This window comes from Orcinus orca, chromosome 3 (genome assembly GCF_937001465.1).
Source record: "Orcinus orca chromosome 3, mOrcOrc1.1, whole genome shotgun sequence".
Taxonomy (NCBI): Eukaryota; Metazoa; Chordata; class Mammalia; order Artiodactyla; family Delphinidae; genus Orcinus; species Orcinus orca.
In genome coordinates this window covers 25,373,881-25,518,059 of record NC_064561.1, presented here as the reverse complement: position 1 = coordinate 25,518,059, position 144,179 = coordinate 25,373,881, and the positions used below count along the sequence as shown (strand labels likewise).

At 42.7% G+C, this 144,179-nt stretch overlaps 2 protein-coding genes and 2 pseudogenes across 2 annotated transcripts in view; 2 read left to right on the top strand and 2 right to left on the bottom strand.

Annotated features, from left to right (window-relative positions):
- The window catches only part of C3H5orf47 (chromosome 3 C5orf47 homolog), a 16,017-nt gene extending 16,006 nt beyond the window's left edge, over positions 1-11 (top strand). Inside the window, exon 4 of the mRNA XM_049707862.1 lies at positions 1-11. This exon is cut by the window's left edge and continues 30 nt beyond it. Coding sequence (XP_049563819.1) covers positions 1-11 — 11 coding nt within the window.
- A 4,084-nt stretch (positions 12-4,095) lies between these two features.
- On the bottom strand, positions 4,096-5,525 carry LOC101280906 (golgin subfamily A member 7-like; annotated as a pseudogene).
- Positions 5,526-44,280: 38,755 nt separating this feature from the next.
- On the bottom strand, positions 44,281-44,851 carry LOC101281160 (60S ribosomal protein L12-like; annotated as a pseudogene).
- Positions 44,852-47,135: 2,284 nt separating this feature from the next.
- On the top strand, positions 47,136-105,791 carry NSG2 (neuronal vesicle trafficking associated 2). Its single transcript, XM_004272016.3, has 5 exons — positions 47,136-47,325; positions 48,219-48,369; positions 64,151-64,234; positions 101,612-101,722; positions 103,980-105,791. The coding sequence occupies exons 2-5, from the start codon at positions 48,241-48,243 to the stop codon at positions 104,169-104,171; spliced, it is 516 nt and encodes a 171-aa protein (XP_004272064.1). The 5' UTR covers positions 47,136-47,325; positions 48,219-48,240; the 3' UTR covers positions 104,172-105,791.
- The last annotated feature ends 38,388 nt before the right edge of the window (positions 105,792-144,179 follow it).

The window sequence follows — 144,179 nt, the reverse complement described above, 5'->3', positions numbered from 1 at the left end:
TTGTAATATGATCTTGTAAGGATTATTTAGCAATTTAAAATAATATGCTGTGTTTTCCAGAAATAGCCTCTTATAAATGAAAGGTATCCTTGTAATTCATTATTTTTATTACAATTTTTAACCTGATTATAGAAACTAATAATTATATTTTAAAAATGTATTATAATTCTTGTTCCTTATTATATATTTATTAATGGGAAAGCCAATGCCAGAGACCAACTTGAATTTTCCTTATATTTTATGTTGTTCCTAGATTCAAATTACACAAAATGAATCTTCTTGTCATCTTCTGGTAAGAATCCACTTAGATAACAATGAAAAGGTGTAGACTTTTTCCTTCCCCTTTACATCCTACCATCTCCAACCTTTAATGTATACCCATTGCTAATTCTAGCCTGTTTCCTTCCTTAAACCCAGTGTCTGACACATAGAAAGCACTCATTAAATATTTGTTGAAATTTAATAAGCTTCATTTGGGCCTCATATTCACAACGCTATTGAAACTACTCTCTTTATGGTCCAAGTTTTATGTTTTTTCTTTTTCATATCTCTGCTTAGTTCTCTTTTCTTTTTGAACATGCTGTCACATTTAATATTGTTTTACTACTACTTGTTCAAATTTTTCTTCTTATTATCCTGAAGACTATGTCATGGTTCTCTTTCTACCTTTCTGACCATATTTTCTATGTATTTTTTATTTGTCCCTTTTGCTACCATCTAATAACAAATGCTTCCCTAGGAGTAATTGTTGGTCCTGCTGTCTCTTTACATATTTATTCTGAGATAACTCACCCATTTTATAACTTCAGTTACTCTTTCTGGGTGTATGACCCTTAAATCTCTATCCTACTTCTGACCTCTGGTCATGTGCCTCTGAATTTCTTTAGGCTGTTCTACAATTACCTTTAAATGCCACATGGTTTAAACTGAGCATGTCATCCCCCCACTTTTTTTTTTTCAATTGTGCCCTGATTTACTAATCATCTGGGCTCATTCAATTCTTAGGAATAGGTTACACCCAGTTTGGTGGGGTTTGGAAAGTAGTAGAAAAGGTAAGTAAGATGGGCTTTGGAACAGAGAAATTAGACTTTTATAAGTGGAAATGTGGGGGAAGGGAGTATACTTTAAGACATGGACATGAGAAAATTCATGGAGTCACAAAAAATGTTTAGGAATATACAGCTTGATTAAAGCTTTTCAAGGTAGTCATAGTGAAGAAAGGTATACAATGTACTGAGAATGTATTTCAAATGGTCTCACATGGATACTTGGCCAAGGATATGTACTCAGTTCAGTAGGCAATGAAGAAACATGGAACATTTTCGTAACCCTTTATTCCAAGTGATTTCAAATGTACATAAAAATCACAAGAAGAATACAAAGACCTCCAGAATACCCGTTACCTGGGTTCACCGATTTTTACATCTTGCCACTTCACTTTATCATTATCCTACTCCCCCTCTGTCTTTCTCTGTGTGTTATGTGTATCAAGTATTGCCCCTTAATACTTTAGTGTATATATCCTAAGAACCAGGATATCTTTTTTATAACTACACTACAGTTATCAAATTCAGGAAATTTAACATTGGTATAAAACTTTTATGTAATCTATAGTCTGTATTCCAGTTTTTTCTTGTGCCAATAATGTCTTTGATGGGATTTTTTTCCTGTTAGCAGGTCTGGTCCAGTGTCATGTATCGCATTTAATTGTCATGTCTCTTTAGTCTTCTTTAATCTGTAACAGTTCTTCAACCTTTCTTTGTCTTTTATGACATTGACATTTTTGAAGAATGCAGGCCAATTATTTTTCAGATTATCCCTCTGGACTTGCTGATACCTCCCATGATTTGATTCATATTTTGCATTTTTGGCTGGAACATTATATAAGTAATGTTACTTCCTTCTCAGAACATCACATCTGGAGTCATGTGATTTTCATTTATCCCTTATTGAGGATGTTAACTTTGATCTATTGGTTAAGATGTCCATTTCTCCACTATATATAGTTACTATTTTTCATTTTGTAATTAATAAGTATTTTATGGAAAGATAATTAGAAATTACGCAAATATCTTGTATATCATCAGTATAGAACATTTTAAAGCAGTGGGTTGATCAGATCTGCATTTTAGAAAGAATCCAGTGTCATTTTATAAAAAGGTTTGGAATAGAGGCAAGATAAAAGGTGAACAAGAAAATCTAGGGATTGTAACAGCAGTCCAAGGGAAAAGTGAAATGCACTTAATGAGAGTGGAGAGGATACAGATGACTACATGTAGGGCAGTATGAGAGATGATACTAAGGTTTGAGCATGAGCAGATAAGAAATAAGGAAGTCAAGAGAAAGAACTGGTTTTGTGAAGCTACTGAGTTTTATTTTGGCACGTACAATTTTAGACGATAGGTATTCAGGTGAAAATTGTAAGCAATTGGAAGTGTCATATCAGATCCAGTGTGATATCTATACTGCATAAAGGTCATATGTAGTTCTAGCAGTAGATGCAGATGAAACCTCAATGCGGGGATGGAGGGAGAGGAGAGGACTGAGAACAGAATGTCAGGCAACGTCTAGGATGAAGAGGAAGTCTCAGTCCCTCGAAGAGGGATTCTAGGGGCTTAATTAGGAGTAATGAGAGAAATGATTGTCAGTTTGGGGGGATACAAATGAAGCTTGTGGGAGATCAAGGGATCAACAGTTTAAAGGACAGTGACCTTGTTCAGTGAGAGTATAGGGGTACAAAAAAGTAGGGGTATAGAAGTATATGTATATCAGCTGGGAATATTTTAGGAGTTCCAGTGCTTAGAAGTAAAGTAGAAGTTCCAAGTGATGACAGTGACCATCCAAGCAATGACTTTGCTTGTGAGTGGCTGAAGTGACTTTGCTTGTGAGCGCTTGTGACTTTGCTTTTGAGCGACTTTGCTTGTGAGTGCTTGTGAGAGGCCTGGAGATAAAGGCCTGTGATATAGTCTTTTTTGTGTCACAGTTCTTGTAATTGGGACTGTTGAAGTCACCAAGGGTATTGGCAGGAGTTGGAGTGGAGAAGAAAATATGAGTTACATATTGAGTCCATCAGAAGCTTTTTATGGTCAACTAGAGAAAGTAAAAATCAAAACAGTAAATGTAGGGAGTGGCTAACTGTTGCTTTGCAGTTTTAGAAATGTTAAAATTTTTCAGTGACTACTGATTATGACATTTTGTATTAACAAGATTCAATTTTGTCATCTTTTATTTAGGGTTAACCTATTTTTGGATCTGTTTACCAAAGAAGATTATGAAGAGTTTAAAGATGGAACTTTAAATTGAATCATAATTATATGTTAATTTTGATGTGTTTTGTTGGAATTGGGACTTTAGTAGTGTAATAGAAAAAACTATGTTCTTTATCAATTAGTAGTGTTTCTTTGCAAATTAATAAAAATTTTAGTTAAATATTGTTATTATATGCATACAAGTGTTATTTTTAGAATTAATACTTATTTCATACTCATTCAAATTAATATTTTACATAAAATTTAAATTAGCATATCAATATAATTGCATGCATTTAAAATTGCCAACTTTTCCCTTTTATTAGTGAGTCTGCATCCACTGCTGTTTTTTTGTTTGTTTGTTTGTTTAAGAAAAGTTTTACTAATGTGTTAATATTTCAGCAAAGTTATTGCAATGGGTTTAAAAGGCAGACAGACACTATTATAGGCTATAAAGTAACAAGTTTCATACAATTAAAATATTACATAGACCTATGGGATTTACTGAATAACTAACAGACCCATAAAAGAAATTAAATCTGAAATGTTAAATCCAGTATTAGCACCTACAATATCTCTGAAACTAAAACTTTTAACCGTTTCATTCTCTCCTAGTATATGTCCTAACTTTCTCCCAAATACAGTGCTCTCAAACCCCAAAGATGAAGGGCACAGGAAGTCCCAATACTAAGAACACACAGCCAAAAAGAACTAGAAACAGTGACCCAGACTTGAGACTTTTAGTTGGAAATCACTTAACTTACTGAACTTGAACCAATCATAATATTTCTGTGCACTGAATACTGTATATGAGGAAAGTCTAGGAATCATAAGGTTTGCCAGTAGGGATAGTTAAAAATTAGCAATATATAGTATTATTCCTATCAAATTTTTTTCTCTTAAGTTATATTTATAACAAAACTATAATTAAAATATTTATTAACACTTGCTCATTCAGGGACACAGCAGGGACATTTGTGTTTGATGGTTTAGCATCCACTTTATTGTGCTTACTTATTTTTATACGGAACAAGCAACACATACCACATCTTCCCAATGTTCAAGGTAATGCAGTAATAACAGAATTCTCAAAAAAAAACCCCAAAAACAAAAACCTGGAAATTGCATTAAATACTGCTTTAATCAGGAATTGCTATAATAAAACAAGTAACATTATACATTATTTTTCCAATGAGCTTTGGTTTGAGAAACTGAACAGCAGAACTTGATCTTTAAGCTTTGAGTCATGGCAAAACTGGTAATTCTCTGAAATCTGGGAGATGCATTAGCAAAACCGGACAAAGCCCACCCTTCACCAAAATCCTGGAGAAAAGCATTTTATGAATTTGGGGGAGTAAGACTGAGCACTGGCTAGTTTATGACTTGCTGAAGCCCAAGGAATGACGAGAACCACTGGCACTGGTGGCAGGTAAGAAATAAACTGTGTTGGGCTGACCAACTGCATATTTTATTAATGGCTTTGAATAAAAAAAGTGAAATGCTTCATTGCGTTTTCTCAAAAACTAATCAAAAGATTACAGAGTCCTACACAATTTGGAGACACAAAGTGGATGCTGAGTGACTAGAGGTCACTCCAGGTGTGGAATTTTACAAAGTCAGTCCTTGGAGTGAATGGCACCGTGGCTCTGGCAGCAGATACGAAGGAATGATGCTCTGGAGAGGAGGTGGGGGACACTCTGCGGTCGGCCGGTGGACAGGTGAGGGTCCCAGCTGGAGGTGGGCCTTTAATCCTATGGTTTATCTTCCACTACTCATGCCTCTGTCTTTATAAATAGTAATTTCAATAACTCGAAGTCCTCTCTCCATGGGATCTGTCAGGAGGAGGCCTTGGGGAGCATAGATCTTCTCATTCTGCTCTTGAATGTATTTGGAGACTTTCTTCAGAGCCTTCTGGTAGTGAGTTTCCATGCACAAGAAGATGGTGTACGCTGTTAGATAAGCCAGGCAGCCCTCAAGATAGGACTGGCCCCCGAGCTTCTCTGCTTCAGCATAAAGGTTATTTAGAGTTCGAACTGTTCCTTCAAATTGTTGCCTATCAATCCGGTTCTCCAGCTCCGCGGGGAACTTTGGTCTGGAACTGGCAGCGGGTGCCACTGCTGTAGTCTCACTGAATGAAAACCTTCCAGGACACTGGTGCCTGCTGCGGCCTCATGGCGAGGACAGGACGGGCCGCGCTCCCGGGCCCGGCCCCGCGCACCCCAGAACCCCGTTCGGCCCGGGAAACACGAACCCGCCTCCGCTGCCCTCCAGCGGCTGTCGCACCGCCTACACCTCCACTGCTTTATTCATCCCTTCATATAGATTTAATTGTTTTAAGTTAAATTTGGATTCATTTAAATTATTTTTGGCTTCCTCACTTTTTCTAAATTTCTCAATTATGATAAAGACCTACCATTTACATAGCAAACAGTTATTTGGGGTGTTTAATAGTTATTTAAGCCATCTTTTTATCCTAGGGAAAGTTAGTAAATTTATGCAGAGTCTGTATTATAAAGTGGAGTATTTTAGGGAAATTTCTGGATAAAGATCAGAGGAGACATTCTCCTTTCCAGGCCCTTAATTAGATACATTATTTTTATATCAGTAAATGAGAGATTCAGAACTCTGAAAATAATTTAGAAGTGTTTTTCAGTGAAGTCCCTTTATATTCTACTCAATATTAGTAGTAATCATCTAGTACCTACATAAGTTCTGCTTTTTGCTGATGCAGTCTCTCTCCCTAAATTGTATCAAAGGCTGGAACTGAAAATGTGGGAGGGAGGAGACAAAAGGTTTTCCCTTAATCAAGCTCCATGTGCACTCCTTGCTTCTTTCCTTGAGGTGAAGGTCCTCTTTTTTTATCCAGGATGATGACAGTGACATCCATTATTTTTGAGGGTACTGAGAGGGTGAGCCTCCTCATTTCTCTTACAATAGCATTACACAGTGGCAGTAATACAGAATTCTCATGAAATGGTACAAGATGTAAGGATTGTAAAATAATTCATAATTTTGTTTCTTCTAGTTATAAGTTAACTACTTCATGAGCCTAGAACAGACTAGGGTTTGTGGTAACATGTTCTTGTGACTGTTTACCAAATCCATCTGTTTCCCGTTGAAGGATACATTGCCTGAGTGAATGGGCCCTGCTTGCCATGCAGTGTCCAAAGGTCCCCCAGCAGCGAGGGTCATGCAACTTCTTTGGAATGCACTGGGCAAATTTTCAGGCTGCTAAATTCTTGGGTAAAGCTTCAAATTTTAGCTTAATACAATTTAAATCATTGTAAAGTGAGACATTTACTTGTTTACACTGCAATTTATGCTGCATAAAGTGTTGTGATGAACATGAATGAGGATGTTAGGTTTGCTTCAATGTAAGTTTATATTTATGTGAGTTATACTACTTGACATAGTGAAGTAGTCTGTTTTAATTTATCAAGTGTGTCAATATTTATTAGATTTTAGAAATGAGTCTAATGCTGGATACAAGCTTGGTCTCACTGTTCTAGAACTGTGGAGTAATGAAGACTCTTACTAAAATGAATGTTCTAGATATTTCCTCTAAATCTTTAAATTTTCATTTAATAATGTATACCTGACTCTTCCCTTTCTTCTGCTTGGACCAAAGGCATTTTATTTTCGCCCAATAGTCTAGTATTTGCAACTTCTGTTTTGGAGTCTGCAGTGAGTGTTTCATGCTTAGCTGTGCATGCTGGGGAGGAAAGATATTTTAGTGGTTCAAATTAAGCATTTGGGTGAGTACAGAATAGAGGAGAAACATGTCAGTACTTCAAAATATTATTCAGCCATTTATTCCAGTCATCTGGAGGATTATAGGTGAGCTTTGGAACTATTAGGAAAAACGAATGGGATCTTTTAGCAAAGGAGATAACTAAAATTCAAGACATTTTCCCATCTAGTATAAGCTGAAGAAAGGTTAAAATTTGGGGAAAGTTTTGGGTAACCTAGGAGTCTTTGAGAGTAGGCTTATAATACAATGATGAGAGACTAGTCTTGAGTTTGGGAGCCAGGCCTGTGGGAGTGGAGGTGGAAACACACTAGTGCATCATTAGTTAAAGGGAGAATGCTTGGCTGGGAAGTGGTATGCCACTGGAGTAGCATCACAAGTTCCTAAGTCAGGGACCATATATCTATGGCAGCTATGTAAATACGCTTCTCAGATTTCCTACCACATAGGGGGCCATAATTGACTGATGGCCCACCTGTACTGCATTGTGCATTGACTATTACATTTGTATGAGGCCCTGCTTCCCAACTAGTTGCTCCTAGCCACTGATGAAGCATGGCAGGGATATTAAGGCAGATACATTTCTGTGAGATGAGCCTCAAAGACTCCCCATTTGCTTCGCTGAAACTTTCTTAGAACCACAGCAGAGAGAGAGTCTAAGACTTTTCCTACCCAACCATCTTTCCTTCCCTCCCTCCCCTGCAGAGATCAGTCCTTCATCATGCTGGGATGGCTCTCCTAGGCTCCCCTGGCTCTCTCTCTTTTCCCTCCAGGCATTTCTCCAGTAAATACTTGCACATCTAATTCCATCTTGGCATCTGTTTCTGAGAGGACTCAAATGAATGCAAGTGATGTCCAGAGTGGTCTGATAAAGTAGGCAGCAAGATGGGGCACTGGGATGGTATATTCACCATCCGGATGGCAACAAGACACTTTCTGAGTGGTATGTGCAATATGGATAGTCCCTGGCACACGGTGGTGGTCCTATTCTTAAAGATCTCAACTGAGGTCACTTGGAAAAACTTCACAGTGGAGTGGAATATCTTCACAGGTGTGATGATCCAAGCATTTGCAAGATATGGGGCAAGTAATGCCTTCAAACATAGTTTAGTTGTCTGGTTACAGCTATGTTGTATTAACACTCTACAGAGAGGATAGTAAAAAACTGTATGTCCATTAACAAGCAGTTAAAGAATAAATGTGAGGACCAGAGTGTCTCTCTGGTAGTTTATTGAAAGGTCTTTATCTGTTGCAGTGGAAGAGTGGACCTTGTTAAGTGGCAGTTAGAGGGTCTGAGAGCTAAAGTTGAAGAGCTCCAGAGGTGAATAAATGATCTGTTAAGGCAGGTCTGCTATGACAAAGTCAAGGCACAGGCTGGGGAAATCTGAGGCCCTGGAATGTGTAATGGCACTATCTGGATATATTTCCCTGAAGATGTTGGCTCTGCAGATTCCCCTGAACCCTAGGAATTTGCAAGGTAGTCCACCCTTCCCCTGTGCTGGAAGGTGTTGCAGAAGCCCTTCCCCTTCAAGGCAACAGGTGCCCTCCTCAGGAGCTGCCCTTATCTCCTCTCCTAGCTACTAGGCCATTACTAAGGTTAAATCCTAGGATAACCCAACTGGAAAAGTGCTAGGCCAGATAAGGCAGGAAAGAGATTATACACAGAAAGAACTCTAAGAATTAGCTAGCATGCAGTGTCATGAGAAAGGAGCATACCCCAGAGATTGGATTTTGAGGTGCCTGATCAAAGTGGCTGAAACGTAAGACTATAGATAATAAAGAATTCATAGACATGGAGGAACTTTCTTGGGATACATGGGAAAAGGGGAATACTCAGGATTCTTGGACACAGGTTCTGAGTTTACTTGGATATCTGGAGCCCCAAAGCATCTTCAAGGCACTCTGATTAGAGTGGGGACATCTCAGGACCAGGTGATAAATGGAATCCTGGTTAAAGTCTGGCTTACAGTGGGCCCACTGGATCTACAAGCTACTCAGTGGTCATTCCCATAGTCCCCAGGAATATACCTGGTATATACCTGGTAGTTGGAGTAATTTCCACGTTGGATACTTGTCATTTGGGGTAAGGGTTCTCATAGTGGGGAAGGACAAGTGGAAATGTCTGAAATTTCCCCCTTTTCCCAACCAAGGTATTAAATTAAAAAAAAAAACAACAAGATCACATTCTGTGGGATGCAGGGAGAGTGGCAGAGATTAGCACCACCATTAAAGATCTAAAGGATGCAAGGATGGTGATTCCTATCAGACCTCTGTTAAATATACCACTCTTACCCCTGAAGAAACTAGATGGATCCCGGAGAGTGATCATAGACTACTGCAGACTTAACCAGTAGCCCTGTTTGCAGCTGCTGTGCCAGATAAATATCATTGGTAGAGCAGGAACATGATGTGTAGCCACTGATGTGGCAAATGCAGTCTTTTCCATCCCAATCAGAGGTCAGAGACAGTTGCATTCACTCAGGGAAGATAGTGTTCATTTAGTTTTGCCTTAGGGCTATGTTAAGTCTCCTGCCTTTCATCATAGTGTAGTCCAAAGAGAGCTGGCCTGCTTGGTCATCCCACAGAACATCACAGTGATCCATTACATTAATAATGCTGATCAGGTAAGTCAAACAATAGATGGCTAGTACTCTGAAAGCCTTGATAATGCACATGTGCTCCAGAGGGTGTGAGAGATAAACTGCAAAGTTTCAAAGACCTGCTTGAATTTTTAGTGAAATTTTAGGATTCCAATGAAGAAAACTTCAGTGACGTTTTTAGGGTCCAGTGGTCAGGAATATGCCAGAATATCCCCTCCAAAGTAAAAAAAAAAAAAAAATGCATCCTGATTCCCTTACCACAGAAATTGAAGCACATGCATGGTGGACGTCTCTGATTCTAGAAAAAAACACATTTCTCACCTAGGAATATTGAACTGGTCCATTTATTAGGTGACATAGAATGTTGCCAACTTTGAGTGGGACCCAGTGCAGGAAAGAGATCTGCAATAGGTCCAGGCTGTGGTGTAAGCAGTCCTGCTGCTTGGCATAAGATTTGGAAGACCCTATGGTGTTGGAGATATCAGTAGTGGGAAAAGATGTAGTGTGAAGCTTATGAAAAGCTTAACACAGGCCCCATAATAGAATTATAAATCATAGTAGAATGATAAATTTATGTCTACATCAAGAAATAAAATGCCTTTTGAGAAACAGCTCCAACATGTTTTGGGGCTCTGGTAGAGACAGATTGCTTGGTCATGAAGTACCAAGTGACTGTGAATCTGAAACTTCACTTTATGAAAAGAATTCTGTTGAACCCATCTAGTCAAGAAATTGGAGTACCTGCAGCAGAGTATCATAATATGGAAATAGCACATCTGGGAAGGAAGATTAAGCAGGACCAGAGAACACAAACAAGCCACATGAACAGGTAGATCACCTGCATCATTTGTACTAGCTCCCCTCCCCCTGCTTGCACCTATGGCCATATGGGAAGTCTCATACAACCAGTTGAAAGAGCAGGAAAAGTCTGAGCTCTTTTTGGATGGATTGGCTTGATCATGGATGCAAGCCAATATATATGGTGGCAGCATGACAGTCATGTTCCAGAGTGGCCCTGAAAGATACTGGAAAGGGAAAAGAGCAGAGTTGAAAACAACATACCTGATCATCCACTTATTACAGAAGTGACTCACAGTGAGAATCTGTATGAATTCCTGGGCTGTAAGCAAGGGCCTGGCCATCTGATCTGGGGCCTGGTAGGAAAGACTGGAAGATTGGAGACAAGAAGGTCTGGGATAGAGGTTTATGGTTAAACATATGGGAAGGGGCACAAAGTGTGAAGATTTTTGTATTACATGCTAACACTCACCAGAAAGCATCCATTCTGTGTGTTTGTTGCTTCACAGCAAATTATCCCCAAATTTAGTGGCTTAAAAAGACACACATTTATTATCTCACAATTTCTATGAACCAGGAATACAGGCACAGCTATACTGAAGGCTCCGCTTCATGGTCTTTCTCAAGGCTGCAAAGTATCAGCTCAGCATGTGTGGTCTTATCTGAAGGCTCAACTGGAGAAAGACCTACTTCCAAGTTCTCTCATTGGTTGTTGGCAGCATTTGGTTCCTAGCTGTTAGCTTATGGCCACCCTCAGTTCCTTGCAATGTGGGCCTCTTCAAAATAGTGAAAGTATTGCCGTCACTTTTATCAAGTTATATAAGTTTGAAGCAAGTCACTATGTTTCTTCTGTATTCAAGGGCAAGCAATTACATGAGGATGTGAATACCAAAAGTGGAGATCATTAGTGACCACCTTAGAAATGTACCTACCACAGATTTTTATTTATTAAATCTTAAGAAGATTTAGTGGTCTCTTTAGGGTTTTCAATATACACCTTAAATTATTCAGCCTACCTTCAAATAACCTTTTAGAGCAATTAAAAATAATAAAAATGTGAAGTATATATTTACACTCATGCCATTTCTAGTGATTTTCATTTATTTATGTTTATAAGTTTCTGTCTGCTTTCATCCTGACCGAAGAACTTCCTTTAACACTTCCTGTAGTGCATGTCTGATGGTAATGATTACTCTTATTTTTTGTTTTTCTGAAAAAATTCTTTGTTTTCATTTTTGGAGAATATTTTCCCTGTTTAGAACTCTGGGCTAACTTTTCTTTTTAAGCATTTTATGGATGATACTCCATTACCTTCTAGATTGCATAGTTTCTGATGAGAAATCTGCTGTTTTTCTGTCTTTGTTCCTTTGTGTGTAAAGTTTCTTTTGTCTCTGGCTGCCATCAAGAGTTTCCTTCTATTTTTGGTTTTCAGTGGTTTGAATATGATGTGTCTAGGTTGTAGTTTGTTTTTTCTTTTTATCCTTCTTGGTGTCCTCTTTTTGGATATTTCTTTTGGTGTTAATACTTTTGGGCAATTCTGGTCATTATCTCTTCAATATTTCTTCCATTCTTTCTTTCTTCTTTTGGTATCCAAATTATACATATTAGACATTTGATATTGTCTCACAGATTGTGGATGCTCTGTGCTATTTTTTTTCATTCTTTTGTATCTTTGTTTTTCAGTTTGGGCAATTTCTATTGATTTATTTTCATGTTCATTGATTCTTTCCACCACTGTGTTAAGTCTGCTGACGAGCCTTCAGAAGGCATTCTTCATCTCTGTTACTAGCATTGCACTACATTACTAGCATTACAAATTTTTAATTCCAGCATTTTTTTTACTCCTAGCATTTCCACTTGAAAATGGAAATAAAAACTTAACAGTTTTTATTTTTCTGATAAAATTCCTTATCTGGCCAACTCATATTGGCAATCTTTTCCACTAGACACTTTGTTCTATTTATCAGAGTTATTTTAAATTCTCTGTCTGTTAACTCCAACAACAGCATCACGTATGAATCTTTTTCTTTTGATTGCTTTGTGTGTTGAATTTTTGTCCTTGCTTCCTCATGTGTCTCTTAATTTTTGGATACATCATCAGTGCTTAATTCTTTTGCTTTTAGGGGAGATAGGGAAGAAAGATCTGAACAGGATTTTGTGCCTTTCTTTCAGTGCTGCTATTTTCCTATCCAAGTTCTACACTATAAGGGAGGCTGTCTGGGGTCTCTGTTCTGTCTGAGGTCTTTCTTGTGAGCACCTGGGAAGATATGTGTAGAAGACTTGTGAATAGGTGAAAATTCTCATGTCTGTGGTTCTGGGGGATTCATTCTATACTTTCACACTGGCTCACATTAAGCTTTTAGCAATCCATCAAAATTTTAAGCTGAATTGTTCTTACCAATTTGTACAATGTCTGGCATTTACCCTAGGTGAGCAAATGCTAGCACCTTATTTCTTCTTGGAGGTGCCTGTCTTTCCTTAAATTTCAACTAAATTGTTTGTACTGCTCCCTCAGCAATCTGATGGATTAAAGAAAAACTGTGACTTTGCAGTTATCCAGCTTTCTTTTTGTTATGGTGGGAGTGATGCTCTTTCCAGTTTGGCACATACTAAGCTGAATTCAGAAATTTGGTCCATTTACTCTTAATTGATTATGATTAATTTCATGCTATCATGTCATTATAGCTACTTTGTTCTTGCTTTTTCTACTCAAGATAGCTACATTATAGCTACCTTCTTCTTGCTTTTTCTACTCAAGATAACTATCATACTGAATCCATGCATATGATTTCTTTATTTTGCTTTTTATATAGTTTTATTGCAATTATATGTCTTTTAAAAACTTCATTATAAATCTAGGTGTTTAATTTTCTAATAAGGACATTAGGTTACATATAATCTTTTTAGACTTTTAATATTACATTAATATTACTTTTTAATATTACATTGGTAAAATTTATGCATATTGTTGACTGTCATCATGGTTCATTTGTTTTATTCAGAACTTTCTAAAAGTCAAGTAAAGTGTGGGGAAATATCCACATTCCTGGGAATAACACAATTTGAGCCCAGATTATCCCACTTTTCCTCATGATCATGATAAACTCATTTACCACTTGCTTAATTTATTTACTTTTATTGATAATAAATGACAATAACCCTAAAAGAGACCTCTGATTCCTATGCTTTTAGAAATCTGATTGCATGTATAAAAACATTTTATATTCCTAGAAAAGTTACAGTATAAAATCAAATTAATATATAGACTCCCAGTTGAAAGACCTGACATGAAATATTCTCATTTACCCTATTCTCTACTTTCTAAGAATCTGAGTATGAGGGAGCTTTTTTCAGATTTCAGGACATGCTCCAATATGATCTCAAATGACTCCATTTAGTTGTCAGTGCTCATGTTGGTCTTTCCATGACCCTAATGTGTCCTTATGGTACCTTATTATTTCAGGAGTCTGGTGAAGTTTAGAGAAATTTTTCAAATAACTGGAAATAGCCTAGTTGACTATGGATGACTCCATTCGTCGCAGTATTTTAATCTATGAATTATGTAAGTTGGTATATTTCAGAGAGGAAATATCCTCTCTGAGCCTGACCTTTTATTTTCTTTTTAAAATATCACCATGAAATGGAATCTTCCGGACATCAAGAGAAAAAGAGACCAACTGAAAACTGAAATTATCTCAACAAAAGGTAATACTAGGTAGTTACCAAACATGTGCTACCCACTCCTGCCTGAAGGTGGGAGTCTTCAATTATATAATGGTCTAGGATAGAGCTTGTGGAGGAGTGGTGACATCCAGCCCTAACTTTTGTGAGTCAGGTTCCAGTGGGACATTCATTCATTCACTCACTCATTTATTTATGTAATATTTATTGAGTCTATATCATGCTCCTAATTCTGTTCTAGGCCTGGGGCAACAGAAGTGAATGAAATATGATAAAAATATACTACGGAGAAAAATAAAGGAGATGCAGGTATGTCAAGGGATACAGTGTTAAGTAGGGAGGTGAAGAGAAAGCCTCACATAGAAGGTGACATTTAGATAAAAACCTGAAGTTCAGAAGCCAGACGTGCAGAAAGAGCATAGGAACATTCTGGGTAGAGGCCAGTATCCTGAGGCTGGAGAAAAGGAAAGAAAAAAGAAAGAAGAGCTCAGGTGGAGTAAGAAAGATAGAATAGTAGATGAGGTGAGAAGGTAGAGAGTGAGGTGTTCTATTTTGAGGACTTTACTTAGATGGAAAACTACTGGAAGGTTTTGAGCAGGGGATTGACACGAACTGACTAACATTTAACAGAACTACTTTGGCAACTGTTTTGAGAATGAACTGAGAGGAGGCAGGCCTTTCTTACCTTATATGAGTCAGTGGGGGGTAGTTTTTCTCCCATTCTTTAACATGAACGTAAAAAGTAAAGGAACTAAAATTTCTCTACAAAAAGGAAATTTTCACAGGGAATTTGCAAATATTATAAGCTCTCACTCCTTGGTGGAGATATACAGTCCATTTCCTGGGAAGGGACACTCATATTCTGGTGGTACTTTAAGAACAACAGGTATATGAAAAAACACTAAACATCACTAAGCATCAAGGAAATGCAAATCAAAACTACAATGAGATATCACTTCACACTTGTTAGGATGGCTATTATCAAAAAGACAATAGATAAAAAGTATTGGTAAGTGAGTGGAGAATAGGTAACACTTGTGCACGGTTGATGGGAATGTAAATTGGTCCAACCACTATGGAAAACAGTATGGAGGCACCTAAAAAAATAAAAAATAGAACTACCATATGATCCAGCAATACCATTTCTAGGTATATACCCAAAGGAAATGAAATCAGTGTCTTGAAGTGATATCTGCATTTCCATGTTCACTGCAGATATATATATATATATATATATATATATATATATATATATATATATATATATATATATGGAGTCAGCTCCATTTTTCTTTCTCAAGATTGTTTTGGCTACCTGGGGTCTTTTGTGATTCCATAAGAGTTGTGAAATTTTTTGTTCTAGTTCCGTGGATAATGCCAGTGGTAGTTTGACAGGGATTGCACTGAATCTGTGGATTGCTTTGGATAGTACAGTCATTTTCACAATGTTGATTCTTCCAATCCAAGGACATGGTATATCTCTCCATCTGTTTTGTATCATCTTTAATTTCTTTCATCAGTGTCTTATAGTTTTCTGCATACAGGTCTTTTGTCTCTTTAGGTAGGTTTATTCCTAGGTATTTTATTCTTTTTGTTGCAATGGTAAATGGGAGTGTTTCTTTTATTTCTTTTTCAGATTTTTAATCATTAGTGTATAGGATTGCAAAAGATTTCTGTTCATTAATTTTGTATCCTGCTACTTTACCAAATTCATTGATTAGCTGTAGAATTTTTCTGGTAGCATCTCTAGGATACTCTATGTATAGTATCATGTCATCTCCAAACAGTGACAGTTTTACTTCTTCTTTTCCGATATGGATTCCTTTTATTTCTTTTTCTTCTCTGATTGCTGTGGCTAAAACTTCCAAAACTATGTTGAATAAGAGTGGTGAGAGTGGGCAACCTTGTCTTGTTCCTGATCTTAGAGTAAATGGTTTCAGTTTTTCACCATTTGTAACAGTGTTAGCTGTGGGTTTGTCATATATGGCCTTCATTATGCTGAGGTAGCTTCCCTCTATGCCTACTTTCTGGAGGGTTTTTATCATAAATTGGTGTTGAATTTTGTCGACAGATTTTTCTGTACCTATTGAGATTATTGTATGGTTTTTATCCTTCAATTTGTTAATATGGTCTATGACATTGATTGATTTGCGTATATGGAAGAATCCTGCATTCCTGGGATAAACCCCACTTGATCATGGTGTATGATCCTTTTAAGGTGCTACTGGGTTCTGTTTGCTAGTATTTTGTTGAAGATTTTTTCGTCTATGTTCATCAGTGATATTGGCCTGTAGTTTTCTTTCTTTGTGACAACTTTGTCTGGTTTTGGTATCAGGGTGATGGTGGCCTTGTAGAATGAGTTTGGGAGTGTTCCTCCCTATGCTATATTTTGGAAGAATTTGAGAAGGATAGGTGTTAGCTCTTCTCTGAACGTTTGATAGAATTCGCCTGTGAAGCCATCAGGTCCTGGGCTTTTGTTTGTTGGAAGATTTTTAATCACAGTTTCAATTTCAGTGCTTGTAATTGTCAGTTTATTATTTTCTATTTCTTCCTGGTTCAGTCTTAGAATGTTGTGCATTTCTAAGAATTTGTCCATTTCTTCCAGGTTGTCCATTTTATTGGCATATAGCTGCTTGTAGTAATCTCTCATGATCCTTTGTATTTTTGCAGTGTCAGTTGTTACTTCTCCTTTTTCATTTCTAATTTTATTGATTTGAGTCGTGTCCCTCTTTTTCTTGATGAGTCTGGCTAATGGTTTATCAATTTTGTTTATCTTCTCAAAGAACCAGCGTTTAGTTTTATTGATCTTTGCTATTGTTTCCTTCATTTCTTTTTCATTTATTTCTGATGTGATCTTTATGATTTCTTTCCTTCTGCTAACTTTGGGGTTTTTTTGTTCTTCTTTCTCTAATTTTTTAGGTGTAAGCTTCGGCGTTTTATATGACATTTTTCTTGTTTCTTGATGTAGGATTGTATTGCTATAAACTTCCCTGTTAGAACTGCTTTTGCTGCCTCCCATGTGTTTTGGGTCGTCGTGTTTTCGTTGACATTTGTTTCTAGGTATTTTTTGATTTCCTCTTTGATTTCTTCAGTGATCTTCTGGTTATTTAGTAGCATATTGTTTAGCCTCCATATGTTTGTATTTTTTACAGTTCTTTTTCTTGTAATTGATAACTAGTGTCATAGTCTTATGGTCAGAAAAGATACTTGATACAATTTCAGTTTTGTTAAATTTACCAAGGCTTGATTTGTGACCCAAGATACGATCTATCCTGGAGAATATTCCATGAGCACTTGAGAATAAAGTGCATTTTGTTGTTTTTGGATGGAATATCCTATAAATATCAGTTAAATCCATCTTGTCTATTGTGTCATTTAAAGCTTGTGTTTCCTTTATTTATTTCCATTTTGGATGATCTGTCCATTGGTGAAAGAGGGGCATTATAGTCCCCTACTATGATTGTGTCACTGTCGATTTCCCCTTTTATGGCTGTTAGCATTTACCTTATGTATTGAGGTGTTCCTATGTTGGTGCATAAATATTTACAATTGTTGTATCTTCTTCTTGGATTGATTCCTTGATCATTATGTAGTGTCCTTTTTTGTCTCATAATAGTTTTTATTTTAAAGTCTATTTTGTCTGATATGAGAATTGCTACTCCAGCTTTCTTCTGATTTCCATTTGCATGGAATATCTTTTTCCATCCCCTCACTTTCAGTCTGTATGTGTCCCTAGGTCTGAAGTGGGTCTCTTGTAGACAGCATATATATGGGTCTTGTTTTTGTATCCATTCAGCCAGCCTGTGTCTTTTAGTTGGAGCATTTAATCTATTTACATTTAAGGTAATTATCAATATGCATGTTCCTATTACCATTTTCTTAATTGTTTTGGGTTTGTTATCGTAGGCGTTTTCCTTCTCCTGTGTTTCCTGCCTAGAGAAATTCCTTTAGCATTTGTTGTAAAGTTGATTTGGTGGTGCTGAATTCTCTTAACTTTTGCTTGTCTGTAAAGGTTTTAATTTCTCTGTCAAATCTGAATGAGATCCTTGATGGGTAGAGTAATCTTGGTTGTAGGTTTCCCCCTTTCATCACTTTAAATATGTCCTGCCACTCTCTTCTGGCTTGCAGAGTTTCTGCTGAAAGATCAGCTGGTAACCTTATGGGGATTCCCTTGTATGTTATTTGTTGCTTTTCCCTTGCTGCTTTTAATATTCTTTCTTTGTATTTAATTTTTGATAGTTAGATTAATATGTGTCTTGGTGTGTTTCTCCTTGGATTTATCCTGTATGGGACTCTCTGTACTTCCTGGACTTGATTGACTCTTTCCTTTCCCGTGTTAGGGAAATTTTCAACTATAATCTCTTCAAATACTTTCTCAGTCCCTTTCTTTTTCTCTTCTTCTTCTGGGACCCCTATAAATCGAATGTTGGTGGGTTTAACGTTGTCCCAGAGGTCTCTGAGACTGTCCTCAATTCTTTTCATTCTTTTTCTTTATTCTGTTCTGCAGTAGTTATTTCCACTATTTTATCTTCCAGGTCTCTTTTCCATTCTTCTGCCTCAGTTATTCTGCTATTGATTCCTTCTAGAGAATTTTTAAATTTCATTTGTTGTGTGTTCATCATTGTTTGTTTGCTCTTTAGTTCTTCTAGGTCCTTGTTAAATGTCTCTTGTATTTTCTCCATTCTATTTCCAAGATTCTGGATCATCTTTACTATCATTACTCTGAATTCTTTTTCAGGTAGACTGCCTATTTCCTCTTCATTTGTTTGTTCTGGTGGGTTTTTACCTTGCTCCTTCATCAGCTGCATATTTCTCTGTATTCTCATTTTTAAAAAATTACTGTGTTTGGGGTCTCCTTTTTGCAGGCTGCAGGTTCGTAGTTCCTATTGTTTTGGGTGTCTATCCCCAGTATGTGACGTTGGTTCAGTGGCTTGTGTAGGCTTCCTGGTGGAGGGGACTGGTGCATGTGTTCCGGTGGGTTGGGCTGGATCTTGTCTTCCTGGTGGGTAGGGCTACGTCTGGTGGTGTGTTTTGGGGTGTCTGTGAACTTAGTGTGATTTTAGGCAGCCTCTCTGCTAATAGGTGGGGTTGTGTTCCTGTCTTGCTAGTTGTTTGGCATTGGGCATCCAGCACTGGAGTTTGCTGGCCGTTGGGAGGAGTTGGGTCTTAGTGTTGAAATGGAGATCTCTGGGAGAGCTCTCACCGATTGATATTATGTGGGGCCGGGAGGTCTCTGGTGGTCCAATATCCTGAACTCGGCTGTCCCACCTCAGAGGCTCAGGCCTGACCCCAGTCTGGAGGACCAAGACACTGTCAGCCCCATGGCTCAGAAGAAAATGGAGAAAAAAAGAAAGAAAAAAATTTTTAATAATTAAAAAAAAATAATAATAAAAAAAGGAAGAGAGCAACAAATCAATAAACAAATCCACCATTGATAACAGGGTCTAAAAACTAAGATAAACATAAAAATCAGAAACAAATCAGTCACAGACAGCAAACCCCAAGTCTACAGTTGCTCCCAAAGTCCACCGCCTCAATTTTGGGATGATGCATTGTCTATTCAGGTATTCCACAGATGCAGGGTACATCAAGTTCATTGTGAAGATTTAATCCACTGTTCCTGACGCTGCAAGGAGAAATTTTCCTTTCTCTTCTTTGTTCGCACAGCTCCTGGGGTTCAGCTTTGGATATGACCCCACCTCTGCGTGTAGGTCGCCTTCTGGTGTCTGTTCCCCACCCAGAGAGGAGGGGGTTAAAGCAGCGGCTAATTAGGGGGCTGTTGCTCATTCAGGCTGGGGCAGGAAGGGGTATGGTAGTTATAATTGGAATGCGGGGTGAGCCTGTGGTGGCAGAGGCCAGCATGACGTTGCAATAGCCTGAGGCACGCCGTGTGTTCTCCTGGGGAAATGGTCCCTGAATCACTGGACCCTGGCAGTGGTGGGCTGCACAGGCTCCCCTGGGGTGGGGGTGGGGGTTGGGCGGCTGGGGTGTGTGTGTGTGTGTGTGTGTTGTGGATAGTGACCTGTGCTTGCACACAGGATTCTTGGTGGCTGCAGCAACAGTGTTAGCGTTTCATTCCCATCTCTGGGGTCTGAGCTGATAGCCGCATCTCGTGCCCATCTCTGGAGCTGGTTTCCGTGGTGCTCTGAATCCCCTCTCCTCGTGCACCCCAAAACAATGGTCTCTTGCCTCTTAGGCAGTTGCAGACTTTCTCCCGGACTCCCTCCCAGCTTGCTGTGGCGCACTAGCCCGTTCAGGCTGTGTTCACGCCAACCCCAGTCCTCTCTCTGGGATCTGCCCTCCGAAGCCCGAGCCTCAGGCCCCAGCCCCCACCCCCGCTGGCGGGTGAGCAGACAAGCCTTTCAGGCTGGTGAGTGCTTGTCTGCGGCAATCATCTGTGCGGGAATCTCTCCGCTTTGCCCTCCGCACCGCTGTTGCTGCGCTCTCCTCCGTGGCTCTGAAGCTCCCCTAACTATACCCCGTCTCCACCAGTGAAGGGGCTCCCTAGTGTGTGGAAACTTTTCCTCCTTCACAGCTTCCTCCAAGGGCTGCAGGTCCTGTCCCTTTTGTCTCTGTTTATTCTTTTTTCTTTTGCCCTACCCAGGTACGTGGGGATTTTCTTGCCTTTTGGGAAGTCTGAGGTCTTCTGCCAGCGTTCAGTAGGTGTTCTGTAGGAGTTATTCCACATGTAGATGTATTTTTAATGTATTTGTGGGGAGGAAGGTGATCTCCACGTCTTACTCCTCCACCGTCTTGGAGATCCCTCCTGGTCTTTATCTTTTAAAAATAAAGAAGAAAAGCCTCAAGAGTTCTATACAAGGAAATAACACTACCAGAATTTTATTTTATAGAAGTTGCTTGGACTATAGTCTAAAGAATAGATTGGTGCGGAAGAAAGCACAGTTGTCAGGAGACTTGTTAGGTAGGGAAATAGAGAGCAATTAGGGGGAGTCATGGACATAGGGAGGGGTGGACTGGTGTGAGAGATACTTGGGAGGGAGAATTATCAGGACTTGGTGATTGGATGTAGGAGTTAGGAAGACCTCAAGGGTCCCTCTCAATTTTCTGATTGGAGCAATGGATGAATGATGGGGCAATTCACTGAAAGACAACACAGGAGGAGGAGCATTTTTGAGAGAGAGAGACCAGGAGTTCAGTTTTGGACATGTTGAGATTCAGGTGCCTGTGAACCATCCAATGAAGATGTCGAGGAAACAGTTGTATATAGGGGTCTGGAGTCTAGAAGAAATCTATCTGTTGGAATTTAGGAGTTATTTATATATGAATGGTATTTGAAGTCTCAGGATGTGATTGCCAAGTGAAGGAATATGATATGAGGACAGCCTAGGATAGAGCCTGTGGTGGATGCTGTGCTCCCAGATAGATCCCCCTTCAGGATGGAAAGTCTTTTGTCCCTTGGCTGTTGGCTGACAGCCTTAGCTATTAACCCTCTCCAGGAATTGCCCTTGGCTGAAGAGTGACACTTTGGCCGAGGTCTTGCCCTCTTGGGAAGGGCGTTCACTTGCATCTCAACTCAGGACAACTATGAAGGGCCATCCCAGCTTTATAGGTACTTGTGAGATTGGCTGAGGGCTTTGTTGAGACTGTATCACCATTCAAGTGCTCCCTCTAACCAATTCTGCTTCCTTCCCTTCCTTTCTTTATCCTGAGAGCACTCCTGAATAAAATTTCTGCATTCAAACTCTCAAAATTGGCTTTTGGAGAAACCTGTCCCACAACAGAACTTTCCACTCAGTTGAGACTTATTTTACAGCATAGACTGGGAAGCACTTTGTTAGATGAGACAGATGAGAGGATCGATTATTTAACAGGAAGAGAGCCCCTTGGAATGCCTTTTAAACCATACATTTCCAGGCAAAATTTAGAAACTTCTCAAAAAACCTTTATTCTTATCAGCTTATTTCTTTCTAAGTGGATCCCCAGCCCTTAATTGGAATGGTTCTTTGTAAGCCTTCCTGTATCAAGCTGATGTCAATTTTCACCCCCAGGGCTTGCCTCCTTTACAGTGTCTCCTTCTTCATCTATTTCTAGCCAACTAGAGGAGACATTTGCACTGGGTTTTCTGCCACTTGCCTTTCTGTTTCTCTATTGTTCTTTTTCCCTTTAAATCAAAAGTAGGCAGTGTCCCCTTCCCTTTTTAAGAAGAAAGAGAATCTCAAGCTTTTCATAGCTTTCTGACTGCTGTTATTTGAAATTTAAATATAGAGCTCCTAGCAATAATATGAGCCTAGCTTCCCTTTATGCTTGCCTCTGGGAGAGTCTTAGGACAGATTTCTAAAAAGCTTATATTCCTATCATACCATTAAATTTGGAATAAACTCTTAAACTCACAACTAAACAAGATTTATAATGAGACATCTAAAGTGCTTTTTTTAAAAAAATAATTTATTTATGGCTGTGTTGGGTCTCTGTTGCTGCACGTGGACTTTTTCTTGTTGTGGCGAGTGGGGGCTACTCTTCATTGCGGTATGCGGGCTTCTCACTGGGGTGGCTTCTCTTGTTGTGGAGCACACGCTCTAGGCACGTGGTCTTCAGTAGTTGTGGCATGTGGGCTCAGTAGTTGTGGCACACGGGCTTAGTTGCTCTGCGGCTTGTGGGATCTTCCTGGATCAGGGCTCGAACCCGTGTCCCCTGCATTGGCAGGCAGATGCTTAACGACTGCACCACCAGGGAGGCCCCTAAAGTGCTCTTAGGGACTTCCCTGGTGGTCCAGTTTTTAAGCATCTGCCTGCCAATGCAGGGGACACAGATTTGGCCCTTGGTCAGGAAACTAAGATCCCACATGCCATAGGGCAACTAAGCCTGCATGCTCTAGAGCCTGCGTGCCACAACTGAAGAGCCCGCCTGCCACAACTACTGAGCCTATGTGCTCTGGAGCCCGTGCCACAACTAGAGAGAAGCCCACCCACTGTAGCTCTATAACAAGGAGTCTGAACGCCACAACAAAAGATTTCGCATGCTACAGCAAGGGTCCCGTGTGCTGCAATTCAGACCCAATGCAGCCAAATTAAATAAATAAATGAATATTTTTTTTAAAAGGTTACTTAACATGACCTAGTCAAGAAATAAAGTCCAATTATAAAAGACCAGTAAGAGCAAAATACAAACAACAGAAAGAAGGGTTTGCAATTATATTTTACATAGAAAGGAATCCAAATCATGAAATATTAAATAGGACTAATAGGTTATTTTACATCTATAAGCAAAACTCATAAGAAGATGTGGCATCATGAAACTATGTGCCAAATAATGTAGCTTTAATGCAAGGAGAAACATCACAACAATAATGGAAAACAGCAACACCCCTCTCTCATTTCTTGACCGATCAAGCAAGTAAAAAGTCAATGAAGGTATAGAAGATTTAAATAACTTAAGGAACAGACTTGATTTAATAGTTATGTATAAAAATCTGCATTTATATAGAATATGACTTCTTTCTTTATGCTAAGAGAATTTTAACAGAAATAGTTCATATGTTAGGCTACAATGAAAATTTACTACATTCCCCAAATCAGAAAAAAAACAGAAAACACTCTTGGACTACATGCAATGAAACCAGAAACTAGTCTCAAGAGATGTAAATTAGTAACAATGAAAACCAAGCATTTAGGAATTAAAATGAAACAAAATTATTTTACTGAATGACTCTTGAGTCAGAGAAGCAAATCTTCAGTTATACAACATTTAAAGGAGGATAATAAAAAAGCAGCACTAATCAGAGATATATTAAAGTAATAACATTAATTAATTTTATTATAGAACAGGAAGATAGTAAATCAATAAACTAGATATTTGTTCCAGGAAGTTCAAAAGAGAAAAATGAGATACAAACAAGGGAGTGAAGAATAAGAAAATAATTTAAAAAATAAGTTAATAAATTATAAAACTAAAAAACCCCCCTGAGCTAGTTATAAAAAATGCTTATCTAATAATTGAATAATAAGAGTAAATATTTATTTTTCACTTATAGTTGTTCTAAGCAATATATATATATATATATATATACTCATCTAATCCTTATAATGAGCCTATGAAGTATTACTAGTACTCTCAACTAACAATGAGGACATTGAAGCACAGAGATGTTAAGTAACTTTTACCCCAAATCAGAAATCTAGGAAGTGACAGAGCTGAGATTTGACCCCAGATAGTCTGGCTGCTAAGACTATGTCCTTAATTCTCACACTATACTCACAATTATGAAGGAAAATAGTTACAAGCTCATGGAAATAATAAATAGCAATTTAAAAATTTATAAGTGAAAACAAGCCATATGATATTATGCTAAAAACATGGGTAATTTAAACATATTCTTTATAAGTAATATATAGTAACAGTCACCTGGAATTATCAGGTAATGCTCAAAAGAATAACTATTTCTTTGTTTTAACCAAGCCAGTGCCTATACACTACCTTAAGTGTGTATTATTAATTTAAAAGTAAAGTTGATAAACTAAACTGTTCATCAGGGGATTGTAGTATACACACATCAGTTTTGGTTTTTTTTTTTTTTTTGAGTGCTCCACACTCCTTCCAACTTTTTGAATACTCCCTTCCTTTCTTCCAAGAAATGGCTTAGTCCCCATCAACCATCTGGTTTGAGTAGGGGGTCATCTTCAGATCTCATTTCTCTTGTCAGAAATGGGCACTGGATTCAATTGTGCCTACCAGAGTCCTTCCTTGGAAGTTTTGAACTTAGGACCTGAGAGAACAAGTCTCATGTTGTTCTTTGGTATGAAGGAGATTATCTTAGCAATATTTCAGCTGAGAACAACTAAAATTTTGGTTAAAATAAAACCAGCTGTTTGAAACAGCGATGAGATACCACTACATACCTATTAGATTGGTTAAAATTCAAAACACTGACAGCACCAAATGCTGGTGAGAATGTGGAGCAACAGGGACACTCATTCATTGCTGGTGGGAATGAAAAATAGTTCAAACACTTTGGAAGATGGTTTGGCAGTTTCTTTCAAAAGTAAACATACTCTTACTGTTCTATCCAATAGTACTGTTTTTGGTATTTATCCAAGTGAATTGAAAACTATGTTTACATAAAAACCTACACATACATGTTTAAAGTAGCTTTATTCATAATTGCCAAAAGTTGGAAGCAACCAAGATGTCTTTCAATAGGTGACTGGATAAATAAACTGTGGAACATCCAGAAAATGGAATACTATTCAGTAGTAAAAAATGACCAGTCAAATCATGAAAAGACATGAGGAACTTCAAATGTACATTGCTAAGTGAAAGGAGCCAATCTGAAAGAGCAATATACTGTAAGATTCCAACTTTATGTCATTTTGAAAAAGTGGAATTTATAATCTGTGGTTTCCACAAGGGATTTTTAAGGCAGTGGAACTCTTCTGTATGATACTGTAATAATGAGTATATTACATACTTGTGCTAGTGGATACATTATACATTTGCCAAAACTCATAGAATGTACAACACAAAGTAAACCCTAATGTAAACAATGGATTCTAGTTAATAATAATGTATAAATATTGGCTCATCAATTGTAACAAAGGTACCACACTAATGTCAGGTGTTAATAATAGGAGAAATTGTGTATGTGTTTTGCTGTGTGTGCATGTGTGGGGTGGGGGGTGGCAGGAGAGAGGATATATGAAAACTGTACTTTCCACTCAATTTTTCTGTAAACCTAAAACTGCTTTCAAAAACAAAGCCTGTTAATTAAAAACAAAACAAAGCCCAAAGTAGCTGTTTGAAAGAGAGGGACCAATGAAGCAAGGAATTGAAGAGCTATGGTTCTGGAGAGAAGTTAATAATGGATTGGGGCAAGCCTCAGATTCTCTACTGCTTTCCTCCTTCACACTGCCAATTCTTGATGGCAGACCTAGAAGCTGAGAAGAAAGCAGTGGCCAAGAGCTTTCAGCAGTCTCTTGGGACTGGGGAATCAAACATTGGGGTTCATTGCTACCAAGATATCCAGGACTGGAAGGGGACATGTTCCCAGAGAAAAGGGAACTGCTGAGCAGTCAGCCCAAACTTCCCTACCATTTTTTTTCCTCAAGATGTTTTCTGATTCCTAATCTGTACTTGAGACTGATGGCCCAAATGTAAAGTGGATATGAAGAGGTTAAGAAACTTAAACAGAACATTTGAAGCCTCCTGGTGCCACAAGAGACAACAATTGGAGTTCAACGTCTGCCTTGGAGGAGGAGTCTTGGTAAATGACCTAGGCTTCTGTTTGAAACCCCCAAGGGACTGTTGAAACCCCAAATAGACCAGACCTTACAAGAACTGAAACTCAGCCTCTATCTCAATCCCTAAGTGGACCAAGGTGAATTGCTCCTACTTAACTCCCTGTGAGAATTAATTTAACTTTGTTAGAAGAAAATAGTATCTAGTTCCTTTATACTTTTTTTCATATACAATGTAAGACATTCAATAAAAAATTAATAGGCATGTCAGAATCTAATTAGTAAAAGTCAGGAGAGAAAAAGACATAATAGAGATTCACATGAGATACAGATACTAAAGTTATCAAACATGGATTTAAAAATATATGTGAGTAATATCATCAAAAAATGACAAGATGCAGAGTGTCACCAAAGACCTGAATTTGATAAAAAGAACTATAAAAACTATTTAGAAAAAATTTAATAACTAAAATCAAGAACTCAATAGATGATTTAATAGTAAATTGGATAAATTAAACAGAAAATAAAACCCATAAAGATTACACAGATGAAAAGATTAGTCAAGTGGAAGATGGAAAATATTTAAAGTATGTAGAAGAAAAATAAAAATAGATGAAAAATGCAGAAAATACCATAAGAGATATTGGGCAAAATCTAAAACATATGTAATTAGCAAGCCAGAAAAAGAGGATAAAGTGGTGCTAATAAATATCTGAAGAAATAAAGTAACAGGAAATCAACAGAGAAAATCAATGAAACCAAAAGATGATTCTTTGAAAATATCAATAAAATTAATGAGCTTCTTACCAAGGTAACAAAGAAAAAAAAAGGGAAGAAATAAATTACTAATATCAGAAATAAAAGAGGGTACATCACTGCCAATCCCATGGATATTAAAAGGATTATAAAGGAATACTATGAGCAACTCTTTGCTCACATATTTGATAACCTAGATGAAACGGACCAGTTCCTTGAAAGACACAGAAAAAATAGATAATCTGAATAGGCTTATATCTATTAATGAATCTTAATCAATAATTAATAACCTTCCCTAACAGAAAGCACCAGGCCCATATGGGTTCACCAGTGAATTCTACCAAATACTTAAGGAAAAAATGATACCATTCTCTACAATCTCTTTCAGAAGATAGAAGCAGAGGAAAAACTTCCAAACTCATTATCCTAGTCCTAGTCTAGCATCATCCTAATGCTCAAACCAGACAAAGACACTACCAAAAAGAGAAAACCACAAGCCAATATCTCTTATTGAACATAAATGCAAAAATCCTCAATAAAATATTAGCAAATTGAATGCCATAATGTATAAAAAGAATTACACATGCAGCCAAGTGGGATTTATCCCAGGTATGCAAGGCTGGTTCAACATTTGAATATCAATTAATGTAATCCATTACCTCAATAGGCTGAAGAAGAAAAATCACATGTTCATTTCAATAGGTGCAAAAAAGCATTAGATAAGATCAAACATCAATTCATGATAAAAGCTCTCAGCAAGCTAGGAATAGAGGGGAACTTCCTCAACTTGATTAAGATTATCTGCAAAAAACTACAGCTAACATCATAGTTAATGGTAAGAAACTGGAAGCTTGCCTACAAAGATCAGGAGCAAGGCAAGGATGTCCCCTCTCACCATTGCTTGTTGACATCATACTGGGAGTACCAGATAATACATTAAGACAAGAAAAGGAAATGAACGGTATACAAGATGGGGAAGGAAAAATTAAAACTGTTTTTGTTTGTAGATGATATGATTGTCTATGTAAAAAATCCAAAAGAATCAACAAGAAAATTCCTGGAATTAATACTCAATTACATCTAGGTTGCAGAAAACAAACAATATGCAAAAGTCAATTGCTTTCCTATATACCAGCAATGAACAAGTAGAACTTGAAATTAAAAACACAATACCATTTACAGTATCACTAAAATATGAAATGCTTAGGTATAAGTGTAACAAAATATGTACAAGATCTATATGAGGAAAATAACAAAAATCTGATGAAAACAACAAAAATCTGATGAAAGAAATCAAAGAACTAAATAAATGGAGAAACATTCCATGTTCATGGGTAGGACAAATCAATTTTTTCAAGATGCGGGTTCTTCTTAACTTGATCTATAGATTGAATGCACTCTCAGTAGAAATCCCAGAAAAAGTTATTTTATGGGTATCAACAAACTGCTTCTAAAGTTTGTGTGGAGAGGCAAAAGACCCAGAATAGCCAACACAATATAGAAGGAGAAGAACAAAGTTGTAGGACAGAAACTACCTGACTTTAAGACTTACTGTAAAGCTGCACTAATCAAGACAGTGTGATATTGGTGAAAGAATAGACAAGTAGGGCTTCCCTGGTGGCACAGTAGTTGAGAGTCCGCCTGCCAATGCAGGGCACACGGGTTCGTGCCCCGGTCCGGGAAGATCCCACATGCTGTGGAGCGGCAGGGCCCATGAGCCATGGCTGCTGAGCCTGCACGTCTGGAGCCTGTGCTCTGCAACGGGAGAGGCCACGACAGTGAGAGGCCTGCGTACTGCAAAAAAAAAAAAAAAAAAAAAAAAAAAAAAAAAAAAGAATAGACAAGTAGAATAATGTAACAGAATATATGTAACAGAATAATGTAACAGAATAGAGAACCCTGAAATAGGGCCTACATAAATATAGACAACTGATTTTTGATAAAGGAGCAAAGGCAATAAAATGGAGAAAAGAGTCTTTTCAACAAATGGTGCTGGAACAATTGGGCATCCATATGCAAAAAAAGAAAAGAAAAAGAATCTAGACACAGATCTTATACCCTTCACAAAAATTACCTCAAAATGGACCAAAGACCCAAATGTAAAGTGCCAAAATATACAGCTCCTAGAAGATAACATAGGGGAAATTCTAGATGACCTTGAGTTTGCTGTTGACATTTAACATACAGCAGGAAACAAATGGCTCATGGAAGAAAGAAGTAATAAGCTGGACTACATCAAAATTAAAATTTCTGCTCTACAGAAGACACTGTCAAGAGAATGAAAAAACAAGTCACAGACTAAGAGTAAATATTTGCAATAGTTGTATCTAATCAAGGACTGTTAACCAAAATATATAAAGAATTCTTAAAATTAAACAATAATAAAAAACCCAATTAAAAAATGGGCCAAAGACTTAACTGACACCTCCACAAACAAGATATATGGATGGCAAATAAGCATATGACAGCACCAAAAGCTGATGAGAATGCGGAGCAACAGGAGCTCTCATTCATTGCTGGTATGAATGCAAAATGGTACAGACACTTTGGAAGAAGTTTGGCCATTTCTTACAAAGTAAGCATACTTTTATCATTTGATCCAGCAATTGAACTCCTTGGTATTTACCCAAATTAATTGAGAACTTATGTCTACACCAAAACCTGCAAACAGATGTTTATAGCAGCTTTATCCATAACTGCCAAAACTTGAAAGCCACAACCATGTCCTTCAGTAGGTGAATGGATAAACTGTGGTACATGTAGACAATGGAATATTATTCACACTGAAAAGAGATGAGCCATCAAGACATAAAAAAAAAACATGGAGGAAACTTAAATGCATATTACTAAGTGAAAGAAGTCAATCTGAAGAGACTACATACTGTAGGATTCTAATTATGACATTAGGGAAAAGGCAAAACTATGGACGGAGTGGTTGCCAAAGTTTGGGGGAGGGTGGTGAATAGATGGAATAAAGAGAATTTTTAGGGCACTGAAACTACTCTGTATGATAGTCTAGTGGTAGATGCATATCAGTATAAATTTGTGCAAACCCATAGAAGGTACAGCACCAAGAGTGAAACTTAATGTAAACCATGGACTCTGGGTGATAATGATGTGTCAATGTAGATTCATCAATTGTAACAAATGTACCACTCAAGTGGGGGATGTTAAGAATGGAGGAGGTTATGAATGTGTAGGGGCAGAGGACACATGACAAATCTCTGTACCTTCCATTCAGTTTTTCTGCTCTAAAATATATATATATATATATATATATATATATATATAAAATGAGGTAAGAAAATTTCTCTAATCTGACCAAAGACATCAAACCACAGACTCAAGAAGTACAATGAACCCTATTCAAGATAAAGTAAAAACCCATTTTGGTACATCATAATAAAACTTCTGAAAATTAAGCCATGAGAAATATTAAAAGGATACAAAGTAAAAAAGAAATATTATCTTCAAAGGAGAAACAATAAGATAGACAGTTGCTTTATCAAGAAAAATGAAAACAATATGATACCACCTTTTAAAGGGCTGAAAAATAAAATCAACTGCCAACCAAGAACATTATACCGAGCAAAAATATCCTTTTTAATAGAAAGCCAATGTCAAGTGAAAATGAGGGACCTTATTACAATAAAGCTATACTAAAGTAAATACTAAAGACTATTCTCTTTTAGAATAAATTTGAGAATAAAAATGATCCTAGATGGAAGTGCAAAATGCAGACAGCAATAAAAAGTGATATAAAGGATAAACGTCTGGGTAAATCTAAATGAATATTGACAATAAAACTTAATTAAAACAATAATCTATGTTGGAGAGGTTGGTTCAAGGTGGCGGAGTAGAAGGAGACGTGCTCACTCTTGCGAGAGCACTGGAATCACAACTAACTGCTGAACAATCATTGACAAGAAGACACTGGAACTCACCAAAAAAAAAAAAAAAATACCCCACATCCAAAGACAAAGGAGAAGCCAAAATGAGATGGTATGAGGGGTGCAATCACAATAAAATCAAATCCCATAAACTCTGGGTCGGTGACTCACAAACTGGAGAACAATTATACCACAGATGTCCACCAACTGGAGTGAAGGTTCTGAGCCCCACGTCAGGCTTCCAAACCTGGGGGTCCAGCAACAGGAGGAAGAATTACCAGAGAATTAGACTATGAAGGCTAGCGGGATTTGACTGCAGGACTTTGACAGGACTGGGGGAAACATAGATTCCACTCTTGGAGGGCACAGACAAAGTAGTGTGCACATCAGGAACCAGGGGGAAGGAGCAGTGACCCCATAGGAGACTGAACCAGACCTACTCTCCTGCAGAGGCGAGGGGTGGCTATGGTTCACTGCAGAGACGAGGACAATTACAGCAGAAGTTCTGGGAAGTACTCCTTGGCATGAGCCCTCCCAGAGTCCACCATTAGCACCACCAAAGAGCCTATAGCTTTCAGTGCTGGGTAACAACCAACAGGAAGGGGACTCAGCCCAACCCATCAGCAGACAAGTGGATTAAAGTTTTACTGAGCACTGCCCACCAGAGCAACACCCAGCTCTACCCACCACCAGTCCCCCCCATCAGGAAGCTTGCACAAGCCTCTTAGATAGCCTCATCCACCAGAGGGCAAACAGCAGAAGCAAGAAGAACTACAATCCTGCAGCCTGTGGGACAAAAACCACATCAACAGAAAGATAGACAAAATGAAAAGGCAGAGGGCTATGTACCAGATGAAGGAACAAGATAAAACCCCTGAAAAACAACTAAATGAAGTGGAGATAGGCAACCTTCCAGAAAAAGAATTCAGAATAATGATAGTGAAGATGATCCAGGACCTTGTAAAAAGAATGGAGGTAAAGATCGAGAAGATGCAAGAAAATGTCTAACAAAGACCTAGAAGAATTAAAGAACAAACAAACAGAGATAAACAATACCATAACTGAAGTGAAAAATACACTAGAAGGAATCAATAGCAGAATAACAGAGGCAGAAGAACGGATAAGTGACCTGGAAGACAGAACGGTGGAATTCACCGCTGTAGAACAGAATAAAGAAAAAAGAATGAAAAGAAATGAAGACAGCCTAAGAGACCTCTGGGACAACATTAAACACACTAACATTTGCATTATAGGAGTCTGAGAAGAAGAGAGAGAGAGAGAAAGACCTGAGAAAATACTTAAAGAGATCTTAGTTGAAAACTTCCCTAACATGGGAAAGGAAATAGCCACCCAAGTCCAGGAAGCACAGAGAGTCCCAGGCAGGATAAACCCAAGGAGGAACACGCCTAGACACATAGTAATCAAATTGACAAAAATTGAAGGCAAAGAAAAATTGTTAAAAGCAACAACGGAAAAATGACAAAATACAAGGAAACTCCCATAAGGTTAACAGCTGATTTCTCAGCAGAAACTCTACAAGCCCGAAGGGAGTTACACAATATATTTAAAGTGATGAAAGGGAAGAACCTACAACCAAGATTACTCTACCCATCAAACATCTCGTTTAGATTTGATAGAGAAGTCAAAAGTTTTACAGACAAGCAAAAGCTAAGAGAATTCAGCACCACCAAACCAGCTTTACAACAAATGCTAAAGGAACTTCTCTAAGTGGGAAACACAGAGAAGAAAAGGACATACAAAAACAAACTCAAAACAATTAAGAAAATGGCAATAGGAACATACATATTGATGATTACCTTAAATGTGAATGGATTGAGTGCTCCAACCAAAAGACACAGGCTTGCTTAATGGATACAAAAACAAGACCCATATATATGCTGTCTACAAGAGACCCATTTCAGACCTAGGGACACATAGAGACTGAAAGTGAGGGGATGGAAAAAGGTATTCTATGCAAATGGAAGTGAGAAGAAAGCTGAAGTAGCAATACTCATATCAGATAAAATAGACTTTATAAGAGACAAGGAGTGACACTACATAATTATCAAAGGATCAATCCAAGAAGAAGATATAACAATTATAAATATATATGCACCCAACATAGGAGCACCTCAATACATAAGGCAAATGCTAACAGCTGTAAAAGAGGAAATCGACAGTAACACAATAATAGTGGGGGACTTTAACTTCGCACTTATACCAATTGACAGATCATCCAGACAGAAAATTAATAAGGAAACACAAGCTTTAAATGACACAATAGACCAGACAGATTTAATTGATATTTCTAGGACATTCTATCCCAAACCAGCAGATTACACTTTCTTCTCAAGTGCACATGGAACATTCTCCAGGATAGATCACATTTTGGGCCACAAATCAAGCCTCGGTAAATTTAAGAAAATTGAAATCTTATCAAGCATTGTTTCCGCCCACAACGCTATGAGATTAAAAATAAATTATAGGGAAAAAATATAAAAAACACGAACACTTGGAGGCTAAACAATACATTACTAAATAACCAAGAGATTGCTGAAGAAATAAAAAATACCTAGACAAAAATGCCAATGAAAACACGATGATCCAAAACCTATGGGATGCAGCAAAAGCAGGTCTAAAAGGGAAGTTCATAGCAGTACAATCCTACCTCAAGAAACAAGAATAATCTCAAGTAAACAATCTAACCTTACACCTAAAAGAACTAGAGAAAGAAGAACAAACAAAACCCAAAGTTAGTAGAAGGAAAGAAATCATAAAGATCAGAGCAGAAATAAATGAAATAGAAGGAAAGAAAACAACAGCAACGATCAATAAAACTAAAGTCTGGTCCTTTGAGAAGATAAACAAAATTGATAAACTTTTAGCCAGACTCATCAAGAAAAAGAGGGAGAGGACTCAAATCAATAAAATTAGAAATGAAAAATGAGAAGTTACAACAGACACTGCAGAAATACAAATCAACCTAAGAGACTACTACAAGCAACTCTATGCCATAAAATGGACAACCTGGAAGAAATGAACAAATTCTTAGAAAGGTATAACCTTCCAATACTGAACCAGGAAGAAATAGAAAATACGAACAGACCAATCACAAGTAATGAAATTGAAACTGTGATTAAAAATCTCCCCAAAAATAAAAGTCCAGGACCAGATGGCTTCACAGGTGAATTCTATCAAACATTTAGAGAAGAGCTAACACCTATGCTTCTCAAACTCTTCCAGAAAATTGCAGAGGAAGGAACACTCCCAAACTCATTCTATGAGGCCACCATCACCCTGATACCAGAACCAAAGGTACTACATAAAAAGAAAATTACAGACCAATATCACTGATGAATATAGATGCAAAAATCCTCAATAAAATACTAGCAAACAGAATCCAACAACACATTAAAATGACCATACACCATGATCAAGTGGGATTTATCCCAGGGATGCAAGGATTCTTCAATATATGCAAATCAATCAATGTGATATACCATATTAAATATTGAAGAATAAAAACCATATGATCATCTCAGGAGATGCAGAGAAAGCTTCTGACAAAATTCAACACCAATTTATGATAAAAACTCTGCAGAAAGAGGGCATAGAGTGAACCAACCTCAACATAATGAAGGCCGTATATGACAAACCCACAGCAAATATCATTCTTAATGGTGAAAAACTGAAAGCATTTCTTCTAAGATCAGGAACAAGACAAGGATGTCCACTCTCGCCACTAATACTCAACATAGTTTTTAGAAGTCCTAGCCACAGAAATCAGAAAAGAAAAAGAAATAAAAGGAATACAAATTGGAAAAGAAGAAGTAAAACTGTCACTGTTTGCAGATGACACGATACTATACAAAGAGAATCCTAAAGATGCCACCAGAAAACTACTAGAGCTAAGCAATGAGTTTGGTAAAGTTACAGGATAAAAAATTAATGCACAGAAATCTCTTGCATTCCTATACACTAACAATGAAAGATCAGAAAGAGAAATTAAGGAAACAATTCCATTCAGTATTGCAGCAAAAAGAATAAAATACCTAGGAATAAACCTACCTAAGGAGGTAAAAGACCTGTACTCAGAAAACTATAAGACACTGACGAAAAAAATCAAAGATGACATAAACAGATGGAGAGATATACCATGCTCTTGGACTGGAAGAATCAATATTGTGAAAATGAGTATGTTACCCAAAGCAATCTACACATTCAAAGAAATTCCTATCAAATTACCAATGGCATTTTTTACAGAACTAGAACAAAAAATTTTTAAATTTATATGGAGACAAAAAAGACCCCGAATAGCCAAAGCAATCTTGAGGGAAAAAAACAGAGCTGGAGGAATCAGACTCCCTGACTTCAGACTATACTGCAAAGCTACAGTAATCAGACAATAAGGTACTGGCACAAAAACAGACATATAGATCAATGGAACAGGATAGAAAGCCCAGAGATAAACCCATGCACCTATGGTCAACTAATCTATGACAAAGGAGGCAAGTATATACAATGAAGAAAAGACAGTCTCTTCAATAAGTGGTGCTGGGAAAACTGGACAGCTACATGTACATGAAATTAGAACATTCCTTAACACCATACACAAAAATAAACTTAAAATGGGTTAAAGACCTAAATGTAAGACTTGAATCTATAAAACTCTTAGAGGAAAACATAGGAAGAATACTCTTTGACATAAATCACAGCAAGATCTTTTTTGACCCACCTCCTAGAGAAATGGAAATGAAAAGAAAAAGAAACAAATGGGACCTAATGAAACTTACAAGCTTTCGCACAGCAAAGGAAATTATAAACAAGACAAAAAGACAACCCTCAGAATGGGAGAAAATATTTGCAAATGAATCAATGGACAAAGGATTAATCTCCAAAATATATAAACAGCTCATGCAGCTCAATATTAAAAAAACAACCCAATCCAAAAATGGGCAGAAGACCTAAATAGACATTTCTCCAAAGAAGACATACAGTTGGCCAAGAAGCACATGAAAAGCTGCTCAACATCACTAATTATTAGAGAAATGCAAATCAAAACTACAATGAGGTATCACCTCACACCAGTCAGAATGGTCATCATCAGAAAATCTACAAACAACAAATGCTGGAGAGGGTATGGAGAAAAGGGAAACCTCTTGCACTGTTGGTGGGAATGTAAATTGATACAGCCACTATGGAGAACAGTATGGAGGTTCCTTAAAAAACTAAAAATAGATCTACCATATGACCCAGCAATCCCACTACTGGACACATACCCAGAGAAAACCATAATTCAAAAAGACACATGCACCCCCATGTTCATTGTAGCACTATTTACAATAGCCAGGTCATGGAAGCAACCTAAATGCCCATTGACAGATGAATGGATAAAGAAGATGTTGTACATGTATACAATGGAATATTACTCAGCCATAAAAAGGACTGAAATTGGGTCATTTGTAGAGTCATGGATGGACCTTGAGACTGTCACGGAGTCATGGATGGACCTTCACTCTGTCACAGAGTGAAGTAAGTCAGAAAGAGAAAAACAAATATCATATATTAACACATGTATGTGAAATCTAGAAAAATGGTACAGATGAACCGGTTTACAAGGCAGAGATAGAGACACAGATGTAGATAACAAATGTATGGACACCAAGGGGGGAAAGTGGGGGTGTGGTGCTGGTGGTGGGATGAATTGGGAGATTGGGATCAACATATATACACGAATATGTATAAAATAGATAACTAATAAGAACCTGCTGTATAAAAAATAAAATAAAATAAAATTCAAAAAAAGAAAAGAAAAAAATAATCTCTGGTGGGTTTTCAATATATGTATAATGTAAAATTTATGACAGCAGGATCACAAAAGTAGTAGAGTGTGGTTAAATTGTTGTAAAGTCCTTGAAAAGTAAAAATATTAATTTATATTAGACTATAATAAATCAAAGTTGCACACTGCAATCTGCAAGTTAATGAGCAAAGTAATAAAAAAAATAATTAAAACAAATATAGGTAAAACTAACAAAATATTTTAATAACCCAAAAAAGGGTAAAAAAGGAGAAAGGAATAAAGAATATATAGGACACATAGAAAACAAATAGTAAGATGGTAGATTAAACTCAGATATATCAATAATTAGATTCAGTGTTAGCAAGTCTGTAAAAAGACAAAGATTTTCAGATTGGATAAAATTTAAACCCAGGTATATGCTGCTTGCATGGGGCATACCTCAAATATAAGAACACAGAGAGATTGAAGATTTCATCAAAGGATGAAAAAGTATTTCCTGTACAAACATTAACAAAAGAAAGCTGGTACATCTATGCTAACACCAGATAAAGAAGACTTTAAAACAAGATGCAGCTGTAGAGGTAGAGGATATTTCATAATGACAGAAAAGGGTTAATCCAACAGAAACAATTCTAAGTTTATGTCTACTTAATTTTGTACGCTTAAATATGTAAAGCAAAAGTAAGAAATAGGGACTTCCCTGGAGGTCCAGTGGTTAAGAATCCTCCTTCCAATGCAGAAGATGTGGGTTCAATCCCTGGTGGGGGAACTAAGATCCCACGTGTCACGGGGCAACCAAGCCTGTGCACTGCAACTACTGAGCACGCGAGCCACAACTAGAGAGAAGCCCGTGCCACAATGAAGAGTCCATGTGCTGCAACTAAGACCCAACACAGCCAAAAATTAAATAAATAAATAAATACTTTAAAAAGGGATTAAATAACTAACAGAAATAGGGATTAAATACTAACAGAAATAAAAGAAGTAGGTAAGCCCACAATTACAGTAGGAAACTTTAGTACACTTATTGCAGTTATTGATAGAACAGATGAAAAAAATCAATGTGCAGATTTGAACAATATAATAAACAACCCTAACCACGTTGACTTATACAGAATCCTGCACCCAACGATTCAAGGATACGCATTCTTTTCAAGTGCACATGAAACATTTGACAAAATTGGCCATAGGCTGAGCCACAAAGTCTGTTTTAATAAATTTCAAGGGAATAAAATCCTACATAACATTTTCTTTGATCACAGTGCAATAAGGTATTCATTAATAACAAAAGAGATATCTAGAAAAATCCCCAAATGTTTGGGCATTAAACAGTACTCTTCAGAGAAAGGGAATCTCACTGTCCATTAAGAGGTAATCCTGAAGGCTGTTGTTAACCTTAACTTTTGTTTTATGGAGGAAAATGATCTGAGAAAATAAAGTCAACACAGAGAGAAGCAGAAAAAAAGATAGACAAATTAATCAATTGATCCATCTCTGTGGTCCCTACAGTTGGACTATTTGAGCCAATACATTTCTGATTCAATATAAGGTGACTCCACAAACTTGTTATTTGAAATCACAAGAGTCCTGATTAATGACAACACACAGGAAAGTTTTTCCTCACCTGACCTCTGCTCACTTCTTCTATTTCTTCTGCAGCTTAAACTCCATGCTCTGAACTCCGAACTCCAGCCAGACCAAACTACTCTGCATTCCTGGGAATTGTCCAAGCCTCAGTACATGTCTCTACCCTCTTTGCCTTCCTGTCTCTTATTTGTCCTCGGATCTCAGCTAAGACTTCCTCTGGGAAATCTTTCCTGTTCCTAGGTTAGTACTGGGTAGTGGAATCTCAGTAGTCTTACTGTAGTCTGTGCTTCCCTTTATTATAGTGGTCCTGTTAGTGTCTGGATTCAGAGAGACTTCCAATTTTGTGACTTACTAGCTGCTTGACATTGGGCAGTCACTTCTATGAGTTTGATTTTTTTTCTCTTGTAAAATGGGGGTAATAACAGTATCTACACTATAAGGTAATTGTGAGAATTTAATGGTATTATACATGGTAAGTGCTTAGACTATTGCTTGGCACGTAGTAAGTACTCAAAAAATGTTAAATATTGTTATCATTATTTCAGAAGTTTGTTGTGAAGTGTAAGAGAAAATGCATACAAAATCTTTATCACAGTACCTGGCACACAGGAAGGACTATGTATCTGCCTGCTAGTTGAGTCTCTTAGTGGACTGTGACATCTTCAAGATCTGGAACCATGTTGGAGGTGGGTTCAAAGCCCCATGTCTGACCTCATCATCCATGCTTTTTCCACTTCACATTATTGCCTCTGGGAAGTAGGTGAAGCTTACCTTTAAAGCATTTTAAGCTTCTTTCTTCCATTTAATCATGCTCGATTTCTTTCTCTATGAAGTCTTGGAAGGGGTCATAAAGATTCATTCATTCACACAAAGTTTGATTGACTTAATAATTATGTCCTCTTCTAGGACTCTAGTGGCTCATGATATTTGAACATCATTTAATGTGTTTATTTGCCACCTATTCGTTCTCTTTGATGAAGCATTTGTTTCAGTCTTTTGTTCATTTTCATTTTTTTCTTTTTTACTGTCGTTTTGTTTTTTTTTTTAAAGAAGATATTGGGGGTAGGAGTTTATTTATTTATTTATTTATTTATTTTTGTTATGTTTCATCTTCATTTCTGTGCGAGGGCTTTCTCTAGTTGTGGCAAGTGGGGGCCACTCTTCATCGCGGTACGCGGGCCTCTCACTGTCGTGGCCTCTCCTGTTGTGGAGCACAGGCTCCAGACGCGCAGGCTCAGTAGTTGTGGCTCAAGGGCCCAACTGCTGCGTGGCATACGGGATCCTCCCAGACCAGGGCTCGAACATGTGTCCCCTGCATTAGCAGGCAGACTCCCAACCACTGCACCACCAGGGAAACCCCTACTGTTGAGTTTTGAGAGCTCTTTATATGTTCTGGATACAAGTATTTTGTCAGGTATATATAATTTGCAAATATTTTCTTCAGTCTGTAGTTTGTCTTTTTAAAGTGTCTTTGGCAGAACAAAAATTTTAAAACGTGATGAATACTAATTTACTAATCTTTTATACATTGATTTTGGTGATTTTGGTGTCAAGTGTATGAACTGTTTGCCTAACCCCAGGACACAAAGAATTTTCTCTTATGTTTTCTTCACAACATTTCATATTTCCATATTTTTGCACTTAGATTTATGATCTATATTTGTATAAGGCATATGGTTTAAGTCAAGTTTTATTGTTCAAACACCATTTTTTAAAAAGATTATCTTTTATCCATTGAAATGCATTTGCACTTTGTCAAAAAACAATTGACTATTATTTATATGGGTCTATTTCTGTTGTCTCTATTCTCTTCCTTTAATCTATATGTCAGTCCCATTACTAATACAATGCAGTATAAATAACTGTAGCTGTGTATAGTAAGTCTTAAAAATGGGCAGTGTGATTCATCCAATTTTATTTTTCTTTAAAAAATGGTTTTGGTTATTCTAGTTCTTTTGTCTTTTCATATACATTTTATGTTTTATATTTTTCTTATTATTTCTTAAAATTTATTTTTAATTTTATTTTACTTTTTAAAAACAACTTTATTGGAATATAATTGCTTTACGATGATGTAGTAGTTTCTGCTTTATAACAAAGTGAATCAGCATACATATACATATATCCCCATATCTCCTCCCTCTTGCGTCTCCCTCCTACCCTCCCTATCCCACCCCTCTAGGTGGTCACAAAGCACCAAGCTGATCTCCCTGTGCTATGCGGCTGCTTCCCACTAGTTATCTACTTTACATTTGGTAGTGTATATATGTCCATGCCTCTCTCTCACTTCGTCCCAGCTTACCCTTCCCCCTCCCCGTGTCCTCAAGTCCATTCTCTACGTCTGTGTCTTTATTCCTGTCCTGCCCCTAAGTTCTTCAGAATCTTTTTTAGATTCCATATATATGTGCTAGCACACAGTATTTGATTTTCTCTTTCTGACTTACTTCACTCTGTATGACAGACTCTAGGTCCATTCACCTCACTACAAATAACTCAGTTTCATTCCTTTTTACGACTGAGCAATATTCCAATGTATATATGTGACACATCTTCTTTATCCATTCATCTGTTGATGGACACTTAGGTTGCTTCCATGTCCTAGCTATTGTAAATAGAGCAGTAATGAACATGGTGGTACATGACTCTTTTTGAATCATGGTTTTCTCAGGGTATATGCCCAGTAGTGGGATTGCTGGGTCATATGGTAGCTCTATTTTTAGTTTTTTAAGGAACCTCTATACTGTTCTCCAGTATAGAGGCTGTATCAATTTACATTCCCACCAACAGTGCAAGAGTATTCCCTTTTCTCCACACCCTCTCCAGCATTTGTTGTTTGTAGATTTTTTGGTGATGGCCATTCTGACTGGTGTGAGGTGATACCTCATTGTAGTTTTGATTTGCATTTCTCTAATGATTAGTGATGTTGAGCATCTTTTCATGTGCTTGTTGGCAATCTGTATATCTTCTTTGGAGAAATGTCTATTTAGGTCTTCTGCCCATTTTTGGATTGGGTTGTTTGTTTTTTTTATCATATATATTTTAGAATGATCTAGAGTTACTTACAAAAATTGCTACTGAAGATAATAGAAAATTAATCCATAAATAAATTTTTAGAGTTGACATCTTTATTATGTTGACTGCTCCAATTCATGAATGTTGTATGTCTTCAGTTATTTACGTATTTGAGGTCTTTCATAAGTATTTCATAGTTTTCCCCATTCAGATTTGGTACATATTTTGCTAGATTTATACCTAAGTGTTTCATTTGGGGACAATATTTTAAATGATGTCTTAAAAACCTTTTGGTTTCTAATTGTTCACTGCTAAAATATAGAAATATTAAGTTGCATACATCCATGTGTCTGCAACTTTGCTACACTAGAGATTTAAATTTACATTTAGTCCCAGGAATTAAAAAATAGATTTCTTGGAATTTTCTATGTAAATAATCATATTGTCTGCAAGTAAGGATAATTTTATTTCTTCCTGTCCAATCTGTTTACCTCTTATTTATTTTTCTTGCATTATTGCAATGTCTAGTACTTCCAGGTATGCTGTTGACTAGGAGTAGTGAGAATGGACATTCTTGCCTGCCTGTTCTAGATCTTGGGAGAAAGACATTCAGTCTTTCACCGTTAATTATGACATTAGCTTTTCTTTTCTTTCTTTCCTTCCTTTTTTCCTTCCTCTCTCTCTCTTTCTTTCTTTCTTTCATTCCTTTCTCCCTTTCTTTCTTTCTTTCTTTCTTTCTTTCTTTCTTCTTTCTTTCTTTCTCTCTCTTCTTTCCTCCCTCCCTCCCTATCTCCCTCCCTTCTTTCCTTCTTTCTTCCTTTCTTTCTTTCCTTCTTTCTTCTCTCTCCCTTCCTCCCTCCCTCTTCTTCCTTCCTTCCTTCTTTCCTTCCTTTCTTCCTTCTTCCCTTCCTCCCTCCCTCCTTCTCTTTCTTCTTCTTCCTTTCTTCCTCCCTTCTTCCCTCCCTTCTCCCTACCTCATTCCCTCCCTTCTTTCTTCCTGCCTTTATCTCTTTCTTTCTTATGCCCTTTATCAGGTTGGGGCACTCCCCTTCTATTCACAATTTTCTGAGAGTTTTTATTATGAATGACTGTTAAATTTTATTAAAATCATTTTCTCATTGAATTGCATCCCCATGGTAAAGCCCACTTGCTCATGGTGTTTCATTTTTTTTGTCTAATGATGGATTTGATTTTCTAATATTTTGTTGAAGAGTTTTGCACCTATGTTCATGAGGTATATTGAATTGTAGTTTTCTTGTCTTGTACTGTCTTTGTCTGTTTTTGTATTAAGGTAATGCAGGGTTTGCAAAATGAATTAGGAATTGTTTCCCTCCTCTTTTATATTCTGGAAGAGATTGTGTAAAATTGGTGTTATTTCTTTAAAAATATTTGGTTGCATTCACTGTGAAATCATTTGGGGCCGGAGATTTGTTTTTTCTGGAAGATTTTTAACTGCAAATTCAATTTCCTTATTAGTTAGGACTATTCAGGTTATACTTTCATCTTGGGTGAGTTTTGGTAATTTATGGTGTTTGAGGAATTGGTCCATTTAAATTAGTTCATCAAACTTATGTACATAGAGTTGTTTGTATTATTCCTTTATTATCCTAATGTCTGTATGCTTTGTAGTGTTATTCCCTCTTGCATTCATGATATTGGTAATTTGTATTTTCTCTCTTTTTTCTTTGTCAGTTTTTCAAGAAGTTTATCTGATTTATTAATTTGTCAAAGAACCAGCTTTTGGTTTCATTGATTTGCTGTATTGTTTTTTCTGCTTTCAATTTTATTGATTTTTGCTCTTTATTATTTCTTTCCTTCTGCTTGCTTTGGGTTTATTTTGCTCTTCTTTTTTACTGGGTGATGGCTTAGATTATTGATCTGAGACCTTTATTATCTTATGTTATACACACTTAATGCTGTAAAGTCTCCTCTAAGCACCATTTTAGCTGCACTCCCCAAATTTTTATATCTCATATTTTCATTTCTGTTCAGTGCAAAACATTTTAAAATTTCCCTTGAGACTTTCTCTTTGACACATGGATTATTTCAAAGTTTGCTGTTTAATTTCCAAGTGTTTGGAGACTTGCCCATTATCATTCTGTCATTGATTTCAGGTCTAATTCTATTATGGTCAGAGGACATTCTTTGTATAATTTTCAATTTGAAAAACTGTGTTCAGGCTTGTTTTATAACTCAGGATATAGTATATCTTGGTAACTCAGGATATAGTCTATCCTAGTAAGTGTTCCAAGTTCAATTAAAAGTAATACATATTCTTCTGTAGTTGGGTGGAGTTTTCTATACATGTCAATTAGATCCAGTTAGTTGATGATGTTGTTCAGTTCTTCTATAACAGTGGTCTTCAACTGGTAGTGGTTTTGCCCTTCTTTCTCAGGGGACATTTGTCAATGTCTGGAGATATTTTTGATTGTCACAACTTGGGGGAAGATGCTGCTGACACGTAGTAGTAGAGACCAGGAATGCTGCTAAACATCTTACAGTCCACAGAACAGCCCATGTCCCCCACAAGAAATAATTATTCAGTCCAAAATGTTAATAGTTCTGAAGTTGAGAAACTCTGTTCTATAGCCTTGCTGATTTTTAATTTGTTTTTTCAATTAAAGAGATAGGAGTGTTTGAGTCTTCAACTACAATTGTGAACTTGTCCATTTCTCCTTTCAGTTCTGTCAGTTTTTGCTTCATGTATTTTGAAGCTTTGTTATTAAGTTCATGCACATTTAGGATTGTTATGTCTTCTTAGTCAATTGACCCTTTCAGCCCATGTAACATCCCTCTTTATCTCTGGTAATTTTCTTTGCTCTGAAGTCTACTTTGTCTGATAATAGCATAGTTACTCCAGCTTTCTTTTGCTTAGCGTTATCATGATGCGTCTTCTTCCATCTCATTACCTTTTTTTGTTGTTGTTGTCAAATAATCCTTTAGGGAAATATTTTCCTTTGTAGTTTTTAACTGGCTGTGCATTCTACTGTACCATTGTTGATGTCATCTATGATGCCATGAGGATGAAGGCCATCAAATCACAGCTCATTGACTAGTCAGTCCCCAGCACCTCTTTAATGTTTCTAGAGAGTTCTCTAGCTAACAATCAGTGCTGCATCTGTGAAGCAATGTTGACAATCTCATCAAAAGTGATATTTCCACTGTGCTTACTGTTTGTCTGCTTCTTTCTGTCTCTGGGTGGTTCCTTGAGGACTTTGGTGGTCAGAGCAGAGGCAGAATGTACTACTTCTATCTGGGCCTCTTTGTTCTGAATGGTTTCTCTATAATCCTTAGACCCTTCCAGTAACCAGTTGTCTTGGTGATGTCATCACTAACATTTTTTGGAGACAGATCCAGCAGGATGATTTTGGGGGGCAGGGAAGAAGTGGCACTGACTTCCTCACAGGTGTACCTGAGGTTCATGACTTTGATCTCATTGAGGTCACACTTGGGTTGCATGACAGAGGCAGCTAGTGTCAGATGAACCCAGAGGTGGGAGGACAGAAGAGAGTTACACCTTGTCTTCCTTTGAGCTGAAAGTCTGAGCCAGTACTTTTATCCTGCCTATATCATTTTATTTGAAGTGAGTTTCTTGTTGACAATATATATTTGGTTCATGCTTTTCCTTCATTTTGACAAACTCTTCTTTTTATTTGGTTTGTTTAGACCACTTACACTTAATGTAATTATTGATATGTTTGAATTTAAGTCTACTATTTCATTATTTGTTTTCTGCTTGTTCTCTCTTTTTTTTGTTGTTTCTCTGTTTTCCATTTTCTGCCTTCTTTTGGGCTATTTGAACTTTTTTTAGTATTCCATTTAAATTTATATATCACACTTTGGACTTTAACTCAGTATATTTTTGGTTATACTAGCGATTACAATAGCATAATTAAGTTTTCACAGTTTAGTTGGAATCAGTACTTTACCACTTCAAGTGGAATATATATTACCACCAGATTGGTCCCGTTATCCTTCACTTATTATGTTGCAATTGTCTAATATATTACATCTACGTCTACATACTTGGAGAACCTCATCAGAAAATATCATAATTTTTGTTTTCAGTTGTCAAACATCTTCTTCAGAGCTCTACAGGAGAATAATAGTCTATTATATTTAGCACCCCTCAATATAATTCTTCAACAAGGGGCTTCTCCACATCACTCTGGCCCCCTGTTTCTTTCTGCACCCTCTCTCCTGTCCTCACATATAAGGAAGCCTGGATTTTCCATTTCCATGAGACAGGCCCTTATCCTGGACCTTACTAAACTCTCAGGGCCTGTGGCTTAGAGTTATTAAAGGCACAGTTTCTGCTTGTGAATCAATCACAAGCGGTGTTGAAGGGACTTCCCTTTTCCTTTGGAGGCAGCAATAATAGAATCAAATACAAGTGTTCACAATTGTTTCCATGTAGCTGTCTACATTTTGTTGTCCTTAGTCAATGCCTACACCTGAAAATCCTCCAGGTCTTTGGAAAAGCAGGGAGTGGGGGACTAACATTTATTGGAATACCTCCTTCTCATATATATGCATACCTCTATTAACAGAAGTGCCCTACGCAGCTCTGATGTAGTAGAGCCTCTATTGTCTCAGAAACATCTCTCTCTTTTTACACACACACACACACACACACACACACACACATTTCATTCCTAAACAGTACAGGTAATGTATATGTTTTCTCCTGGCCTTTTACCTAGGAGACTATATGCTCAGTATGTGAACACCAGCTAAGGTGACCAAATAATTTATCGTGCAAGCCAGGATACTTTTGAAAGTGAAAGGGGTTGCTATTACTAATGCCAAGACCTCATGAAGTGCCTCATAAACAGCACTGCAGCTGGGAATGAATGGCCGAATGTGATTTGGACACAGCTAGGAGAACCCAGTAGAAACAGCCTTGACCTCGGAGGATTTGAAGAGCATGTAAGAGTAACCCCCAGGGATGAAACAATTCAGCCATTCAGATCCCTGTCCCTGAACTAAAAGGGGTTTCCTTGAGTGCAATCTCTTCTCATATTCACAACCAGTCTACAAGGGAGGTGTTATTATCAGAGATAAAGAAAGGGAGTCTTGGAGAGTGAATGCAAAATGTCTAAGATCCCCACAGCCAGAATTTCGTAGAGCTGACACTAGGACTTTGCCCTCTCTGATTCCACACACCAACCTGGAAGCCCCGTAATGTCATGGACTGCATACAGACTTTGACAGCAATGGATCGGGGCTCAAATCCCAGTTCCTGGTGCTATACCAGCTCTGTGACCTTAGCTGACCTGCATGATGACAGTAGCATTGTGAGAATAGTAGCTTATGTTATGCATTGCTTGCCAAGCACCCTGCTCTGAGCTAAATGCTTTCCCCAAGTTATCACATTCACACCTCACACTAACCCCATCATGTAGGTACTCTTAGAAATCACAATTTGCAAATGAGGGAAATAGTCTGAAAGAGCCTGGAAAAGTCCCCACTGCATGGGAGATAATGAATATTAGTTCTCCTTCTCTCCTTACACAGGTCAGAGCACGATGCAAGTCCTGAACAATTCTGTTTCATGATATTGTTCTGGAGGATCTTAGGAGTGGTCCGTTCTCCTAATGAATGTGCCTCCTTCTCCAGTTTTTCTAAAGGCTCAAGGATTGCTTATAATATGGTGCGTATTAATTTTCTATTTTTTATGGCCAGAATCCCTCCCACTTTTTTGAAACCATTTTGTTCCATCCTGTGGTTGTGGCCATGCATGAGAAACAGCAGGTGGTGCCAGATGACAGATGGTGTGGGAGCCCGTTTCCCGGTGGGAGGGGGCGCGAGCGAGCGAGCGCGCAAGCAGGCAGACAGCTGCGAGGAGCCCGCTCGCTTGCGCCTCGCTCTCAGAAGCTCTCACTCCAGACGCACGCAAGGCGCTGTCTTTTCAGCACCACAAGCTCCGGCTGAGGAGGGAGGACTCCTGGTCGTCCTCCTCCTCTTCAAATTGGCTTGAATCTGCTCTGACCCCTCAAGAGTGCAGCGCAGTAAGTAGGCATTTGTTTTTGCTATAAACCACTCCCCAATGTCCTCCAACCCTTTCCCTTTCACTCCCACAACAATCCTATTTTGTCTAATAACATTCCATCAGCAGGATTGACAAGAAAAATTCAGTTGTGCTGGGCTTCTGGGGCTGGGGTGGGATCACCGTTTCACTTCCAAGGGAGCTGGAAAGAAATAAATGTGATTTGTTTATTTAGTTGGCAATCTTGCAATGTGGGGATTGCTAACTTTCCATGGAACCAAAAAAAAAAAAAAAAATGGCCCTTTGCTATTGAGGAAATGGAGGCATTCCATGGCTGAATAACAGGATCAGGTTCAAGCCAAACCTTTTTTGTTTTAGGAAATTGTATCTCCTGTACAACCTACATATTGAGTCAAAGGGTACACTACACATAGGGGCATTGAATGTATTTATTGTATTTTAGGGAGATTAATGGAAAAACAACAACAACATAATAAAATAGCAACCAAGATGGTAAGGTGAAATTTATCATACTGCAGGGCGACCCAGAATAATAGGATTTATTTTTGCACTAAGAATAAGCTTTCCACTGAGATTATATGATTATGTTAGCTCTAGTGTCTTGGATATTTTTTTAAGATTGTATGTTTTGTACGTGAGCCTAGGATTTTCCTTGAGTTTCTCAAATTTGAAGGCTCTTAAGTGCCGTGGGTAGGTGGCATATCTGGATGATTAAAGAAGTTTTACTGGATGATGGGAATCATGTCAGGAAATCTAGCGGAAGATCGATGACTGATCTGTACACTGAAGCTGCTGGAGTGGAACTGTTGAGGACAGCGCTATTTTCTCTGTCGTCAGCCCTCTGTTTTCCTGCCTCACTTCCCACTGTAACTAGAATCCCACTGCTTGCCTTAGGTCTGGGAAGAAAGGCGTAAGGATGGTGAAGCTGAACAGTAACCCCAGTGAGAAGGGAACCAAGCCGCCTTCGGTTGAGGATGGCTTCCAGACCGTCCCTCTCATCACTCCCTTGGAGGTTAATCACTTACAGCTACCTGCTCCGGAAAAGGTAAAGCAGGTGCTCTTTTCCTCATCAGCCCCCCCATGCTCCCCCCTTCCCAGGAAATAAAGCAGCAAAAAATTCCACCTCCCCCAAACCCTTTCATTCCCTCATCAGCCAAATACATTCCCTATCTTGTAAAATGTAGTTATTCCTTCCAGAGACATGACATCTCTTATGTTATTTCAGATTTATGGTAAGTGTTTATTCATTTTTTTTTGTTCACATATACATACATGGGCAAGAAAATAATCTTTCCTCTTAAAAGTTCCATCATAGTAGATGAATACTAATAAGCTTCTAGATGATGAAAGAGAAAATTGTCTTGATTATTTTGGGAAGGTGTTTCAAAAATTGACTGCTACAGATTTGAGGACAGAGAATTGGATGCAGTCCAGCAGGCATTTAGTTTGCGCCTCCTAAGGCCCCATTCCTATGCTGCAAGTTGGTTATAAAAAGACACATTACGAAATCCCTATTCAGGATAACGCTTAAATTAATATAAAGCATCATGGTAAATGCAGTGCCTGAGCATTACAAAGATTGTGAGAGCACAGGAGTGGAAAAAACTAAACCCTGTTGTGGCAGAGAGGGGACTGGGAGGACAGATTAGGTAAGCTGCAGAGGAGAACATTTGAATTTGGCTTTTAAAGGTGAGTAAAAAACCTCCCGGGTAGACCATTGGAGGAAAAGGCATTTAAGGCAAAGGGCACACATATGCAAAGGATGGAGAGCTTTGGGGAAATAGCATGACTGAAGTAGAGTGTCTTTGGCGGGGGCGTGGCTGGAAATGAGTGGCTGGCTGATGGCACGTCTCCTGACATGGGAGTAGTCCATGAGGAATGGAGGTGAGCAATTATACAAGAGTGGTGGAGTTATCCCACGGACATAGGTGGGAGAAAGGATATTGTTTAAGAGTTTTACAATGTGAGCGTTTACCTCCCATAAGAGAGAGCTTGGGAGGCAAATGATGAGGTTCCCTTGCTGAAGAGTGAACAATGGACCATTCCATCTGTTTGATTTTTCTCATCGGCATCTCCAGGAGGGCATTGTGTGTCTTAACCAATTGGCTGTATCCAATGAACAGAAGAGGAGCCGAAGCTAGATAGACGTCCTGGCTGATTGGCTAAGGGTTGAGTCATCTGTTTTGAAAGTGCAGAGGTTGTCAGTATGAAAATGTGCATAAGGGTGGCAGAAATAAAGAATCCTTGAGCCATTCTGAGAAACTGGTAAGACCTTTTGAAAATAAAATTTGAACAGGCAGTTAGCACTAAAGACATGTGAAGGAACAGTATTAATTGGGTATTGGCTACCTGTACAGCAGAGGTTCTCAGCTTTTGACTTGCATATTAGAGTCACCCGGGGAGCCTTTGAAAATCCTGATATCTGTATCAGAGCAATTGTATCAGAATCTCTGGGGGTGAGACCCAGGTGTCAATATTAATTAAATCTTCCCAGGTGACTCCTGTGTGTAGCCAAAGTTGAGCACCACTGTGTTAGATGCACATTACCCAAGGATTATACATCCACGTTTGTGGGCAAAAGGTGAAGGACCAGAGAAATTTGGTTAGTTATCCAAATTCACAGAAGGAGTAAGTGGCAATGATGGAATTTGATCCCAGATGTAATGGAGATTGAGGAGAAGCAGAGGGAATATTCTCTCAAGCTTTCGTGAAGTTTCAGGAAGAATCTTTACCCTTTACAGTCTCGAAGATCTGTATGTCCCTGACAGGTATGCAAGGAAAAGGGATTGGGGTGAGGTCACTTCTCCTCTTAGCTCTACACACATCTGCAGGTCATCCAGAGATATCATGGCCTCTGTCTCCCCTTTCTCCCCACCCCATTTCCCACCTCCAAGGGCTTCTTTCTTTCCTTGAGAGAGGAGACACACCTGATAACCACTGAGCATCTGGTCCAGATGTCCCAAAGCCCGAAGATAATACATTGTGGACTTGCATGCATGGAAAGCAAACCAAAGTATCCTGTAAGATGCAAATCCCTAAAGGGACACATTGCTACAGGGGCACATCACAGACTCACTCTGATGTTCATGATAAAGTCTTTGTACCAGGCGGACCTCAGTGTTCTCCTCTATGACGTGGGGAGGATCACACCTACTTCACAGTGGTTGGGGCAAAGTTAGATGTGGTCTTATAAATAAAGTGCCTGGCACAAAACTAACCATAAGAGAATAAAAATTATCATTTTCATGTGCTTCTTAAATGCTAGATGCTGTTGTAAATCACAAGTACATACACACACACACACACACACACACACACACACACAATGTTCTTTCATCCTTTCAATAGTTAATAGGACCTAATAAGGGAGTTGCTACTTTGATCCAGTTTTTAAAGACGATAAAACTCAGGCATGGAGTGGTAAAGTCACTTCCCAAAGCGCAGAGTTGGTAAGCCTCCTGGCAAAATCTGGAGAACCCAGAGCCCAGGCAGCACTGTTCTAGAACCTTCCACCTCAGCAGGAATAGGGAGCCAGCTGGTCTGGGAGTCCCCAAACTTGGACTCTAGCAAGAGCTCCGTCACCAACCTCAGCTCAACTCCTGTGAGTTTTCTGTGCTAGGATTTAGATTTTATAGTATTTATAAGAGTAAACCAGGTTTTTCCCCCTGACATTAGAACAGATGTGTTAACAGTAAATTCCACTCAAGAAGCCAAAGGCTGAGAGCAGTGTTGTGTTTACCAGCACAGACTCGGAAGCCCCTCTCTTGGGGGGTTCAGTGCTCTACCTTTTATGAGCCTATCCTGGCTGAGGACTTGAGTGAGGTTCTCTAACTGCCTCAGCCTCAGCCTCCTTGTGGGTAGAGGGGGGACTCAACCTCAAGGGGCTGTAGAGAAGGCAAGGTGAGTTCTGACACAGTTGTCAGCTCTCTCACTATGTCCAGCCAGATGGTGAGGGTTTGAAGCTAAAAAGTTTATCAGAAAGAAGTATATTTAGCCCCAATGTTACATCATGGGTTTTCCTCTTGAAAATGTAAAATACAGAGTGTGCTTGGTGTGTAATACTGACAATTATCTTGTTCACTACATACTCTTTAGTATGGAATGCGAGTTTCTGGGGAAAAGCTTTTGGAGGCTAAGCAGTGAGGACGAGCATGTCTGAAACCCTTGCTCTGGGCCAGGAATGGGCCAGCATTCATAGCTGTCGTTTCAGTTAATCTTCCCAACAGCCCTGTGAGGTCGGTGTTAGTGCACCCATTTCACTGCTGGGGAAACTGAGGCTCAGATCAATGGAGTGACTTGTCCAAGCTTCACAGAGAGAGTGGAAGAGCTGGGGTTGGAACCCCGGTGCACCTGACACCACAGCTTTCCCCTCTGCACCGTGCTACCTTCGATAACAAGAAGCCTCCCATCCCCAGGCAGTGCTTCCTCAAACTCCGCATTCCCTCATCTACGGCCATGGCTTCTTCTTGAGCTCTCCTGGATGTGCAGGTGGGGCCTGGGGCGATCCTGCAGAAAGAATGTCACGGCCTCCAGGGCTCCTTCCCTACCCAGTGCTAGCGGGACTGTGCATGCCTTAGGAGACGAGATTGGCTGGCCTCGTGGTTGTTTCCCCACCTCTTCTATCACGCTAATCAATCCTCCACAGCGCACCTGCAGTAGTGCCTCTGGAGCTGTGACCAGTCCTTCTCCCAGGGAAAGCCTGTCCAGTCACCCGCACAGGGTACAGTCCTCAAATCCTGACCTTGGCACTCCAGGTCCTCCATTATCTGCCCCACTGGCTTCCATTCCTATCACTCCTCACTTGGTACCTTGAACACCAGCATGTCAGAACTAACCTAGAGCCGTGGTTTTCAACCAGGGGTGACTTTTCCCCACAGAGAGACATTTGGCAGACATTTTTAGTTGTGACAATAGGAGGAGGGATGTTTTGGGCCAGGAATACTGCTGAATATCCCACAATGCACAAAATTCCACCCCCCCACCCCCCTAAAAAAAGAATTGCCCTGCTCAAAATGTCAACAGTGCTGAGGTTGAGAAACCCCGCCCTGGAATTTTCTACACTCTCCAGGGTATTTCTTGCTCCCTCCTCTTTGCCCACGCCATTCTTTCTGCCCAGAATGCTCTCCTTGCCTCTTTGCCTGTCTGATAAGCCAGTGCTCATCTTTCTAAACCCAGTTCAGATGGCAGCTTTCCTGGATACCTTCCCTGACCACCCATAATTATAGCTAAGGTTATACTTATTACACTGGAAGGTACTCACTCTCTCATCCAGCATGTCTATTGGGCACTTCTATGTGCCAGGCCCTATGCTAAGCTATGCATATACAGCCATGAAAAGTCAGGCATGGCCGTTGCGGGCAGAGGGACTTCAAACAAGCCGGCACACAAATAGAAATACAGAGATGCAAACTGCAAGAAGGGCTATTAAGGAAAGAATAAGGTGCTGTATTGTTAAGAGACACTAAGACTTAAGGGGATTGGGCTTCCCTGGTGGCGCAGTGGTTGGGAGTCCGCCTGCCGATGCAGGGGACACGGGTTCGTTCCCCAGTCCGGGAAGATCCCACATGCCGCGGAGCGGCTGGGCCCGTGAGCCATGGCCGCTGAGCCTGCGCGTCCGGAGCCTGTGCTCCGCAACGGGAGAGGCCATAACAGTGAGAGGCCCGCATGCCGCAAAAAAAAAAAAAAAAAAAAAAAAGACTTAAGGGGATTAAATTATGATGGCAGGATGGTCAGGGGAGGTCCTTCTGAGGAAGGAGCCCTGGCTGAGAGATGGAGGATGGGTTGGTAAAGGGAGTAGGGGGCAGAGGGACCAGCATGTGGACAGACACTGAGGGAATGGGAGGAACAGTCCGGAGGTTGGGTTGGCTGGGTCAGTTGAGGGAGGGGGAGAGACTTGGGAGATGACGTGGGGTGGGCACCAGCTCATGAGGGGCCCCGTGCATTTTTCTGAAGAGGCTTAAAGAAGAGAGTAACAGGATCAGATTTCTATTTTAGGAAGATTCCTCTGGCTGCAGTGGGCCACCCTAGGGCCAAGGGACTCATGCTTGGTCTCCTGGTCTCTTCTTCCTCTTTTCTCCAATCCATCTTCCAAATGAGGCAGCACTAGAGAAATGTCCCCAAAACAGAGGCTACTGGGTTTCCTGCAGTACCACCAACCTCCCAGCCCTGGCCATGTGTGGTGGAAGAAAAGAGTCGGGGGCAGGAGATCAGCTAGAAGGTTACTGCTGTGCTCATGAAGGGGATGGTGGTGGTGGGTTCTAGGACGGCGGCAGCAGAAATGGGGAGGTGGATGGATTGATGGAGACTTGGTGCTGGGTCAGCACTGAGGAGCTTTTCCTACTAGGCCTGAGGGTCCTGGCTCTGTCTCATCTTTGTACCTTAGTCCTGGCATATGGCGGGCAGCAGGAAATGCTGGCTGAACGAGGCCCCCTGCCCCTTGCCTAGGGTAAGGCTGGGCTTAATTTTTCCACTTGAATCTAAGCAGTCTGATGGCTCTCTCTAGGTCATGGGAGCAAGCTCTCGAGAAGCTGGAACATCAGTCTGTAGATACCAATTTCCAGGACGTGCCTTTGGTTTACCTAAGTGACCACGATAACCCAGATGTCCCCAACAACTCCTCTGTGAGGTTGTAACCATGCAAAACAGGCTCAGAGAAGGGGAATGCTGTCCTAGGACACACCAAAAGAAAACAGTGCAGCCAAAATCTGCACCCAAGAGTGCTGGGAAATGCCAGCTAAGGGACGGCTGGTCTGCGGAAAGCAAGCCACAGACCGGCACAACCCCACCTTGGCAAAGCCCCAGATGAACTGTGTATTCATCAAGCCAGCTGCCAGGCTCTAAGCAAATGTACCTTTCCTTTCTACTAAGTCTTTACACATCCTAGAGGACGTTGGCGCACCTGCTTGTGGGAGGAAAGGAACGCAGACATTAAAATATCAATTATTGATGTTTAGCACCCTTCACTCTGTGTGGTAGAGTGCATGTGCTTGGTTGTCTTAGAGACTTGGATTCAACTCTCAGCTAAACTAATTATGTACTGTGTGGCTTTAGGCAAGTTGCTTGGCATCTCTGGGCTTTTTTTTTTTTTTTTTCCTTCTGTAAAATGAACATAATAGCTACCTAACCGGGTTACTGTGAGGAAAAAAAAAAAAGTGAAAATTGTCTAATGGCACAAAGATGGTGTTCATTGATAGAGTTTCCTTTCTTTCACTGGATATTCGGAATATGTCTCCCGAAGGTGACATTTTTGGAGGATGACTGTAAACGTGAGACATGCTGAGAAGGATGGGGTTTCAATAGCGGGGGAGCAGGGGTCCGACAGGACGGATCTGGAAGGATGTTGGGCAAAGGAGATGCTGCTCCTGTCACTGAGTCCTCCATGCCTTTTTGGTCATTCTCATGGCTTCACTAGAGGGTTTCTTTTTCTCCCTGATACACAGGATGAGAGAACTGTCAGCCTTTCCCTGGGGAGCAGAGAATGCACGTCTCTGCCGATTCCAGGCTCATTGAGCCCCCTCGTTCTGCTCTTCAGAGACTCACAAGATTATAAATCACCCTAACTTGGGCAAAGGCTTTGACTAGGTGATTCCAGAAAATAGACAAAAAATGACCTATAAGCAGATTAAAAATTATTTATAATTTGAAAATATAATTTTAATGAAACATAAAGTTTTACCTATCTGATTGGCAAAAAAAAAAAGTAATAGTGCCAAGTGTTGCTAACACTGGGAGAAAGCAGATCTTCTCATTGCACTCCGGTTGGTTATATAATGGGATGCAATGGTTTTTAGAGGGTATTTGGATATTGTTTATAAATTTAAACTGTATATCCTATTTAGTTGGTATGTTTGCTACTGGCAGGAATTTATTCTATGGGTATGTTTTTCAAGTATGCAAAGGCATATATATATATATATATATATATAGAGAGAGAGAGAGAGAGAGAGAGAGAGAGAGAGACAGAGAGAGAGAGAGAGAGAGAGAGAGAGAAAGAGAGAACAGTTGGAATGTTCCATGAGATTGTAGTGGTTGGACAAATCCTGGTGCATGGATGTGGAATAGTAAGCAATTGTTATGAGGATGAGACAGATTTGCTTGTGCTTGCACTAATGTGGAAAAAGCAACAGACACATTGCTCTGTTAAAACAACTTTAAAGAGTGTGGTATAGAGTGATTCCATTTGTGGAAACACGTGTGTATGTTTCATTCTTATAATTCATAAAATAGTCTTGAAAAGACACACAAGAAACCATTAGATGGTTAGAGTATGGATGGAGTGGTTGGGGTCCCTTTGAAAACTTTTATTCTACAATTTACATATATTTTTTTACCATGAGCAAATATCAAATTTTCTATTTTTAAAAAATCACCTCCATCTCACAGATGGTGAAACAGTCTCAGAGAGCTGAAGTGACTTACTTACTTGCTCACGTTCACACACGGAGAGACCACTGTGGAACGAGCTAGTGCCCCTGCATGTAGAGGGAGGTCTGTATAGATGCACATGCATTATAGCAATGCAGTTTGAATTTGAATCCTAATTCCACCACCTACTCGCTGTGTGACCCTGGGCCAGTTTACTAACCACTCTGTCTCTCTGTTTTCTCGTTGTTAAAACGAGGACAGCAATATCTTCCTCTAAGAATTGTTTAAAGGGTAAAATGAGAAAATGCATATCGAATGTTTATCACAGTGCCCGGCAGAGAGTAACTGCTTAATGCTAGGTTGCTATTATGGTTATTGCTGTTATCATCATCATCAGTTCAGTCCCAGAATCAGGATTGTTTTTCCTGAAGTGCACGGGGCTGGCCCCAGGCTGTAAGAAGGCTTGAGCAGAGAGGTGGGCTGGGCCTTGCCCTATAGGGGACAGGCCTGGGTGGCAGAGCTGTGGGCCAGCCTTGCTGTAATGACTCCGGCCCCGGGCAGCTAACCTCTACTCAGAGCAGGAGCTGGCCGTCCCTGTAGGAGCCAATGAAGTGTCGCTCACCTTGCCCAATTCTATGCCTTGCCTGAGAGTTGGAGAGTCATAGACTTATTGGGCTAGACCATCCATTTGAGGCCATACTGGCCAGCCTTCCATTCTGCCCTGAGAAATCAAAGGCCCAGCAAGTAAAAGAGACTCAATTCCACAGAAAGAGCCCTGGACTGGGAGTCAGCAGGTCCATACTAGAGTCCTACTTCTGACACTGCCTTGTTGTGTGACCTGCAGCAAATCCCTCTCCCTTTCTGGCCTTCTGTGTCCCCGTCGGTGAATGGGTGGGATTGGACAACACTGTCACTCATGTACTCTGAGCACTGACATTTTACCTTGTGTTCTGGGCCCACTACCAAATTTCAAGGGTCCAGGGAAAGACTCGAACGCAAAGAGATGGAGTGTGGGTTGAGGAGTGAGGCAGTAAATGGGAGAAGGTTCCCAACTATGTACTCAGGCCCCATTGGGGTGACTTCACCTTGTCTCTTTAGATGAAGGATTCATTCATTTGTTCATTCAGTTAATAGCGTTTATGGAGCATCAGGTGCTGTAGGATCAGAGTTCGAGTGTTACGAGTTTTGAATGATGACCTTACTAGCGGCACTTGATCTGAGCCAGAAGCGCAGGTTCAAGCCTTGACTCTGCCTCTTAGTGGTTATGTGAGGTTGTGAAGTCATTTCTGCTCCCTGAGACTCAGGTTCCTATAAAATGGGGATAATCAGTCCTACCTCAGAGTGATTGAGAGGATTTACTGAGATATAGCTTTTGGTACAGTGCCAGGCACATAGTGGGTACCTTAAAAAAATGATAGAAAAAAGCAATGTGTTCTTGAGTTTGGATACCAGCTCAACCACTTACCAGTCATTTGATCACAGGTAAGTGACTGAAGTCTCTGAGGCTAAATTTCCTCATCTGAAAAATGAGAATAATAATGATCTTAAAGGAGAGATGTGAGGATCGGAGAGGGGGGTTGTGTGAACTAACTGAGGCCACATCAGTAGGGCCTGTAGGTCAGTGTCTGGCACACAAGAGGTGCTCAGGGGCTAGCCTTTCATTGTACTGCCCCGAACTTCTCTCTTTGCTGCAGGAATGAGCCGAAGGATACAGCTTAGGTCTATTTTTGGCCTGTGCAAGTCCAGCTCATAAAAATACAATCATGCTCCTTGTCAGCACTTCTGCATTTTTATTTATTGTTCCTGCCAATCCTGGGGCCTCTCCATGTACGAACCTCTTCATTATTGATAATCCTGGGAAGTAGTATTTTAAATTTTTATGATCTGTACTTTGCACCATCTGAACCACCATGTATTATCTGGCCTTGCCAGCAAAGGGGGAATATATCCAGATGAGGGGTCCTTTTGGGATGAATAATTTATCCCATTTTCACAATGCCAATTATGTTAAATTATGTTCTTCATATCAGCTGCTGACCGAACAATGGGGACTGATGTATTGATATGAAAAGAAAACAAATTTATTTCTTTGCCCATATCCACAATGATATTTGAAAACCTGGAGTTTCATTCTCCCAAGTGTCTATAAAACCCCACTTTTAATAATAACAAGAGTAGAAAGAATTTTTTCCTCCCCTCTCTCCACTTTTTCCTCCCATTTCTGTTATTAATCAAGGAGCTCAGGGCTCTGTTTTGCTCCACTTTTTTTTTCAACTGCAGAAAATAGACCCTTTCTTTGCAAATTTATTTTCTCTTCTCTCTCTTTCTTTGCGTATGCAAGCTGATTCCTCCAAGGTACAATTAATAACGATTGGCTAACATTTCTTATGCTTTCCCCTTCATAGTACTAAAAAAAATTGACTGTTACTATATCTCCTTTTATAGAAGGGAATTGTTTCTGGCTCCAGTCCATGGGAGCAGCACACCACGCTCCATGACATGCCCAATAGCTGGTTGATTCCAGTAACTGTAGGGCTGGTTTTTCCTGCTCTCTACATCTCTCCAGTGTATCTTCACTGTGCCAGAGGCTTTTCCTCTACGTGTAATGCACACCTGGAAAGCCATTCTCTGGTTTATAATCCTTCCTCAGTTCCTCACTGTTCTCAAGTTCATCTTCAAGATGCTAGGCATGGCATTCAGAGCCTCTGTTTATCGCTCACTTCACCTGCCCTGTTCCCTGGCCACTCAAAACTACCTCTTTGTGGTTTTCCCAGGTCCAGCCTCCTGGATGTCTTCTGAATGTTTGCTGGTTTATGATGCTCTCTTGGTCTAGAAATCTCTTTTTGTTTGGGTTTGGGGAGGCAAGGACGGAAACAAGGAAGCTGTCAGAGCAAAAGTTTGCGGAGAGAGGATGATGCTCTGGATTAGGGTGTTGGCAGTGTAACTGGACAAATGGGTTTATTTGAGAGAAATTTTTGAGGAAGCAGGAACTGGTGATTGGAATGGATTTGGAGACTGAAGGGAAGGGACGGGTCATGAGAGATTCCTGTATATGACTTGACATAAACAATGACATATCATGCTGCTATTTTCTTATCTGGCGATTACACGGGGAAGAGAATGTTGAGGGCAAGATCGTTGGGGAAAGTGGGTCAGGGAACCCAAGTGCTTTGCTGGGGACATGGTAAATTTATGTGTGTCTATCCAAGGGCTAATGTCCAGTAGGGTAATCTGAGTGCTGGGTGGGGTCCGAATTGGAGATGTAAATTTGAGACTTATGAGAATAAAGAGGGACTTGGAAATGATGGGAGTAAGAACACTCAGAAGGGACTTGTAGGAAGGAAGCATGCCCATGACCTAGCCCTGAGAGATTCTAACATTGAGAAGTCAAGCAGGGTGGGAGGAACCTGAGGAGGGCTGGTCAGTGAGCGGGGAGAAGACCATGGACCCAGGAGGAGGACTTTTAAGGAGGAGTGAGTGGTCAAAGACTATTACTGAGAGGTCAAAGAAGATGAGGCCAGCGGACTGCCCATTTATTCCAGGCAAGTAGGCAAAGACCTGCTTTTGACATGGAGAAGGGGTTCTAATGAGCTAACACTTCCTTAGGGGCAAAGGTAAAATATTACCTGGGTTGCTTTTGGAGAAAATATGGTATAGCTAAAGAGAGGAGCAGATGACTGAGGACTGACGCAGGGTCAGTCAACCTGTCTGTTGGCCTAGTTTGAACTCAGTGGTTTGAGAAGTGTTCTGAAGCCAAAAGAAGTGTTTTCATTAGAAACTCACTCAGGGCATAAGCAACATCTCATAGGGGTTCAGGGCAAAGTAGTATGTGGATTTGAAGGAGGGCTATGACCCCAACTCTGCCTAAACTCAGCATCCCTCCTGCAAATGGTAAATGGCATATTAAATATATATATTTATTCAGATAATATATAAATTATTTTATATATATTGAACTTGATATAAATGAAATCACACAAGACATAAAAAAATACTTTTTTGCATCAGATTTCTTTAGTTCAATATAATACTCTCTGTGAGAGTCACCCATGTCTATGTAGCATTGCTGTGTAGCATTCCATCTTATGAATACACCACAATTTATCCATTCTCCTGTTAATAGACATTTGGGTTATTCTCAGTTCTGTGTTATTATGAAAAAAAAGTGGCTATGAACATTGTTGTGTGTATCTTTTGGTGGATTCATCATATTTTGAGGTGATTTTTTGCTGGTGCAGAGAAAATCTATTGGGTTTGTTATAACTATTTAGTACTTGAACATCTTACTAAATTCGAATAGCTTTTCAGTTCATTTTTTCTTGGAACACATTTCTATCAGATAGAAAGCTTTTCACCTCAAGTACTAGAAAACACAACCTAAATTGGATTAAGGTTCAAAGAGTATATATTTGCCCCCCTCCCCACCCCCGTGACTGCAGGGTACAGCATGTGTCTGGTTTCAGGCAAGGTGTGATCTAGAGGGCAGGGTGTCATCACTTCTCTGGGTTCCTCTTGGCTCTGCCCTCTTTTGTATGCTGCCTTTGACCTCATCCTGGCTCCTCCCCATAGTAGCAACAATTGCTTCAGCACTTTCAGAACTAAGTCCTCACCACACCATCCAGAGGAAGAACATGTTCTTTAGGGAACACTCATAAAGAGCAAGGAGGTGTCTTCCCCCAAGTTCCCAGTCAGTATTGCCTCATATCTCTTTGATTCAAGTTAGGTAACATGCCCATCTCTGAGCCAATCAAATTTTGTGATCAATAGAATAATATGCTCTGATTGGTTTAACCTAATTAGGGTCCATCCCCACCATCAAGGAAGTCATCAGTTCCACCAAACCACATGGCTGCCACATGGGACAGGGGTGAATTCTTGAAAGCAATATCGGGCGGTGGGGGGCGGGGGTTTTGGATTGAAGAAGGAAATGGATGTTAGAGAAGCAAGCACAAAATATTTATTATGACAATTATAATGATATTGGCTGTAATGGTTATTCATTGTCTCATTCCAACAGTAATATTTGTTTAGTTTTGGCTCCTATCTCAACATGTTGGCCACTGCATGAGGTCTTTAAAAGTTACATGGAATGATATAAATGGTTTAGGGCTTTTTGAGAAGTTTTGGGAAAGATGTTTATAAAAATAAAGGGGCAGAGGGAAAGACTAAGAAGCTTAAGAAGAAGCTAAGAACTAAGAAGCTAAATGCTTCTTAACACTTGAGGTGTTATGCTTGAGACCAGTCTGATGGCTAAGGATCTAGAAATGAAGGACTCAAGCTAAGAGATGGTTGAGATGGACTTTGCAATGTGGGAAGGCATATTAGTTTTCTGTTGCTATGTAACAAATTATCAAAGCTTTAGTGCCTCAAAACAACACACGTTTATTATCTCATAGTTTGTATAGATCAGAAGTTCAGGCACAGTTTAGATGGGTTCTGTGCTCAGGGGTCTCCTGGGTCTGAAATCAAGCTGTCAGCTAGGCTGCATTCTCATCTGGTTCTTAGGGTCCAGGTTGTTGGCAGAATTCAGTTACTTTTGGTTGTAGGACTGAGGTCCCCATTTTCTTGAGTGACCTGGCTGTTGATCGGGGTCATTTTCAACTCCTAGAGTCCACCCTCAGGTACTAGCTGCATGGCCCTCTCACAACATGTTGACTTACTTCTTCAAGGCCAGCAAGAGGATCTCTCTCCAGTCTGCTGTGACCGAGTTTGCATAGCATACTCATGGGAGTGACTATGCCATCATATTCACAGGTCCTGTCCTCAGTCTTGAGGGAGGAGATTATACAGTGCATGTACACAGGGGTGGGAAGCTTGGGGACCGTCTTAGAATGTTGTCTTTCATAAAAGGCAAAGGCAGTTTTTGCCCTAAGGCTTATAGGTCACATGGCACACTGACCAGGAAATTCACTATCTTAGAAATAGACATTGAGATGGATTATAATATATTTATATATATACATACAGACATTAGATATATATACACACACAACATGGGGAATTGGGAGAAGAAACTGTAATTTCCAGTTTGTGAATATTTCTAAAAATGTGGATTCAGAGAACTGATCAGACATCTAAATTTTCAATATACTTCATAGCCTGTCAGTTGATCTAGTGCTATTCCAAATATTTTTAATCATTACAATTTGTAGAATATCTTTTAAGTTCACAAAGCACCTGCGTGTACATTGTTTCATTTGGCCCTTCCCAGAATGTTGTGAGTTTCTAACAGAAACACTTAGCCTGTGAACCGTGCCTTGGCATTTACTCTTACATTTATATTAGCTCTTAACTCTCACTAACACACTGAAGTTCACCTAACACCAAAACGGCCAAATGTGTAGATTACATGCTATTTTACACTTTTGTTTATTTGACCATGTGGTTCACTTTGCATAAAGTATCTTGTCTTGTTCACCCAGGAAACTTCTATTCATCCTTGAAACCTTCTTTTTCAGACCATGCTTGAACAGTATTGTTCTTGAGAAATCCTTGCCTTGCTCTCGAAGGGCTGGATAGGGAGGACCTGCAGGCTGACAGGTGCAAGAGAGGCCCGATTCCATATCCGCCTCAGACACCTATTGGAAGAACATTTGGCAGCACTCAGAAGCAGTGTTCAAAAAAACGTTGTTATTGAATGAACGGTCTGAGTGCTTAACTTACATTAACTCATTTAAGCCTCCTAACAACCCAACCAGGTAGTGATGGTTATTTTCCCATTTAATAGAAGAGAAAGCTAAGACACAGAAGGTGTAGTGCTTGAGCCAGGATTCAAACCCAAAGCACAATGTTTCCTCTCCCTACAATATTGACAGTATCAGTATTTGCCCCACAGCACAGAATTAAGTGAGATAGTGCATGTCAAGCACTCAGTGTCTGCTGTATAGTAAATTTGCAAAGCATGAGGGATATTTTTATTACTTGTGGCAAAGAAGCTTCTGCTTTCCTATTCTTTGGAACAGGAGATAGAAAAAAATAAAAAGAACATTCCCCACCCCACTCCCCCGCAAAACCCTCATCCTTGTTTAGCTGTACCATTTCTTTAAGGAAGCCAGGGCTCACTTTTTAATATTTGGAGAAGCAGAATCCAAAGGGGGTGGAGCAAAACAACAGAATTTACATTTGCAAATGAGTTCTAAATGTCAGGGAAGGAGTGATATTCTAGATGGGCTGGGACCCAGATCCTCCTTAACTAACATATTTAAGTGCCACACCATAGATGTTCAATAATAGTAGTTCCTCCCCATCCTTTCCTTTTTGAGCTATATTTTGTCCAAAGTATGCCTCACAGACCTTAAAGAAAATTCTTCATAGAAGAATTCTTGCAGGAGTTCATACACTTGACTATTGTCTCTAGGAAAACTTGGTGAAAGTTTTCAGTGAAAATTTGGTTAATTTAAGCACTAATGAGAAGAATGATCATAGTTAGAAGATTGCTTCCTTTGAGCTGTGTGACCTTGGACCAGTGACTTGACAGCTCTGTGCTTCAGTTTTGCTTTCAGGAGAATGGAAATAGCAGTGGTATGTAGATAAAGTATATGGAGGGCTTGATCTAGCTGTGGCACATAATAAATTATTCCAAAAGTATTACCCACTATCATCTCATTCAACCCTCAAAACAGCCTTGTTAACTAGGGGTTATGATTATGATTATTGTCCATATTTTACAGCTGAGGCCCCGAGACTCAGACATCTTCTGTGTTACCCATGACACTGTGACACTTGGCAATAGTTATTGATTGTCTGTCAAGTTTTTTTTTCTTCCACTTTGCCTACACAGTGGGATGGAGTCCCATAAATGTCTTGGCAGGTTGACAGCTTATCTGGAAAAGATATTAACCACCTCTGCAAAATATTCAGACTTCAGAAAAATAAGATGATACAATAGATTCAGTAGACCTTTCTGTTTTTCTTTGTGCAAGTCCCTAAATGAAATCGGAATTAAGTATATGTGCAAAAGTTTTGCTACAAGATGTTCATCATAACTTGTTTATATACCCTGAACTGTGGAAACAACCTACGTGTTCAGCCATCAAGACCGGTTAGATTAATTGTGGTATATGCATACAATGAAATATTAAGCTACATCAAAAGGCAAAATGAAATCGTATATTTTTCTATGTGGAGAAAATGTTAGTAGAGTGTTGTGTGATAAAATGAAGTATGAATCCGTTTCATAAAGTATATATTTGCATAAATAGCAAATACATATGCAGAATATGTGCATATATATGCATATAAAGACTGGAAAGGTGAGACCAAAATTGTCACCTATGGCTGTCTGTTGGAATTGGAAAGTATTATGGGTGATTTGAATTTTCTATTTTCTTGTGTTTGTTTGAGTGGGAGGCTCTTTATTTTCTGATCTTTATGCAATATACGGTAAATTCTAGTTACTAAAAAAAAGGAACAGAAAAGTCTTTCAAGTCTCTGTGCATGCTAACACTAGTTGAACATTTCAGGTGATTGTGAAGACAAGAACGGAATATCAGCCCGAACAGAAGAACAAAGGGAAGTTCCGGGTGCCGAAAATCGCTGAATTTACGGTCAGTGTCTTGATGGTGTAACAGAAAGACTGGGTGTGGGTCACTGAGTCTAATCAAATAACTAAAGCTCTGCCTCTTGAGGACAAGTTATCCTCTCTCCTACTCCGAAATGTTCAGACAATTTGATAATTGATAAATGTGTCTCATTTCTTCTTTTTCCTCCTGTCCCTGTCTCTCTGCCTTTCCATCACAATCTTCAGGAAATGTGATAGAAATGTATAAAGAAACTCAAAGTTTAGACATTGGTTGATGGCAACAAATACAAAAAAGACAAAGGGAGAGAAAAGTTGACTTCTTAGTGGTAAAAACCGAATGGTTGATTTTCTATTTATTGTTGGCCGGGTCACTAGGAGAACTGGTGAATACATATCACTGTGATGAATTGCGTGAAGGAGCCATGAAGGCTGCTCTGTGAGGATGTATGGAGGAAGCTCAGGGAAGTACCCTGGGGAAGTCACTTAGATGGCTAAGGAGAGCACAGCTTGTGCAGAGGCCCTGAGGCTGGAGGGAAGTTGAACCCAACATTGAATAGGAATAAGGGCAGTGAAGCTCAGTTCTAGGAGGGGTGTGGGGACCAGACAGAGATGAGGTATGAAAAGTGGGCAGAGGGCAGACAGTCCCAGTCATCGTAGGCTGTATGGAGGAATTATTATTTTAGGCTAGAAGCATGAAAGAAACCCCAAAGGACTTCGAGAAGAGGAAGGATATGATTAAACTGGGTTTTTGGAAAAAGCATGCTGGCTTTTACGTGAGTAATAGAGGGAGGGTGGGGAGACGGCTGGGTTACTGCAAGTAAAAAAACAATAGTGGCTTAGCAAAGGAAGGTGAGTGGAGAGAGGCCTAAAAGATACTTAGGAGGCAATATCAGCCATGGAGGCAATAGAATAAGTGGTTCCGTGGATGGAAACTGAAGCAGTCTGGCTGGGTTTGAGCCCTGTTTCCACCTCATACCAGCCATGTGGCCACAAGCTAGTCAATAAACTTCATTTATCAAATGGCGATAATAGAAGGTTACTGTGAGAATGGAATATAGAATACATGCAAAGCACTTGGATCTATACGTGATAAGTGCACGATTAATAGTAACTATTTTGTATCAACTGTGGCTGAGGGCTTTGGAAGTGAAAACAGCCGTTGGTTGGTTGTCTGTATGTATTTGTATAATACATACTTGGTTGGAGTATGTATTATACATGGATAAGCATATTGGTCCGTTTCTGTCCCTATCTTTCTCCCTGCTACATGTGTCAGAGCAGCTGGGTGTGTGAGCCTGGGAGGGAATATGGCACGTCTGTGTACATCCCCCCAGAATGTGGGACTTCCCTGGATGTTGACCCCCTCTTTGAGGGCAGGAATTGCTTTTATTTTTGGCTGTAGCTTTAGTGTCTGGCACACAGCATGGGCCCAGTGAACGCTGACCTGGCCTGAACTGCATGCAGGTATCTGCAAGAACCAGCAGGTAGCTGTGAGCGGAGGGTAGGAGTATCATGGTGCATAATGTATGAGCATCAGGCCAGGGAGTAAAGCTGACCTGTCCTCCTGGCAGCAGAGATCATCAGAAGTATGCCCAGATTCATGCACAAAAATGTTTATTGCAGTGTTATTTGTAAAATCGAAGCATTGGAAACAATGCTAGACTTTCAGCAGCTTTCTCAGGATTCCATATGTAAGACCACATGCATAGGATGGACTGTTTCAACAGTTTCTTAGGAATCACTTTTGGAGGGAGAGTATTTAGTTTACTCTGAATTATGGGCTTAACGAGATATTTTCATCTTTCTTGTACTTTCTCAATTGTTACAATAATCAGAAAAAAATTAGAATATTTTAAAAATTTGCTCTTTTTGCCAAATAGAGTGTTACAGTTTTTGATGGAATTATTCATTATTTAGCAATCATTTAAAATGATGGTTATGAAAACATGCAATAATTTGGGCAAATGCTTCATAGAGGAAGCTGAGTGAAAAAAGCAGAGATTAAAATTGTATGTTTTCTATGGCTGGAACTATGAAAAAACCACAAGTATACAGAGGAAAAAGGACATGGAAAGAGATGTCTCAAAATGTCGTTTGTGGCTGTGTTATCAGCCGTGGTGTTGGACCATGTTGTCATTGTTTTCTTTTTTTTCCTCCTTGTTGGCAACTTTTGGTGATGTGGCAATTTTATCATATTTGATGCCCGTGAGTCCCTGAGAAGCTGATATAATCCCGTTTTTTTCAAGGGGAACTATGGCTCAGAGCAGTGATGTGACCTGCTCACCCACTAGCAAGTGGCAGGGCCAGGGCTGAAAGCCGGCCCCACCCCCCGCCTTTCTGTTCATCTGTGCCGCCTGCTTTGGGTAACTATGGGTTAGAACAGAAGCGAGTCAGCCAGGAGAAAATGAGTGGCTTGTCAGGGTCCAGGGCCTGAGGAAGTGCCCCACGCAGCTTGACTCAGTTGGCCCTGGGGGTTGGGAAGAAAGGGCGTTGGGGTTTGGGGGCAGCCCTTTGTCAGCACAGACTGTCAGGTGTGGGCGGAGGGCACTGCCGCTTGGAACAAAATGGGAGGAATGGAGCAAAATTGTTTGCTTTTGTAGAGCTGTGAGCATTTATTAGCCTGGCTTTTCACTTCCTTAAAGAGAGCTCCCCCTGGGCCACGTGAAGGATGCATCTGCTGGGGTGAAGGTGGATGCAGCACCCTAGGGAGGAGGTTGTGCTGCTGGCGATTAAGAAGAGTCTGAGGCAGGAATAAAGACACAGACCTACTAGAGAATGGACTTGAGGATACGGGGAGGGGGAAGGGGAAGCTGGGACGAAGTGAGAGAGTGGCATGGACATATATACACTACCAAATGTAAAATAGACAGCTAGTGGGAAGCAGCCGCATAGCAAAGGGAGATCAGCTCGGTGCTTTGTGACCACCTAGAGGGGTGGGACAGGGAGTGTAGGAGGGAGATGCAAGAGGGAGGGGATATGGGGATAAATGTATGCATATAGCTGATTCACTTTGTTATACAGCAGAAACGAACACACCATTGTAAAGCAGTTATACTCCAATGAAGATGTTAAAAAAAAAAAAGGAAGCGTCTGAGGGTCTGAGCTGTCAGCTGCAGTGGGACTCGGGGGTCCAGCTGGGCTGTTATGCAGGTAGAATTGTGCCTGGTTGGAGAAAGGGGCATTAGGGGCTCCTCCGTGTTTGGCTTGACTGACTGAGCCGGGGGGTGGGGGGGGCGGGATGCTGTCCACTGGGTAGGAGGTGAGGGACCGGGCAGTGGGAGATGCATTGACTGGGAGGTGCCTGGGGACCATGGGAGGGGTGGGGCAGAGGCAGTCTGGCCACCCTTGGATGTAACGGGTCTGGAGCTCAGGATAGAAATTTCGGCTAGACCACGAGGGCTGGAAGTCAGAGAATTCCCAGTTCATCTTAGAGAGCATAACGCTGGTAAACAGTGGCCGGGCTGCCCCTCCAGGATACTGCCCGTGGCAGAAGTAACCACGGGGATGGCAAAGATGCCTCCCTCCCTCATTCCAATATCTTCATGGAGGTGGCACAGCTTGTGAGTTCACATCTCAAATTGGACCTGGGGAGATCAGCTCATAGCAATTCTCTATGAGAGAGAATGAGAGGAGAGAGCAGGGAGGGAGAGATGAACTGAGAAAGATTGAAAGAATCGCCTGGAACTTTTTTTTAACATGAAGGCTCTTGCAGTCATTGCCAAGGGCCACAGACTTGAGAGACCGTTCATCAGGCTTCTTTGAGAAGATGGGAGCGTGCAGAGAGAAGCCCCTCCTTCTTTCTTAGTCCTGGGAGCTGGAGGTTCTGCTAAAGCTGATTATGCTATCGAAGGAGCTGGTGCATCCGGCCATGCCCTAAGATCTGACTGTCCCCAGGCTCACCTGTGAGAAGGAACTGAGTCTTGCATTTGGAGGCTGTTGGTGCCAAGCTGATGAGAGGTATTCCAGGGAACACCTGCACTTTGGGGCTAGATCCACTTGGCAACTTGGGTCACAGCCCTGTCACCTCTTAGCTTAGCTTCATGACCTTGGGGAACTCCCTTCACCTCTCTGAGCTCCTGATTCCTCATCAGCAAACCGGGACACAATAGCACAAAGCGTAAGGCCTTGGTGCACTCTAGTGCTCAATGAATGATCATTTTATTCTCTTCCTGTTCAGATCCCTTTCCTTCACCCCGGGTTCTTAGCTTGCTACCTCATTAGCTGAATTTTGTGTGTTGGTTGAGACAGACCTGGTCCTCCCTCTCCTGGCTTTTTCTCCCTGGGAATGTGGCTGGGAAAACCTGGAGGAACTGTTCTAAATGTAGCCAGTTCAATGTCAGGATCCATGGGTGGCCTCTGGCTCTCTACAGTGACCTAGAGAGCTATCTCTTTGCCTCCTGGGGAGTGTAGGCAATAGTTTTTGGTAGGCTACTTCTCAACACATCCATTATAAAATGAATAATCCTAGTACCTGTTAAAAATGCCTTAACATCCACTTTTTAGGCTAACAACCACCTTGTGACCTTGTTACTCTTATTCTTATCCCCATTTTACGGACGAGGAAACTGATGCTCAAAGAAGTGAATTGTCTGACAAGGCCACGCGGCGAGGACGTGTCAGAACAAAATAAGAACCCAGCCCTATGGCTCCACATCCCACTCTCTCTGCTACACCTGATGCCACCCTGCCATTGTCCTTGCCAAACTGTGGCCTGTCTGAATTCTTCCCTTCCTGCCCGACTTCTTCCTTTCCTGCCCTTTCTCCCCTTTCTTCTTTGTCTTTATCAAATTTGCTCTGGGCTGGGCTGGATGCCTGTTGCTGGGAGACACACGGATATGCAAGACAAAATCCTTGCTCTGGAGGAGCTTGCAAAGGTGTGGATTAGACAAGAGTGTTCTGGCCAGTTTCTCGGAATACTGTCCCTGTATGGTCACCTCCTCTGGGATGCCTCCCTTGATCCTCTGAGCTGGGTTTGGTGTGTCCTCTGGGCTCTGCAGATCATATGGGGTTCTTGAATGCTGCTGTACTGTAACTGGCTACTCTGGCATCTTCAGCCCCCTCCAGCCTCTGGTCCCTGGAGGGTAGGATCACACTGGCCCACTCATGTGTTCCTAGTTCCCAGAAGAGGGCCTGGCATAGAATGGGTGTCACGTGTGCTGCAACGTGAGCCCCAGACTTTTGGGACCGCCTCAGTATTCATCCCCGATAGCATGCTGAGTCTGGGTTCAGGAAATTTGACTCTGGTGGCTATGGCCTGGATAAGCTCAGATTATAGGGTGTCCGGGCACATGGGGAAAGATCCTGGGGATGCCTACAGACCAGACCCTGAGCACAGTCAGTGGGGAGAATCCAGAATGGGAGGGATGCATGAGTGTAAAGGGACCAGAACCCACCATTCCCGTCAAGCAAATGGACGCATTAAAATAAAGCTGGTTGGGAAGAACTAGAAGCGAGAGCTTAGCAATTTTTAAGGAGCTGGTGTCTGTGGGCTATTATTAGAAACAAACGACAACAACAAACCAACAGAACAAAAATAAACGAAAATCCAGTTGAAGCTTCAGGCCTAATATTATAGGGTGTTGATTTTTTCAGTGTTCCATCCATTCACTGATCCACTCAACTTTTTGGGGCTTGTGCTCTGCTCCTGACCTGACCTGTGATTGGCGCTTTATGTAAGGTATCCCACTGAATGATCCCAGCAAACTGGGCTGGCGAGACTGTCACCCCACTTGCAGGTGAGGGAACCAGACTCAGAGAGGCTGGGAATTTTCCCAAGTTCCATGCCCAGGAGGCTGTGGAGCTGGGATGTACTCACAGGTCCAAAGCAGGGGGCCGTGGCCGGGTGTAAGAGGTTAGGGAAGCTGCCGCCAGTGGAAGGGAGCCTGACTCCCAGTGAATAGCTCCCGGGGGATGCTGCTGGGCCAGTCTACCTGCCAGACGTTTCTTTCCTTCTCTTCCTCTTCCACCCAGCCAGGGGATGGGGGTGTTTGCACTCTGTCTCAGGCCTCAACTCTGTTCACATTCCTTCTAACTCCAACCTGGGAAAGACATGGCAAAACACCAGAATCAGCCTCCCCGGCTGGGTGTCGGGAGGTGGCCACATCTAACAGCCGGCAGAGTCCAGGCCCCTCTCCTTCCTGAGAGTCTCTGGTAACTGTGCTTTCTTCTCTAACCCATCATCTCCCGGCCCATCCTCCTTCTGGGTCCCTCTGCCTCCTTTCTCAGCCCCCTCCTGCCCATTCTTCTCACCTCCCCAGAGGAGGACTCTTTCTAACATGCATATCCTGCAAGGACACTGCCATCCTCTAACCCTGCCATAGCTTCCATTGCTCACCTGCCTTCTCCCTGACCTGCTCGAAGCCCTGGTCCTTCCCTCATGACAACCATACTTCGTATGCCTCCCTGTCTTTGTTCGTGCTGTCCCTTCCCACTGGAATGCCCTTCCCACCTCCATCATTGGGCAAACTCCCTATTCATCCCTCAGCACCCAACTCAAATGGCTCTGGCCTGTGAGGGGTTGCCTGCCAGCCCTTGCGCAGTCTGTCCTTCCTCCTCGGGGTTCCTGCACCTGCTATATAACCCTCCAGTTATACAGTGTTGGCATCAACGTTACCTGCTGTGTCTCCCACTGACTTGAGGCTGGGATGGTGTCTTCTTTATCTTTGCTCCCCAAGAAACTAGCCAGTGCTGGCCCACACTTGGCCCCAAATGATGTCTTTAATAACTAAATAAACAGGTTAATGAGCAAACAAAAATAGCTGGCTGATGGAAAACTACGCACTGATAAATACCAGAGCTCTGGCTGCCTCATTTTCAATATCTTTATTTAAAATCGGGGCTCTATCTTTGCTTCTAAGCTTCTTGCCGATGACACATTCTCATACATGTCCTCTTCCTGATGTCACATTCCCTGGGAGGTGAGACCTCACTTATAGGTTTGCCATTTGCTTCTACCAATTTTTCATCAAAACCCCAGGGGCTGCCCTCCATTGGTGGGATTCTAATATTTGCTGACAGCAGCAAATGGGGATAAGTGATTTTACTTTATTATCTGTTGTCTTGGTTTTTATTGCCCTCTTTTTTTTTTTTTTTAACTTTTGAGGAACATTTAAGGTAAGTTATTAAAAACACTGCCTGCTGGCTTAGGAGCAGAGTCATCATCTGGAACGGAAAGAATTTACATGTGAGCGCTTGGTGGAGGAAATCTGCAATAGTATTTGATGTTTATTATCGCACTTCTGGCTAGGGTTTTATCAAAAATCAGAACAAAGATGTAGGCCTATGTTTATGGCTGGGTGCTTTCTCCTGGCCTCATGGAATGGTACTATTAGAGTGACCTTCAAAAACATATATTATTGAGAACTGAAAAGCAAATGTGGCTTAATTTTTTTAACAAAACATTTCCCTGGGAGAGAAAACATCTGTGGTGCTATCTCAGGACGAATGTGCTCAGGGTTTGGATGTGGGACTGGGAGATTCAATGACCACTCCACAACCTAATGACTGGGCTGCTTTTATTGCCAGGTTCTCATTCTCATTGACTCAAACATTGGCAAGTAAATGCTGTAATAAAGCAAGTCACTTGTTTATAAGTTTAGTGTAGATGACTTCTAGAGTTTAGTGAATATTCTTATTTCCTATGGGACTCCTGTAGGAGTTGGCTGATTAAAAGTTTGCACACTGCTTGTTAAACTGTTGGAAGTTTGTAACCAACCATGGTGGGAGTATTTACACCATGGCAATGAGCAAACAGTGTAAATCATGCATCACCCCCCTTTCTCAGCCCGGGAGGGTTTACCAGCACAGTTGTATGAAGGGCAGTATGGAAAAGGGGAAATACATGGGCTGGGGGTTTGACACTGTGGGTATGTATGAGCTAAAGCAAGTCATTTCATCTCTCTGAACCTGTGTTTCCCAATCTGTAAAATGAGATAATGCTGTCTACATCATAGGCCTGGCCTGAGGACAAAATGAGATACTATAAGCCCCATGGTAGCTTGATCAATGTGAGCTGCCTCTTGTCGTTACATAATAGTTTCTTTGCTGAGGTGTTGGTCATCCGGCTAGACGGAATGCTTCCACCCAGGGTGGGTCTCAGTGGGAAGCCACGCCTGGCTCCATCTCACTAGGCCCTCTGTCTCGACTGACATTGCCCTGGCTCAGTCGCTCCTCCTCGCCCACCATTCCTGCCGGGCCAGCTTTTGACCTTCCAGCTTCATCCCATCTTCCCCTTTCTACCTGTTATGAAGTCAGAATGATCATCAGATCCTGCTTGAGAAATCTCTGATGGCTCCCCACTCCGACAGGCAAAAATGTGAGGTTTTTGCGTGATATTGCAGGCTCTTGCAAAGGTGGTCCTTGCTGCTAAGTCCCTCCACCATTCCTGTGTCCTCAGTGCTCCGGGCCTCTCATGGCTCTGTAAAACCACCATGCCCTTTCACCCCTCCAGGTCTTTGCCCGTGCAGTTTCCTCTGGCTCTATTGCCAGCCCACGTTTTCCGCCTTGTGGACCAGCTCACCTCCTCCAGAAACCTGTCCTTGATTCCCCAAGTCAATTTCTCATCTGGAGAATGTCCCAGCCTTTGCCTGCACCCACCACTGCTCTGAGATGCCACATTGGCTTCAACTAGAGTTCTCCTGCTACCTGGCTGGATTGCTGAAAGTAGTGCAGAAGGTAGGGCTTCATAAAGGTTTCTCACATCCCATGTTGGGGTAATGAAAGGAAGATGCTTGTGGAAAGTAAAACAAGATTTATTATTTGTAATTAATTAATAACAATAACTTCCATTTCACTGAGCTCCTATTATATGCTGGGTAGTTTGCTAGTCATTTTCTATTTTATCTTTAACTCTTGAAGTAGGCGTTATTTTTGATAGCCAGATGAGGAGACCAAGGGTCAGAGAGTTTAATGAAGGTATTCAAGGTCATGCAGCCAATAAGTGGCAAGAGTCAGGCTTTTCTGGACCAGAGGGGTATGTATGTCTATGGTATGTATATGAGAGTATGTGTGTGTTCTTTTGTCTCTATCAGCTTCCAAATCAGGAAACCCTGTACATATGGGTAATTGGCTAACTTAAACTAAACTGAAAAGTGGTTGCTAGAATACTAAAATGTTGCTGCCTATCCCTGTTACTTGCCAAGCATTAGGCCAATTTTGCTTTGGCTCTCTTCTTTTTTCTCTTTAAATTCACTGTTTGGCCAAGTCCTAAATGCATTGATCCAAAAGAGAGGAGAGAAGCAAACATTTCCCAAGGAAGACATGCCATTTTCCTCATGGCTTGTCATGTGGCTTGTCTCACGGTCCCCTCACGCAGTGGGAGGATTAATCTCCTGACTGTCTTGCTCTCTGGGCCTCTGCTGCTGCAATGTGTGATTATTTTAAATGGGATTAAAAAAAAATTTATGATGTTTAAGCTCCTGGAACTGTCAGAGGAAGACAGGTCCTAACAAAGTGACTGTGTGGCTTTTTGTGTCACCATCATGTTCTATAATTATAAGAAAACTAGTCGTCATAGCAACTGCCACATAGGCCTGGCTTCCTCCTGGAGATGCTGGCAAGCTCCTCGGCTCTGTGATCTGAGCAGTTGCAGGTGGATTTGGTTCTCAGAGGGCATTCAACTCTCACTTGGGCGATAATCATGAATGCACTCTAAGACTCCACAACCCGAACTCAGTTTTACTATGCAATCTGACAGACCTGGGTTTGAATGCTGGTTCTAGAACTCAGTGGCTACGTGGGCAAGTCATCTCACTTGCATGAGCCTCAGATTCCTCTTTAGTAACATGGGTATGTCAACGCCCACTTCGGAGGGTTGTTGCAATAACTGTGTTTAGGATGCGCCTGGCAGAGTGCCTGACACACAGGAACTCTGATATATACTAGACGTCTTCCCATTCACCTCTTCACTGTGAACAAATGAAAGAAGAAAAATGCTAAATTAGAGAAGGATGGATGTTTTCATATTCTTTTATTATTATTATCATCATCATTATTGTTATTAATTTTGGTAGCATTTGTAGCTAGAAAAACAAGTTAGTAAATCGAAATTCTAGGCTGAGTCATGTATATCAGGGAGAGAACGAGAGAGATGAAAAGAGAGAAGAGAGAGAGAAAAAATAAATGAATATTCAGCTAGATGAAACTGACTTGATTTATTTTTTTCCTTATCTTTAAAAATTTTTTTTTATTTTGCATTGGAGCAGAGTTGATTAACAATGTTGTGTTAGTTTCTGGTGTATAGCAAAGTGATTCAGTTATATAGATACATATATATATATGTATATATATATATACATATTCTTTTATATACATATACATATTCTTTTTCAAATTCTTTTCCCATTTAGGTTATTACAGAATATTAAGCAGAGTTCCCTGTGCTATACAGTAGGTCCTTATTAGTTATCCATTTTAAGTATAGCAGTGTGTACATGCCAATCCCACACTCCCAATCTATAGCTTCCCCCCCACCCTTCCCCCGGTAACCATAAGTTTGTTCTCTAAGTCTGTGAGTCTGTTTCTGTTTTGTAAATAAGTTCATTTGCATCATTTTTTGTTTTTAGATTCTGCATATAAGTGATATCATATGATATTTGTCTTTCTCTGTCTGACTTACTTCACTTAATATGATAATCTCCAGGTCCATCCATGTGCAACTGATTTGATTTAAAATTCCTCCAACTTTTTTTTTTGTGGAAAATTGCATTTCTCTGAGGCTAAGAAAAAGACATCTGATCTCGGGACTTCCCGGCGGTCCAGTGGTTAAGATCCATGCTCCCAATGCAGGGGCCGTGGGTTCAATCCCCGGTTGGGGGAGCTAGGATCCCACATGCTGCACGGCGTGACCAAAAAATAAATAAAATAAACAGTAAAACTGGAGAAAAAGTTCAAAAAAAGCAAAAAAGAAATATATCTGATCTCTAAAAAAAAAGTTCTAAAATGAGTAAGGAAACCTGGTTTCTGGTCTCAGCCTCAGAGCTTCAGTTTTCTCATCTGTAAAATGAGGAAGTTGGGTGGGACAGTCCCCAAGGACTCTTCTGTCTGAGATGTTCTAAGACAGTGGCTCTCAATCAGGGATGCTTTTGTTCCCCAGGGGACATTTGGCAATGTCTGGAGACATTTATGGTTGTCACCATTCTGTGTGTGTGTTTGTATGTATATGTGGTACTGGTATCTAGTGGGTTAAAGTCAAGGATGTTGTGAAATATCCTATGATGCACAGGACAGCCCTCCACAATGAAGAATTATCCTACCTAAAATATCGATAGTGCCAAGGCTGAGAAAACCTTGGCCTAGGATTTATCGCCATATTTATTTGCCTGAAAATAGGAATTATGTCCCACCACGACATGTCAGAGTTGTTGAATATTCAGTTTCTTATCTTAGCCATCTCCTGGAGATTTGAAGCCCTAGAAAAATTAGTAAAAAGACAAAAGACCTCTCAAGGTCCTAAGGGACTTACTAAAATATGAGATGGTCACAGGAGGTGGGAAAAATTAATTCCTTTGAATTTTCTTTCCCCTTGGTTCTGCATAACTCTTAATGGCTCAAAGGTGATTGTTCATGGGCAAAGTAAAATGTACAAAATGCAATTTTAAATCCATAAACAGCTTTATTATTTTTCTATATAGGATAAAAATATTTCAATTGCATCCCTCATTTTCCAGCTTGTCTTTGATTTTGACATTCCAAGCCATAGCCAGACAGACGTCTTTTCTGAGAGTCACGTGTGATCAGTTCTCTCTCCTGCTTAAAGCCATTCTGGGGCTTCCCTGGCCTTCAGGGTGAAATCTGAACTCCTTAGTCTATTGTCCCTGATCCTCAGAACCTCTTTCTTCTCTCTTCAACCGCCTCTCCTTTCTGACTTCACACCCCTCCCACCAACCAAAATTACTCGTGGAATCCTGGGCATACTTTGCCCTATCCTGCCTCCACTCCTCCAAATAGCTGTTTCCTCCACCCTGAGTGCTTTTTTCTCCCCCATGGTCTAGCGGGCACCTTTTCGTCTCGTAGGCTGGCTCACACATCACCTTCTGGGTGAAGCCTGTTCTAATAGCCCCTCCTCTCTTCCCCACTGTCAGATGTGGAACTGACCCTTTCTTCCTTGGGGACCTTACTCACTGGGGAGTTTGTCAACTTGACCTCCTCTGTGCAGTTATTTCCTTACATGTGTTTTCCCATGGCCCTAAGAAAGCCTGGACTCTTGAGGACAGACACCACCTTTGATTCACTTCTAAATCCTCTACTATGACTATCGACCCTGGGACCTTGGTGGTCAGTAACTTTTAAATAAGAGTAAGAATTGGATGAAGGTAGTCAAAGGAATAAAATTCCATTTATAAAAAGATAAATAAATAATAGGGATGTACTGTACAACATGATAAATATAATTAACACTGCTGGATGTTATATATGAAAGTTGGTAAGAGAGTAAATCCTAAGAGTATTTATCACGAGGAAAAACTTTTTTTTCTTTTTCTTTTATTTTGTATCTATATGAGAGGATGGATGTTCACTAAACTTATTGTGGTAGTCATTTCATAATGTATGTAAGTCAAAAGATTATGCTGTACACCTGAATCTTATTCAGTGCTGTATGTCAATTATATCTCAATAAAACTGGAAGAAAAAAAAATAAAGTAAAAGTTTTGGAGATTCTGTGTAATCAAATGCCCATTGAAGAGCATTCAGATTGCGGTGTAGAGTATATTCTACACAGATAATAAGTTGAAGGCAAATAAAATGTGCTTTAAACTATTAAAAAAGTAACACATATAATACATGCACAAAATTCCAACACTATAGAAAGGCATAAACTGAAAAAAGATCTCCCTTTCTCTCCTTTCATAATCCTTCTCCCCCAAACTATCCATTGTCTAAGTCTGTGCTATCCAAATTGGAAGCTCCGAGCCGCGTGTGGCTGTATACATTTAAATTAGGAAAAATAAAATAAAATTCAAAATTTAATTCCTCAGTCATACAAGCCACATTTCAAGCGCTCAATAGCCACGTGAGCCTAGCAGCTACCATATTGGACAGCTCAGATTTATAGGACATTTCCATATTGCAGAAAGCTCTATAGAACAGCCTAGGAATATCTCCTTATGTTTCTATCCAGAGGCGTTTTCTACGTGTCAGCATATTTGTATTTATATATGCATATGCACATTTGATATTCTTTTTCATTTTCTCAAATGGGATCATTTTATATACATTCTTCTGTACCTTGCTTTTTTTTCTCTTAATAATATATCTCGGAGACCTTTCCACATCACCACACTGAGATCCTTTTTTGTTCTTGTTTTTTTTTTTTTGTTCTTGTTAATGACTGTAGACTGAGGATTTTCACAATCTTTCTTAATCAGTCCCCTATTGTTTTAGCTTTCAGTCTTTTGCTGCTAAGATCTCTGCTTCAGTAATATTCCTAGTATGTGTATTTTCATACACATACACACACACACACATCTTTCATATATTTTACAAGTATATTTGTAAGGTATGAGAATCTTTATCTTAAAAACTTTACCAAAGTGAATGTGAATTTTCAGTTTTAATAGCTTTTGCCAAATTACCTTCCAAAAATTTTCCACCACATATACATCCTCCACTGTGCCTGTGAATGTATTCTTCCCCACATTGCCAGCACCTGTTTTAACAAACTTTAAAAGTTTCACCAATCTGATATATAGAAAATGGCTCTTCACCTTTGCTTAAGTTTGTATGTCTTTCACTACTGGTGAGATCGAGCCTCTTTCCATGTACCAGTTGCCTGTTTGTGTCCTTCCTGGAAAACATCCTACTTGGTTGGACCACTTGCTGTTCCTTCTTGTTGATTTGCGTGGCCTCTTCCAAAAGCTGAGAACTTAGTCATTCTCACTTATTCAGTATTTTCTCAGTTGTCCTTTGCCTTTTTGTTTTGTTAATGGTGCAACTTCTTTTTTATATCTTCAGTAATTCTTACTTTTGCTTTATAACTCAAATTAATCACACACTCCAGGAGGCATAAAGGAAATTATGGGTACATTTGACTCTATAAAAATCAAAGCCTTCTCTCACCCTAACGTCATGTTTTCTTCTGCTGCGTTTATGATTTTTTTTTTATGTTAAAATTTGGATCCCTCTGGAATTTGTAAAGAGCAGGGTAGGAATCCAACTTGACTTCTTTTTGAATGGCAGTTTGACAGTTGATCGATGATTATTAGTTAATCCTTTCTCTCTTTGACTAGACATGCCACAGTTTTTAGATACTGCGTTCCCATATGTATTTGAGTTTACTTCTCTGCTCTCTTTTCTTCCATGGATCTGACAATTATTTGCTATTGATAACAGAGACAATGCTAAATTGTCTCAATTACGTAGTTTTATAATATACTTAAAAATCTGTGTAAAGTCTTCTTCTCTTATTCCTTTTACATTTCAGGAACTCCTAATCCATTCTTGCACATTTACTTTTCCAGGTAAATATTAATATATATTTTAGGTCCAAAAAACTCCTGTTAACTTTTTAAATTTGGGTTACATGAATTCAAAGATTAACTTGAAGAGAAGCTACATCTTTAAAGTATTGAGTCTATTTAGAAACAAGATTTAACTTTGCATTTGTTGACATCTTCTTTTGAGGTTCTCAACTGCTCTTTAAAATCATCTTTACAGTTCTTATTAAATTTATTCCGGGGCTTCCCTGGTGGTGCGGTGGTTGGGGGTCCGCCTGCCGATGCGGGGGACACGGGTTCGTGCCCTGGTCTGGGAGGATCCCGCGTGCCGCGGAGCGGCTGGGCCCGTGAGCCATGGCCGCTGAGCCTGTGCATCCGGAGCCTGTGCTCCGCAACGGGAGAGGCCACAGCAGTGAGAGGCCTGCGTACCGCAAAAAAAAAAAAAAAAAAAAAAAATTATTCCGAAGTATTTTACCTATTTTTTGTTGGTATTGTAAAAGGCCCTTTTCTTCCATTATATTTTCTAATTTAATTTTTATTAAGTTTTTATTTATACTTAATAAAAATGTTTTTGAAGTTTGTACCTTTATTTGCCACTAGGCAGTTACCAACTTCTCTTGTTGTTCCAAATAATTTGTTAAAAATTTTGATTCTTTGGGTTTCTACATATATAATTGTATCATCTGTCCATAATACTAATATAGCTTCCCTTTTCTGAAACTTCGTTTTCTTACGTTATTTCCTTTTTGAAATTTTTAGACTCCTAATGTCATTTTCTTATCTAATTGCATTGGTGAATACCTTCAGATCTGCTGTTTCTGGCATTTCACCATTTAAATTTTGATGGATTTTTTCCCCCTCAAATGCCCTTTCTGCATTTATGGAGATGATCACATGGTTTGTCTTCATTGACCTAGTATTATGGTAAATTATACTGATAGACTTTTAAATATTAATGCATTCTTACATAGCCTCATTTGGTCATGGTGCACCACTGAATTCTGTTTGCTAATATATTATTTTAAATTGTTGCTTTAATAATATTGTGAGGTTGTGCTGAGTTTTTTTTCTGTGCTGTCTTTGTCAGGTAAGGTTGTTAGTGTTATGCTGTGCTTGTAAAGAGAATATACATGCCTTTTCCTTTCTCCATGTTCTAGAAAATTGGAAAGAGTAGAGAAATAATGTTTCTCTGAGTCTTTTATAAAACAGAATTAACTCATAAAATCCTCTGGCTTAGTGTTATTGGGGGGGTGTGGGTAGTTTTCAGTAAATATGTGAAGAATTAATAAAAAAATTCCATTTGTACCCAGCTACCTCTCTAAAGCTTTAAAAGATGACATTATGAAATGCACCCACTGTCATTCTCCTAATTGTAACTCCCTTCAGTGATTTTTCTCAAAGTGGCCCCATTCAGTCAACAAGTATTTGTAGAGTAGCCACTGTGTCCTTGGCCTTGAGGTAGGTGGTAGAGGTGATTCATGGAAGTACATGACATGGCCCACAGTCAAATGTTCCCAGGAGCTGGCATACTGCTGAAACCTCCATTTATGTGAATTTGATTTGAAAGAAACATCATTCATCATTGAATATTAATAGAGCTCGGGGCTCTGTATTTACAGATCACCCTTTAGGCACACATTAGTTATTCTTGGATCTAGAGTAAAACATCTCACTCCAGGCTGCACACAGAGATGTAACAATTTGTCTTTCCTTTCTGTATTTGAGTCTGCTCCGTTTCTGATGCTGGTCTGCAGGGTAGGGCCACGTTGGTCAGCAGTGGGTGGAGCCCGTCAGACCTGCCTTACTCCTGGGCTTTCCCAGTGTGACTCACTTCTCTTTACCTCCTTGAACTTTAGACTTTTTCATCTGTAAGATGGAGATACTAATCCTGTTTTGTGATAGTTAAATGAGTATGTAAATGTAAAGCATCAAAACACAGTTGGCATCCATTTTTTTCGGTATTTCCCAAAGTAGCTAGCTCAGTACTGGGCTGTGAAGAAGACATTCATGGAATACTCGTTTAGGTCTGGACTATTTTTAGAGCCCTCGTTCTGATTCTCCTACCTCCCAATTTCATCCCGTCCAATTCAATTTCCACCCATCCATTCAATTTCCATTTTAAAATAATGGAGCCATGTCAGTGAATACCAGATGTCAAACATCTGTTAGCTCTCCAGTGCTCACAATAAACTCTTTAGTCTGACACCCATGCTCCTTCTTGAGCTTGCCTCTGTTTACCTTTTAAGCGTCATCTTTCATGTACCACCCACACCTCCATATCTTTGTACAGACTGTTCTCTCTGCCTGAATCACCCTTTCTCCATCTCTTTCCAGGCTGGCTTAAGGACCCCTTCCCCAGTGCTTTCTCCATCACAGTGCTTCTCACTTTGTCTTCTAAAGTCTTTCTTAAGGGCAGAGACCACACATATGTCATCCCTGAATCCCATGTGCCTGGCCTAGACCTGCTATGGACCAGGTGTTCCACTAGTATCTGTTGTCAGGTGCATGGTTAGTCTTTGGGTTACCTGGTAAAATATGAACGAGATTTTCTCCATTTCGGTTCTCTGAGGAGCCCGGGGGAAACAGTTCTTTAAAATATGAAAATAAGACCAGGAGAATCAATTGCATTTCTTGGCTGCAGGAGACGATGGAAAAGCATGACTTTCCTGAGCTTCCTAGGGCAAGGCCCTATAATGGGACGTTAGAGGCACCTTTCATTTTAAAGTGGATTTAAGTGGGGCCCAGGCTGGAACTCACCGAACAATTCAGCCACCCACTGCTTGTGAAATTCAGGAGCAGGCCTGCTTGAAAAGCCCTGCATAGCTCCTTTCTTCTTTTTAGGCAACACTGAGCTGGCTGGGCAGCCTCGCTGATGATGTTACAGTTAAACACCCACACTCCAAGATGCCTCCTTCAATAAGTGCAGGGGGAGAAAAGGCCAGAAATATGACAGGGTGAATAATTGATAGAGCATCTTCTGGGTTCCAGGCACTGGGCTTGCCTCATTTATCATCTCCTTTGACCTTCGTAACTGCTCTGTGTTGGGGACATTATTGTAATCACTCTCTTTGTACAGAAAACAAACCCAAAAACAACCAAAGAACCGGAGGGTGAGAAAGAAGTGACTTGACCAAGGCCACACATGTTAGATAGGAGCCATTTGTGCATCTCCTGAGCAATCAGTTTATTTTTATCTTGTGGACTCTTGAATGTTATAAAGGATCCAGTTCCTATCTGTGGCTAGGCGTCCAGAAAATCTTGTACCAATTTTTTGCCCGCCTGCTGCAAGTACAGGCATTGTTATAACACCTGCTTCTGATGTATGTCCATCCTTGTTCCTTTCATTTACTTCGTTCTTTCACTTTCGTTTACTTCATTTACTTCACTTTCCTCATCTGTGCAATGGGGACTGTAATAATAATACCTATCACAAAGATTGCTGTGAAGACATAATGGGGAAACCATATAAGATGCTCAGGGCAAAACTTGGCAAACTGGGAGCACTTAGCGAATGTTAATGATTATTAAATCATGCACCTTAAATCATTTCTGGAAAAAGATAGGGGTGTAATGAAAATAAGATGAATGAAACTAGTTAGGGGCATTTATTTACTAAGCACAGATTTATTGAGCACCTACTGAAGTCAAGCCTTGGCCAAATGCAGGGGCTACCAAGATGAATCCTCAGGGCTGGGGCCCCCAAGGAGGAAACAGCTCAGTCAAAATTCAAGTCCCCCATAGGCATTCTCAGCAGCCTTGTGGTTTCCCACCACGGAGCCTCTAGCTGAGAACATTCTGCCTCTTCTGTCCTGCTTTATTTTCTGTACCCAGGAAGCAACCCTGACCTGAACCTCACCCCCAGCCCCATGGTTTTCCGCAACCCTGCAAAGAGCAGCTTCGCATATATATGAAACACAATGGTCCTTTGCTCTGGGTCACCATGCCCAGCTCATCCTGCCAGGACTGCTGGGAAGACACAGCAGGCGGTCACAGTTGAATATGCACACAAACCAGGGACCCAGATTGCAGCCACTATGGGGAACTCGTTGAGGAAAGGCAGTTTCCTTAGGTTCCAAGCCCTTACCTTAATGCTCTGTGGAAAGGTCTCTGCAGCATCGCAGACTAGCTGTGTGTGCAACCCTGTGTGTCAATGGGTGATTTGCTCGTCTTCACAGGGTCAGAATTGGTATATAAGAGACATGAACTTCCATTGTTTGGAGCCAGGGATAGGGGGCAAGAGGCAAGGGCCTGAAACATGGTTTCCCAGTGAAATCATGGGAAAGTTAATTAAAGCTGTGACTCAACAGACCGTTTTGATGACATTAAGAGGTCCAGCCAGGCATCATGCTATTTTAGTGAAAGGACATCAAGCAGGTGGTTTTATAGGCGACTACTTACGGAATGTACTTTAATAATAACGACAGTGATGATATCCAACGTTGCTGGGAGCTTTACATCCAGCGTCCTTGGGAGTCCTACCAATGTGCCTGGTAGTGGCTGTTATGATCAATCCCATTTTTGCAGCTAAGGAGACTGAGGCTCAGAGAAGTGGCATCACATGCCTAAGGTCACACAGCCCGTAAGTGGTGGAGAAGAGACTGGATCCAGGCTTGCTCCCTCTTGTACCACCTGGCACTGCCTCCCTTTTAGACGCCTGCATCCCAGTCTCTGCAGAGCTGAAATTGGACAGCCACACCGCCTTTACCCTGGACACTTGGATGCCTTTCATTTTCTTAATAATAAGTAAAAATCATAATCACAGCAGCGGTAAACAAACTTCATGACCTATCTGCTCAAAGCCCATTTGCCTGCACGTTGGGACAGATTTATAGCTATGACCCCTCCCCATGGAAAGAGCAAGGCTTGTGCAACATCTTAATTCACTGAGTTCCACTTTGTGCAAAATAACCCTGGTAAGATTTGTGAGGCCTTCTGGCCCAGACCGGTTTTTACAAAATACTGGTGATTGACCATATTGCAGTGGAAGCTCCAGGCTTCTCCTTGTCTAAAGCCCGGGCAGGAGGAAGGTCCAGGTGTTTTGAGCAAATGTTAGAACAAAGAGGCTCAACCCGGGCTGGCTGTGTGGTCCTGGGAAGTCCCCTCATGAAGACAGGAATAATAACATCTTCCAATAGTTGTGTGGATTCAGTAAAGCAGTGCATGTACAGCCTGGGGCCTAGCTTCTAGTAGTTGCTCAATAAATACTAGGTCCTCCTTCTCCATGCCCCCAAATCCTTCCTCCATGATAGACAGTGCTGGGCCTCTTTGCAGCTGTTTCCTAGACATGTGCTCCAGACCCTTCTAATCCCCCACCCTGCCGTGTACAGTAAGTGTCACAGGTGCTCTGGGTGCCACCTGGGCTGGCTCTCCACTCAGCCCCAGACCAGTCACACTCCCCAGCTCATCACCTTGGACCTCGTTACCTCCCTCCCAGAACAAATTGGGAGCGAGTCCTGGATTCAACCTTTACTGGCTGTTTGACCCTGGACCAACCACTTTTTGGAACCTTATTTCCTATAAAATAGGGTTAAAAAGACTGACTTTACAGAGTCACTGAAAGGTTTAGAATGAATAATGAAAGAAACCATAGTGTTGTATCTGCTGCCCCCAGTTTAAAAATTGAGACATTTCACTTGTGGGCAGAATCTCTGTCTTTTCTTGAAAAAGGAGAAGAACAGCCATATTAGGGCCTCATTCCCATCCTTGACAATTGTCTGGGGCTGAGCAACTACCCCATGTGGACGGGACATGTTTCCTCCATTCCCTCCAGTCTCCACACCTGGCCCTCTTGCCTCAGTTATGTGGCTTGTCTGCTGTGTGGTTGCACATAGTAGGTAACCAGGAAAGGATGGCTTCTCTCTTTGATAGGCTGTTTAGATCTAGGTACACTGGTTAAGATCTCTGTTCTGCATTTGCCTTTGATTATCGGCTGATAAAGACACAGCCTTGTGAAGTAAGGCCTCAGCTTCTGCAACCTGTAAAAGGTTTACTCTCAAAGGTCTTAATATCCTCTGGCCCAAGCTGAACAATGGTTTGCCCTTGCAAAATGAAAAATACCTCAGGAGTCCAGAGATTTATCTCCTGCATAACCTGGGCCCCAGGGCCCCTGTTTCTTCTTTCTAATGATTATGCCAATAGCAAATTCATTGGAAAATGAGCTATTGCTTTGGAATGTTCCAATTTAAATTGTGCCTTTTCTCTTTCAAGGTTTCCACTAATATAAATGAATTCCTGGCTCTGGCCGGGATCACACTTCTGTACCGCTCCACCTTCCGTGGGGAGTTGCCCTTTCTGGGTTCTGAAAGAGACTCTTGAATTTTTGCTCATATAAAGTTTGAGGCCACAGATGTTTCATTTTCCCTTTCCTTTCAAAAGGCAATTACCTCAGTGGGATTCACTGGGGCCCTAGAGAATGGGCTTCTTTAATGGCTTTTGGGGGGCTTCCATGGGAAGCTGACCAAAGAGTCTGACCAAACATAATCTTTTTGATTTGGGATGGAGAGAACCTTTGTATTCCAAACACCCACTCTGGTAGCAGCCATTCCAGAGGAAGTGTATGTACACACAACCTTGGGGTTCACATCTGAGTTCAGCTTCTTCTCCACTCATTATTTGAGTTTACTTGGGCAAGTGACTTAACTTCTTTGGGTCTTACAACATTCTTCATTTATAAAACAGGAACAACGATAAGACCTACCTTATAGGATTGGTTTTAAAAGTTTTCAATAAGAAATAAAGCAAAACCATAAGCAAAGCCAACTCCTTCTTCAGGAACTGACCCCAAGTGAGGAATGAAACAGAATACGGTCAGTAAACAGAACGGATTCTCACCCTCCAGACCTGACCTGCCATTTCAGCGTTTGCTTTTCTACCCAAGAGATAACATCTCAACAGAAATCATTCTGATACATTCACTTGGAAGGCACTTACCGAACACTGCTTCGGACCAAAGCCAGGCAGGTGATCTGTATGACCTCATGTTGCCTTTCAGAGCCTCTGGGAGCTAGGGATCATCGTAACTCCCATTTCATAGGTGGAGAAACTGAGCCTTAGAGATGTCACAGAACTTGTCTGAAGTCACACAGATAGGAGGGGTGGAGCTGCCAATGGAGAGCATGCATGTTCTCAGAGTCTGCACTGGCTCTAGACTGGCTCTGGTTAGTAGTGATGGCCGTCTGCAGCCTCGTCCCAATATTTCATAAAACCCAAAGGAAACGGTTTCTTTTCTCCTGATTAGTCCAAACAAACCAACAAAAACACCATGGGTTGTTGTTTTGGCCCCTCTGGTTATTTCCCATTCACAGCTATGTGCGTGAGTCTGATGTGTCCAAAATAGGAGAATGAATTCATTAACGTTGAGCGAATGCCGTCTGTTTGGCATGAAAAAAGAAATCACTCAAAGCATGGAACCATGGGACAGGCAGAGGGCACGTGGTTTTAGATTCTGAGGTGTGTTCATTCTTTCCAGATCCTTGGGACGAATATCTCCGGCTACCAGCTCTGTGCCAGGTGTTGCCCTCTGTGTTTTCACATAGCGATCTCATTTCATCTTTACATCGGGGCTTCAATATAATTATTAGGATCCCAATTTCCAGAAGAGAAAACTGAGGCCCAGGAAATGTAATAAGAGAACCAGGAGGTGCTGGGGTTAGAATCCAAACATGGGCATTTCTGGCTTCCAAGCCAAGGCTCTGGCCACCACCCCATTTTTCTCTCTTGCTTGAAACAGAACAGATTGATGGAAATTTTTCCATCTGAGGCCACAGTGACACATGCATAGCTGATCTGAGAACATTTGGGCTTGGAGGGTAGATTCAACTTCTAGGTGCTGCTTGACGGTGAGAATGGTGAGCCCTTGACAGGGCCAAGTAGCTGAGGGGTCAGCCTACATACCCACAGCTGTAGATTGACAAGGGGTTGGAAGAGTTTTTGGTTCCGGAATCCTTCCGCTGTTTCCTTCTGAGGCTTCCTGCCAAGGAGGTCTGCACATAAGGATGGACCCCAAATGGCAGAATGAAGAGCCTTATTCACCTGGTGGGCACCCAATAACCCAAGAAGCAGCTTCTCCCATGAGCACAGCTGGGCATGAGGCTCAGAGTGGGAGGCCTAAGTGGTTCTCTAGCTTCTCACCCTGTTTTTTCCACCCTCACCCCAGGAAGAGATCTCATACTGTTGGATACTCATCATCACTGGAGGGAAAATTGAGGTGGGAGGTAGGAGAGAGAGTGTCTGTTCCTAATTCCTAATATCGGGTTCACCTAGTGATAACCTTGGTCAAGATGCTGCAGGGGAGGGGAGGGACGGACGAGAAAGAGATGGCCCAGGCTTCTTCCATGTCGGAAGAGTGAGAACTTTACAGCCATCCTGACCCATGAGGCAAGGAGTCAGAGAAGAGGTGTTCATGGGGCCTGGGCTCCGGGGGGCAGGAAGGGAAGGGTTCACAGCTAGAACCTGGTGCTGCCTTTAAGGCACAGGATCCATAGTATAGCATAGCCATTGCTGCCAGGCTCTGAAACATAAGATTCACGGTGTCTCTCCTTCAGGGGAAACCGAAAAGGAGACAGCAAGGGGAATTGTGTTGGAGGTCTCTGAGGCCACCCCCAGGTCGATGATTCACTAGAAAGACTCACAGGACTCAGGGTGGAGCTGTAGTCTTGGCTACGCTTTATTACAGCGGAAGGGTACAAAGCACAGGCAGCAAAGGTAAAAGGTGCAGGGGGCGACCTCCAGAGGAAAGCAGACAGGGGCTTGCAGAGGCCTCTTCTAGTGGAGTCACGTGGGACACGCTCGCTTCCCCCAGCAACGAGCTGTGAGCACACTCATGGAGAGTGGTGGACCAGGGAACTCATTAGAGGCTCAGTGCCCAAGGTTTCTGCTGGGGGCTGGCACCCGCTGCCTAGCACGTACCCAAGTTCCAGACTCCAGAAGGAAGGCAGGTGTTCAGCCTAAACCACGTTGTTTGCACGGTTTACGTACGGTGAGCCCTTTTTATTAGTTCTGGGAATCGTGGGAGCCCTCCCGATGTCCAAGTTCCAGGACGCCAGCCAGGGCTCAGCCTCCCAAGCGGGCTTTTCCAAGGGCAGCTGTCTCAGGTCTGCTGTGTTAACTCTTTTGTGAAAACACTCCAGGACTCCTCCCAGGTAGGGAGTGTGTGTCTGTGTCTGTGTGGGTGTAAGTGTGTAGGGCGGGAGGTGTGAGGAGGTAGAAGGTTGGATAGAGTTTCCTTCCTCCTCATGGACAAAAGTAGCAGAAACTACTACTTCTGAGTAGTTTCTGAGGCAGAAATTGAGGAGAGGCAGGAACGCTTCCTCCCCCAAAGATGGCCACCTTCTGTCCAGAGGCGATCCTGCTGCGTGTGCTGCTGTGTTATTGGCAGGCATTCGTTCTCAGCCTTGCAGGAATTATAGGAAGACGCGGAGTAGCTTATCTGGCTCAGAACCCCCCGCTGGCACGCCTAGCAGTGCTACACATTGGAACTTGGAGAAGATGATTTCTAATTTTCCAAACCAATTTTGTTGACCTGATTTTTTTTTTTTTTTTTTTTTTATCAATTCTTCTGCCAAGAAAGGGGATTGAGAAATGAAAGTAGCTTAATGGAACAGGCTATCTGGCCTGCAGGGTTGGTGTTTCCATGGAGATGCGGATGCAGGCTGCATCTAGACAAGGCTCGGCTGCGATGTGGTGAGGCAGCGGTGCACCTCCGACTGTGGCCAGGACGCATGTAGTCGGCCATCTGGGGCAGGAGACCACCTGCCCTGGACTGGGGCCTGGCTCTGGGCTGGCTGAAGCAAATGGATGTGAGGCCTTCGAAGCTCACACATGTGCTCTTTGTGCTGAGCCCCAGCTGAGAGCTGGCAGGAGGTCAGTGAGGTACGCTCCCCGCCCTTGAGAAGCTCACGGTGCAGTAGGGCGTGCTGACAGGTCTAGAAGTCGTCATAACACAGAGCAACACATGACGGTGGTGAGGATGGAGCGAGGGGGAACCCAGAGAGACCTCACTCCTGAGGGAGAGATCTGCGGAGGGTGCCTGGTGTGTGGGGGTGACACCCTCCAGGGGAAGACAGTGGAAAGGCATGCCAGTAGCAGAAAGCCTAGAACTTTCAGGAACTAAGACTGTACTGTGTGTGTGTATGTGTGTGTGTGTCTACATAGGTCTGTGTGTGTCTGTGTGATATGTCTATCTATGTGAGTCCGTGTGTGTTTGTTGTGTCTGTGTGTCTTTGTTATTGTGTGTGTTTGTGCCCATGTGTCTCTGTGTGTGTCTATATATGTCTGTGTGTGTCTGTGTTTGTGTGTGTCTCTGTGTGTGTCTCAGTGCATTTCTCTGTGTGTGTGTGAGGGCTCCTAGGGTCGAAGCAATTGGTGCTGTTGGACAGGTAAGTGGGGGGCCAGAGGATGAAGACAGTGCAGTGCTGAGGGAAGAAAATATGTTTTGGATCCAGACAGACCTGGCTTCTGGGACTTGCTTCACCACTGATGGTCTGGAAAATCCTGACAATTATGCAACCTCTGCAATCCTCAGTTTCATCATCTGAGAAACAGGAATATGGGCAGGACCCACTTTATGGGACACTGGGTAGGACTGAGTGAGATCATCTATGGAAAATGCTGAGTATCTGACCATCAGGGATGTGAGATCCTTGCTTTCTTCTCTTCAGAAGCCAAAGCATTTTGGCCCTCATCTTGATCTAACTACAGTTTCCAGGTCACTTGCATCCAAACCTCCTGGACTTGGGTGGAAATGCTGACCTGTGAGTGCTGGGCTGACCGAGGGAACCCGGATCTCTGGGTGCAGGGTCCAGGGCTCTGCATCTGATCGATCGCCTTTATTTGATCATCAGGGCTCTGATGCTCAGTAAGGTCCTGGACCCACTGTGTCAGGACACAAAATCTGCCCCAAAGCAGGCTCACGTGGGACCTTCAACCCTACCGTGAAAGGTTCAGAGGGGTAATTTAATATAGGAAGATCCCATCGGTGGCCAGCAGGGACGGTGGACTGGGAGTGAGAAGCAGCAGAGACTAGGGAGGAGATGGCCCATGGCAGAGATGCTTTTCTCCCCCATCAACATGAATCACCAGCGAATCCTTTAAATAGTAGGACCCTCAGGCCCTCAGAAGCCCAAAGACAGAGGACACTGCCCTGCCCTGGAGGGGCGGCTGTTAGTTGGTCTGGGAGGACAGGTCACAGGTGATGGTAACACAGTGTAACAGCTGAAGGTCCTCATGCTGAGGAAATAACTGAACCACACACAGCTCTGATGTTGTACGATTGTAAGGATAACAGTGGTGGCAACAAGAAGCATTAGCTTATCATTTTTGCCTTTACGTGGCAATTTGCTGTTTGCATTATTCATCTCGGTTGTACCTCATGACAGTTTTGTGTAGATCAGTGTAATGATTTGGGGCCACTTTGCAGATGGTGAAGTTGAGGCCTCTCTTCTTCTGGGGTGGCTCGGACTAGGCTTGTGACGATATTCTACGTGATCAGAGAAAGTTGGATGGGCCACAAATGGGTGAAATGGGAAGAAGCAGAAGGAATCAAGATTTATGCAGGGAGGCACGTGGATAGGAACAAATAACAAGCGTGTAAAAACGGACTGGAGATGGTGGCAGAATTGTAATGGGCGTTTCTCCTCTTGGATTTCCAATATTGTTCTTATAATGGTACAATACATTTTTAATAAAAATGAACTCTAACATAGTTATAGATTTACTGGCAATATAGCATATGGTTAGGCAGCTGGACTTCTGAGTTAGACAGACCTGAGTTCAAATACTCAGTTCTCACCTCATATAGGGAAAGTCTTTCCATTTGCCTCTGATAGACCATCTGTAAAATGGGCACATTGATAGTGCCTTCCCCATAGAATTGTGAGGGCACAAAATGATGTAACGTGTGTGTGCTCCCCCTGGATGCTAACGAAGGTCATTACTTTGGGCCAGGCCTATGCTGGAGGGCTTCAGACGCTAGCACGTTCTGCCTCACAACAGCCGGTGGAGAGAAGTAGGCAGAGGATTCCAAAGGACAATCAGCTTGCCCAGGAACACAGTAATAAGTGACACAGCTGGGCTTTCAGACTGACGATCCAGCTCCAAAGACTCGACTCTATTCATTACTGGGTGCTAGGGAGAGGGCCAGGGAAACCAGGGTGTCATGTGGGCAGGATTTATGGATTCCGTGATTCTCTTGCACTTTCCTCTTAAGCCCTATTGTCAGGATCTTTGGGGCAGAGCCAGGAGCAGGGTGCCGGGTGGTCTAATTCTGTCTCTGGAGGTTCCAGCTGTCACATACAAAAGATGAATGTCTGTTGGGAAGCTCTGTTTTTATCTCCCCACAAAGTTTAATTTCCCTGTTATGAGTGGTTCTATTGCTTTGAGATTTCCAGGGTTTGCATTCTTGATAAAGAAGGACGGTTTATTCGGTATCGTGGTGCCGAGATGCTGCAGTACATGAATGTTAATGAAGTTCATGTTTGCTGGCATAATGAAGGTCCTAGATCAGCACCCTGGCTTGGCAGAAGTGGGAGGGTTTTTGTTTTTCTCCTCTCTCTTCCTAACTCCTGGGGTTTCATGTCTGTGGTGACGCATCCTCCTAGAATAAGTTTACAGTATACATCGCCTTGCTTCATTGCACTATTGCAAGCAAATGCAGCAGCAGGACTGAGACATATTTATCAGAAAGTCTGTTAAGGTAGTGTTTAAGATTGAGGGCTACAGAATCAGATATTCCACAGTTCCAGTCAGGCTCTGCTACTTCAATAACCACGTGAGCTCAGACAAGTTACTCTGTGCCTTCGTGTGCACGGGGGGACTGTAAAATGGGGTAATACTTAGGCTTATAGGGCTATCATGAGGATTAAAGGAGATATTATATGAAAAGCTCTTGACACAGTACCAGTGCACTATTACAGTCAATAAGTGATTGCTATTATTGGTTAAGCCCAGGGGCCAGGACAGCACTGGATAATTTATAGACATCATCTCATTGAATCATCACACCAATCTTGTGGGGTGGGATTTTTGTTTCCATTTAACAGAAGAGGAAACGGGAGCTCAGAGAGGTGAAGCATCTTGCTGAAGGTCACACAGCTCATCAGAGGCAGAACCAAATGGGAACCTTGTAGGGATGGGGCCACAGCTACTGCAGAGAACTGCACGGACGTTGACTAGAATGAAGGTCTAATTCACGCAGCCATCAGAGAAAAGCTTCCCGTCTTTTAGGGCATAGCAGGCAGACAAGGAGATTGTTTCAGGGGCAAAACTAATCATTTCCCAGCATCATACAGACTACTTCAGATGACCCAATGCAATGATTTTATCCAGTTACCCTGTCAGGTGTGGAACAGTTAAAAGGGGCCCTAAAATTCACTCTTGGTAGTGTTTTGTGCCAAAACTGAAGAAAGAGGTGTGGGGGTAGGGAATGTGGGATGTACATTCTGCTCTGTGCCAGGTCTTGAGCTGGGACCACAGAGGCAAACATACAATAGAATGGATAGTCGTGATACAGGGGGCTGAGTGCTAAGTGGTGAAGGGAAAAAAAGTGTGGTGAGAACACAAATTGGCAAGGGAAGGCTTCCCAGAGGAGGTGAGATGTTGTAAGTTGGGCTTTGAAGCATGACTAGGAGTTCTCCAAGGAAAAAAGGGCTGAAAAGGTATACAAGAGAAATACATGTTGAGAAATGGCAGTCTTCCTGAGTGGTTGGAGCCTTTGAAGTACCTGCTGAGAAGCATGGCAGATGATATGGCGAGACGGAGGAGTGCACATCTATATAGCACATATGCCAGACACTGTGGGAAAGCACCCTGGGGCTGCCACAGCCGATGACCACACACTGGATTAATGCAACAGAAATTCATCCTTTCCCAGTTCTGGAGATCAGTAGTTCAACAACAAGGTGTTGGCAGGGCCATGCTCCCTCTGAAGTCTAGAGAAGGATCTATCTTTGCCTCTTCTAGCTTCTGGTATCTCCAGGTGTCCTTTGGCTTGTGGCTGCATCACTTCAATCCCTGCCTCCTTATTCACATGCCCTTCTCTTCTCTCTGTGTGTTTGTCTCCCTCTGTGTGTCTCACATAACGGGACTTGTCCTTGGATTTAGGACCCACCTGCACAATCCAGGGATGATTTCATCTCAAGAGCATTAGTTTACTTACATCTACACAGACCTCTTTTCCAAATAAGATCATATTTACAGGTTCTGGTGATTAAGACGTGGACATATCTTTTGAGAGGCCACCATTCAACGCACTATAGGGCTTCCCCTCCATTATCTGATTTAATCCTCAGAATTCTGAGGGGTAGATACTACTATTACTCCCCTTTGCAGAAGTGGACACTTGTTGAAACAGTTAAAGGTAAACTGTACGAGAGCAGGAACCTCACTGTCCTCCTCAGCACTGTACGCCCAGTGTGTAGAATCCTCTCTGGCACATGTAAGCGCTTAATATTTAGTGAATAAATGCTTTACGAGAAGTATAGCACAGGCTACGAGCCCAGGCCATACTGTAGAGAGTTAGACTCCTGACTATATTACTTAATTAGCTGTGTGACCTTGAGAAAATTATGTAACCTCTCTGTGCCTTAGTCTAAAAAGTGAAAATGTACCATCTTGTAGGGCTGTTGTAAGAATAAATCCACATGAATGGATAAAGAAGATGTGGCACATATATACAATGGAATATTACTCAGCCATAAAGAGAAACGAAATTGAGTTATTTGTAGTGAGGTGGGTGGACCTAGAGTCTGTCATACAGAGTGAAGTAAGTCAGAAAGAGAAAAACAAGTACCGTGTGCTAACACATATATATGGAATCTAAAAAAAAAAATGGTCATGAAGAACCTAGGGGTAAGACGGGAATAAAGACACAGACCTACTAGAGAATGCACTTGAGGATATGGGGAGGGGGAAGGGGAAGCTGGGACAAAGTGAGAGAGTGGCGTGGACATATATACACTACCAAACGTAAAATAGATAGCTAGTGGGAAGCAGCCGCATAGCACAGGGAGATCAGCTCGGTGCTTTGTGACCACCTAGAGGGGTGGGATAGGGAGGGTGGGAGGGAGGGAGACGCAGGAGGGAGGAGATATGGGGATGTATGTATACGTATAGCTGATTCACTTTGTTATAAAGCAGAAACTAACACACCAATGTAAAGCAGTTATACTCCAATAAAGATGTTTAAAAAAAAAAAAGAATAAATCCACGTCCAGTGCTGAGAAAAGTGCCTGGCACACAATCTGTGCTTAGTAAACGGAAGTGTGTTGTATTATTCCACACTGCCTCTCAGGAGGGGAGGCATACAGGTGGTGGTTAATTAGAGTGCTCTGGGAAAAGTGTGTCAGGAGCGGTGAGCAGACAGGGCAGTGGCTGAATACCACCTGAAGACTCTGGGGAAGAGAAGAAACTTGACCTGGGTCTAGGATGAGCAGGAGCTTAATGGACTTGGGAGGGGAAGCTGGCATTCCGGGCAGAGGGCCCAGCAGTGCCGGAGCCTCGAGGTGGGGGAAATGAGGGTGCAGTCAGGCAGCAGGGGGAGGGGTCGGGGCCGAAGAGGCACATCGAGTTTCCATCAGGAAGGGCCTTGTCTGCTCCGTAACGAGTTCAGACTTGACCCTGTAGGTGTGATGGCTCATTCACCAGGGAAGCAGCAATGCTCAGGCTGGCTTGTTAGAAAGTCTAGGGTGGCCTTAGAAGCCGGGAGGCTGGAGGCCAGGAGAGCAGCAGGGAGGCCGCTGCATGCAGGGGTGAGGTGATAGTGGTCCTACCCAGGGAAGTTATGATGAAGATGGTGGAGAGAAATAAACAAACCACACCAGAGGCAGAAGCTCCAGGAACCGGTGGCTGACGGGTGGGGCTGGGGACAGAAGTGGGAGGTCTGGCAGTGTTGGCTGCAGGACAACCCACTCACCTCTGGACCTCTGCAAGGTCCAGAGGCGAGTGGGCAGAGCTGCTTCCCACCACAGCTGAGGGGAAGACAGCAGGCTGATTCTGGCATGGTGCCCTTGAGGGACCTCGAATCATTGTTCAGACTTATCTTTTACTAAATGTGGGACCTGAAGCAAGTCACCTAACCTCTCAGAGCCTCAGTTTCTCCATCAGCAAAATGGGGTTAAGAATTCTACTTTCTTCATATGATGGTGGTGATATTAGTATACAGTAAGCTCCCAATAACTCTTAGCATCTTTTGTTACTGTGACTACCACTACTGCTGCTATTATCACTAGATGGAGGAGTGGATCACAGGGTGGTCACGATGACTGCCATTTCAGCACACCGTCACCAGAGGCCCTGGCTGCACACTCTGTTTTAAGTTCTTCCTCTATTCTCTCCCTGACCTATGCCCAAAACCTGGAGGAGAGATCTTGGGCAGGTCTTAGCTGATGCTAACCCAAACCCTGAGTTTTTTCAAGGTTAAGGTACTTTATTTTGAGCATGTATATGTGCGGGTGGTGGAAGGGGTTGAGACTAGGGGCTGGAGGAGTACAGATGTTTCAGTGCCCCACCCCATCCCATGTGATGTGGTTTGGACCAGGTTGAGTGTCTGCGTGTGTGTATGTGGGGAGTAAGGGTGTGCATGTGTGTGTGTGCATGTGTATATGGGTGTGTTCATCCTCCAGGTCTTAAGTCAATTCAGCATTTCAGTTCAGGAAGTGTTTACGGGTGACCCCCACCATGGGAGCCATGGTGCTGGGTACAGAGGAAAGGATGAGATTGCTGGCTGCCCAGTGCACTCCCAGCAGAGGGAGGGTTCAGAGGTATGAGGAGGTAAGGATGACATGGTGGATCCCATCAGGGCAGGTCAAGCAGGCCCCAGGTACAGAGCAGGGCAGGATCAGGTGTTCAGGAAAGGGGCCCCAGGGCTGAACCAGGAGAGGTTGATGAGGAAGGACACGGTAGTGGGGATGATGTGTTCCAGGGCTGGGCAAGGCACGGATAAGCATGACAGAAGGAGCCCTCAGCAGCCTGGGGGTGGGGGGTGGCTGGAGGGGAAACTGTGAGCCAGGGACCGGTGGCCTAAGAGGCTGGAGGGTGGCAGAGGGACGCAAGGCTGAGCAGTACATTACCTGGAAAACACTGGATGGAAGCTGGAGGAAGCTCCTCTCCTGGGCAGGACAAGGGTGATCTTGGTCTCCAAAGGCCTATAGGGTCTCACCTCAGCACTCTTTCCCCCTTGCCCCTCCTCCCATCTCAGTCAGACCGCTTCTTCCAGGTCCACTGAGACCCTGAGCTCCTCTTCTTTTTAGGGGTTTGGGGCTGTGCCTCGGTCTAGGTGGCTCTGGCCCAGGGTCTTCTTGTGTGGGGCTCTTTCTCCCACTCTTGACCACCATATCTGAGGCTCCCCTCCTATTCACTGTTCCAGATCCTGCTGTGGTCTTTTTTTGAAGTTATTTATTTGGTGATTTGCTAGTTCGGCGTCTGACCCTCTCCCTGCCGTAAACTCCCACTGTATGGCGGCATCTGGCTCACAGTGGGCCCTCTAATAAACATGTGCTGAGTGCATGAAGGGATGAGCAGGGAGATGGGGAGCAGAGAGGACCCAGTCTCTAAGGAAACACTCAAATCAGCTTTGAGAACTTGTTTATTTCTAATCCAAGGCTGTTACATTCAGGAGGTAAAGCCAAGGGCTTTAGAATGTTTCCAAGCAACAAGGCTATATAAACTGAGTCAATCAATACTGATGTGCTGCTGGCTTTCACATTCAGAGGTGCTGTATGGGGGAAGTGGGGACTGCTCTCCCGGGTCCTCTGAGGCTCCCCTGCCACATCGGGAGCTTTGCTGCAGGGACCAAGCACTAGGACCTCTGACTTCCAAGACTCTAATCCGTCGGAAAGGGAGAGGCCAGCTTCAGGATGCCCCACGGAGAACCACCTTCAGGAAAAATCTCACCCTGGAACCAATCAGAAACCTTGGTCTCCCCCTCCCACCCCAGCCAATAGCCAACACTGACTCAGTCATTAAGAATAGGAATCCAGACCCAGCTCCACATCCTCCTTCCTCCTTCCTTTTCACGCCACTCTGCTCACCTCCCAGGCCTTCTCAAGCCATTGACCCCTTCCACCCTTACAGCCCCAGGTCTGGCCTATTTAGGGCATATGTCCTGGTGCATCAGCCTCCCTGCCTCCGGCGTTGCCCCTGCAAACCTGCTTCCATGTCCACCTCACTCCTCCCTTCCCCCACCATACCACCTTTCCAAAACGTAATTCTAATCCTGTCATTCCCCTGCTTAAAACCTTCAGGGGCTCTCTGCCACCCTGGAGATAAAGCCCAAGTTTTAGCTTGGTCCTTCCTTATCTATTCTCTTCCTACCTACCCATTGCCCAAGGCCTTTCTCTCCCTCACTTGCATCCTCCGGACCAGCCATGACAAACCATATGATGTTTCCAGAACAGCCCCAGCTTCTGCACTGTGGCAGGTGTGACTTCCCCGCTCAGAACCTTCTTCCTCCCCTATCCTGGCATTCTTCCCTGAAGTTACTTCCGGAGTCACCTCCCACAGGAGGCCTTCCCTGATCTCCCCAACCGCAGGCTGGTTAGGCCCAGCAGCCCTCTGTGCTGATGTCCTCACTCATGGTGCCAACCTTGTGTTACAAGGTGCCTGTGTCCTCCTGTCCACCTCTCCCCTGCCCTGTGGGCTGTGAAGACTTGAGGGAGGGCTTGTGCCCGATTCACAGCCCTGAACTCTCTGACCTCCACAGGCTCTTAAGGAATGACCGACCTCTAGTTGTTGCAGAAGTTACCAAGATTCAGGGCGGGGAGGCAGACTTATCTTCACCTAAAACGGCCTCCCATCACCCTCGTGCTGGGGCCACGGAACACGTGGCAGAAGTTAGCCTTGCTCGGAAGAATGCCCTGAGGTGAGCTGCACCCCTGGCGTCCCAGTCAGCATCAGACCTTGACTCTGATGGTCATATAGGCCACCCTGCCTGGGGTCTGTGTCCCGTACTCTTCTCAATACTTGCCCGCACACAGCAACTGCCTTGGGATTCTGATGTAATTGGTCTGAGACGGAGCCAGAGCATCAGGATCGCTTAAAACCCTGCCCAGGTGATTCTAAGCTCAAGGACCCTCATACACAGTCATACTGGAGTAGCGGTTCTCATGTCTGGTTGTACGTTAAAATCACCTGGAGAGTGTCCTGGACCCACCATCCCTGATCAGATAAATCAGAATCCACTGGGGTAGTGGCCATCTAGGCATCAGCACTGAATCCTTTAGGATCCCCCCCCTCTCTCTCCTCTCCTCCCTCTCTTTTCTTTTTTCAGAAACATTTGCTATGCTCACCCCGTCAAGCCATAGGAGTGCTATGGGGAATCAGATCCTGCCCCTCCTAGGTGGAGGCTGTTAGGAATGAAAGAGGTCCCCCCCCCCACCACCAAAAAAAACCCACCATAAAGGGAACCTGTCTCACAGCCAGCCTGCCGGGCCCTGCTTTAGCTCCCAGCTCCATCACCAGCCTGCTGGGAACCAGGGGAAGCGTCCAGCCCTGCCTGCGGACGCCCACACTGGAGTCTTGTCCTGCTTCCGAGTCAGTGAAGAGACCTGGCTCTCTGCTCAGTCGGAGATTGGGGCTGTATGGGGTCATTTGGAGGGGGCGCTCTCTGAGGGTTCCCCCAGATCCTGCCTCAGGTGGTGGCAGGGCGGGCTGCAGCTCTGGACTTTTCCTTTGCATGTTCAAGGTCTGCGACCATGGAGGCGACTGTGAGCGTGTCTGTCCCCGTCATGGGGGCAGCTCTGATGAGGGGATGCTAGCAGGAGTTTAAGGTCCATTTGACAAAGTCAGCAGGAGCTCTGGGCATTTTTTAGAAAGTTGAGGTAAAATTCACATACCATAAAGTTGAGAACGTAGAGTGAAAAGTCCAGCAGCATTGAGTACATTCACGATGTTGTGCAACTATCACCTCGATCTAGTTCCAAAAGGTTTTCATTACCCCAAAAGGAAACTCTATCCCCATTAGCAGGCATTCCCTGTTTCCCGCATCCCAGCGCCTGGCCACCACCAGTCTGCACTCTGTCTCTACGGATTTACTATTCTCGATATTTTGTACAAATGGAATCATACAATATGTGGCCTTGCATTCAGCATGTTTTCGAGGCCCATCCACATTTGTACGAGAACTTCATTCCTTTTTATTGCTGAATAATATTCTATTGTACAGATAGACCACAATTGTTTATCCATTCATCAGTTGATTATGTTTGGGCTATTTCTACCTTTTGGCTATTGGGAAAACTGGGCATTTAAAATTCTTTACATCTATACTCCAAACACCTGCTGACTGGGTGTTCTTAGGTCCTTAGCAATGAGTAGTGGTCTTGGGAGGCTCCTGTCCCTGTACTAATCAAATACTATCTTTGGAGGTTCTAAGGGGTGCATGCATCTTTGGGGGCACCTCTTGCTCCAAATTCTGGCCTCTGACATCTCCATCTCTCTCCACATCTTGCTGGGTGACTCCAGTCTGACCTCTGTACCATCTCACCCCATGTTGGCACCTCCCTAATCCTGGGGAGGAGGCTGATGAGTGAGCAACAGGCTGCAGCTGAGGGTTTGGGATGTGAATGGAGAGGGTGGACAGCACATTGTGTGGACAGTAGTTTAGAACTGAATTTTATGTGTCGCCATGTAAAAGGAAAAAACATTTTTTCTCTATACTCTCACTTCTGACACCAAATGTGTGGGGGTTTTTTCCATACCATGCACTTTTCCAATTCTTGGTGGAGGATTTCCTACAACTTAACTCAACTCTGACATTAACTGTCCTGAGTCAGTACAGACCCCACAGGTCGAGAGCTCAGTCCCACAAGACTGCCTCCACTTCAGAGACCAGTCACAAATCTCAGGCTGACATCTGAACTTCTGACTGACTGGCTATAAACTGGGGGCTTCTGCAACCTCCTCCACAGGTTCAGTAATTTGCTGGAATGGCTCACAGAACTCAGGAGAGCACTTTACTTAGTATTACTGGTTCATTATGAAGGATGATAAAGCCAGATGAGGAGATACATGGGGTGAGGTCTGGAAGGGTCCCAAGCACAGGAGTTTCTGTACCAGTGGAATTTGGGGTACACCACCCTCAGGGGCATGGATGTGTTCTTGTTCACCAACCTGGAAGCTTTCTGAGTCCCTTCGATTAGGGTTTTCTGGAAGCTTCATGATTCATTAAGGCATTGGCCATGGGTGGTTAACTTCATCTCCAGCCCCTCTTCCCTCCCTGGAGGTGGGGGAGGCAGTTAAGTTACAACCCTCCAATCAATGGTTAGTTCCTCTGGCAACTGGCCCCCGTCCTTAGGGACTTTCCAAAAGTCACCTCATAACATAATATAACATATTATGTTATATGTTATGAATAATAGAAGCTGCTCCTTTCACCTTTATGGATCAGTTATTTCAGGAACTGGGCACAAAAACCAAATATTACAACAAAAGATGCTGCTACCCTGCTCTTATCACTTAGGAAATTACAAGTGTTTTAGCTCTGTGCCAGGAACTGGGAACAAGATCAAATAGATATATTTCTTACATCACAATAGCACATCGTCCTAAAACTTCATACACACACATGCACAGGAACTTCTCATGGACAATGTCTGCCCATAGGATTCAGATGGATGTCTCCCACACCCATCTTCCTCTTTTCCTTTTCAAATTCCTTCCATCCAGTATTTACAGCTGCTAACAAATGACTCCATTTGGTGTAATGTAGAATCCCATCTCCTCTGTCCTTATAAACCATGTCCTGAGGTGGGAAGGAGATGGGATAGGGACGCCCCTCCCACACTCCAAAGTTGATTTTATTTTTCTTCTGAATCACAATAAGCCTTCTCTCCGTGATAGGAATTCTACCATATTTCTAGGCCAACTGACTCAAAAGCCCAGCAGCTTTAAAAATAACATGAAAAAAGTCTGCTTATAAGACTAGGTGCCCAGCATCATGGGGGTTACCCTACCACTTTGTACACAGGCGGTGGGATGGGGCCAGTGCAAACCTGGAGGTGCCTCTGAAATTAGCTACTTAGTCCTTTCTGGTAAATCCTGTTGGTGACTTCAGTTTGTTTGGTGTTGTATTTTTTTTAAAGCTTACTTGTTGATAACGGTTAGGAGCTGGGCTTTCACTATGAGCAATTTGGAGACCATTAGATGCTTCTGAGCAGAGAAGGGACATGCCTTGAGTTCAAGTCTGAATGGACTTCTCAGGTTGCTGTGTGTGAATACATGTAGGGGTAGAGGAGGCCCCTAGTTAGAAGGCAGTTTCAGTACTGCAGGGGAGAGGTGATGATGGCTTTGGCTGCAAAACAGATGATTTAGGGGGTCAGAAGTGATTGGATTATGGATGTGTTGGAAGGCAGAAATGACAGCTTCTGCCGGTAACTAGGACGTAGAATGTGAGAAGAAGAGAGAGTCAGAGATGACTTCAAACTTTTTGGCCTGAGTGACTGCAAAGGTGGGGTTGACCTTTCCTGAGATGGGTAAAAATGCGGGGCGTGGAGCAAGTTTGGGATGGGAGGGAGGCAGGAGTTTTGTTTGAGAACGCACTTCAGGTGAGTACTGGACATCCAAGTGGAGGTGGAATGAGCATTGATACCTGAGACTGGAATTCAGCAGTGGCAGGGAGGGAGGTGATGGGAGGCAGGAACACCATAAGTGAGGGCTTAATGGTCATCCCCCTGCCCCCACAGAGTTAACAGGAAAAGTAAATGGGGAGGGGGTGGAAATCACACATTGGGCCAAGATGGAGCTTCCGAGAGTTTCTGGAAGAAGGAGACACCGAGAGCCAAAGACTGCAGATGGTTTGCTCAGGCTCACGCTCCAAGTTGGTGACAGAGCTGAGACAGAGCTGGTTCTTTGGGCCCCTGGCCACCCCCTACTCTTTCTAACATACCAGGCTGCCTATCGGCTCTGGGTTTCGAAGGCTGCACCACGTGAAATGAAGTCAGGCAAGCTGAGGCTGGAGGATTCTGTTTTGTTTTCTCCAGGTCACCATCCTCGTCAGCCTGGCCCTAGCTTTCCTCGCCTGCATCGTGTTCCTGGTGGTTTACAAAGCCTTCACCTATGACCACAGCTGCCCAGAAGGATTTGTCTATAAGGTAAGGGACTTCTGGCAGGGGAGTGGCCCAGGTGACTGTCAGCTTCAATTAAAGGGTTTATCAATGTCTTCTTTTCATCAACATTTAAATTCTGGGTATGGCAACCTCCCTACAGACTGTTTAAAATGTAAGATGTGTCCAGAGAAAATGAAAACACTAATTTGAGGGCTTCCCTGGTGGTGCAGTAGTTGACAGTCTGCCTGCGGATGCAGCGGACACGGGTTCGTGCCCCAGTCCGGGAAGATCCCACATGCCGCGGAGCGGCTGGGCCCGTGAGCCATGGCCGCTGAGCCTGTGCGTCCGGAGCCTGTGCTCCGCAACGGGAGAGGCCACAACAGGGAGAGGCCTGCGTACTGCAAAAAAAACAAAACAAAAAAACACATGTCCTTTGGTTATGCTACATGACTTCCTAAGATGACATTTTTAGTTGTTAGAAGCTGAGGTTCGGAAAGTTTGGCAACAACTGTCAATAGGAGACAGTGGAATAAACTATGATGTATCCGCACAATGGAATTTCAAACAACTGTGAAAATGAGTGAGGGGGGGCTCCAGACATGGACACAGAATACCCTCCAGGATAATAGTGAAGAAAAAAAGGTGCTACATTGGAGTGAGAAAAGGGGAGGTCAGGGATGTTTACTTCTATTTTCAGAAAGAAATTCTGGATGGATAAATTTAAAAAAACTAAGAAAAATGGTGACTCAGGTGGCAGAGAGGGGACAGAAAGAATAGGGCTGGGGAGCAAGGCTGCTCTGGATGTATCTTACTTTACATTCGTCCTTGATGTGTATCAGTGTTTGATGTATTTGTAAAAATAAATAAAAAAAAATAATTCCTGAAATTAAAAACAAGCTAAAATCTAGCTGTATATCAAGTTGGGAACATAAACTTACCAAGAAAATAAATATTCCAAATGACTGTAGAATGCAGTATATTGACTGTACACCCTTAGTGGCATATATTCTAAGGACACAGAGAGCTGCAGAGAAATCCTATAGTTCCTTCAGTAGTCTAACTATTACTCATAATATTGCTGTTATTTTGTGACCATTTGATATATATTGTAGGATAATGCAAATATATAATTATATTAATGTTGTCAGGAACCAAAGCTTTTGGTATAAGAGAAAAGAGTTACAACTATCCAATCAAGGGAATGGAATGGACAGCAGTTGGCTGCAGGCAATGGCCCAGAGGAGGAGTTGGGGGTGGGTGAATCAGCCAGGTAAAGAGCTACCAAGTGTCTACTGTAATCCCACAGTCAGTAAGCAGAGGATGTTGACCTTGAATTAGTATCATCAGCAGCTTCCTCCCTCCCTCTCTCTCCCTTTTTCTTTCTTTTCTTTCTCTCTCTCTTTCTCCCTTCATTCCTTCCTTCTTTCTCTTTCTTTCCCTCCTTCCTTCCTTCCTTCCTCTCCCTCCCTCCCTCTCTCTTTCTTTCTTTTCTTTTCTTTCTCTTTCTTTCTTTTTCTTTCTCTCTTTCTTCCCTCCTTCCTTCCTTCCCCTCTCTCTCTCCCTCCCTCCCTCCATCTCTCCTTCTCCCTCCCTCCCTCCTTCCTCCCTTCCTTCCTCCCTTCCTCCCTCCTTTCCTTCCTCCCTCCCTCCTTTCCTTCCTTCCTTCCTTCCTTCCTCTCTCTCTCCCTCCATCCCTCCCTCCTTCTCTCTCTCTCCCTTTCTTTCTTTCTTTCTTCTTTACTTTTTATTGAGGTGTAATTGGCATATAACATTATATTAGTTTCAGGTATACAACATAATGATTCAATATTTGTATATATTGCAGAATAGTCACCACTATACATCTAGTTAACATCTATCACCCTGAATAGTTGCAAATTTTTTTCTTGTGTTGAGAACTTTTAAAATCTACTCTATTAGCAACTTTCAAAAATGCAACTTTCAGTATTATTAGCTACAGTCACCATGCTATGCATTACATCCCCAGGACTTATTTATTTTATAACTGGAAATTTGTACCTTTTGACCACCTTCACCCATTTCTCCTACCACCTCTCCACCTCTGGGAACCTACAACCTAGCATCAGGTTAGTTTCTTCTGGCTTCAAGTAGGTGGCAGCTTTGATGATGGTGATGACGCTGGGGAAGGCCTGATGAGGGCCAGGCGCAGGCCAGGTACCATCCCCCGCCCTCTGGCTGAGAGCCTGGCGTGCCTGTGGGCCCCAGGTGGGGTGGCCGTGTTGCAGGGCGGGTCGGAAGCAGTCCACCGAGCTACCCCTGACTCTGTCTCTCTCTTCCCCAGCACAAGCGCTGTATCCCGGCCTCCCTGGATGCTTACTACTCATCCCAGGACCCCAGTTCCAGAAGCCGCTTCTACACGGTCATCAGCCACTACAGCGTGGCCAAGCAGAGCACTGCCCGGGCCATCGGGCCGTGGCTGTCGGCAGCCGCCGTCATCCACGAGCCCAAGCCGCCCAAGACCCAGGGCCATTAGAGGCCCACCCCCAGCCAGAATCGGGGGCGGAGAGGGGGACCCCCGCGGGCTAAGCCAAGCTCCAGTTACAAGACAACACTGTACTCCCGGGATATGGGGGCGGGGGTGGGGCCGGGGGTGGGGGTGGGGGTATCTCACCGAAAATCTCCTGCACTGGAGTTGTCTGAATCAATATTTCTTTTCGTCCTTTGATATGGTTGATTCGTCCCCGAGTCAGGCTCATGTACAAAGGCATGTTTCGTGTTGACTGTTCCCATGTAAGATATTTTCAAAGCCACTGCTTATTATTTGTTAGGAAAATTTAAAAACGGAAGAGGAAAGAAACAAAGAAAATGAACAAAAAAGGGTGAGACTGGCTGCACCTGGAAGACACTGAAGGGTAGTAAAGAGCACAGATGCTCTGGGCCTCTTAGACGAGAGAGGGTAGCTTCCGTGTGAGCTTCGGAAGGTCCAGAACTTGTGAGTGATGCAGGCGGGCTGCTTGCCTTGGCCTCCGGTCTGCAGGGGAGGAATACCAGAAGTTAGGAACTTCTGTGTTGGAGAGAAGGACTGATTTTGGCATTTATAAGCCCAGGATGCATGCAACCCAGAGAGAAAAGCCTCCACCACGTCGTGTGTTTTGCAAAGTTAGCACAAACTCGTCTGTATGGGCATCGGAGCTGGGGCCGGGCTGCATGGCCTAGGGATGTGTAGGGCATAAGAAACACTGAGCAGCGGACAGACTTCCTTTGTCTTTCTCTTGTGTTTCTAGCCCTACACCTGGGTACTGCCCAGGAGACAGAAAGGGTAGAAAGAGAAGAAAGAAGAGGCTGCGGGAAGAAAGCCCAGCGTGGGCATGTGACATTTGGCCAAGCTATAAGCACAGCACCAAGTTTAAAATCTGTGTCTGTTTGCTGTTTCCCAAAGTGCTAATAACACGAGGAAGAACAGGAAGGGTTAACCAGGAACCTCAGGTGACAGCCAGGGAGACTTTTCACTGGAGCTGCAGCAAAGCCAAATCATTTCTAAAGGAAGCTAAGACCTGTGGCCGTCTTTTGGCCACTCCTTTGTGTTGACAGGGGGCACCATCCAAACTCCGCAGTCTGGTTCTGGAAGCTCCTAGCCAGGTGGCAGCATCCGACATTGCCCAGGCCTCCCGTGGCCCTGGTCCCACCTCAGGCGCTCCCGCAAACGTTTTGGGGAGAGCCCCTCTGTGTGGCGTTGGCTTCAGGTCCAGCAAACCAGCACTGGCTGGGAGAGGCTGTATGAGATGTGGTACTGGCTCCCCTCGAAGCTCAAACAGGCCGTTTAAAGGGCATTTTGTTGTGTGTGGCTTTGCTATGATGCTGAAATCATCGTACATAATAGCTGGGTAATAAGACAAGCATAGCTCAAACTAGTCTGCTGAAAGCTATCATCTGACCTTTCCTCCCTCCCCACCCTTCAGTCACCTCGAGTCACTTGTAAATTCATTGGTCATCTAAAGCGGAATAACAAGTTGTCCCTAGCAAAACTGCTGAGCGCTTTATAATTTTGTGGTGTATTTTTGTCGGTAGGTAGCAGAGGCTGAAGTATTTTTTGGTGTAATCCTTGGACTTTTCTGACAGGAAACAAATAAAGATAGATGTGTCTGGGTCTTGACCTTCCTTTGCATTTTTCTTTATCTTCTGCTCAGTGAGCCTGCTGGGGAAGATGCTGGGGGCAGGGGTCCCTGAGGATGGGTGAGCTCTGGGGGCAGAGTGTCCTGTTAGGCTGGGGCTGGATCTGGGCTGTGGAGGGAACTCCACCCTCAGCCGAATGGGTCTGAAATAATGCTGAGATCAAAAGCAAAGGACCAAGAGGTGCACCTGGCTCTTATCTTGCAGCCCAACATCCTTCATCCTATGAGCATCTGCTGAGCACCTGCAGAGGGCCAGGCTGTGCCGGGCATGGGGTATTCAGCCACGAATGACACATATTCACTCTCTGAAGTCTGGAGGTAGGGTCGGATGTGGAAACAGACATTGGCATAAGAAGAGTCTGAGGGTGCCATTGACAGAATGCATTTGGCCAATAGCTTAAGGAGGAAGCTGGTGGGTGATGAGTGGTCCGTTTTCATAATGAGCTCATTTAAGGCTTATTATTACCTAGGCAGGTAGAGATTATTGGTCCCCATTTGACAGATGAAGAGACTGAGGCTCAGAGGGATGGAGAGATGCCCTGGGGCTACAGCGGATGAGCCGGGATTCAAACCCAGGTGTGTGTGACTACTGTATCCCCCTCGACTGCTTCTGTAAGACCCCAAAGCAATGCCGTCAAGGTTCATGCCTCAGAAAGTCACGTCACACTTATAAAAGCGAACTAGCTTATTCTCAGCCCGAATTCAGTATCAGCAGTGAATGTTAAGGATAGCAAACATTTAAAGGTCCCTTTCTACATTCCAAGCCCTAAGCGTTTTGAGCATCCTGGTTCCTGTAACCCTTCCGCCATCTCCGTGAGGTAGGTACCCCCATACTCAACATCACTGTCATCATGTCATCATCACACCTATTTTGAGATGAAAGAGCAGCGCAGCACCTCCACCTGAGGCCTGAAGTTAGGAAGCGGCTGAGGCGTGATTCCAACCCACATATTTGGGTACCAGCTTCTCAACCACAGTGCCATTCCAGCAGTAACCGCTTATCTCTGCCTTTTGCTTGGGAGTTTCTAGTTTGTGTTCACAGCTCTTCTCAACCTCAGATGGCAGACCATTGGGGGAGAGGTCAAGATTGACTGTGGGCAGAGCTGGAGGCTGATTCCCCAGCCTCATTGCTGCACTGGGGGGGGGGGGGGTGGCCATGCAGGCACTGCTGGAGGGAAGGAAGAGAGAGGTAGCACGGCTCCTGCACAAAGGTGGCTGAGCACAAACGGGCCTTAGACAACCGCACCTGCACCCATAAGGCCTTAGACTGCAGTCTCTGTTCAGGAACTGGTGAGCTGGGCAGGCAGGGCCAGGCTGTGGGCTGGCCTCCCACTCTCAGAGGCAGCCTCATCCTTATGGCCAAGGCATAAACACCCACTATTTTTCTCAATTACGCAAAGTCAGCTAAAGACTTAGTGAACACATGTTCAAACATTCTGTCATAAATGGATTTGCCACTCCATTGCCTCAAAAAATAAACCAAAGCTATCTTTTCTCTGGAATGAACAGGCTCTGGGAGTACGACTGGAAGGAAGGGAGAACGTCAGGGACAGGAGACGGGGACAGAGATTTCTGATTTTAGGAGCGACCCTGGGACCATGTGCTATTCCTGGCGGAGTTGGAATTTTCTCATCAGAAAAAAGGAGGATGCTTAACTCCTCCCACAAGTATCCAAGGAGTGGGAGATTGGTTCTAGAAGAGTTTAACCAAAGGGGGTTTGGTCGGGGGAAAGCTGCCCTGGGTTTTGGAGGATGGGGTTTTGCAGGGCGCTGCTGGCTGACAAAGGGCCAAGGGGAACCAGGAGATGATGATAAAAACAGTGCCTTGGTTTGTAGAACAAGATCTGTTCGTGGCTTTTGCTCATTTTTTAATCTGCTCTCCAGCAGTGGGAACCTCTCTCAAGATGGTCACAGTTTTGGGGGAGGTCAGACAATCAGGTGTGCAGGAGAGGAGCTGGGACAGAAGTTCTCAGGAGGGGAGAGCGTGGCAGTGGGGTGCCAGCCTGGGGTTCTTGGAGGAACTGAACTTAGACCTGGACCTTGAAGGATTTTGCATTTTGACAGGAAGAAATCAGGAGGTGGAGAGAAGACACCGCAGAGCCGTCCTCCCAGGCCATGGGAACAGCCTCATAAAGGTGCCGAGGAGACAGCCCAAGGCTGCCCCTCACAGATGCCCCTGGGATGTCTCCCCAGTGCCAGTGCTGGATGCGAAGATTAAGCAGGCACAGGAAACTGCTGCTACTGCTCTGGGGCTCACGGTCCAGGCCAGGGAGAGGGGGAGGGAGATAAATGAAGGCACAATAGCTTCACCTTGGGGAGAGGCAGGAATGGCGCCTGGGGTGATCCCAGCAGTCAATCAGGTTTGAACATATTAGGGAGATGTACATTTTTCTGGAAAATTGAAAGACCACTTGGAGCTGCTGTGAATCACTTTATCTCCCCTCCATCCCTACGATGGGCTTTAATCCCAGGGGAATTCATGTGGAGGAAGAATAAGAAATAAATTTCTGGGCTTCCCTGGTGGCACAGTGGTTGAGAGTCCGCCTGCCGATGCAGGGGACACGGGTTCGTGCCCCGGTCCGGAAAGATCCCACATGTCCGTGAGCCATGGCCACTGAGCCTGTGCGTCCGGAGCCTGTGCTCTGCAACGGGAGAGACCACAACAGTGAGAGGCCCGAGTACCGCAAAAAAAAAAAAAAAAAAAAAAGAAAAGAAAAGAAATAAATCTCCGATAATTTTTTCAAGAAGTACACAACACTGTCTCTTTAGAAAAATAGCTCTTGGGAACCGTTAAGGGCTGGCTTCCTTGGCAATATCAATGCCATGAGATGCAGTCTGGCACAGAGGGGTGTTCATCTGACTCTGCTCTTTTGTCAGAAATGATGTGTTTCTGAGAACCCAGCCCCAGAGACCATGAGTCCGAGTTGCCCTGAGAGGTGGCCACACCTTTTCAGACTCTCTGCTCTCTCTCTTCTCTGTTCTTGTCTGTCCTTGTCTGTGCCTCTGCCTCCCTGTCTCCTACCAAGGGAAACGGTGTCTGGAGGTGCGAACTGACTTGCTGTAATTATGCTTCAGTTCTAGGTCCATGGTGGGCTCTGTGCTGGGTTTGGGCTGGGTGTGAAGTGGGGTGCATGGCAGAGGGTGAGACAGCCCCGGAGAAGTGTGGCTCCCAGGCTCTGCTCCTCCTGGCTCTGTAGCCTTGGCCAGTTCCCTTCCTCTCTCTAAGCTGCAGCTTCCCAATCTCTAAAACGGGCATAATAACTGTATCTACCTCGTTTTGCAAGAATGCAATGAAATAATAAATTTCTACCTGTAGCGGGCACTCAACAAATTGTGGCTGCTATATCTTAATAAGTCTCACTCAGACTCAGTTTCCTTATTCGTAAATTGGAATTATTTATAAATAACACCCCCCTCCCCGACCCAATAGAGTCGCCGTGGCTTAAAATAATGCAGTGGCTGTGAAGTGCCCATAGCCCAGAAGTCGATTACCTCCCATGGCCCTTAGGAAGCTCCTGGGCACACCCCTTTCTTTCCAGGCCTCCCAGAGATCGTCAGAGCAGACTCCCTGGCACAGAGCCACATGCACCCCATCTTCCTCTGTCTACTAACAGTTTTTATTTGCTAAACTAAGACACAAATATGTCATTTTAATGAAGACATTAAATATTTTTTTTAAGGAAAAAGCGAATTTACTTGTATTTCTCCAGAGGCTGTGTGCTTCTTCTAGAATGGTTGCTAATGTCACTTTTTGTAATTTTATTCTTTTTTTTTTAACATCTTTATTGGGGTATAATTGCTTTACAATGGTGGTTAGTTTCTGCTTTATAACAAAGTGCATCAGTTATACATATACATATGCTCCCATATGTCTTCCCTCTTGCGTCTCCCTCCCTCCCACCCTCCCTATCCCACCCCTCCAGGCGGCACAAAGCACCGAGCCGATATCCCTGTGCCATGCGGCTGCTAAGACATTAAATATTGCTTTGAGGTCTCCATCACATTTCCAGAAACAATTTTGATCAAACTCCTTACATGCATTAAAAAAAAAAAAAAAGAAACAACCAAACCAAACTACAGACTTTACTTAGATTTCACGAGGTTTCCACTAAAATCCTTCCAGGATCCCACGTTACATTTAGTCGTCTGCTTAGTCTTCTCTTATTTGTGACAGTTCCTCTGTCTTACCTTGTCTTTCATGACCCTGACACTTTTAAAGAGAACTGTTCTGTAGATTGTCCCTCAATTTGGGGTTTGTTTGCTGTTTTCCCATAGTTACACTGAAGATATGATTTTGGGGATTCTGAGGGGATATGCCGTTCTTAGTGCATCACGTTATGGGGTATGTGATATTGATCTGTCTTATTCTTAGTGTTGTTAACCTTGACCCCTCAGTTTAGGTGGTGTTTTCCAAATTTCTCCATTGTAATGTTACCATGTTTCCCTCTGCAATTAGTAAAAATTGGGGGGAAGGTACTTGGAGGATGTACAAATATCCTGTTTCTCCTTAAACTTTCTGACACTAATTTTAGCATTCATCAGTGGGTCTTGCCTGCAGCAATTACTACTGTAGTGTTCTAGTAGTAATTTTCTATTTCTTCTACTTTTATTTATCAGAATTCTTCTGAAAGGAAGAGTTGTTCCTTGTCCCCATTTATGTGTTGATTCAATCATTCATTTTATTAGTGTGGACTCAAGGATATTTATATATTCTTTGGGTTATAATCAAATACTCTATTTTGTTGCTCAGATTGTTTCAGCTTTTGTAATTGGAAGCTCTTTCAGGTTGGTTCCTGTGTCCTTTTGACACATCCCACTTCTGTTTTCTTCACTTTATTTTTTTTTAACTTTAAAAAAAAAGTTTTATTGAGTATAGTTGCTTTACAATATTGTGCTAGTTTCTGCTGTACAGCAAAGTGAATCAGCTATACGTATACATATACCCCCTCTTTTTTGGATTTCTTTCCCATTTAGGTCACCACAGAGCACTGAGTAGAGTTCCCTGAGCTATACAGTAGGTTCTCATTAGTCATCTATTTTATACACGTCCCACTTGTTTTCAGTGCTTTCTTAGTTTCTGGCACTACAAGATGCTCCAGGCTCATCTTGTGTTCTCCCTTACCCAGTCCTGGAATCAATGACTCCAAGGAGCTCTGATTCTTTTTTGTTGAGAAATCGTATTTAGAAACCAAGATCTGATGTTAGCTGTTCTAGAGGAGTGCCATTGCTTCTAGTTCCTCTCAGGGGACAGAGTTAGGAAATGATGGAGGTACAGCAGTCCATGTACGCACACACACCTCTCTCTCTCTCTCTCTGTCATTCTCCATCTCTCTCTCTCTCTCTCTCTCTCTCTCTCCATATTTCTCTTTTATCATCTATCATCTATCTATTTATCTCTATCAAAATCAAACATAAGTTTATTTTGATACCTCTGGTTCCAATGTAAAGGGTTTATTCTAACATCCTCTCTTTGCTTGGTTGTAATTTCTTTCTCTGACAGTGAGACAGATGACTATTATTTACAATATATTTACTTATTCATCTCTCGTATACATGTAATGTTTCAGATACATGCCTTTTTTGACATTTAGAATTTCTGACATCACTAGAGACACATTTTGATTCGTAAACTTTGTGTTTTAGGGTAACCATCTTGCTTTGTGTTTCATTGTAAGACATATAGAGAGAGCCATTTATTTTCTGAAAGCTAACATTTTTGAATGGCTCAATGCATTGTGTTATATTTAAGCTGAGTTTCTCAGGCCTCACCACTGAGAGTAATGATGGGGTCTTAATAACAATAGCACCTTAAATGTCATAGACACCTGCCCCCATCTGCCTTTGGGAGATTCCATCCTCTTACGAAGACCACTCTTCCTAGCCCAGGTGGACTCTCACATGTGCTGGAGAACAGGTGTGAACCTGCTTGGGTCTGTTATCCACTGAGCTCCCTGGATACCCAGAATTTCTCAGACTCTGATGGGCAGGGCCACTGATGCCCTGGGGTCCTGTAGTTTCCACTTTCCTCAGGCTCTGGTGGGGTAAAGGGAGAAGATGCCCTTTTCCCTTTGTATTTCAGTCTATCATCAGAGGACCACTGCAGAACTGCTTGTGTTTCCTGTGCCCTACAGAGTTTTAACCAAACAGCTCTTTTATTCTTTTATTATATTGACAGCACCTTTACCTCCTCCACACTCTACTTGGGACCCCAACATGAATCCACAGGGCTTCACTAAAAGGCAAATTTGAGGAAGAGCTATCATGCTTGGGTTGGAAGTAACTGGTCACGCACCATAACTACTCCTATCTGCACCCGTGGAAGACTGTGAATCTGTCACATCAGCTTTCTTACTGAGCCCTATTGCAGCCAAATCATCTTCCCCTACAACAGTTACCCATGCTCCCTCTATTGCTCACTTTGATGCTGAGAGTGACAGAGATCCCTGGTTCTATTGAAAGTCCATGACCACCTTCTATAGCATGGAGTTGTCACCATGAGGGCTTCAGTTGGTAAGGGATTATCTTTCTCACCCACTCTTGTTTCTAAGCTTCATTATATACTAGTTTTCAGCATTCGACTGTGAGTGGAAGGTGGAAGTGATGTGTGTCCCTTCTAGGATGGCACTTTTAAGCAGATAGTGCAGAATCTCTATTGTCTCTTCCTTCCCACTCCTCCCTACTCTGCGATGTTGTAAAGCTGAGGACTCTTGGGGGGATGATGGAGCCACAAGATAGAAGGAGCCTGGATCCCTGAATCACCGTATGGAGAGCCGCCTGCCTACACTGGGCTGTTACATGAATGAAAAACAACTTTTATGGTGTTATTAATGAAATTCTGGGTTTTATTTGTTACAGTAAAAAGAATTACCATGACCAACACATAAATGAAATCCATGTTCCACCTGAACACCATGCCTTGTTTAGGACAGGTTGTGACAATGACCTTCCTCTGGGGTTATGTTCATGATTCCAGCTCCATCCTCAGGTGACCTCCTCAGCCTCCAAGTTCTCTCACCCATCAAGCACTTTCCAATTCACACCTCAGGACTCAGTTCAGGTGTCACTTTTTCTGTGATCTCCCTGATCTCTCCAAACTGGGTAGGATTCTCCATAGCAGTCCCCCCAAATCCTGTGTATCCCTGTATCACAGAATGACTACAATCTATTTTTATCATCAGATTACTTGTCAGTGATCTCCTGGGTGGATGGTTGAAGGGATGGATGAAAAAAACATCTCTATGCCAATAACTTCTAAATGTCTGTTTCCAGCCCAGATCTTTCTACTGAGATTCATACTCATATATATCTCTTCATGCTGTTTCTTGCCAACTGACTACCCTTGCGGGCACCTCAAAGTCAACATGTTCCCAGGAACCTTCATCATATTTCCCCCAACTATGTTATATGCCCATGTGCTTTAAATTGGGTGATGATGTCACCAGACTGGAAACCCAGGTGCCATTTTAGATGCTTCCCTTTATATCAATGAACATTTTATCGGCTGCTAAGTTCTGACCATTCCAGTTTCAAAGTGACTTGAGTTGGCCCCTTCCTTTGCCAGAATCTGAGTCCAGGTCCCCCTCACTCTTCCCTCAGATGCCTCCTTACAATCTCCCTCCTTTAGTTTTTCTTCCCATCCAGGTTTCTCACTGGCTTAAATGGACTCCATGACTCCCCTGCCTGTAGCCTCTCAATGTTCCTCCTGGTCCTTAAGATTAAATCCAGTCTCCCAGACTTGACATTGAAAGCCCATTGCAGTCTGCACCCTGGCTCCTCCCACCCCCCATGTCTTCCATGGACCACACCCCCCTCACCACACACACTCAGTCCCACCAGGATGGCCCTTCACAGCACCCACAGCCTCAAATGCCCTGTAAGCTGGGACACTGTTTCATTTTTTCCCCTCTCTCCATCCTCCTCACCATGCCTTATTGAAATAGGTATCTTTCTTGCGTGGGAAAAGGATAAGGCAAGAAGGAAAGCAGGAAGCGCTTTCCTGAACTTCTTGCTTTTGTTTCCAAAATCTACACCACAGAGGGGAGATAATTCCTGGGTACAGATGAAGTGTTTTGAAGAAACATGTAGAAACATTTGTCTCATTCCAGAAAGGATCCCCTGGGCTGAAGGGAGCAGCGGATGGAGCAGAGAGGTTGGGGAATCTCAGAGAGAAGAGGGATCTTGCATGCTAAGGGCACCAAGTGCCCCCTCCCCCACCCAAGGGCACCTAGGCCCCAGAGAGCAAAGTCATGTCCGGAGAATGGACATGCTGTACAGTCTTCATCCAGAAGACTGTAGGGGTTCATCTGTGGCTCAAAAGCAGACTGAAAAGACCATGGAGACAGGCATGCTGTGTCTCTAAGAGATGCTTCAGATCCCAGAACCAAATTCCTTGAATGGCTGAGGCTACATCTCCTGCTGGCCCAGCAGAATGAAGGCTCAAGACAGGAGTTTAACTGAGTTTGGGGGAAAAAAAGAGAGCGATCTTGCCCACCTGAACTTACAGAGTGAGTTTCATACCCTCCCTGCCCTTCTCACCATTCTCAGGCTCACTCTCGTCAGCCTCATGGTACAGACTTGCCCCTCTTCTGGGCCTCTGTAGCTCCTTGTCTATTCCTCTATTACATTACTTATTTTATAATTCTTTATATATACAGTAGAATATATGGTAGGTATTGTTATTCTTTCATTTTATAAATGAAGAAACAGAGGCTCAGAGGGGTCAGGTGCTGAGGTTTACACCCGCCCTGCTGCTCTGGCACCCAGGTGTGCGTCTCTGCACACTTGTGTGGAGTCCATTTGTGCCCACCCTCACCATCCTCCATCCTCCTTGTGGCCTTCTGCCATCTGGCTTGGAGGCCCCCAGTCCCACTCTCCTGCAGGATGACAGCATCCACAGCATCTCCACAGGTCAGCTCTTTCCCCTGCAGCTTTAAACAAACACATTTGATTAGGAGGCTGTGTCTCTCTATGTCAGCAATTTATTCCCTTCTATGCAAATTGTCCCACTAATTAACAAGGAGAAAAAACAACAACAACACAATTCAGACCAGTGAGCTCTTGAAAGAGAAAATGAAGGCGCTGTCAGCAAATAGGTGGCATCCAAGTCCTGGGCTGGGAGTCAAACAGACCCGGATTTGAATCCCAGTTTCACTGCTCTCTGCCCACGGGCCCTAGGGCAGGTCACTTCACCTCTCTGAGCCACACTTTCCTCATCTGTGAAGTGGGGGTCCTGATCCCTACTTCATACCATGGCTAGAAAGGTCCTTTGAGAAAGGATCCAGATGTTTTGGGAATTCCAAGGTGCTCTGACAGTAGGGGAAGAATATTCATTTACATTATATTGCAGAAAAACACACAAGTAGGGGGTGTATCCTCTTAGGACCCTAGAGCATAGTGTCCCACTGCTGGAAATGTACCTAGGTCTGGTGAACTCTGTTGTGGGTTGAAATATTTTCCCCCCACACCCCGGACAAGGACACTGGCAGCAGAAGTTCTGTTGACATGAGCCCTCCCAGAGCCCACAGTTAGCCCCACCAAAGAGCCTATAACCTCCAGTGCTGGGTTGCCTCAGGCCAACAAACAGGGAGGGAACTCAGCCCCACCCATCAGCAGATAAGTGGATTAAAGTTTTACTGAGCACTGCCCACAAGAGCAACACCCAGCTCTACCCACCACCAGTCCCTCCCCTTAGGAAGCTTGCACAAGCCTCTTAGATAGCCTCATTCACCAGAGGGCAGACAGCAGAAGCAAGAAGAACTACAATCCTGCAGCCTGTGGAACAAAAACCATATTCAAAGAAAGGTAGACAAAATGAAAAGGCAGAGGGCTATGTACCAGATGAAGGAACAAGATAAAACCCCAGAAAAACAATTAAATCAAGTGGAGATAGGCAACCTTCCAGAAAAAGAATTCAGAATAATGATAGTGAGGATGATTGGGGACCTCAGAAAAAGAATGGAGGCAAAGATCGAGAAGATGCAAGAAAATGTCTAACAAAGACCTAGAAGAACTAAAGAACAAACAAACAGAGATGAACAATACCATAACTGAAGTGAAAAATACACTAGAAGGAATCAATAGCAGAATAACAGAGGCAGAAGAACGGATAAGTGATCTGGAAGACAGAATGATGGAATTCACTGCTGTGGAACAGAATAAAGATAAAAGAATGTAAAGAAATGAAGACAGCCTAAGAGACCTCTGGGACAACATTAAACACACTAACATTTGCATTATAGGAGTCTGAGAAGAAGAGAGAGAGAGAGAAAGACCTGAGAAAATACTTAAAGAGATCTTAGTTGAAAACTTCCCTAACATGGGAAAGGAAATAGCCACCCAAGTCCAGGAAGCACAGAGAGTCCCAGGCAGGATAAACCCAAGGAGGAACACGCCTAGACACATAGTAATCAAATTGACAAAAATTGAAGGCAAAGAAAAATTGTTAAAAGCAACAACGGAAAAATGACAAAATACAAGGAAACTCCCATAAGGTTAACAGCTGATTTCTCAGCAGAAACTCTACAAGCCCGAAGGGAGTTACACAATATATTTAAAGTGATGAAAGGGAAGAACCTACAACCAAGATTACTCTACCCGTCAATGATCTCATTCTGATTTGACAGAGAAAACAAAAGCTTTACAGACAAGCAAAAGCTAAGAGAATTCAGCACCACCAAACCAGCTCTACAACAAACGTTAAAGGAACTTCTCTAAGTGGGAAACACAGAGAAGAAAAGGACCTACAAAAACAAACCCAAAACAATTAAGAAAATGGTAAAAGAACATATATATTTATAATTACCTTAAATGTGAATGGATTAAAGGCTCCAACCAAAAGACACAGGTTCGCTGAATGGATACAAAAACAAGACCCATATATTTGCTGTCTACAAGAGACCCACTTCAGACCTAGGGACACATGCAGACTGAAAGTGAGGGGATGGAAAAAGGTATTCCATGCAAATAGAAGTCAAAAGAAAGCTGAAGTAGCAATACTCATATCAGATAAAATAGACTTTAAAATAAAGAATGTTACAAGAGATGAGGAAGGACTACATAATGATCAAGGGATCAATCCAACAAGAAGACATAACAATTATAAATATATATGTACCCAACATAGGAGCACCTCAATACATAAGGCAAATACTAACAGCTATGAAAGACGAAATCAACAGTAACACAATAACAGTAGGGGACTTTAACACTTCACTTACACCAATGGACAGATCATCCAGACAGAAAATTAATAAGAAAACACAAGTTTTAAATGACAAAATAGACCAGGGATTCCCTGGTGGTGCAGTGGTTGAGAGTCCGCCTGCCGATGCAGGGGACACGGGTTCGTGCCGTGGTCCAGGAGGATCCCACATACCGCAGAGCGGCTGGGCCCATGAGCCTGTGCGTCTGGAGCCTGTGCTCTGCAATGGGAGAGACCACAGCAGTGAGAGGCCCGCATACCGCAAAAAAAAAAAAAAAAAAAAAAAAAAAAAAAAAAAAAATAGACCAGATAGATTTAATTGATGTTTATAGGACATTCCATCCGAAAACAGCAGATTACACTTCCTTCTCAAGTGCACATGGAACATTCTCCAGGATAGATCATATCTCGTGTCACAAATCAAGCCTCGGTAAATTTAAGAAGACTGAAATCATATCAAGCATCTTTTCTGACCACAATGCTATGAGATTAGAAATCAATTACAGGGAAAAACTGTAAAAAAACACAAACACATGGAAGCTAAACAATACATTACTAAATAACCAAGAGATCACTGAGGAAATCAAAAAATACCTAGAGAAAAATGACAATGAAAACACGATGATCCAAAACCTATGGGGGGCAGCAAAAGTAGTTCTAAGAGGGAAGTTTAGAGCAATACAATCCTATCTAAAAAACAAGAGAAATCTCAAATAAACAATCTAACCTTAAACATAAAGGAATTAGAGAAAGAAGAACAAACAAAACCCAAAGTTAGTAGAAGGAAAGAAATCATAAAGATCAGAGCAGAAATAAACAAAATAAAAACAAAGAAAACAATAGCAAAGATCAATAAAACTAAAAGATGGTTCTTTGAGAAGATAAACAAAATTGGTAAACCTTTAACCAGACTCATCAAGAAAAAAAGGAAGAGGACTCAAATCAATAAAATTAGAAATGAAAAAGGAGAAGTTACACTGGACAGTGCAGAAACACAAGGCATCATAAGAGAGTACTACAATCAACTCTATGCCAATAAAATGGACAATCTGGAAGACATGGACAAATTCTTAGAAAGCTATAACCTTCCAAGACTGAACCAGAAAGAAATAGAAAATACGAACAGACCAATCACAAGTAATGAAATTGAAACTGTGATTAAAAATCTCCCAACAGGGCTTCTGTGGTGGCACAGTGGTTGGGAATCTGCCTGCCAATGCAGGGGACACGGGTTTGAGCCCTGGCCGGGGAGGATCCCACATACCGTGGAGCAGCTGGACCCATGTGCCACAGCTGCTGAGACTGAGCTCTAGAGCCTGAGAGCCACAACTACTGAGCCCATGTGCCACAACTGCTGAGGCCTGCACGCCTACAGCCCATGCTCCGCAACAGGAGAAGCCCACACACCGCAACGAAGAGTAGCCCCCACTCGCCACAACTAGAGAAAGCCCAGGAGCAGCAACGATGACCCAACACAGCCAAAAATAAATAAATAAGTTAATTAAAAAAAAATCTCCCAACAAACAAAAGTCCAGGACCAGATGGCTTCACAGGTGAATTCTATCAAACATTTAGAGAAGAGCTAACACCTATCTTTCTCAAGCTCCTCCAAAAAATTGCAGAGGAAGGAGCACTCCCAAACTCATTCTATGAGGCCACCATCACCCTGATAGCAAAACCACACAAAGATACTACAAAAAAAGAAAATTACAGACCAATATCACTGATGAATATAAATGCAAAAATCCTCAACAAAATACTAGCAAACAGAATCCAACAACACATTAAAAAGATCATACACCATGATCAAGTGGTATTTATCCCAGGGATGCAAGGATTCTTCAATATATGCAAATCAATCAATGTGATACACCATACTAACAAACTGAAGAATAAAAACCATATTATAATCTCAATAGATGCAGAAAAACCTTTTGACAAAATTCAACACCCGTTTATGATAAAAACTCTTCAGAAAGCGGGCATAGAGGGAAACTACCTCAACATAATAAAGGCCATATACAACAAACCCACAGCAAGCATCATTCTCAATGGTGAAAAACTGAAAGCATTTCCTCTAAGATCAGGGCAAGAGAAGGATGTTCACTCTCGCCACTAATATTCAACATAATTTGGGAACTCCTAGCCACAGCAATCAGAGAAGAAAATGAAATAAAAGGAATATAAACTGGAAAAGAATAAGTAAAACTGTCACTGTTTGCAGATGACATGATACTATACATAGAGAATCCTAAATATGCCACCAGAAAACTACTAGAGCTAAGCAATGAATTTGGTAAAGTTGCAGGATACAAAATTAATGCACAGAAATCTCTTGCATTCCTATACACTAACAACAAAAGATCAGAAAGAGTAATTAAAGAAACAATCCTATTCACCATTGCAACAAAAAGAATAAAATACCTAGGAATAAACCTACCTAAGGAGGTAAAAGACCTGTACTCAGAAAACTATAAGACACTGATGAAAGAAATCAAAGATGACACAAACAGATGGAGAGCTATACCATGTTCTTGCATTGGAAGAATCAATATTGTGAAAATGACTATACTACCCAAAGCAATCTACAGATTCAATGCAATCCCTATCAAATTACCAATGGCATTTTTTTACAAAACTAGAACAAAAAATCTTAAAATTTATATGGAGACAAAAAAGACCCCGAATAACTAAAGCAATCTTGAGGGAAAAAAATGGAGCTGGAGGAATCAGATTCCCTGACTTCAGACTATACTACAAAGCTACAGTAATCAAGACAATATGGTACTGGCACAAAAGCAGACATATAGATCAATGGAGCAGGTTAGAAAGCCCAGAGATAAACCCATGCACCTATGGTCAATTAATCTATGACAAAGGATGCAAGGATATACAATGGAGAAAAGACAGTCTCTTCAATAAGTGGTGCTGGGAAAACTGGACAGCTACATGTAAAAGAATGAAATTAGAACACTCCCTAACACCATGCACAAAAGAAGCCTCAAAATGAGTTAAAGACCTAAATGTAAGGTCAGACTCTATAAAACTCTTAGAGGAAAACATAGGAAGAACACTCTTTGACATTAATCACAGCAAGATCTTTTTTGACCCACCTCCTAGAGTAATGGAAATGAAAACAAAAATAAACAAATGGGACCTAATGAAACTTACAAGCTTTTGCACAGCAAAGGAAACTATAAACAAAATGAAAAGACAACCCTCAGAATGGGAGAAAATATTTGCAAACAAATCAGTGGACAAAGGATTAATCTCCAAAATATATAAACTCATGCAGCTCAATATTAAATAAGCAAACAACCCAATCAAAAAGTGGGCAGAAGGTCTAAAGAGACATTTCTCCAAAGAAGACAAACAGATGGCCAATGAACACATGAAAATATGCTCAACATCACTAAGTATTAGAGAAATGCAAGTCAAAACTACAATGTGGTATCACCTCCACTTGTCAGAATGGCCATCATCAGAAAATCTACAAACAACAAATGTTGGAGAGGATGTGGAGAAAAGGGAACCCTCTTGCACTGTTGGTGGGAATGTGAATTGATACAGCCACCATGGAGAACAGTATGGAGGTTCCTTAAAAAACTGAAAATAGAATTACTGTATGACCCAGCAATCCCACTACTCAGCATATACCCAGAGAAAACCATAATTCAAAAAGATGCATGCACTCCAATGTTCATTGCAGCACTATTTACAATAGCAGGACATGGAAACAACCTAAATGTCCATGAGCAGAGGAATAGATAAAGAATATGTGGTACACATATACAATGTAATATTACTCAGCCATAAAAAGATATGAAATTGGGTCATTTGTAGAGATGTGGATGGACCTAGAGACTGTCATAAAGAGTGAAGTAAGTCAGAAAGAGAAAAATAAATATCATATATTAATGCTTATATGTGGAATCTAGAAAAATGGTACAGATGAACATGTTTGCAAGGCAGAAATAGAGACACAGTTGTAGAGAACAGATGTACGGACACCAAGGGGGGAAAGCAGGGTGGGGGTGGTGGTGGGATGAATTGGGAGGTTGGGATTGACATATAGACACTAATATGTATAAAATAGATAACTAATAAGAACCAGCTGTATTAAATAAAATAAAATAAAATTTTAAAATTGTGTCCCCCCAAAAGATTTGTTGAAGTCCTAACCCCTAGTGTCTCAAATTGTGACCTTACTTGGGAATAGGATCTTTAGGGAGGTAGCCAAGTTAAAGTAAGGTCATTGGTTGCCCCTAATCCAATGTGACTGGTGTCTTTCTAAAAACGGTGAGTTTGGGCACAGAACCAGAGACACGAGGTGAGCACCTTGTGCAGGCAGAGGATTGGAACGATGCATCTACAAACTGAGACGCGCAAAGACTGCCTGCAAACCACCAGAAGCTAGAGAGGGGCGGGGCAGACTCTCCCTCACATCCCAGACCCAATCAACCCACCAACACTTTGATCTCGGACTTATCCTCCAGAGCGATGAGGACAGTAAATTTCTGTTATTTTAAGCCATTAAGTCTGTTGTCCTTGTCCTGGCAGCCCTAGCAAACGAATGCAGAACCCAAGGGCTGTGTTCTTTCTCTGAGCTCTATGTAGCAACTAGTCACTGTGTAGCTGTTACAATAAATGAACACAAAGTTGAGTGATCCATCCAGTTCAGTGTTCACTGATCACCTCCCAAATGTAGAGTCTCCGCTAGAAACTGGGGAGCCAGTGACGTCTAAAATACAGACCCCACCTTCAAGGAGATAGTGACAGATGCCAAACACGTACAGCTCCAGAGGGATGCTCTTTCAACCTTTTAAATGTCCCGTAATCATTCAGGCAGTGCCCAGGCTGCCTGGATCAGCTGCTGGGGACTCACAGGTGGGAGGACCTGGTGCCACCCTTACAGAGCTCCCAGATTGACCCTTGCAAGGCAGGATGCAGTGTTACACACAGCTTAGAGGGGGCCATGGGAAGGGAGTCCGCCATGAACTCTGGTGCCGGGAGCTTCACAGTGTGGTGAGGGGAGCACACTCCACAGGCAGTAACAACTGCCAAACCTACCACCGCAGCCCAACCATGAGCTGGCCAGGAGGAAAAAAAAATAGGAGAAAAACTTCATGTGGACTAGATGAGCTGGAAAACAAACTTTCTCCCTAGCATATTTGCTGTTAGCTCTCCAACGCTTTTGTAATCATGAGTTAGATAAAATAGCATCAGCTATTTGGAATTGAGATCAGTCAAGGTGCTTGGCATCTAATTGCGTTTGGAAAGAAAACAGGAAAATCTTTTAAAGTCATTATTGTATTTTCTCCAGCGTGAGAAGTGGTGCTTTTAATTACTTGTTCTTTGACCTTTTTCTCAGCAACACGCATGAACGGTGGAGCTGGGCTCGAGCCAGTCCTGCAGTCAGGTGCATCCTCTCTCCACGCTTCCTAAGCAAGCAGAGGGGCCGCTGCTGATACGGACGCCTCCTCGTTGGAGGAGAGCTGTCCTCCAAGTGAAGGTGGCAAAGCCTTGTTGGGTGAAAAGCACCAAGTGGTACTTTTTGGTTGGGCTTCGGCCTGCAGCCCCTTCCTGCAATTCTGGTAAGACAGCCTCTTTCAATGGAGGCCTTCGGGATACGGATTGGCCGAAAAGAGCACCCTGTGATTCTGTTGGTCTGTGATATGTCCAGCCTTTCATCAAGGCCCATCAGGCAGCTTTATTGTGGCTGATCAAATCCTTTGCAAATGCATTTCCTTTCCCAAAAGCAAAGGGACAGCTTTATCATTTCTTTCCCCTTAAGTTATGAGCTGGGGAGAATTCAATTCTCCAGACTTCCACCTGAAAAGAGCACAATAGTATTTATTTGGAAGAAACACCTTGAGAAGCCAGTTTGGATGAAGGGTGATATCCCAAGGCAGAGGTCTTGGAAAATTTTACTCCAAATCCCCCTGAAACAATAATAATTTAAAAAGCTTTTTCTCTTGCACATTTTTTCAGGTTAATAACGTAAATTATTTGAAGTCACGAGTTTAGATGCTTGTAAAAGACGTACCTTATTATTCATTGTATAAGTATTTGATTTAGATATATTTTCTTTGAAATCTTGAAGCTGCACATTTAGTGCTTTCAATTTTGAAAAATGTCAGCCCCCATGCCTAAATGGCAAGGCCACTTACTGAAACTATCAGCCAGATCAAAGTGTTTGAAGGCTTCCCTGGTGGCGCAGTGGTTGAGAGTCTGCCTGCCGATGCAGGGGACACGGGTTCGTGCCCTGGTCCGGGAGGATCCCGCATGCCATGGAGCGGCTGGGCCGGTGAGCCATGGCCGCTGAGCCTGCGCGTCCGGAGCCTGTGCTCCGCAACGGGAGAGGCTACAACAGTGAGAGGCCCGCGTACCGCAAAAAAAAGAAAAAAGTGTTTGAAAGAAAACATCTGACTGCATCACTTAGTTCAAATAAACTTGACCATGAGACAACTATTGCACTTCTGAATTCTAATTCTAGGTTAGTATATAAAATAGATAACCAACAAGGACTTACTGTATAGCACAGGGAACTATACTCAATATTTTATAATAAACTATAATGGAAAAGAATCTAAAAAAGAATATATATATGTATAACTGAATCACTTTGAAACTAACACAACATTGTAAATCAACTATATTTCGATAAAAATTAAAAAATAAACAATTCTAAGTTAGATAGACAGACCGATAGATGGAGAGACAGATAAATAGATAGTTGAATAAAGTTAGGGGATCCTGCAAAGAGGTTGTTCCAGTTTTCCTCACTATAGGTCTTTGCTAAGGGGCTCCCCGACTCTGGAGTTGTCCTTCTGAAATTTTTCCCCTTTATTTGGTCCTGGAGATCTTTGCCCTTTATAGCAATAATAAGCAGGAGGAGAAGCAAGCCTTTCTTTTGTTAAGTGCAAGAGGTGTGATTATGAAAGAGAAGGTGGAAAAGAACAGGCAGACCCTGGAAGTTACCAGAGGGCCCATTTTAGAAACAAGGGCTTTTGGAAGCTGAAGATCTGGAAATTGATTCCCTAAAACCCGAGACTTTACATCCTCTCAGGGATCTGCACCCCACCCCAGTTTGAAGATTGCCGGCTAGTATAGGAGAAAAAGGGATTGATTAAAATTGGCTAAGGGGTTCCCAGCTTCATTGAGAGGGCTGGAGACCCCAACACAGGCTTAGCTCTCTGGGCAGCGCCCACACCCTGCTGCTGGGAGCTGCTGGGGAGGCCATTCACTGTACCAGCTACAGGGCGGTGAAGGAATGGAGAAACAGCCCGGAAATATCCTCATTTCTCAGCCCAGACTGGCCCCCCTCCCATAATAAATAGGTGAAACCTCGTTAGAGTTAATAAGAGAATACACTGGCACAAATGTTAAGATAGTCCACATTTATAAGTCTCTTTTCTCCCAAGAAATTACTGTCTAAATTCAGAATGAAGACTTCTCTCTCTCAGCCCTGTCTTGTGTCCTGGTAGTAGTTTGGGATTATTCTGAGCACACACACAGGAGCAAAATCCTGCTGCGTTATAAACCTTTTAAAAAGAAGAGCAAGGTCTTGGTGATTTAGGAGGCACTTGTGCAGCTCCTGTCACCTACTCCAGAATGTTGCAAAGGCCTCTCAGTCCATCACCTGCCTGGTCTGGGCCCTTCCTCCTCCAGTTTACCTTCCTCAGAGGCCACCAGGGTGATCTTCCCTTTTCAAAATCTTAGGAAATTGAAGGCAGTGTAGAATGATTTAGCTACTTTGTAGAACATTCTGGAATTAAAAAAAAAAAACCACTAAACATATCCCTACCTTATGACCCACAATTGCATTCCCAAGAAATATGAAAGCACATGTGTACACAAAGACTCGTGTAAGAGTATCCATAGCAGAGTTTTTCAGAACAGCCAAAACACAGGAAACAGCACAGGTGTCCATAAGTAAGAGGATGGGTAAGCAAGCTGTGATCTATCTATATAATGGAAGGTGACTGAGAAACAAAAGGAACGACCCACTGAGACATGCAATAACATGGATGCATCTCAAAAACATTATATGAGTGAAAGAAGCTTGCCTCAAAGAGTACCTACTGTCTGATTCCATATATAAAGTTTTGTAACAATCAAAACTTGTCTCTAATGATAGAAATCAGGACAGCGGCTACCTCTGGGGAGTAGGCGGATGTGGAGATTGACTCAGAAGGGACATGAGGGAAGGTTCTGGAGTGATGGAAATGTTCTGTGTCTTGATAAATGCTTGCATTTCAGTGGTATCACTTGTCAAAACCCACCAATGGGTGCTTTTAAGATTTGTGCATTTCACTGTACTAAATTTTATCTCAAAATAAAAAATATATTGAACGTTGGTTAATGATATGCATGTTGAAATGTTGAGAAGGTAGAGTACTGATGTTGGCAACTTACTTACTTTGAAATGCATTAAAAATGAGATGGAGTAACAGAAGGCTAGAGGGGGCGGAGAGATGGAGAGGTATGTGATGGAGGAGATGCAGCAAAGCACTGATCACATCTAGGCGATGGGCGTGTGGAGGGTCACCATACAACTCTTTTAAGGTAAGCTTGTCCTAAGCACCACTCTGTACCCAGCACTTAACGCAATGCCTGCTGGGAACTACTTACCAGGCATTTTGCTCACTGAATCATCGGGACAATCTTATGAGGTCTGCATCAGCCTAGGTTACAGATGAGAAAACAGAGGCTCATGTATAAATTCATATAGTTGGTTCAATGCAAGCCTGGATCAGAGCCCAAGCCTTCCACATATAGGACCCACTTTCTAATCCTCTCGACAAGCCCGCAGCCCATTGTTTTAGGGGTCAGTTGCTATTTTAAGTCCTGGGAAAGAAGGTTGGAGAAATCAGAAGTATTTTCTGTTCTCTAGCTGTGGACCAGGAGGCATCACAAAGGCTGGCTGGCTTCCGTGCAGTTCATTTTGTTCTCTTACATGGTCCCTACTATTTCTCCTTTAAACATTTTGGTTTTGAGACAATGACTGCTATGGGTTGAATTGCTTCCCCACAAATTCATATGTTGAAGTCCTAACCCCCCAGAACCTCAGAATGCAACCTTCTTTGAAAATACTGTAGGGTCTTTCCAGATGATCTTTAAGGTCATATAATCTAACATGACTGGTGTCCCAATCAAAAGGGGAAATTTGGACACAAAGACACACATGCCCTAGGGAGAATGCCATGTGAACGTGGAGGCAGAGATCAAGGCGATATATCCACAAGCCAAGGAATGCCAGAGATGACAAGCAAATCACCGGAAGCCAGGAGAGAAGCATGGGATGGCTTCTTCCTCATAGTCAATAGGTGGGACCAACCTCACCAACATCTTCATCTCAGACTTCTGGCCTCCAGAGCTATGAGACAATCAATTTCTGTTGTTTAAGCCACCCAGCTTGTGGTAATTTGTTACTGCATGCTTAGAAAACTAATACAACCTCAGAGCAATTCTTAGTCCCAGGCCATTTTATTGTGTGACTTGCTTTGAGAACCATCACACACACGCTCCAGTTTGTGATATTATGTTTCACTGGATTCTTAAAGATGTTAGGACTTAGAAATATGCTCCCAGAGAAACTCAACTCTGATAGCATCATGAAGGTCAGGGGAAGACAAGATTTAATTTATAGAAAAGTATTTTTCAAGTGACCTTTCAGGAATTAATCTATATATGATATACTCCCAGAAAGATTCTGGGAGTGAAAATTAATCTGCTTAATAAAACCATAAGGTTTTCACTGCTTTATGTTGACTATCCGTATAGCTGTGGAAAAAGTAGTTCATGCTCATTTAAAATAATGAGACTTAAGGATGAATAGAATTTTTCTCACCTAAAGGAAAGGAATAGGGCACATTTTTTTCCTCTGTCCCTTTTTCCTACCTTTCTTCCCTCTCTCATCTGAGCTCCTATAACATATTCAGCCCTGTGCGAGCTGTTGGTGACAGTGTGTGGCAGACACCATCCATAAGAGATCCATGCATTCATTCCATGGTGTAGAGTTGTTGCAAAGAATCAGCTGTTGAGCTTTGGACTACATTTCCCAGACTCCCTTGCTTCTAGGAGGGGTTCCTATGCCTGAGTCCTGGACAACTTGTCCGAGAAGGTGATCTACAACCATTTTCCCATAAACCTGGTTCTTAATGATAAATTAGAACTACTGGGCCCCTTAACTGCAGGAACCTCATTTTGTTATGTTTTTCATTTCAATGATCAGAAACCTATTATTAAACATAGATTAAGGAAAAGAAAAATAAAAACCTGTCAGAGGGAGAGAGGAAAGATTTATTAGAACACTAGCTTTTAAAGGTACCACTGAGACAGGGAGATGCTTTTAGGAGGTTGGAGAGAAGGCACTATATAACATTGAATCACACCAAGAAAGGGTTACTATCTCCCTAAATCTCTATAAATCCTGATTACATTGAGAAGAAAGTCTCAGTTTAGGTCTGCTCTGCCTGAATGCATTTCTTCAGCATGTGACAGCATCTAGTTAACATTTACATCGTTTTATTTCTATTTACTTCCATCATTACCTCTAGGTGTAGCAAATACTGCTAACTTTCTACTTACAGTCTTGATCTGAAATTTCCTCTTTGAATCAAAAGTTTTAAGAAAAAATATCTGGTCAATTGAAAGAATAGTATTAAGCAAATGGCAGTAGATGTGGCAAAAGGATGTGGTTAATTTAAAAATGGTGTTTGAATGCCCAAATATGGCTTTTTGTAAGGTAACTGGAAAATACAAGTCAAGAATATGCTGGGTCGTTCTACGGAGCTGGAACTCAGGAACCAGAGAATGGGAAGGAAATTTGTGATGCCCTCCTATCCTGCCCTTCCTCTGCTTCTCTCCACATAGCTATTACATTTTGGTGTCACCCTGTAGAAAATAGTCATCAACAGCTCCCAAATTTGACAGCCACCTGGAAAGAGACTGATTGATTTGCACTCAGTCCCCATTTTGCCTCCCTTAATAATGGGATCACTGGCCCAGTGGGGCCATGTGCCCACCTGTGACCCAACTGCTTGTGTCCACAAAGCCAAGATAACCCTGCAGGCACATGGCTGTCTCAGCCATCATCACATGGTTGGGACCAGGAGTAAACTGGGGGGAAAAGGGGTGTCCTGACAAGCCATAGAGAAAATCTGGATGAATCTGACATTAAAATGGAGGATTTATTCTCAATGACGAATTGCACCAGAAAAGTTAATAGACAAATGACAGGCTGTATAAAGATTTTTGCAGTATGTCATATCAACAAGTTGCTGGTACCTGTAATATGTAAAGAACTCTTACAAATCATTTTTTTTTAAAAAGACAGAATTCAATAGGACATTGGGCAAAGGAGTGGAACAGAAGAGGAAATTCATATGGCTAAGTACTATATGAAGAAGGGCTCAAAGTCACTAGTAATGAGGGAAATGGAAGTGAGAACAATACTGTGATAACGGATTTCCATGTATTAATTTGGCAAACATTAGTACGTGAATAATTCCACATGCCGATGGGGATGTGGAGAGACCAGAACTCCCCTGCTCAGAAGCAGGAACATAAACTGGCAAAGTCTTCTGGAAAGTGCTCTGCATCACTTAGCAAAATGAAGCATGCATATGTCCATATGCCATATGTTCCCGTTGACACATTCCTAGGTATACAGCTCAGATAAATCGCTTCCAAGGTCTGCAAAGGAGCATGTCCTAGGATGGTCATTGCTAGGGTCTGAATGGAAGGGCAAGAGAAGATGGAAGGCAACCTGAGTGGCCACCACTGGGGCAAGAACAAATAAAATATGGTGGATGCACGCTGTGGAATACTCTGCGGAAGCCAGAAACCACAAACTCGGTGTATTGACAGCTACACGAAAAGGTCTCCGTGCAGCAAAACTAAGAGAAGGGAAACCAAATGAACGTAATAGCATGATACTATTTATTTAAATTAAAACTCATTTTATACCAAGCAACCTCACTTAGCTGAGAAGAATCAGCGCATATTTAAGGCCACATATGAGACACATTAGGCTGAGTGCCGAGGTGGGTGATGCTCATAAACAATCAGGGAGGAAGGAGAGAAATGTAAAATAAAGAAAAATGCAGGCAATCAGAAGGATGTGTGACCGCGCCTAGGTAGTGTAGAAATCAGAGGTGGGAGAACTGGGGACAGAGGACCCGGTCGTGGGGCTATTGTAATAGTCCAGGGGAAAGAAGATAAGACTTGAACTAAGTAAGTAGTAGAGCTGCAGCAATGTCAACTGATTTAGAAGATAATACTTGAGGAGACGGAAATGATGAGGCACCTGCCAGATTGAGTGTGTGTGTGGGGGGGGGTGAGGGAGAGGGAAGAGTCTAGAATATTCTTGTGTTTCTGGGCATCTAAGTGACTGTGCTGGCATTATTAGGACAGGGAACCTGGGAAGAGAACCAGATTTGGAGAGAAAAAAAAATGAATTCCATTTTGGTTGTCAATACATGATGGTGTGTTATGATGAAGCATGTTAGTGTTTCATCGCAGATAAAGATTGGGGCAGTCCATTTGAGCAGATTCTCCGCTTAATCCTACACATGCTGCCGTGATAAATTTGCCTTTTTAAACAAAAATGGTTAGGAGACTTAGTAAAGCAAATTTCTGGACTCAAGAAGAAGCAAATCATATTTATACTCCAGTGAAGGTTAGAAAATTGAGCAGACCCAGACTGAATAGGAGGTTTTTATTTGAAATTTGAACAGAAATGCTGGAGTTCATTTTTAAATATCTGAGTTATAAACCAGGATTTGTGCAAAGTACTTTATTCCCTATTGACTCCAAATCATGGGGAATATCAATATTTTAGGGCTCTCATAATACAATGCCAGAGTTAACTGAAGGAAATAAATATTCGTGACAGGGACAAAAATTTCCTTTCCCAACCAGTTGGCAGCCACAAAGCCAGAGGACTGGGTGAATGTGGGTTTGAACATTGACAAGGAGTCTCCCCATCTACAACAAGAATGGCTTTGAGTACTCATCTTTGCGGGGGTGTCGTGGACTCCACAAGGGTCCTGCCAGATACAGGGAATAGAAGGCAAGAAACTCCACGAGAGGCAGAGGAAAGGTACTGAACTCACTGCTAAGAGGCCTAGTTCTGCCACAGACTCTCTGGGGTGGGGCTTGGGTGCGTTTCCTCTGGCTTATTGTCTTGAATCTCATGTTTCCTCATCTTATAGGTTAAACTGTTCAATGATGGCATCTCTGAGCTTTCTGCCTACTTGGATCCAATTCCCTCTGCCCCACTTCAACCTTCTGGGTTCTAAAAACATATTTCAAGCTACACTCACAGGTATGTGATGCTTTATAAAAGATGTTTCCATGCACCATCTCCTTGGGTCCCTCATCACATATCTGTAAGGTAGCCTACAGGGGTATGTCTCCTTCCTAAGTGAAGAAAGTGAGGCTGGGAAAGAGGAAATCATTTCCTGAGACTACACAGCCAAGACATTGGATGACCAGCTGCCTCAGTTGACCCACGACTCTCCTGGTTTTAATACCCAAAGTCCCGCATCTCGAGAAACACTCAGTCTGGGATGGTTGTCATTCTAGGGAAGTATAGTCTCAAGGATTTAAAATTGTGCTTCTTATTTTTCAAATCTAGTACTCTTGTTAAATAGTACTATACTATACTATATACTATATACTCAGAGGAGTGGTCCTCCCTTCTTTCTTTCTGGTTCTCAGTCACACTCCCCATTATCCTTACCTCTATTTCCTAGGAGATTCCTGGAAATCCTTGGAGAATCTTTGTAAAGTTTAGCTTAGAATTAAAGCGGAATGGCAGACAAGATATGGAGGCAACCTAAATGCCCACCGACAGATGAATGGATAAAGAAGATATGGTATATACAATGGAATATTACGCGGCCATGAAAAAGAATAAAATAATGCCATTTGGAGCAACATGGATGGACCTAGAGGTTATCATACTAAGTGAAGTAAGTCAGACAGAGAAAGACAAATATCATGGTATCACTTATATGTGGAATGTAGAAAAAGGATACAAATGAACTTATTTACAAAACAGAAATAGAGACACAGAAAACAGACTCATGGTTACCAAAGAGGGAAGGGGGTGGGGGACTGATAAATTAGGAGTTTGGGATTAACATATACACACTACTAGATATAAAATAGATACACAACAAGGTCCTACTGTATAGCACAGGGAAGTATACTCAATATTTTGTAATAACTTATAAGGGAAAAGAATGTGAAAAGAATCTGAATCACTTTGCTGTACACCTGAAACTAACACAACATTGTAAATCAACTGTACTTCAATTAAAAAAAAAAAAAAAAAAGCAGAACAGCAGAGCCTGGCTAGTGGTTCACCAAAGTACTCCTTTTTTCTCTTCCTTCTGGGCACAAGCTACACTACACTTCTCAGTCTCCCGTGGAAAGCATGGCTCAGTGACCGAGCTCTGGCAAGTGAAATCCCAGCACACTCCTTCAAGCCTACACTGTTAGATCCTCTCTCCCTTTTGATCCTTTATCCTCTTCCCCCATTTTCCATCTGTATAGAGAAAGCTCTCAGGATAGGGAGGAGGGTTTGGAAGGAACCTGGGCCCTTGAGTCCTTGCTTACTGGGGAGCTACTCTTGGGAGATTATTGTTCATGGGGATTTCTCCTTTCTGTATGTCTTGTGAGCAGAGGCACTGACAGCTTTTGTTCCAGACTATTTTTTCAAGGATGTTTGTACAGTGAACAGCTTTGGGAGATAAAGATGGTGTCTGCTTCTGGAGCAGAGGGAAGATTTGCTCGCTGCCTGGTAGAATAAAGATAATACTTCCTTTCAGGGCAAAGATCAGATCGACTTACCACCCAGGCCAAAAGATTTGGGTTCCAGAAGCATGGGGCTCCTCGTCTGTGATGTAAGCCCGCTGTGCAGCACCCTCCTGGGCTGCTCTGCATCTCTGCTGTGGAGCCTGGGAACAAGGAGAACCAATGTGAACTTGACACTCACGTCCTTTGTCTCTGACTCAGAGTCCTGTGCCTTCTGCCAGCATCCGCGGAATGGTGGCAAGCCAACTTGCTAGCTTGCGAGCAGGGTAAAACCTTAGACCCGCACAGTTCTTCCTTATTACCCAGGGAATCTACCACCCAGGAACACTCACTTTGAACTTCTGTGTGAATGAGCCATTCTCATGATGATCCACTGAAATGTGTTTGTTACAGCAACTAGTCTATCCTGACACACGCAAAGGATCTAGAAGGGCTCTGCAAGCCTGCAGCCTATTTAGCGCTTCCAGGCTGGGGGCAGGGGGAGTGGGATGGGTGAGGCGTGACTGTGTCAAAGGCTGAGAAGTTTAGTGCCTTTGGGTTCAAATTCTGGTTCCTTCCTGAGCCCAGCACCCGTGCGGGCACATGGCAGAGCGTGGGAAGTCTCAGTCTTCCACCCCACCACCTCCTCTTACCTCCCACCGCCGACACCAGAGAGGCAGAGAGGTGCCCCTCTTGGGGGTGGCCGGCATACAGGCCCTGGAGCCCGCTGCTGTTCAGGCAGAGGTAGCAGGCGAACAGTGTGTGCCTCTGAAGTGCGTTTGAAGTCGGGGAAGGCAAAGCCATCTCCAGCCAGGAGATAAGGTCCTGACTTTCACAGCCTTTGAGAAAAGATTATTGATTCATATCATCAGCGGGAAGGTGGCAGCTGTGTGGATCCAGGCAACAAATCCCACCAGACACTGTTTGGAGAAGGTCTTTTTTGTTTTTATGGACTCTATTTTATTTTTTTAATTAACGAATGAATTTTATTTTTTGCTGCGTTGGGTCTTCATTGCTGTGCGAGGGCTTTCTCTAGTTGCGGTGAGCGGGGGCTATTCTTCGTTGCGGTGCGTGGGCTTCTCATTGCGGTGGCTTTTCTTGTTGCAGAGCACAGGCTCTAGGCCCGCGGGCTCAGTAGTTGTGGCACAAGGGCTCAGTAGTTGTGGCACACGGCCTCAGTAGTTGTGGTGCATGGGCTTAGTTGCTCCGCGGCATGTGGGATCTTCCCAGACCAGGGCTTGAACCTGTGTCTCCTGCATTGGCAGGCAGATTCTTAACCACTGTGCCACTGGGGAAGTCCGAGAAGGTCTTAAAGGCAAATGCTTATGGTTGGAATCTGCAAAAAAACAGCTCCCATGGGTCTTCACCTTTTCTCCAAGGCCAGCCTCTTGTGTTTTCCAGCATACAGATACCTGCTAATTTGGGTCAGAGACAACTCTGATATTATCCATACTTATTATAGGTTTAATTGCATCCTCTAAAGATATGTTGAAATCCTAATTCCTGGTACTTGTGAATATGACTTTACTAGGAAATAAGTAATCAAGTGGAGGTCATTAGGGTGGGTCCTAATCCAAGTTGACTGGTATCCTCATTAGAAGAGGGGAAAAAAAAGACCGAAGACACAAACATATGAGGGAGAAAGCCATGTGACGATAGAGGTAAAGATTGAAGGTCTGTAGGAAGCTTGGACAAACCAAGGAATGCCGAAGATTGCCGTCAAATAACCAGAAGCCCGGAAGAGGAAAGGCAGGTTCTCCACTCCAGCTTTCAGAGAGAGCACAGCCCTGCTGACACCTTGACTTCAGACTTTTAGCCTCTGGCACTGTGAGACCATCAATTTCTGTTTTAAGCCACCCAGTTTGTGGCATTTCGTTACAGCAACCCGAGGAAACTAACATGGTACAGCGATCTTTCTAAAACACCGAGTTTGGTCTGTGGTGGCTCTCGTCGCATAGAAGCTAGAGCTCAAATACCCTCTTATCCGCGCAACGTCCTCTCCAACCATTACCCTCACCATCCACCCTAAATTCCAGCCGCAGCCGTGAGCAAGCCAGACCCACACATTTGAACCTTTGCCCATAAGGAGTCTCCCACGTAAAGGGTCTTCTTGCCCCAACTCCATCAAATCCCATCTTTCTGGGCCATATTTTATTCATCTCATCTCCTCCCATGTTTCCTCTTCTGAACTTTGCCCTGGCCACACTGATCTTCCTTCCCCTCTTTGAACACGCCACGCTGGCTCCCGACATCTTGGGAGACATCCTAGTGGGAAGTCTTGAGCTGATTTTTCATGCAGTCATCCAGGGTCATCGGGCCTGCCGTGGCCAATGTCTGGCTCTCTCTGTCTCCAGCTCTTCCCCGGCTGGCTTCTCCTTATGCTCAGAGAATGAGCTCATCTAAAAGGCCTTTCCGGAGCAGACTATCTAAGTCACCCGCTCCTCTGATGTAGTTCTATCACAGCACTTACCACTTGCACACGTTATCTTGTTCATCTATTGTTTCCATCCTTATTACTTATCTTCCCTCCCTAGAATCTTAATTGCATGAAGGCAAGGACCTTGTTTATTTGGTCCCCTATCATGTCTCCCGTGATTAGAGCAATGTCTGAGCTGACATGCAGTGCACCTTAATACACAGATACTGAATAAGTGAATCTACCACATCCAACACAGAGAGCACTTACTTTTGTGGTAGGTATGGTTTTAAATACTTTAAATATATTAGCTTGTTTAATTCTATAACAATCCCATGAGGAAACAGAGCTTAAGAGACTTGGCCAAGGTCACACAGCTGCTAAGTGGGCAGAACGGAGATATGAACAGGGAGTTGGCACTCTCAGCCACATCCTATACTACCTCTTGGGAGAAGGAAGGAAAGAAGAAAGATCGTTGCAGTTATTTTGTCCTCTGAGAAGTCTTTCAAAACTCTTCTCCTGTGCTTAGCTAGGGATCCCCACAGCCGCTGGGCAAAGCTCAGCTGTAGCACCTGCCGTACTGCATTGTTATTATGACTATAATATCATAATCTAGGTCTCCATCTCTCTAACTAGACTGTATGCCCCTTGAGAGCTGCTACTGTTCGCTCTCCCCGTACCCCATGCTGAGCACAGGGTCTGGCGCACAGAGTGTGCTCTGCAGATTCCTACAGCTATCATCTCCCACCTTGCCCTCATGTTCTCATCCTCCTATCCCCTGGCTGTGCCAACCATGCTCGCCTCTGGGCCACGGCTCTCACAGTCTTTGGCCTAGAATGCCTTTTCCCTCCCCTCTTCCCGGCTCAGTGCCCTTTCCCACTTGAAGTTCATCATCTCCTCCAGGAAGGACTCTCTGGTTTCCCAGGCTTGGCTTGGGTGCCCTTGCTGAGGGTTCTCCCGGTCTGTTAATTATTCTTCCACCACAGCCCCAGTGTCATCGGGGGCCACTGTCTGTTGACACAGCTGCCTTCCTTACCAGCCTGGGAGCGATGAGGTCATAGCTTATTTATCTCTGCGTCTTCCATGTCCAGAATCCAGAACAGAGGAGACACTGAGTGGAGGGTAGTTACATAAGGCCAGAAGCTTTTTATTTATACTTTCAGCCAATATCTGTCTCCTGGGTGTTTACAGTGTGCCAGACATTGTTCTCATGCTGTCCCTGTGGGAACTCACTTATCCCCATGACCACCCAATGAGGCAGATGCTGTTTTATTCTCAGTTTACAGATTTGGAAACCAAGGCCTAGAGAGGTCATGTGACTTGCACAAACCTGCTCAATTAATACGAAGCAGGGTTGACTTTCGAACCCAGACAGTTCCAGAGTCCTCACTCTCAGACTTAACTAAACTAAGTCTGCAAAGGGCCAACAAGATCGCTGGGGGCGCTGCCTCAAGCCCCCAGGCCCCTCTGTGGGGTCCCTTTTCCGTGTGCTGGGGCAGCCCTCTGCCTGTGTTGGCCAGGACACGGGACAGGATGATGCCAATCATCGCATCAGCATCCCTGGCCCATGCCCTTAAAGCCACCACTCTAGTCTGTCAAGAGTCTTCAGTATGCTTTTCAATAAGCACTACCTCTCAAGATGTTTGGAAAGGAGGATTTGCAGCCTCTCTTGCATCAAGTTGTCTCAAATTTACTAAATCTAAGGTCTAGCCAAAAATATGTATTCCCTTTTTCATTCATTCATTCATCCATTCCTTCATTGATCCAGTGCTTTATTGAGCACTTACTATGTACCGGTCATCATGCAGAGGGCTTTGCAGGCCTCATCTCTTTCAATCTTCACAGCTCTCATGAAGGTACTGTTACCTCTATTTGCAGGTGCAGAAACTGGGGCTCAGGGGCTTAGCAGATTGTCCAAGGTGGTTGAGTTGGGGTACCAACTCAGATCTGCCCGACATCAAAACTTCCAATGAATGGGCTAGTGAGAAAAACAGTGAACTGACCATTTACTCGTTGAGGAAGGAATGCTAGGGAGAGGCAGCACCATCTGGCTATGCATTTGCTCAGCTGGGGTGATTCCTAGTCATTCCCTCATTCATCAAATATCAGGAGACTAGTATGTTCTAAGAACTCTGCTTGGGGGCGAGGGCCTAGGAGAATTGACCATGAGGCTCCCTAAGCAGAGTGAGGCAGAGGACATCTTTTTTTTTTTTTTTTTTTTTTTGCGGTACGTGGGCTTCTCACTGCTGTGTCCTCTCCCACTGCGGAGCACAGGCTCCCGATGCACAGGCCCAGCGGCCACGGCTCACAGGCCCAGCCACTCCACGGCACGTGGGATCCTCCCGGACCGGGGCACGAACCCATGCCCCCTGCACCGGCAGGCGGGCTCCCAACCACTGCGCCACCAGGGAAGCCCCCAGAGGACATCTTTGATGGCTCTTTGCTCCTCCCTGCCATATGTTCTGGCAACCTCCCTCCAGCTTTACCCATTCAAAAAGGAGAATTCTCTGTTCCTCTCTTCCCTCCTCCCCGCCTACTGAGCCTGTTGTAATTTCAATTAGTTAACTCACTCACACACTCATACAGACATTTGTTCAGTAAATACTTACTGGGCACCTCTGCTGTGTCGATCACTTACCCAGGTTTGGGGAATACAGTAATGAACCGGACAGGAAGGAGCCCTGCCCTCAGGGAGCTTACATTCCAGTGGGGGAGATGGGACTCTACTTTGGAGGGACATTTGGAAGGAGACTGGAGCTGAAAAAGGAGGAGCCACGGGAAGAGCTAAGGATGGGGTGTCTGAGAGGGCACAATAGATTTGAAAGCCTTAGAAAGGAAGAGGCTGGAAGGGTCCTGGTAGCTGCAAAAGGCAGAATTCACTGACCCCCCCCCCCCACCATCCTAAAGAGAATTAATCAGCTTTCCGTCTGCGTCCCTGCAGCATTGTGCTTCCTTCTGTTCAAGCTCATGCCGTATGGTAATTGATTCATGTCTTTGTCTTCCTGATGGAACTCGGAGTGCGTCTAGGTCAGGGACCATCTGTAACAGGTGATTAATAGTAGTGCAAGCCTTACAAACCTCACAGGGCCGTTGGGAAGATTAAAGGACATCACCCATAGGAAGCCTTTAGCACAGTTTCTGGAACTGTAAAAGGCCAATAAATGTTCATCGTTATTATTGATAGTAGCCTATTATTGACACCAGCTCACGTATGGCCTATTGAAGGGATTCAGTGCTGTTTAAGGATGGCTGGAAATGAAGGAAGCAGGTGAGCTTGTCCAACAGAAAATCATTGAGGCTGTTGAGAGGTTGCCACCAACTGGCTGAGGATTTCTGCTTCGAGGAAAGTGTGCCTACTGAGAATCTCAGACCACAAGCTTAGGGCAAGAAACATAACTTCATTTTCTATCATTTACATTAATTCTATTTTTAGTCCCCATTCTAGGGTGGTGGACGCCATCAAATATTCGCCCGCTTTTTCCTAGGGTGGAGCCTAAGATCTGGAGAAGGGCCTGGCTACTCTGGTCTTTGACTACATCCTTTCAAACTCAGGGGGCTGCCCTTGTGGTGCAGTGGTTAAGAATCCGCCTGCCAATGCAGGGGACACGGGTTCAAGCCCTGGTCCGGGAAGACTCCACATGCTGCGGAGCAGCTAAGCCCGTGCACCACAACGACTGAGGCCTGCGTGCCTAGAGCCCGTGCTCCGCAGCAAGAGAAGCCACCGCAGTCAGAAGCCCGCGCACCGCAACGAAGAGCAGCCCCTGCTCGCCGCAACTACAGAAAGCCCAGGCGCAGCGACGAAGACCCTACACAGCCAAAAATAAATAAATTAATTAATTTTAAAAAAAACCTCAGCATTTTACTTGACAGGCCCTTGGTTAGTTGTCAACATGGGACATTTGTTTATCCAATAAATAGTCATTGATCACAAAGGAAATGTCAGGCATTCTCCGAAGTGCTGGGGATAGAGACTTGAAAGAACTAGACAAAACCATGCTTTCAGAGCTTATAGAGATTGGGTTCTCAGGTAGTGTTTGAGCCGACACCTGAATGAATTAAAGGAGTAAGGTCCATGCCAGCCCGGGAGAATTCCAGATCCTGTGCAAAGGCCCTGAGGTGGGGTGTGAGCTCAGTGTGTCTGAGGAGAACTAGAGTGGCTGGAGCTGAGTGAGCACGGAGGATGTAACTGGGAGATGAGTTCTGAGGGGCGGGCAGGTACGACCCTGTAGGTCACAGAGAGAATTTGCATTTTGTGCTGCGTGAGATGAGAAGCTGCTGTAGGATTCCGAGCAGAGGAAGAATGTCATGATCTAACCTGTTTTTAAAGGATCACGCTGACTGCTGTGGCCAGAAAAACTGTAGTGGAATAAGTGTGGAAATAAAGTGGGAGGCTCATGCAGTAATTCAGGTGAGACGGTGATGGCTGGGTCCAGGGTGTGAGGATGGTGAGAAAGTCGAAGTGAAAATAATAATACTAGTGGGACAATCTCTTATGTAGATATGTTTTGAAGGATCAGTCTGAGATTTTCTAATGGTGTGTGTGTGTGTGTGCGTGTGCGCACACGTAAAGAGACAGAGAGAGACATTGGAGGGAGGGAGACAGAGAAACAGAGGGAGTGAGAGACAGAGGAAGGGAAGGAGAGACAGAGACAGAGACAGAGGCAGAAGAGAGAGAGAATGAACGGCTGCTTTCCTTCAGCAGTGCTGACTCTGCTGGCCCCTGACCGAGTCTCTGGCTCTTTGGATGTTCAGAGGTTATTTCATTGTTTCCGCAGCTCCCGGTACCTGACACATCTGTGTGAGGCTGTTCATAGATTTGTTTCCAAGATACACCATGTATCACTTTCTGTGGTCTCTTTCCCCTCTCTTGGGCTCCTGTGGGCTGCAAGGGGGCAGGTCCCCTCTCCTCTGGCATCGCACAGACATCTTGGGGATTTGGCTCCCTTCTTGGGGCTTAGCCTGGAGAGAGATCGGGGCTCTTTCGTTAGGACCCACCCAGAGTATCTTGATTCTCCTCTAAGACCCTCTCTTCAGAGGAGAACTATCCCCAGTCTGGAAAAAATCGGTTCTGATCTGCAGGGTGGTGAGCTACAAAGGAAGGGGAGACCTTGTTCGTACAGCCTCGTGTTTTCTCCTAAATATTTTGCCTGCTCTGTGAGGAGATTTCCTTGCCCTGAAGGTTTAGGTTTTTAAAAGCCAGGAGGAAGTCCCCCTTTTCCTGCTTCAGTTGCCCACGTTAATCCCTGAGGCTGCCAGCAGGATGGGCCCAAGGGCAGGGGAGGGGACGGCAAGGAGCAGAGAAAGTAATGTGAAGATGGGGAGGGAGGAGAAAGGATACTAGTCACCAGGTTCAAAGATTATCCCCCTCCCAAGAGCAAGAGAAGTTTACCTGGGATCTGAACACGCCTTCTAAAGCGACTGTGCTTGTCTACCTGGTTATCAGATCAGATATACTTTAAAGTTTTGCCACGAGACCGTTGTGTCTTTCTGTTTTTGAAAGAAAGTAGACAGTTAATGCTATTCCCCAGGGGAGGAAACAGCAGGGCCAGGAAGCAAGTGAGGAGGCATCTGCAGATGGAGGAAATCACTGTCCCCAGGCCTCTAGGTCTTTCTGGACAAGTTTGAGGATTGAGAGCCTATTAAAATACAGGTGAGGCTAGTTTATTTCTCCTCCAGATGTTTGCATCTTTGCTTTCAGCAGACTCCTAATCCTTGAAGACAGAACGATACTCTACAATGAAAAAGATATAGTAGTGATAATATATAATAGATGAAAATAATGATGCATAAGCAACATGCATGGTATGAAGAAGACACGTTGTGATTTCGGAACAATCTTTTCAAGGGCAGAAAAAGAACAGACAGTCCTGGGTTCAAATCCTACCTCTTCTTTCTTTTGGTAATTGATATGGAACTTCATTGAGTCTGTTTCCTGCTCTGTATCATGGTAAAATGCCAATATATGTTTTTCTAGACTCATTGTTGAGATTCAAAGAGACTGTGCCTATGTCATCAGGGGTGGGACCTTTGACTCTGACCTGTCCACCTGAGTCCTAGATGCTGGGGCCACCCTTCAGCACCAAAGCATCCCCTGTGGGTGTCACAGGCCCCAGCTTTCAGTCTAGGAATATGGTGGGAAAGCTTATATGTGACCTTGGATGCTGGAAGGAGGTGTCCTCCTGCGGTGTTCTGGATGTGGCTCAGCTTCTCTAAGTCTCCGCTGGACCATCCACAGGGTGGGTGGGTGTCACTGCCTCTGGGAGTCCCTGGCTTGAGAACGGCAGGTACCCTCCTGTTTTCCTGATGCTGGTCTGTGCTTCTCAATGTGGTGTCACATTCCACCTTATCCTCCACACCCTGGCTTCCCTCCTTCCATGCCTGGGGCACAAGAAGGGGCAGGAGAGGCTTAACTGTCCCCCTCTTCTCTTTTCCAAACCTAGGTCCATAAACTCTGCACCGAGCTTCTTTGCGGTACGCAGGTCTTTCACTGTTGTGGCCTCTCCCGTTGCGGAGCACAGGCTCCGGACGCGCAGGCTCAGCGGCCATGGCTCACGGGCCCAGCCGCTCCGCGGCATGTGGGATCTTCCCGGACCGGGGCACGAACCCGCATCCCCTGCATCGGCAGGCGGACTCTCAGCCACTGCGCCACCAGGGAAGCCCTGCACCAAGCTTCTTGCACAACCTCCCCTGTTGATTCTCCAGAGCTGATTTTGGGAGTCAGTACACATCCACCGTGTCTGTCTCTTGGTCTTCCTGCTTAAACAACCCAGATTCCCCTCAAGGCCAGGCCAAGGGCTCCAACTGTTTAAAGAAAGGTCAGTAGAACCCAGAATGTGAACAAACCCCAAATGACCATCTAGAGACATCATTCTGCTCTTTGTGTATCTGTTCTCTGCACACAGTAGGGGATCAACAGCCCAGGATTCCCCTCCCCTTCCTTCTGAAGGAGACTTCTGGGCAGTGGGAACCAAGCAGTCCCAACCAGGCAGATGGTTTGGATGGAGGAAGAGGAAGTAGATGCTGCAGGGGGAATTTTGAGTCAGACGAATCTAGCTCTGCCATATGCTGGTCACTCTCTCTCTGAGCCTCAGTATTCTCATCTGTAAAATGGGGATGATATCCCCTTCTTGAAAAGTTGGCTATGAGGATGTAAGGAGACAATATATGTGAAATCATTTTATAATGATAAGGTACTGTTCAAAGATGAGTTGTTACTCCTGATTGATTAGTTCAATGTGTTTATTTGTCTACTTATCCTGAACTGACCAATTACTTTAGAGACTGAGCAGTGACTTTGTGGGCATGGTGACCACAGCAATCTAAAATACTAGTCCCTTCCCAGTGTATGACCAGTGATCCAGTCAATTTGCTGACAAGATTCCGGAAAATGTATTTTCCATAATGAAAAGGAGGCATGTGAGGATAAAACTCTGCTCCACCATGTCACTACTATTCTCTGCCTTCTGTCTTTGAAGATGGTCAAGTGAGGCTGTGATGCCTGGTGCCATGACAGCCATCTTGTAACCATGAGAAGAAGGACAAGAGAACTCAAGGGGTATTGATCTAGCTCACTAACATTGTTGAGCTGATACACCAACCCTGGGTCACTTACTTTCTGACTTTTTCTATGACAGATAAATCAATGTTCTTAGTACAGGAACCAGAGTCAGGGCGTTTTTTTTTTGTCACTTCAACTGAAAGCCACCCAGTGGTACACTCCTGGACCATCATCAACTCCAATCCCATCATCTTCGACTTCCCATTAAGCTCAAGTTCTTGCCCATCTTTTAGCTGGTCCATCTCTCTGCCACAGGTCCAAGAAGGAGGAAAAGAGGAGTCTGCTGCCTGAGGTTTTTCCCTTATCTAACTTTGTATGACCCTCAAAAAAGCCATGTCAGGTAAAAGTGACCATGGTGGACTCCAGCTACACTTTCCTTCTTATTGTACCTCAGGCATGCATCCTGCTAGCTTCTGACTCAAGACCTTTGCTCTTGTCATACCTTCTCTTCCAGTCACGTGGCTCCACCTGCGTACAAACGGGAGGTCGCTCTGTGCCTCGGAATCTAGACAAATGGGTTTGGTGAGTTCCAAGCCTGTCTTCTCTGCAGTGGCTCTACTCCAGCCCACCTTCATGGCTCGGCCCTCTGTCGGTCGTGGTCACCTGGGCAGGGACAGCTCTGTATTATGGGTGTATTGTTAGAACCCCAGCAGGAGACCATTCTGCCACTCTGCACCGATGAGGACATGATTTGTCTGTCTTCTCAACAAACCCGGATGGAGTAAACACTAGGTATCAGGCCTATACTTGGAAATGAAAATGCAGGCATAGAAGTTGATGTCACAGTGAGCAAGATGACACTCATGTGTCTACCCACACGTGCATTTTGCAAACATTTGTTCAGTGCCCAAGCTGTGCCCAGCGATGAGGAAATGGCCATAGGCTCTGCCACATGCCGGCATAGATCCACACGATGGACCTGATATGCTCGGTCTTCGCCTACCAGTGTGACCCTGCGTGAAAAAGTCCACCTCTGACTCACAGTTTTCTCACCTGTAAAATGAAGATGATAACACGTCACGATTCAACAATCTTGCATAGAAGGCACCTACAGTAATAGCACTCTCCTGGCTATTCAATAACGGGGATTTTCCTTCTCTTTAAGAACTTGGACCGTCTGCTTTGAAATTCTCATTTTAAAGCCAAAGGTTTTTCCAACAATTGGCACGAGAAGAGAGGGAGAAAAGCAGGTCACAGTTTATGTCTCCACACTCTCAGTTTAAAGTATGAAAAGGAAATTAGTGCCTAAATCAGGAATGAGGAAGGATTTTTAAAAATCTTTGATGTTAGCATAATTAGCATAGAAGAAAAAAGATAATTTGTTCTCTTTACTACTGGCATTTAGACAAGACAATTTGGCAATGAGAAAGAAAGATCCCCTTGAAGGTGAGCTCCAAGAGCAGTGTCTTGGTAGGTTTGGGCTGCTATAACACCATACCACCCACTGGCTACCTTACAAATGACAGAAATGTGTTGCTCATGATTCCAAAAGCTGGAAGCCCAAGATCAAGGTGCCACCATGGTTGCTGCCTTCCAGGGAATGTCCTCTTCCTTGTTCAAGCCAGCACCTTCTCTCTGTGTCCTCCCATGGTGAAAGGGGCAAGGGAGCTCCCGGAAGCCTCTTTTAGAAAGGCACTAATCCCACTTATGAGGGCTCCACCCTCATGACGTAAGCACCTTCCAAAGGCCCCACCTCCTAATACCATCTTTAGGGGTTAGGATTTCAACGTATGAATTTTGGGGGGACACATTCAGACCATAGCAGGCAGCACAGTTTTGTCCCTTGCTACTTTCTTTTCTTCCCCTCTTTCCAAAACCTGTCCCCCACTGAGTCTTCTGGGAGGCAGGTGATATAAGGTGAGGAACTTGGATTTTAATGTCAGAAGGAACTGTGTTTGATTCCTGGCTCTGCCCTCCATGTGAAAACTTGGGCAGATTCTTCAACCTCTCTGAGCCTCAGTTTCTTTGTCTGTTAAATGGAGAGAATAATGCCCACCTCGTGGACTGAGCGAAGCAATGAACGAAAAGTATCTGGCACATAGTAAATATCAACATGTGGTCTCATCTCCTCCCTTTCTACCTGGGGAATCTAGACTAGTGCTAACATCATAAAGCAGATGAGTTTTTCATTTAAAAATCTCTCAGTTCTTCTTTGTTCCTAATTTTGTTCTCATCTTGACTCTAGACATTCTCATTCCCATCTCCTTAACTCCCTGCCCTTGCCCCATTCAGGAGGCCCTGCCCCTCTCCTGGACCTGCCCCCTTCTGGACCTGCCCCTTTCCTGGACCCATCTCCTCCCTGGCCTCCCTGTCTCCAGTCACCCCCTCTCTAACCCACTGCACCGAAGTGATCTTCCCAGCTGTGATTCTGATCCCACCACACTCCTG

Excerpts from the sequence above, each read along its gene's own strand:
- NSG2 (XM_004272016.3), top strand. The coding sequence starts at position 48,241 with ATGGTGAAGCTGAACAGTAACCCCAGTGAGAAGGGAACCAAGCCGCCT. Across the intron at positions 48,370-64,150 it reads AGCTACCTGCTCCGGAAAAG|GTGATTGTGAAGACAAGAAC; the intron begins GTAAAGCAGGTG and ends TGAACATTTCAG. Across the intron at positions 101,723-103,979 it reads CAGAAGGATTTGTCTATAAG|CACAAGCGCTGTATCCCGGC; the intron begins GTAAGGGACTTC and ends TCTCTTCCCCAG.